At 40.2% G+C, this 117,542-nt stretch overlaps 5 protein-coding genes across 5 annotated transcripts; 3 read left to right on the forward strand and 2 right to left on the reverse strand.

Annotated features, from left to right (window-relative positions):
- Positions 1-2,555: 2,555 nt before the first annotated feature.
- Positions 2,556-17,932, forward strand: CCT2 (chaperonin containing TCP1 subunit 2). The gene is made up of 16 exons (XM_060777472.2): positions 2,556-2,662; positions 6,760-6,834; positions 6,964-7,029; positions 7,116-7,227; positions 7,707-7,783; positions 8,693-8,805; positions 9,939-10,141; positions 10,631-10,731; positions 10,826-10,953; positions 11,739-11,842; positions 12,864-12,983; positions 14,333-14,461; positions 14,542-14,645; positions 15,687-15,786; positions 17,303-17,444; positions 17,674-17,932. The coding sequence occupies exons 1-16, from the start codon at positions 2,660-2,662 to the stop codon at positions 17,702-17,704; spliced, it is 1,608 nt and encodes a 535-aa protein (XP_060633455.1). The 5' UTR covers positions 2,556-2,659; the 3' UTR covers positions 17,705-17,932.
- Positions 17,933-21,456: 3,524 nt separating this feature from the next.
- LRRC10 (leucine rich repeat containing 10) lies at positions 21,457-22,290 on the reverse strand. Its single transcript, XM_060777473.2, has one exon. It carries the CDS (start codon positions 22,288-22,290, stop codon positions 21,457-21,459), a length of 834 nt encoding a protein of 277 aa, XP_060633456.1.
- Positions 22,291-25,167: 2,877 nt separating this feature from the next.
- LOC132775381 (cathepsin E-like) lies at positions 25,168-38,401 on the forward strand. The gene is made up of 9 exons (XM_060776133.2): positions 25,168-25,246; positions 27,809-27,986; positions 30,217-30,334; positions 31,361-31,479; positions 32,411-32,610; positions 34,168-34,290; positions 35,560-35,704; positions 36,514-36,612; positions 36,743-38,401. The coding sequence occupies exons 1-9, from the start codon at positions 25,191-25,193 to the stop codon at positions 36,923-36,925; spliced, it is 1,221 nt and encodes a 406-aa protein (XP_060632116.2). The 5' UTR covers positions 25,168-25,190; the 3' UTR covers positions 36,926-38,401.
- Positions 38,402-39,667: 1,266 nt separating this feature from the next.
- BEST3 (bestrophin 3) lies at positions 39,668-71,056 on the reverse strand. The gene is made up of 10 exons (XM_060777471.2): positions 70,899-71,056; positions 68,194-68,360; positions 65,531-65,625; positions 57,195-57,428; positions 53,664-53,818; positions 51,615-51,692; positions 50,903-51,055; positions 43,629-43,709; positions 41,392-41,543; positions 39,668-40,756 (listed from the first exon to the last, which is right to left on the reverse strand). Exons 2-10 carry the CDS (start codon positions 68,343-68,345, stop codon positions 39,823-39,825), a joined length of 2,034 nt encoding a protein of 677 aa, XP_060633454.2. The 5' UTR covers positions 68,346-68,360; positions 70,899-71,056; the 3' UTR covers positions 39,668-39,822.
- Positions 71,057-76,092: 5,036 nt separating this feature from the next.
- On the forward strand, positions 76,093-114,321 carry RAB3IP (RAB3A interacting protein). The gene is made up of 11 exons (XM_060777470.2): positions 76,093-76,203; positions 94,363-94,638; positions 94,794-95,055; positions 102,545-102,640; positions 103,571-103,648; positions 105,553-105,756; positions 107,380-107,508; positions 109,336-109,448; positions 111,002-111,101; positions 111,207-111,276; positions 113,900-114,321. Exons 1-11 carry the CDS (start codon positions 76,124-76,126, stop codon positions 113,980-113,982), a joined length of 1,491 nt encoding a protein of 496 aa, XP_060633453.2. The 5' UTR covers positions 76,093-76,123; the 3' UTR covers positions 113,983-114,321.
- The last annotated feature ends 3,221 nt before the right edge of the window (positions 114,322-117,542 follow it).

Below are 117,542 nucleotides of genomic sequence, written 5' to 3' on the forward strand. Positions count from 1 at the left end.
TCTTGATTGAACAGATCTTTTTTTTTTTTTTTGGTGTCTTGGTTTTTTAGTTTCTAGGGTAATTTTGGGCTCTGATTTAGAATGTTGCATTGGATAGATCACATCAGCTCTAGTTTTGTTGATAAGCTATCCACTTATTTGACATCCATGGATTCAGTCCATTCACAGCTTGAAAATGTCCCCCTCCCAAATAAAATCCCAAAGGAAAGTTTTGATTGTGCCATTTTATATAAGAGATACAATTTTACTGCACCATTGAATATAATGGGACTTTAGTCTCCATTAATTATGGTATCGGGTCTTAAAACCATAATCCAGCAGATACCAAGGTCTCATTGTAGTTTAAGCTGAGGATATACAAAGACTGGGCTAGGATGGGAGTTAGCAACTGAAAGCCACTAGAAGTTTTTATTTGTTGGCTTACAATTTCTATGATCTCTAATCAACATAGCCCATGGGGGTGGATTATTGCCTACCAATCTTGAGTTAAAGTGTATGAGAGAGAAAAATGGTGCCTTAGCAATATAAGAGCATTGGACTTGCTGTTTGGCTTCCAACCTAATCTCCTTAACTATGCCTCTGGTCAATGGGTACATCTACACTTTAAACATGCTGTTGGAGACCACTTTGAACTGTCACAGCTCTGTGCTACGCAGTCGTGAAAGTTGTGGTGTTACAAGGTTTTGTGTCTCACCAAACTACAACTTCCATGATTTCATAGCATTGAGCCATCACAATGAAAGTGCTTTAAACCTAAGCGTTGATGCACCTTTAGTTCCTTATTTTAAAAGCACATTAATGTCTTATGCTATGGATCTCCTTCCATGGGTTCTGGTGCCATGTAGCTGTGATGTTAAAGTACAAGTCAACAAGTCAACACTTAAGATATGACAGTTTTTCTCCAACATATTAGGGAGCAGCAGTATATTTGTATGGTGCCCCCAGTGGCGCAGTGGGTTAAACCACTGAGCTGCTGAACTTGCTAACTGAAAGGTCGGTGGTTTGAATCCACAGGATGGGGTGAGCTCCCGTTAGCCCCAGCTTCTGCCAACCTAGTAGTTCAAAAACGTGCAAATGTGAGTACACCAATAGGTATTGCTTCAGCGCTCCATGCAGTCATGTTGGCCACATGACCTTGGAGGTGTTTATGGACAATGCCAGCTCTTCGGCTTAGGAATGGAGGTGAGCACCACCACCTAGAGTCGGACATGACTAGACTTAATATCGGGGAAAACCTTTACTTTTATTATATTTGTGCTCAATGTTTTCTTTTTCCCCTAGAAACACTCCAGGGACTGGCAGCAGATGGCTCAGCAACTGGCCCTTGTCCATGGACTGCCATTCTGCCTAGTGATGCAATAAGTGATGTGTATTTATTTAACATTTCTATGCTGCCCTCCTCACCCCAAAGGGGACTCAGAGCAGCTTACAAGATATATATACATACAATATATTATATTATTAGCATAGTACAATATCAGTACTAAATATTACTATATTGTACTATACCATTATATTGTAATATTATTAGTAATATTACATGTAATATAAATATATAATTATAACATTATTATTATTATTAGTATTATATTGCATTACATTATAATATAAATATTATATGTATATACAATATATTATTTTAGGTAAAGGTAAAGGTTGTTCCCTGACATTAAGTCCAGTCATGTGTGACTCTGGGGTGTGGTGCTCATCTCCATTTCTAAGCTGAAGAGCCGGTGTTGTCTGTAGACACCTCCAAGGTCATGTGGCCGGCATGACTGCATGGAGCGCCATTACCTTCCCGCCAGAGTGGTACCTATTGATCTACTCACATTTGCATGTTCTCGAACTGCTAGGTTGGCAGAAGCTAGGGCTGACAGCGGAAGCTCATGCCGCTTGCCGGAATTGAACCTGTGGCCTTTTGGTTAACAAGCTCAGCAGCTCAGTGCTTTAACCCACTACGCCACCGGGGCTCCCAATATTATATTATTGGGAGTTGATGTTGTCATTTGGGAGTTGTAGTTGCTGGGATTTATAGTTCACCTACAATCAAAGAGCATTTCGAACTACACCAACAGTGGAATTGAACTAATCTCGGCACACAGAACTCCCATGACCAACAGAAAATACTGGAAGGGTTTGGTAGGCATTGACTTTTGAGTTTTGGAGTTGTAGTTCACCTACATCCAGAGAGCACCGTGGACTCAAACAATGATGGATCTGGACTAAACTTGGCATGGATACTCAATATGCCGAAATGTGAACACTGGTGAAGTTTGGGGGAAAATAGATCTTGACATTTGGGCATTGAAGTTGCTGGGATTTATAGTTCACCTACAATCAAAGGGAATTCAGAACTCCACCAATGATAGAATTGGGCCAAACTTCCAATAGAGAACCCCATGACCAACAGAAAATACTGTGTTTTCTGATGATCTTTGGTGACCCATTTGACACCCCCCCCCCGTGTCCCGACCCCAAGGTTGAGAAACGCTGCCCTAGTTGATGGAAGAAGGGGACTACAACTCCCGGCATGCAACGCTCCTTCCTGCTTCCCTCCGCCGAGACGTCATTTCCGGCATCCGTTGTCTCCGCTCGTTGAGTGCGGGCACGCGGCCGCTCAGAACGTTGGAGTAACGGCCTTCCACGCTTCGCCGTCGCCATGGTGAGTCCCGGGCCTTCCTGCCTTCCTCGCTGCGTGGCGGCAGGGAGAGGGCGCGCCCGCTCGTCCCTTCGTTCTTTCCTTCGGAAGGGGCTCAGCAGGAAGGAGGCAGGGAGGGCCGAAGGTTCTAGAAGGGTCTAAAGGGAGGAGGAAGGAGCCAGGAGCCGGTCCCGCTCTACTCCTCGCGTGCCTCTCCAAAAATGAGGGGCTCTCGCGCGCTGGGAAACAAGGCAAGGCTCTCCTGTGGGCCTTGCCCTTCCTTTCTTCCAGTCCCTCCCTCGCTTCCCCCTTCCTCACCCGAGACAAAGGCAGGCGCCGCTCCTGTGGTTTGGCTTAGTAGCATATAGGCCCGAAGCCTGAGATGGTCTCCCTTTCATCTGTAATGACTGTGTGCCCAGCACACTCAAATCCTCACATTGTCCACGCCCGGTTCTTCCCGGATTAAGGCCTGTTACACCAGGCATGGGCGAACATGGGCCCTCCAGGTGTTTTGGACCAACGCCCACCATTCCTGACATTCTCAGGCCTTTTTATATATATATATATATATATATATATATATATATATATATATATTTACTGTATTTGTATTCCGCCTTTCTCAGCCTGTAGACGACTCAAGGCGGTCAACAGGGCAAAAATTCAATGCTTACATTGTTATAAATACAATTAAAAGCATATAATAAAAACTAAACAAATCAATACAATATACATTCATAGTGTCTCCTTGTTAAAAACGTTGTCCGGACTCATTGTCCAGTCGTTCCATTTTCCTATGTCAGTTACTCTGCATTTGCAAATGCTTGTTCAAAAAGCCACGTCTTGACTTTTTCCGGAAAGTTAAAAGGGAGGTGGCCGATCTAATATCTATAGGGAGGGTGTTCCACAGCTGAGGGGCCACCACCAAGAAGGCCCTGTCTCTCATCTCACTTAGTGGCTGAGGGGGAAAAGGAAATGACCTGAGGTGTTAGGAATGGTGGGAGCTGAAGTCCAAAAACTATAGCTAAATGTGCTACAGCAGTGGTTCTCAACCTGTGGGTCCCCAGATGTTTGGCCTTCAACTCCCAGAAAACTTCACAGCTGGTAAACTGGCTGGGATTTCTAGGAGTTGTAGGCCAAAACATCTGGGGATCCACAGGTTGAGAACAACTGTGCTACAGGATCTCCCACCAGAACAAAGTTTTTGCAGTTTAATCTATTTTTCCATGTTTTAATGTTAGACACCATAAGAAAACATAATAATAAGCTTTATTTATATCCCACCCGGAGCCCCTAGTGGCACAGTGGGTTAAACTATTGAGCTGCTAAACTTGCTGACCAAAAGGTTGGCGGTTCAAATCCTAGGAGTGGGATGAGCTCCTGCTGTTAGCCCCAGTTTCTGCCAACCTAGTAGTTCAAAAATATGCAGCTGTGAGTGGATCAACAGGTACCGCTTCTGCTAGAAGGTAACGGCACTCCATGCAGTTATGCTGGCCACATGACCTTGGAGGCATCTACGGACAATGTCGGCTCTTCATAGATTTAACGTCAAGGAGTAACCTTTACCTTTTATTTCCTACTCCCTCCCTGGAGGGACTTAAAGTGGTTTACAACAAAACAAACAAATACAATATATATTATAACACAACCAATATTCACATATCAGTTAATAAAACAGTATAAAACAATACTATAAACATAAATAAAAACAATTTAAAAGACTATGAGACCTTCTAAAACTAGTGTGTAAGGCCATTTAAAACCAGTCATTCCTATGATCTAAGTATCCGGGCTATAAATTATAGTTCTAATAACCATTAAAATCCTGTCCAATAGGGTGGTAGATACTTTTAGAAATGACATTTATAACCCAGGAACAAAAATAATGTAACATAATGTTTTTGTTGTTGTTAGGGTATATACACCCAGGTATGCATTTTCTTTATGGCTCTTTCTTTCTTTCCTTTCTTTCCTTCATACACTCTTCTCTCTTTTCTTCCAGTCTTTCATTTATCTCTTACTTTTCCTCATACACTTTTCTTCTTCCCTCCCTCTTCCATTCTTTCTTTCTCTGTCCCTCCCCTCTTACCTTTCCCCTATCCTTTCTCAACTTTCCTCAATCCTTTTCCTTTCCCCCCTTCATTTCCTTCTCCTTTCCCTTCCTTTTTCCGCCTTCGTTCTTTCGCCTCATACACATGCCACCTAGCAACAGCCAAGCTGTTGTGCTCCCTTTCTTTCCCAGTCACGTCATAGAGGGCCACTTCACCTAGCCACACCCAGTCAGCTCTGTTGCTTTTCTTTCCCGCAGACTTGGGCCTGAAAGGGGTGGCTTTGTTACTTCAGACCCCTCAATTATCTTAAGTTGGATCATGAAGTGTACATATGCCAAGTTTGGTCCAGATCCATCATGCCATGAGGAGCCTTTGGAGTACGAACAAAACAACAAACATACATACAGATACTGACTTATATGTGAGATAATACTATATTTATCTGTAGCTCTGTGATTTTTTATCGCTGTTATTTAGACACAAAGTGGCTCACAACAATGGGAAAGCAATACAATTTAATATCTCCAGCATGTAAATATTAAAATAGATTGAAACATACATCACTCATAACATTAAAAAAACAGTTAAATACTAAAAGTACTACACAGCACCTTCGTGGTTTATTCTTCGCAACTCTTCCTGTTTATATCAAATGCACACTCCATTCTGACTCCAGTTGAGGGTCTCTTAATGGGAAAGCCAAACTGCTCCAAAATTGTTTCCATAAGTGGTTGATATAGTGACATCTTTGCTTTCTGATGGTTCAGTGTACACAGAATCCATCTTGTGCACCACATTGGGCCCCATATCCAGAACTAATGACACAATCTCAATTTCCCAGGGCGAAATGCCATGGAATCTTGGGATGTGCAGTTTGGAGATGCACCAACACTCTTTGGAAGAGAAAGCCTTGAAAAAGTACAACTCCCAGAATTCAGTAATATTGAGCCAGGGCAGTTAAAGAGGTGAACTATATTAAGTGTAGATATACCCCAAGATATTGCATTATGTATCTGCAGATATTCCAAAATTCAAAACACTTCATATCCCAATCATTTTCAAGAAGGAAGACTCAACCCACAATACAGAAATGTATATCCTGCAGATTTCAATCTCCCTGTTTCCTGTTGCCACTTTATACTTTAAAAGTTTGGGAGCTATAGAAGGGCTATATCCAGGAGGCCTGTTCAGTCTGTTCTTTGTCTTCCTCTTTCTGTCTGAAGTAGCATTACTGGGAAACATAGGAAAAAAAGATTTTTTTATTTTATATTAGCTGAGGTAAAATTCCCAAGGTTGGAGAAGCAAGATCCATGTTATCTGCTAAATAGAGGCTTGTATTTAGACCCAATCTTGAGACCATGGATGCATCTGCACTGTGCAGTTAATGCAGTTTGATACCACTTTAGCTTCCATGGTTCAGTGCTATAGAATTAGTTTTACAAGGTCTCTAGCCTTCTCTATGAAAAGCTCCTGGTGCCTCACCAAACTGAAAAAGACTCCAGGATATTGAGCCATGGTGGTTGAAATGATGTCAAATTGCATTAATTCACAGTATATGTGAAGTCAGTCCTAATTCCATTTGTAATGCAACTTTCCTCTGCATAGTTCACTCTGAAAGACTCAGAATACCATATATAACTATGATAGCAAATAAGTGGCAAAATAGAATTATTTTATGTACGCAAAACTTAAAAATAGGTTGACATCCTATCCTTCAACCTAACAAGTTTAATTGAAATGTTAAATTGTAACTATGAGGTTAGATTCCACAAATATCATTTATCAAAAAATAATGTTGTAAAATGCAGTGTGTGGAATGACTGTAAGGGCAATTCTAAGATACTGGAGGTTCCCCTTCCGTATTTTAGAAAACTATTTTGGAAGGATAGGAAAAACTTCAGAGCAGATGCTTGGACAACACGGGGGAGCTCCAGAGAAAAGAGGAGGGGAAGAAGGTCCTGCAGTGTCAGCAGGTGTTTGTGAGTGTGGTTATGGATGGAGGCATAGATATTATTTGACAATATATCTCAAAAATAATTGCTTGCTATGTGTTGAATGTTGTAATTATAGGCATCCCTGTCGTTAGCTCCTGTGAACATATTCAAGGCTGGTGCTGATGAGGAGAGAGCAGAAACAGCCCGCTTGGTAAGTTTACCCTTACCTCTAAAATCTGGAACTATAGTTGGGCATTAATGTCTTTGATTAATTACAAATGAACAGTCTGAATCTCTTCTGATGGAGTAATGTATATACTTTTTCCTTACGCTATTTCAGTCCTCTTTCATTGGGGCCATTGCCATTGGAGACCTTGTCAAAAGCACTTTGGGGCCTAAAGGAATGGTAAGATATTACTGCATTTGGAAATATATAGCTTTTGTCAGTGTTACCATGTTAGGTGTTTAATATTGCTAAATGTCGATTTGTAGGACAAGATACTTCTGAGTACTGGAAGAGAAGGTACAGTGACGGTAACCAATGATGGAGCAACAATCTTGAAAGCTATTGGAGTTGACAATCCTGCAGCCAAGATTTTAGTTGGTATGTTTGATTGAACATATAGTTAGAATATGTTGTTACAGTGAGTGATGTAAAAAGGTTTAGCATACACATGTTCTCCTATTGCAGTGATTCTCAACCTGTGGGCCCCCAGATGTTTTGGCCTTCAACTCCTTGAAATCCTAACAGCTGATAAACTGCCTGAGATTTCTGGGAGTAGTAGGCCAAAACACCAGAGGACCTACAGATTGAGAACTAGTGTCCTAGCAACTCCTCAGTCTGATATTGCCAACTGTACTTTTAATCTGCAATAAATCAACCAAATTAATATTCTGAGAAAATCTGGATATGCAAGTCAATTTCTGTAGAATTCTACTTTTGCTTGTCATGCAGTGAAGTGTAAGTTATGTGTGAACTTCTGTTTTAGAAGAATTTAGTTTCTTATTTTTGCGTATGCAGCAAACCAGGAATGCTGTATAAAAATTCTGTAACAAAGTTGATATTATGGCATTTTTTTACAGATATGTCCAAAGTTCAGGATGATGAAGTTGGTGATGGAACAACCTCAGTAACGGTTTTAGCAGCTGAATTGCTAAGGGTAATAAAATACTTTAATATATTATGGCATATCTTTATATATTTATTTCATATTTCTTTATATGGCACTACTGTGTTGATATAGATCAAAATAATAACACAGCTTTTATAATTAATGTCCGGAATTCTGTATATCCTTGCTTTTCCAACATGCTTTACCAGGCAGCCAGATCAGACATAAGATGTTTGTTGAGCTGACAATACACTGTCTAAGGCATTATATGGCATTGTAGATGGAGTTAGTGGTTAGGGAACTGATTGTTCTCCTGTAACTTCAATACTGAATTCTTGCCAATCATTTCAAAAATTGGATGTTGAATTCTTGAACTATTATAATTTTAATTTTGAGAATAAATTCATTTAATTGAAAACAAATCCATTATTTTAGTTTGTGATTTGCCACTGCATAACATGAGGTGTGATGTTTCTGTAAAAGTAGTGGCACTGAATTTGAAAAGAGTTGCTTGCTGCACTGAGAACTGAATTCTTGCCAATCATTTCAAAAATTGGATGTTGAATTCTTGAACTATTATAATTTTAATTTTTAGAATAAATTCATTTAATTGAAAACAAATCCATTATTTTAGTTTGTGATTTGCCACTGCATAACATGAGGTGTGATGTTTCTGTAAAAGTAGTGGCACTGAATTTGAAAAGAGTTGCTTGCTGCACTGAGAAATGTAAATGAATACAAAGCATAGCCAATGTTAGTACCTTCCTGTTGATTAAAATAACACCATTGGCTTTTGTTAGTCAGTATTCCAGACAACATTGGAAGGCTAAGGAAGGAAGGATTCCTAAAGCATTGAAACAATGTGCTGTGACAAAACTGAACAATTAGAAGCATTTGCTTGTTGGCAATAGCATTTCATTCGTAATTTAGGCTAATGTAAACTGTTCTCATTTTTAGGAGGCAGAACTCTTGATTGCAAGAAAGATCCATCCTCAAACCATCATTGCAGGGTGGAGAGACGCCACAAAAGCAGCAAGAGATGCCTTGGTGAAATCTGCTGTGGATCACAGGTTAGTTTGTGAAGCAGGTTTGGAGAATTTATCATTCTCAAATACAGTAGAAGGGTGGATCTCTGCAGCGATAGGAGGGAAGAGCTGTTAGCATTTGTTAGCAGAATGCTAATTTTATTTGTGAAATAATGATTTTGTGTTGATCTGATGTTTTCATATTGTTCTGTTATTGCACAGCTGGAAAATTGGTGGCAAAATATTTCCAAATTATTATTATTATTATTATTGATGCCCTTTTTTTCTCTCTGAAGAAAGAGACTCAACGCGTCTCACAATAAAACCAATACAGTACAATTAAAACTTAAAATTATACAAACATTAAAATGGAATTAAACAGTATTAAAAATAAGCAGTTTAAACCAATTAACATTTGTTGTTGTTTTTGTTGTTGTTGTGTAACATATCCCTGTAGAGAGATAAAATATTTATTTTTGGTCCATCCAAGTCCTTCAAGGTAAATAATTACAAGGTTTTTTGAAATAAAAAAAAATGATGAAGGCAGTGGATGTATGATGGTGTAAAAAGTTATCTTCTGACTTGCTAGATGCCTAATTTGGGAATTCCTGATTTTTAAAGATTTTACATTGCTTATTTTCTTACATGAAATCTTCCTGTTCATAGTGTTCAGAATGTCTCCACCCTTTGATTCAATAGTATTCTAGACTATAAGTTTATTTGAATTCCCTCACTCTGCTAAATATCATGGAGGAAAAGGAAAGGTGCATCCAATTCCAGAAAAACAAATTCTGCTATAAGGCTAATTATTCATGAATTTGAAATAATGGAAGATTCAGCATTTCACAACAGTAATGCAACGTGTAATTTAATTGCTTCATCCTGGAAAGCTGGCATCAGACATCAGAATGATATATGAATCCCGGGGTCCAAAATGCATAAGTTATAGCATACCCAAAACATCGTCAAGCTTCCTGGGATTGTTTCTGATACAGGAAATGCTCAGGTTCTCTTGTGTCACATTAGCAGTTTGTGAGGTTTGCATAATTGACTGTGGTTGAAAAATGAAGAATCAGATGTCGTGCTCTTACATAGTGAGATTACTGTGTGATTTTTTGGATCCGTGTTTTATTGCACATCTCAGAACTTTCGTTGAGTTTGTCTTTTCTGCTTTTCAGTGAAAATGAAGAACAGTTTCATCAAGATTTGATGAATATTGCAGAGACGACCCTCTCTTCAAAGCTGCTTACTCATCACAAAGCTCACTTTGCAAAACTTGCAGTGGATGCTATCCTCAGGCTGAAGGGCTCTGGTAACCTGGAAGCTATTCATGTCATCAAGAAACTTGGAGGAAGTCTAATAGATTCTTATTTAGACGAAGGTACCTCTCTTTTTTATTTATTGACAATCATTTCAGTAGCCTGTGTGTCACAATAAGATGAATCTGCATGAACTGTGATGTAATTTAGATGAACAAAACTCCCACTGAAAAAAGTGTAAATCCATTGATTACTGAAAGGAAGCCTTAGCATTTCCATATTCACTTAGTCTTGATTAAATTGAAAAATACATTTTTTCTTAATGTTTTACTTTCAGAAAAAGGTGCCTGAAATACTCCCAATTTTAAAAAGTTTTTGTCATTTGTTGTGTATACCCATTCATATAAAAGAGAAGTGTGACCAGGTCTCTGTAATGGAGGAAAAGGTCCAGTCTTGGGGAGAGTTTCTTTTTTCCATTTCTGATGCGTTATATCTAAATAACAGCAAAAGTTTTGACGATGAGATAGTTTGTGACCTCATACATTGATATAGGTATCTTTTTGCCTTTCAGTGTCTTTATTGCTATAACAAGGTCTAATCTTTTTTTCCAGGTTTTCTCTTAGACAAAAAAATTGGAGTCAACCAGCCAAAAAGAATTGAAAATGCAAAAATACTTATTGCAAATACTGGCATGGATACAGATAAAATTAAGGTAAGTGGATCATCCTTATGGGCAGTATGTTTTTTCTAGTGTAGTCAAAGTTAACTTGTAAAATTAATATTGCCATTTTTCTAATTTGATTTAGATATTTGGCTCCCGTGTAAGAGTGGATTCCACAGCAAAGGTAGCAGAAATAGAACAAGCAGAGAAAGAGAAAATGAAGGAGAAGGTTGAGCGTATTCTCAAGCATGGAATAAATTGTTTTATCAACAGGTATGTCTTCTGCTGTAAAATGTTTAGAAATTATTGTTTACTCTTCAGAGCCTTTGCTGACAACTTTTCTGCTGCATAATATAATTATGTCTGTACATGTATTACCAGATAATGCCTTGTGGAGAGGGCTGTCTCTTTTGCCTGAGTAACATTTTTAGATGTCTTTCTAACATTTAAGAAACTTCTCTTTCTGCGTAATATGATACTTTATTGCTGTATCCTGCAGAAAGTTTCATATTTTTGTTTAATTTTATTTGATCAATATAGGCTGTGTTCTGCATGTTCTTACTTGTGTTGGAAATGTTCTCTCCTCAATCAAATATTGGAGGGTAATTGTATTGATCAGTATTGGTAGTGATGGCAATATGAAGCCACTAGCATTGTTATGTGTTTGAACATAATCTTCTGGTGCGTGGGATAGGGCTGTCAATCTTAGAGCCTTCTTAAGGAATTCCTCAAAGCATCCATCTGGCTACTGAGGAAACAGGTGATAAGAATAAACCATGGAAGCTAGGGATTGGCAACATGGAACTGTTTAAACCTTTTACCAAATCACTGATAGTTGAGGCTTAAGGGAGAGCCAACCTATAGAGGTTGCCTTTCCTCAACTAGATGGATCATTTGTCTAATCAGTTAGGGCTTTTAAAAATTATCCCCAGGCATTTCAAGGGGAGCCTTGATTTAAAATTTGGGAAACTTCCCAAATTTTTGAGGAACAGTCGTATTCTTTGTTTCCAGAGGTTCTGGTCTTCTGCCTCATTATTAAGAACACATTTTAATTACAGGCAACTTATTTACAACTACCCAGAACAGATGTTTGCCGCTGCCGGTGTTATGGCTATTGAACATGCAGATTTTGCTGGAGTTGAACGTCTGGCTCTCGTTACAGGTAGAAATGAAGAATAACGTACTATAGAATTGATGTTGAACCTTTGCCTTGCATTTGCAGTCATTTTTAATTTAGGTTGAACTAGTAGGGTGAAAGTGGAATTTATTATAAAGAAGGTAATACATGAATACATCATACATTTAAAAGTGTAATAAAAAACAGGCTCTCTAACCCGCTTATGTGGTATGGGATGAGCCTTTATTTGTGTGAAAGACACCAGCTTGGGGTTAGACAACTGTAGGTGGAATTCCTGAGCAATGGGCTTTCCTGTCTCTTCCTGTTGCACCCATGAGCATTCTTCTAGAAGCCTACTTTGAGGTTGGGGGACATTCCTGAATATGATTTTGTCACATAATGACTAAAAGGGAGATGTCTGAGGCAGGTGCTTGAAAAATAGTCTGAATTTTTCTAAGGAAGTCTCTCCATAATTCCTATAACTTTAAACACCAATCTAATCTAAAAAGCTTGAATTTGAGAAGACAAGCTGATTAGGAACCAAAAAGTTCATCTCTGGATGGTGACGAGTACTTTCTGCCCATCTCAGCCACTGGTTACCACTACTTGTGCTGACATAATTATGCTGGCCAGTAGGATTTTGATTTCAGAATGTCCACTCTTGTCTTTGTGTGTGCTGAAGTATCTTTCACTTACACAAAATGTTCTCTAGATGCGAGGTATCCATAAGCAGTACTGTCATAGTACAGAATATGCTATATGTTTTGGGGCTTGCAGGAAATTATTATGGGAGATGTTGTAAAGACTTGTGAATATCTGAGAACCCATGTTGAATCATCATCATAACCATTATCTAAACTAACTGAAAGGTAACATAGCTAGATTAAAGAAGTGTCTTAAAGCTGGCATAGGAAACTATAACAGCTAGAAGCCAAGCTATGCCAAATACATGTTTTATATCATTGCATAACAATATATGTTGTCATTTATATTTCTACTTAGAAATTAACCTGCCTCAAACTTTTTCACACTAATCAAAATGGTTTTCATTGACTTATATTCTCAGGCGGCGAAATTGCTTCAACTTTTGATCATCCAGAACTAGTAAAGCTAGGAAGCTGTAAGCTGATTGAAGAAGTAATGATTGGTGAAGATAAACTGATTCATTTCTCTGGAGTTGCTATGGGTAGGTTCTGCTACAAAGTGTTGTTCAGAGTGACCGTATACTCCAGGAAGAATGTGTCAAGGAGAAAATACAAAAACAATGTAAAAACAGTGCGCCTTGAAATTACTGTCAAAGCCGACCAGTCAGGAATTGACATCTCCAACCACACAAAGCAACCATCAGTGAACTTAAGATAATGGTGGTATTCCTCCCACCTAGTATATGTATACCCATTATACCTCATAATCTGTCCAGTCTATTAACTCTAGGCAGGAGTTTGCTTCCTTTTTTGTTTTTTGCACTTTAGTTTTAGAATACAACATTCAAAACAAAAGGAAACCCCAAAAGAACACAGCATTCATATGGTAGCTCTTTCAGCAAAAGTATGCCACACTCTTTGTGGCTTAAATTGGTTTTCAGCAGAATATGCTCTGATGTTTGAGGACATAGTTTGGAATGTCTTATACCATATATGTAAAGAGGCAGATTTTTCATGGACCAACCTGTCTTTTCAGATCTCTGCTTCCGCCTTTCCTATTACCTAACAGGCTTATGCTGCAAAGCAATGTCCTAGTGCACCTTGTTGTCCCCCTTTCCTCTTCCCCTCTTTGATCCTCTGACCCAACTGACTGCTTTGTGCACTCTGCAATAGCATCCATCATGCCTATCCAACCTATTTGGTCCAAGCCTGCAGTATGAGTAGAGAATTGAGTTGAGGTTGCACACCACAAACCAATTGTTCTGCTCACCCCGTTTCCTTGATAAAGCCTAGATGTTATAAGAGTGGGAAAAGGATCCCAGCCACTCTTTATTAATGAAGGAACAGTGGCAGCCTTTACACAGAAGTATTTGGGATGAAGGTGATTCGAAAAAGCAAAGAGGAGTGACAGTTGAAAGCACAGGGATTTTGTGCATTGGAAAGCAACTAAACAGCCATTGGGGTGACAAGTGTATTGTGCTTTCTTGTCCCAGCTCCATCTTAGAAGAATGCTTTCACCTATTAAGGGAACAGTCTGCCATGAAGTGGATAAGGATAGAAAAGCCTGCAGGAAACAGATTGGTTATCAGGTCCCCAGAAGAGTGGCCTGCAGGATCCTGACCACATATCACCTGAAACATTTGTAGCCTTCCTCCTGGTTGAAATAGTATGAGGTGTGGGAAGGATGTGCTGTTACATCTAGGCGGGTATTGTGTAGCTCAGGATTTCAGGCATTCTTGACATAGCATGAGACCTCGTTGCAAGATAAACATCATGCATGCAGCAGAAATTCATATGGATCTATTAATAGGAGACCTGGGATTTCTGCTGTGCAACTGTTGATTTAATTGGAAGTGTTTTCAAACTCCTTTTGCCATTTTTCACTTGTTAGGTGAAGCTTGCACCATTGTTCTGCGTGGTGCAACACAACAGATCCTTGATGAAGCAGAACGATCACTGCATGATGCGCTGTGTGTTCTTGCCCAGACTGTAAAAGATACCAGGACTGTTTATGGAGGAGGTGAGTATACAGTCTTCTTTATTTCTACTTCCTTTAACAATGCAGAGATTATCATTAACAATTCATGTTATAATTTTCAGGCTGTTCAGAGATGCTGATGGCTAATGCTGTGATGGAGCTTGCAAAAAGAACGCCGGGCAAAGAATCATTAGCAATGGAGTCATTTGCTAAGGCCCTGAGTACGGTAAGCAGAAGTCGTTTAGTATAATGAATTGAAGTAGTGCAAAAATTAAAAAGTAATAAGGAAGAGAAGAAACGGAGTGATCTTTGATATGCTTGTTTGTTTCCTCTGGCTATTGTTTGCAAAACTCTGAGGGACTTAAGTCTGCAGGACTGAGTCTAGTTTAACCGTTCATTACCTTTCTGAAGACCCTTCACGTGTTTACTTCAGTTTGACTGGTCCTTTACATTGCATTTTTAAAAACAATTCTGAAACACAGTCCAAAATACACAATTTGCAACATGTGTCTGACTTTCCCCCCTTCTTACTCTTAGCATTTGTCTCAAGCATTCAAGAAAAAAAATCTGTGGGTGTCAGCTAATCAGTTAATCCACCTTTTAACTCTTATTGGTTGATTTAACAGTTTGTGTATTACCTGAGCCACAGTGGCTACTAGAAAGTACCTGCTTAGTAAATATACATAAGACTTTAAAATAATTATGTTTAGTAAGTTGATATTCTGCATTCCTTGAGATTTGTGTCTGCTTTGTAAATGGTGTGTTTCCATCAGGACTGTATTTTGTATTGCTTTAAATGAATTATGAAATTGTTCATAGAAATGTTATAAATTTAATGACAATATATATGGTAATGAAAAGAATTGGGTTCCGTTCTAAGAATACATCTGCTGGGAGTATGTACACAGGTTCCAGGATTCATTGGTATTGCAAATATGTTATGAAGAATTTCAATGATTTGTGTGCACAACAGAAGAACTGGGGAATTGGTTTTCAGATTTCAAATCAGATAAATATTAATTTTATTAGATCAGATATATATAGATGCAACCACTTAGTAATCTTTTTTATCTTCATGTCTCCTATATCTTGAAGTTGTACATAAATACAAAGCCATGCCAGAGAAGCTGAGTTAATGTCTGTGATTCAAAATAATTGATAAAACTTAATACATATAGTTTTTCAATATATATGATTTTTTTTGTAATTGGCCAGCAGCACATTTTTCTTCTTTCAGCATATTCTAACGAACTATTTATTTTGTTAGCTTCCCACCATCATAGCTGATAATGCTGGCTATGACAGTGCGGATCTAGTTTCTCAACTTCGAGCTGCTCACATTGAAGGAAAAGCTACTTGTGGACTTGGTGAGTTTTCCATATTGTTTGCTTTGCTTTTTAAAAGGCTGTATTGCTATGACTTGGTGCAGGAGTGATAGATCAAAATTTGGGTATAGCGTTTTAGGTGACTTGGAATACATGGGCTATTTCTGGTGTTAAAATTAGGCTGTTGAGAGGCAAATTGCTGCTGATGTGGTGAAAGTATTTATTTATTTATTTACAACATTTATATGCCTCCCTTCTCACCCTGAAGGGGACTCAGAGCAGCTTACAAGTCATATGTAAAAGTAGGCATTGCGATTTGTCTGAAAGGACTGTTAGCCATGTTTTAATGTTGTAAGATACAGGGTGAGGCAGCATAACTTCCTTTTTTCAAATTTTAATAAAACCCATTGTATGAATCATAATTTTTTATTTTATAATGTAGGCGCATACCTAAAGTTTTGTTTTACGTAGTTTTGAAGATCAAATTAGATAGGTGATGTCCCCATTCTCCATACACTGAGTAAACCGATTTCTGGCATTTGTCATGACTCTTGCCAGCATAGCAGGCATTATGTTGGCAATTTCTTCTTGGATGTTGGTCTTCAAATCTTGTAGGGTCCTTGGACAGTTCACATAAATATGGGATTTCAAAAAAACCCATAGAAAAAAAATCACAAGGGGCCAAATCTGGAGAGCGAGCCAGCCACTCCAAATCTGCTCGAAAAGTAGGCCTCAACGGCAAAAGCACGCTCCTCACTGATCCAACGCATGATGGCGACTGAACTGTGTCAAGACAAAACTTGATACTCCCGCCTCTCGAACGAGACCACTAGCGCTCTGCTACGTCTTCAACCAACTGAATGGCGTGCATTTAAAAAAAGGAAGTTATGCTGCCTCACCCTGTACTTTGATTTTGAATGTATGTTTCACAAATCTGAGTTCGATGATTCCTCTTCGAATAGACTTTAGCCCCATTGGGTTGCTGTGAGTTTTCCAGGCTGCATGGTCATGTTCCAAAAGCATTATTTCCTGATGTTTCACCTGCATTTATGGCAGGCATCCTCAGAAGTTGTGAGATCTCATAACCTCTGAGGATGCCTGCCATAGATGCAGGCGAAACATCAGGAAATAATGCTTCTGGAACATGGCCATTGGGTCTGGAAAATTCACAGTGATTCTGCCACAAAAGCCTTTGACAACACATTAGCTCCATTAACGTCTGCTTGTGTTGCTTGTTATGCTGATCATCATCAGCATTGAAATTAAAACAGTAGAATTAAAGCTAAACCAGAATTCAGAAATTTGCCACTATGTTTGGAATTTTACTAACTACAAAAGTCAGGAGGATAATTATTATAAAGACCAAGAAATAAGGAAAAACAGTTCTAAGACTCTTGGACTATTTGTACCAAAGTTACTTGCACAATATGTGGAGTTTTATTGATAATAACCTCACTTAATACACAGTTAGAAAACACAAAATAACAAATAAGATTTGTACCAATACATTTTAATGTCATTAAATTTTCCTTTATTTCTTTTATTTAATCTTCTTGAGACATGAGAGAGGGTGCCATTGCCGACATGGCCATTCTGGGAGTTGTTGAAAGCTTTCAAGTGAAACGTCAGGTTTTGCTTAGTGCTGCTGAAGCTGCAGAAGTTATTCTCCGTGTTGACGACATTATTAAAGCAGCTCCAAGGTAAAACAGTCTTTTCCTACTTCTTAGAAGAGTTTGTTCAAACATAAAATACTCTGCCAGATTTGATTTGTGTTCTTAAAATATATGCTGATTATCGTTTAAAGGTGCATGAAATTTACCTTTTGATCTTTACTAACTAATTATAAACAAACAGTTGTAGATTAATTCTAAAAGTGTAACCTATACCCTTGAGTTCACATTGTTGTCTTATTAAATTCTGTTTTTTCAGGAAACGAGTCCCAGATCGTTACCCATGTTGAGTAATCTGTCGCCAACGTGAACACATGGACCAGCAGTTTGCAAGACGTTACTTTGCTTGTAACAGATTACAGAGTAAAGGGCTGTCATATCTAGCACTGACATGCAATTAGTCTTTTAGTTTAACTTATATTGTTTTTCAAGACCAATTTGTTCTCAATTGTATAACGTCAGTATTTCCCCACCGTCTTCTTTGCGTAGTACTCTGTAATAAAAGGTTCATACATATATATGCTACTGTGGAAGTAGTGCTTTTCCTTCCAATGTATCAAAATATGATTAACTGTGAAATGTTAGGAAAAGAATATGAACAATTGGCATCACATGAACAGAGTTTAATGCTGGCATTTAAGAATTGGATCCTTTAACATTGTATGAAGATAATACAAACCACTAATGTTTCCACTATTTTGGCTCTTGTACTGGATCACAGCAAAGACAAACTAGTCTGAGACCTAGTTGATTCAAGAGGGAAGAAATCTGGTAATTGTCTTCAGAATTTTGAAAATAGCAGATGGTATATGCATTACAGAACATGATTATTTTGTGACAGTTTGAACATTAAGGTATTTTATCACAGGATTTTGAGACTCTTGTCAGCTTTTTTAGATTTGTGAAGTAAGTTGGGCCAGCTAGTGGAAAAATAGCTCACAGAGACATTAAAAGAAAACGATATAAAAATACTTGGTGAAATTGGAATTAAGACTGCCCTTATGTTTCCTCTTTGTACATATTTCAACTCTGTCTACTTGGGCAAAACTCCTAAAGGAAAAAGCAGCATTAGCTACTCTTCTTGTTTGCCATCACATACAGAGTGTTCCTCCCCGTTTACATTAAGAAGAGCAGTCTTTTTAAGACAGTGGTTCTCAACCTGGGGTCCACAGATGTTTTTGGCCTTCAACTCCCAGAAATTCTAATAGCTTGTAAACTGGCTGGGATTTCTGGGAGTTGTAAGCCATAAACATCTGGGGACCCCAGGTTGAGAACCATTGTTTTAAGAGAATAAAACACAAATCAGACAAGAGAAATTGTAGCATTCAGTCCATCAGCATACTTCAGTTTTCAAAAGAATATTAGCTTTCCGAACCTGTATTTGTAAGCAAAAATTAGAAATAAATAAAAAGTAGAAATAGCTGGAGTAACATAATACTTAGTAACAGGTATCCCTGTGAAGTTCAATAGGAGTTACATATTTGCTACATTATTATACTGCTTTTTCAAGTGCACAATAATAACAGTGGTTCACAATCAAAAAATAATAACACCATCAAAATAATGCATGCACAATATCAAATTAGCTACAATGTGTTTGGTAACGCAGTAATAGCTTTGAAATGCCTCTGAAAAGACCCCAGGTTCAGGCTGTGGCTAGGAATCTTTTTGGTTAAAAACGTTCAGAGCTCCTCTCCATTAACTGGATGGCCATCTATCAGGAATGCTTTGAATGCAATTTTCCTCCTTAGCAGGGGGTTGGACTGGATGGCCCACGAGGCCTCTTCCAACTCTATGATTCTATAGCTTACTGAACTAAATGTAGAAATGCTCTTGGTATAGATTGGCTTTCTATGTTCATGGGTAGTTTTGCAAGAATAAAATCCCAGGAAGCTATTATTGAAAATGTGTAGGTAATGGTTGCTACCCTAACATATATGTGGAATTGCCAACAGTGTCTGTCTGGTAAATCTCAACTTATGGTTTGACACGAAAGTGTGAAGAGGATGAGGAGTCCTCAAACTAGGAAGCATATCAGACTGCAAAACTTAATTTTGGACTTAGCAGATAGATAACCAAATTCAGCTGCAAAACTAGTGTCTTCTATTAGCTGCAAAGCGTGCAGCAGCAGTCTGACTAGATGAAGCTTACACATAGAGATGATTGCAAATACATGATTTAAATGTCTTCCAGTAAGCTTTGTTGTGATTACAACCAACAGCTTTTAATTCCTTTATATCTCTTCCATTAACAACAGAAAAAGACCTTTGGTTAATATATAATATATATATGAGGAGCTATGGAGTTATATGGTAAGAAGTCTAAGATTGTGTCTGTACTGGGGTTTTTTTTTTTACCAGTTTATCTCCCCAAAGACTTATTTGAACTATAGCTTCATGGGAGAAGCAACAATTCTGTCAAGAAACCTCCACCAAAACTTAGTTACCTAAAGGAAAAGGATGATAGTTTTGCTATATTTTTGTCTCCCTCCTTTTGCCCAAGTTGGGACCCAAAATGGCTTAAAACAATTAAAAAATGTTTAAAATCCTCAACATAATATCAAACAAGAAAAAAATTAAAACCAGATTGAAACGTACATCATTAAACACACATTCACCAGCACAATGATTAGCAATATCCAGCTCATTGTGTAATACAGGGCTTACATTGCCACTCATCAAATGTTTGTTTGAATAGAGACCTTTTTGCTTGCCTAAAAAAGAAAGAAGGGAGAGTGCCAGCCTAACTTCAGAAAGAAACTCCAGAGCCAGGGGGCAGCCATTGGGAAGACCCTCTCCTGTTTCCCCACCAGATGTAACTGAAGGTGGTGGGACAGAGAAACCCCCCTCTGCAAATATCAATGAATATTCTGGATTGTGAGAGATGAGTATGGCCCTTCAAGCAACCTGGACTTGAGCCAAGTAAGGTTTTAAATATCATAATCAGCACTTTTGAGTTGGGCCTGGAGCCAGTGGAGTTGTTGCAACAAGGGAGTCGTGTGATCCCAGTTGTCAGCCCTTTAGTCATTTGGCTGTGGCTCTTTGGACCAATTGAAATTTACAAACGTTACAGGCAGCCCCACATAGAGTACATTACAATAGGTGTAACTAAGGCATGTGAAATGATGGCTTGATATGACCTCTCAAGGAACAGGCTCAGCTGGCACACAAGCTTTAACTGCAAGTGCACTCCTAGCTGTTGCTAAAATCTGGTCTTCCAGGCTCAGAGAGATCCATATGAAAACCTGACAATGTGAATCTGCATTGTTAGGGAGAGTGTTTTATTCAGCCTAGACCAAATCTCTATTCCCTGATCTGTCACCTGATCAGGGTCACCTTTCTTTTTTTGTCTGGATTACAATTTAGTTTGATGCTTCAGCATGTGGATGTTTTCCTTATAGGCTTTGATACCTTTTGTGAGTAATAGTACCTGAGCCCAAAGCCTCCCCAATCCAAAAATCGTGTTTAAATTTAAAAGTGTGTGACCAAACAAGTGTTCTCTACTTAAAGGCACAGAATAGTTCCAGAATAAACTGTTTAAACCACTGCAAGACAGTTTTCGATTCTTCGTCTCCCAATGCCCTAGTCTAACATTCAAACCACGACACCACACTGGCTTTCTTTTCAAATTTTACTGCTTTAGATTCCATTTGATCTAGCAAGGCAGTGGAGCTTCAAGATCTCTGTATATTATGGATTTCTCCCTACTGACTCATGTTAACACGATTTTGCTTCTGTATTTGGATTTTTAGAGAAATGGGAGATGCCTAAATAAGTTACCCCTGCTGGCTGATCGTTGTGTGCTTTTAAGTTTGTCTTGTCACTGAGACAGTTGCTCCAATTATTACCAAAACAATATGTAAACATATTGGTGAAGTCATGCATGCGCGATTGTGCAAGATTTTTGTCTGTAAAAGCAGAACCCACTCTCCTACTTTAAACACATAGTCTTTGACTGGTGCTCTACAGACTGGTTGAGGGAAACTCAATGACACACCACCAGTTCTGTGACCTTTGGTACCTGAGGTAGCTTCTGTTGCTCCTTACTTGGACCGTCTGAGAGATTGAGGAGGAGGAGGGAGAAGGGAATCAATATCCTCAGAACCTCTGTCCCTTTCCAGACCAGATCGCTTCCTTGGCTCAGGACTTTCCTCGGACCACCTCCCGACCCGATTAACCCCCTTTGCCACTTTGGGGGCATTTCTACAGGGGTTGTGGTCATAGATCACCAGTTTCAAGCTGCTGAGGTGTGTGAGGTTAGGGAAATCTTGGATGCCATTGCAATCCACATCAATCACTTCCAGAAAGGGCATGTGGAGGAGCACAGGGGGGAAACTGGCCAGTTGGTTGCCTGAAAGCCAAATGGTGCGCAGCTCCTTCAGGTACCGAAGCTGCCCAGGCAGGGAACGCAGAGCGTTGGATCCAACATGCAGGGTCTTGAGGTACCTCAACTCACAAACCACGCTGGGGAAATGGTACAGGCGATTAGATTCAATCCATAGGGTCTTGAGGTTTTTCAGCTGGCACAGCTCTGCCGGTAAATCTCCCAATTTGTTGTTGCCCAGATAAAGGATATTTAGTTCTTTCAAGGTGCAGACCACTGAAGGCAGCGTATGAAAATTGTTGAAATCCAGTGCCAGGATCTGGAGTTTCTGTAGCTGTTCCAGCTCAGGAGGTAGATGGCTCAGTTTGTTGTCGCTCAGGTACAGCTTGACCAGCTCTCGGAAAGAACAAACACACAAAGGAAACCGTCTCACTTGCCTGCTGCTCAGATCCACCATTTTATCAATTGGCATCTCTTCAAGGTCCCCTAAGATGAATTTCTGGCAGCTCTCAGAAGGGAAAAAGGAAATGATGGCAGTGAGCATATTTCCCATGCTAAAAACTTTGCAAAGTCGCAATGGATGTTGCTACCGGATTAATCAACCTGGCGGGTTGAGGAATCCGCCTGTCCTTTATCCTATGTGCTGTTCTGCTGGCATTTCCTCCTTTGCATTAAAATAGATACTTGGTTTACATAGCAACTATCATGACTCCCAAGAGCCCTGAAATGTTTCTGATAAGTGAATGAGTGTCTGCTGATGATAAATACAGGCAGTGCTTTAGAATAGCTTTCACGTATTCCAAGGACAGAAAACAATTGCACCAAAGTTGTTAAACAGTCTGCTGCTTAATCAGGAATATTTTCTAAAGGTTTCCTCCTATGTCCCCTGTTTAGGCACAGTGATTCATGTTACAGTTACATTCTGGTAATTTTAAAAGGTAATTTACCAGGTGGCCTTGAATATGTTGCCATCTACTTTCTGTATTTACATGGCTTCAAGTCACAGTGAATCCATAAGATTTGCAAGGCTTTCTTAGACAAATTGTATTATAAAATTCAGTTCCAGTGCCATGTAGCCAATGTACAGCAGGTATCTGTGCCTTTTCGCATTCTGTTTTCCAAATACCTATTTATTTATTTATTTATTTATTTATTTGCAATATTTCTAACTTGCCTTTCTCAAGCCCGAAGGCGACTCAAGACGGCTTACAACTTGGCAGCAATTCGTTGCCATTAAAATCCACAATATACAATTAAAATATTTAAAACAGCATTATAAAACCAATACAATACAAAATCCATTAAAAACATATAATAACCAATGTCTTCCTGTTAATCTCACTTTCCAGTAGCATCGTCTAAGCCATTGCATGTTTCAAACTTACATAGATGAGATTTTATGGACCACATTTTTTGGACTGATTTGGAGGACGTTTTAAACCTGGCAAACTGTTTTAAATATATATTTATTATCATTTTATGTAATTGTGTATTTATTGGTGGTTTTGTATTGTTGGAAGCTGCCCTGAGTCCCTCTTCGGAGGTCGAGAATAGGACGGGATACAAATGTTCCAAATAAATAAATAATAAATAAATAAATAAATACCTCTCTGCGTTCTCACAACACATCATGTCTACCATTAAACCATTTACAAAACTCAAACTATGCTTCCCCTTCCCAAAAAATTCTGATTCAGAAAAGGTACGATAACATTGCCATCTGCTTTTGGAAGGGAGGTGAACCAAGGTAAACAAAAGCAGAGGACAGCTTTTAAAATGTGATGTCTAATATGATTATGTGGTGAAATATACATGTAATGCAACCAGAATTGAACCTTGTCATTTGTTTTGAGAATGTAGGATGCCAGTATCTTTCTTCAAACATACTCCCTGTTAAAATAAAATTAAAAATAAGAACACCCTTAAATATATTTTTGCATGCAAAACTGGCTCAGAGTTTAGCCATTAACCAAGATTATCAATGTAGATCACTTTGACCTGAAATTGCTGCTTGTTGTGCTCCTGTTGGCAAGCCAAAGGCCAGACTCGGGCCCCTTCCACACAGCTGTATAAAATCCTGAACTGCTGAAGTGGGTTATATTGACTCAGATATTCCAGTTCAAAGCTGATATTGTGGATCATCTGCCTTGATATTGTGGGTTATATTGCTGTGTGGAAGGGTCCTAAGACTTACCAAGGGGTTTGGTGCAAGTGTAAATCTTAGGGGTGTTTTAAAAGGAGGTATCAGTATTCCTTTCCACAATGCTTTTATCTTGAGTTGCCCAACGACAGATGGATAACATCTGAATGCAGCTCCGCTCTGTCCATCCATTCACTGGTTGACTGAAGATGTGCACCAAAAATATTCCTTTGCATGACTGCACAATCGTGCATACCTACCCCATGAGTTTGTAGGTCCATTAGGATACGTTAAGGTTAGGTCAAAACCAAGTAGGAGCTCAGGTAAGTCTCCATGTAATGAGTTCAATGATGACAAGACATTGAGAAGTTATTCTAGAATATATGCTTTAGGGAACATTATAGAGCTGACTCAAGATTTTTATTTCCTGCCTGTCACAAAAATTCAAATGGCACAGCCCTTCCCTTACAGAAATCAGAGTGAAAGTAAAATCAACTCTGAAAACAATGTTTGTTGCTGCACACCAGGCTAGTAGGGTAGTTTAGGAGATGTAGAGCAGATTTCACAGCATCTATAGTTATGTCCTCCAGCATCTTATTGCTGTCTTCCCAGTATGTGAGCCTGGAGTTCCTTCTACACAACTGGATAGAATCCAGATTATCTGCTTTGAACTGGATTATTTGGCAGTGTAGACTCAGATAATCCAGTTCAAAACAGATAATATGGATCATCTGCTTTGATATTCTGGATTATATGGCAATGTAGAAGGGCCCAGAGATAATTACCCCACTTTGCTTCAGTGATGGGAGCTGAAGTCCCAAACACCTGGACAGCCACAATTTTGACATGGATTAATCAGATACAAATTTACATGTAAGATGCTATGGTCAGGAGTGGAAACAATGTGGTCCTCTCGAAGTCATTGGATTCCAGTACCCAGTATTTTCTATGCTGGCAAGGTCACCCCAACCCTGCTGTAGGTCAAGGCTGTGAAAACCTTGATTTAGGGATATGGTGTGGTTGTCACCATTTTTGGAACTTTTTGAATCAAGAAGCCTTGTTAATTTGTTCCAAAACATCCAATAATCTCACATTAGATCCCAATCTCCCTCCTGCCCATCTTTGTTCTAGTAGATCACAGTATTTACCCAAATGGTTGCTTCTGCAGCGCATTACAAATGTCCTGCCAAGTTGCTGACCTCCAGGCACTGATTGACCTCATGAGCAGCTGTATAGATGGGGCCAGGGAAGTATATAAAAAGGTGAGATTATGAAAGACGATTCCTCATTTTCAGTCCCAGTCACCCAAAGCCATGAAGGTTCTTTTAGCTGTTTTGATTTATATGCCATTAGCCACAGCTCTGATAAGGTAAGAAGAATTTCAAATATTTTTGCTGTGTTCTGAGCAATGGGAACCACTTTTCTGTATGAAGGAGTCTTGCCTATCATTCCAGAAATGTATTGACAAAAGTTTTTGAGATTGTGGTTGCCTATTTGCTGCGGAGCGATATGCTACTACACTTAGAGATGAGGAAAACCAATCAGGAAGATTTCCTACATAAATCAGATTGCAATGAATGGGATTTATAAAACCATGATCACAAGTCCCATGGTTCATTCTCTAATGAACTAGCTTAAGGGCATTATCTAATGCTAGCTAAGATGAGCTTTTTGGGATTTACATGTAGAGGTATTACCCACCTGACTATCTAACTCCGGTATGGGTAAACCCAGGCCCGGGTGCCGGATGCAATCACTTGGGTTCTTTTCTCAGGCTCTCCTCTCTCTCACAATCCTATTCTTTCCTTCTCTCTTCCCTCCCTCCCGTTCTTACCTCCCTCTTTCTCCCTCCCTCCTTCCTTCTCTTCTACCCTTTAGTCCTTCCTTCCCTATTTCCTCCCTCCTTCCCGCTCTCTGTTTCCCCTTCCTTCCTTCCTTCCTTCCTTCCTTCCTTCCTTCCTTCCTTCCGTTTTGTGTTTCCTTCCTTCCCTCTTTCCTCCCTTCTTCCCTCTTTCTCCTTCTCCTTCCTTCCTTCCCTTTTGTCTTTTTGTCTAAGTAGTTAAATTGGTTAAAGTGCTTTACATGTGTGTTTTAATTGTAATCTTGGGTGTGTCCCAAGATTAGGCCGCCCCTAGAGGAGATGGTTGGCGGGGTATAAAAATAAAGTTATTATTATATTACTATTTTCTTCCTTCTCTCTTTCCTCCCTCCCTCTCCTCCATTCCTTTCCACCCTTCTCTCCCTCCTTTATTCATTTCCTTCTTCCTTTCCTCCTGAGGATGCTTAGCTGGGAGGAGAGAGGGTAGAGAGGGAACACGAGAACCATGTTTCAAGATTGAAAAGGGTGTCCCATTGGGGAGGAGGGAGGGGGAAAACTGACTTTTTGCTGCTCTAGAGACCAGGGCACAAGGGAGCGATGGGTTCTAATGGCAGGGAAAAGGATTCAACTGAAAAGATTAGGAAGAACTTCCTGAGAGTGAGAGCTGTTGGAGAGTGGTCTAGGCTGCCTTCGAGTGTGATAGAGGCTTTTCAGCAGAGAATGTATTAGGAGTTCTTTGATTGTGCCTTCTTGCATGGCAGGGGGGCTCAACTGGAGGGCCCTTGGGGGTTTCTTCCAGCTCTAGAATTCTAGGATTATACATCAGGAGTAAGCAATATGGGGTCTCATGGATACACTTTTTCTCTCCTGTCCATCATCTCATCCTGATCAAGGCTAACCCTTTTGGGATCCAAACCTTTCCCCATCCTCACTTCCTGCCTCCAAAAGAGAAAGGAAGGGGAAGAAAGGGCAGGGAAGGGACCTGGCCCACCCACCCTGCTCCGGCCCACTATGTGACCCCCAAGTTTCTAAAGTTTGCCTGTGTCTGGCGATGGGGGGGGGGGGGGATGTATTTCAGTCCTTTAAAGGTAAAGGATTTCCCTGACATTAAATCTAGTTGGGTCCAACTTGGGAGGGGGGGGGGTTGCTCATCTTAATTTTTAAGCCAAAGAGCCAGCATTGTCTATAGACACCTCCAAGGTCATGTGGCCAGCATGACTACATGGAGTGCCATTACCTTCCCACCAGGGCAGTAGTTATTGATCTACTCAATCAGAATAATTTATTGTGCAAGCCCAAAGCCATGACAAAAAGCATCACATACGCACAGCCACCTCAGAGCAACAGGCACCAAAAATGCTAAAGAGAAAACATAATCATGTTCCCACAAAGAGCAAAAACAATGCGAGTTAACAATAATAAAAGTACATTTTGGGGGAGGATCCAGTTAACCTTTAAAGTCTCCTCGGCAGTTGATAGTAATTTTATCTAACTCTGTCTTTCCCGCTCCCTGGATTCGAACCACCAACTTTCCAATCAGGAAGTTCAGCAGCTCAGCGGTTTAACCCGCTGCGCCACCAGGGGCTCCTTTTGTTGTTAATTCGTTCAGTCATCTCCGACTTTTCGTGACCTCATGGACCAGCCCACGCCAGAGCTCCCTGTCGGCCATCACCACCCCCAGCTCCTTCAAGGTCAGTCCAGTCACTTCAAGGATGCCATCCATCCACCTTGCCCTTGGTCGGCCCCTCTTCCTTTTGCCTTCTACTTTCCCCAGCATAATTGTCTTCTCTAGGCTTTGCTGTCTCCTCATGATGTGGCCAAAGTACTTCAACTTTGTCTCTAGTATCCTTCCCTCCAATGAGCAGTCGGGCTTTATTTCCTGGAGGATGGACTGGTTGGATCTTCTCGCAGTCCAAGGCACTCTCAGAACTTTCCTCCAACACCACAGTTCAAAAGCATCTATCTTTAGTAATCAATATATTCAGAGCACTCACTTTATTAGTCTGTATCATATGATTCTTGAATATACAAAACAGGAAAAACAGGACAAATCCTGGGAGCTGGTATCCCACTGTGCAACACACAAAATGTGTATTGATATTGTTCATCTAGGATCCCTCTAGTTCGGTTTAAATCTATCAGAGGAACACTTCGGCAAAAGGGAGAATTGGATCAGTTCTGGAGAGATCATCTGCCGGATGGTTTTGCTCAGAAGTACCTGCATTGCTTCCCTTCAGATACTGTTTTGTCTGCAGGACCTGCAAGAGTAAGGCTCTGCGATTACATGAATGTGAGTATTTACTTGTATTACAGAACTGGGAGGAGGAATAAAACAAGAATACAGATTAACACACTCCTCAAACGTTTTTGTTTCAAATATAATGGAGCTGGATTGCGACCTATACACCCAAAGTTTATAAAGCTGTCAATAATCCTGATCTTACCAAAAGCATTTTGCCATATCAGAAAATAAATCAATTTTGTGCTGGAAACATTTTATTATTCTGTCATTACCTGTATGAAGTGTGATTTAAAATATCTTTTGTCAGTGACACCTAGCCCCCCCCCCCCCCCCCCCATAATTATTCTAATGAAAATATAGTCAGGGCTTCATGCAAACTCATCCCCCTGAGGCCCCTTTTACACTGCCATATGCATTCCAGATTATTTGCTTTGAACTGGATTATATGGCAGCGTAGACTCATATAATCCAGTTCAAAGAAGATAATCTGACAAATATCAATTGCACATGAGCAGTTAAACAAACAAACAAATGGTTCATGTTCTTGACGCCTCAGCTCATGTCACAATCTGAAGAGGATGCCAGAAATGTTTTTCTTCTTCTTCTTCTAAATATAGGATGTGAGACTCTGCTATTCCACTTCATACAGGCTGATATGGAAGTGGTAGACTGATAAGCTTTGGAAGTCAGACCTGGCATACCACTTCTCTCATGGCACCTTCTGGATTTAAGATATTTCAAAATAATAATACAGTTCATACCCATTTTGGGAGGCTGTGTGTTTTCCAGGCTATATGGCCATGTTCCAGAAGCATTCTCTCCTGACGTTTCACCCACATCTATGGCAGGTATCTTCAGACCTCACAACATCTGAAGATGCCTGCCATAGATGTAGATAAGATCAGGAGAGAATGTTTCTGGAACATGGCCATACAGCTTGGAAAACTCACAGCAACCCAGTGATTCCAGCCATGAAAGGCTTTGACAATACATTCATGCCCATTTTGTTCAGCTGTAGTTTTATGTCACAACTTACTAGAACATATTTGCATATGAAACATATATGGATCTCAGATATGGTTGCCAGACCAAACTTATCCCTAGCTCTGAGATTTCCAGGCAAAACATGAGACCTGGGGACAGCCTCCAATGATATTATGGGGCTTGGATTTGCTTTGTATAGCTTTTGTCATTAAGCAGTATATGCATTCAGCCCTCCACATTCACAGGTTTCACAGACATGGTTTTAATTATTCCTGGGCTTGTACTGCTGGTCCTGCCTCCCTAAGTTGGGGCTGCCATGCAAACATTCAGGAGGTGGGGATAGGAGAGGGATCACCACTCGTGCTGTGCCAGTGCCCAAAGATGGATCTTCCGTGTGAACGTTCACATGACAGTGCTGCCTGCTAGAGCTGAATGTTCAGGAGGAGGCTGTGATGACTATGAGTCCTCCCTCTACCCGTCTCTTGAAGATGGAGCTGTCTTATGAATGTTCACAGGACAGTCCTATCTCCAGGAGATGTCTGTATTGGGGGGGGGGGGGAGGGAGAGGCATCATTCCTTGCACTGCACTCACCTTCCAAGGATGGTGCTGTGTGTGAACATTCACATGGCAGTCCCTTCCTCGGAGGTGAGCAGGGGTTCCTGTTTGGGAGCTGGCTGTGCTGCATTTTTCTGTGTTACTTCTCTTCCTTTCCTTCGGCAAAACAGACACTTGTATCACACGGGAGGAAGAGGCCGAGGAGGAGGCCCTGTGTGCCATGCCACTTACCTTGCAGATCCGATTCCTTTTCCTCTTTATGTGTGCCATTATTTATTTACGTCGTTTATCCTGCGGCGGCATACAGACTGGCAACAATTAGATGCCATATATAAATACATACATATGGGTCAAAAGTGATTAAATCACATCATAAATACATTTTTTTTGTCATGTCAGGAGCAACCGCTCCTGTTGTGAGAGAATTGGCTGTCTGCAAGGATGTTGCCCAGGGGACGCCTGGATGGTTTTTGATGTTTTATCATCCTTGTGGGAGGCTTCTCTCATGTCCCCGCATGAGGAGCTAGAGCTAATAGAGGGAGCTCATCCGCTTCTCCCTGGATTTGAACCTGCGACCTGTCGGTCTTCAGTCCTGCCGGCACAGTGCTTTAACCCACTGCGCCACCGGGGGATCCATAAATACATTAAAAAAATAAATACATATAAAAACCATAGAAGCAATAAAAACAATAAAAACAATAATTACTTCTCTCCCCTTCCCTCTCCCCTATCCCACAGACCGAATATTACGGAGAGGTGAGCATTGGCACTCCAGCTCAGAAATTCACAGTGATCTTTGATACTGGCTCTGCTGATTTTTGGGTCCCTTCAGCTTATTGCATCAGTGATGCTTGTGGTAAGGAGTGTTATGCTGTTTCAGTACTGGGTTGCTGTATGGCTGTAGGGGCAATGACTCACCAGTACTCCAGGCAAGCTCTCACCAAGTTTAGGAGTCCCCTAAGGCCTGAGCAGCGGTTCAAAGAAGAGGCCATAAGTTTAATTCTTACTACAAAGGCTTTTATTGTGGGCCAAAGTAATAATGGGACAGTAGTGCCCATTGCACAAAAATTCTGTCGCAACCTGAAATGGGGTTGCAAGGCTTTTTATCATATAATTAATAATTTCATCAGTCCAACTCTAGTGAATTCATCCTTGGTAGCTCTTTCTCTATTCGTCAAGTGTTGCTAAAGAGTCTGTTTCCATTTGGAGTGACTGCAGTCCTTTTATCATATAGTTTGTAAATTCCTCTAGTTGTGCTGAAATGCGCCAGATTTGTCTGACATTTAAAGCTACTCCAACCCGTGGAAACAAGATTGCATGAAATCTTTGTGATTCAGTCAAGTATATGTTGTCAGGGTCATATTGATATGTGTCACTGTAAGCTCTCTTGACTCTGTTTGTCAAGAGAGCGTACAAATTGTTTGTCCCATACCCCAGGTGGCTGTTGTTTGTCAAATAATTTCAGTACCGCAGAAATTAAAGTTCCAATTGTACATGTGGCTTGCATAAGAAATTTCTGGACTCACCATAAATCAAAAGGCAGCTAGAAGGCACATGCACAGATCCATAGCCAGCCAGGCATTGCACCACCAGAAGTGTAAACCAAAATGGCACCCTTCTTTGCTTACATAATCTGAGCAAACTGGCATTTTGGGTTTGGAGATGATAGAGTAGCCTTCAATTCATTTCAGGGGAGCAATAAAGCCCATATGGCACCAGAAACTCTGCCCCAAAAATGTGTTCGTTCTCTTTATCATTTCCCAGTTTCCCAGTTAGCAGTGGCATGGGCTATGCCTTAGCTAATTTATTTTTGTGATGAAAATTTTGAAAGTTAATCCTACCTTGTGGACATCAGTCATAAAAATGGGCTTTGCTTTTACAGAGTTGCATCAAAAATTCATGCCGTTTTCATCAGACTCTTATGCACATGGAGGGCAGAAATTTACATTGCAGTACGGCACAGGGAGGCTCATGGGTATTGTTGCCAAAGACAAGGTACAGGTAAGAAATCATGGAGGCTCAAATGTGTTGATCGAATCACCGTGTTTGGTTTATTTAATGCTGTTATTCTTTATGCAGAGGTGCTCCTCAAGTGTTGAGCAGTATTTCTGCAGTAGAGATGTTTGGTTTTCCTCATCTTTTTCCAGTGTAATAACAGTTGATTCGTGGGTGCAATGTGTGCTCTGGCTGTCCATTATTTGGGCATTCTTTGCATAGAATGCAGGAGTTTTGCACAAAAGCACAATTTTCATGCAAAAAACTAAAATTCCTCATGTATTTTTACACAGAATAATTTCCACAAACATTTTAGGATCTGCCAGGAGTGCTTTGATGGTGTGTTTCTGCATAGTAGAGAATTCAATTGGATAGTCCTTGTGTTCTTTTCCACCTCTATAATTTTATAATTTTAATCCCAGTCCAAAATTGTGTAAAATTATCTCTATTGTATTCACTTTTTTGAGTTTCCTAAGTACCAAGAAACCATATTTTCCAACCAGGAAACAAATAATGGCAAATGGATCAATAAGGACCTCATCAGATGGCTTCAGGGCTCTGTTTCTATGCACTGGGGAAATGGGTTCTCATGGAGACCATCATATGACGTAAGGGCACTTCTGGTGGGATTCCATTTCTGAAGCACATAGAAATAGAGCTCTAAAGCCACCTTCAACCATATCTGACTCCAAATGTCTTAAAACATGTAAGACTGGCAGAAGACAGGAAAAGGACATGCGATGGCTGGCCATCCCAGAAGATGGGGAAAGACGGTTGGGAACAAAGAAGGACGGTTCCCTCACCTTTCCCTCCATCTGTCCAATGAGGTCCTAAAATATGTGCTATAGACTATATATCAGAAATTAATAAATTGTTGAGCAACTAGAATGCAAACACATTTCATATATTATATTTCTTTATACAAATTGATGAACAGATTGGCAACATTACCATTGAAGACCAAGCCTTCGGAGAGTCAGTTTTTGAACCTGGCATGACTTTTGCCTTTGCACACTTCGATGGAGTGCTGGGCTTGGGATATCCAACCTTATCAGTAACCAACTCATTGCCTGTATTTGACAATATAATAAAGCAAAATTTGGTAGAGGAACCTCTATTTTCCTTCAGCTTGTACAGGTTAGTATTTTAAAATATAAATATGGGATATGACAGCATAGGTGATTTCTGGGGAAATAGTAACATGAAAACTGGCATGGGCATGAGTGTGTATCTGTTTATAGACTGAGTTTCTCTCCCTACATACTTCTTTCTCTATCAGTTTAGAAGAGGATCCACTCAAATAAAAAACGAACATGTAAGAAGCTGCCTAACATTGAGTCAGACTATTGGTTCATGTAGCTCAGAATGGTCTATACCAGTGGTTCCCTCCCTCCAGTCCCAGATGTTGTTGAACTACAACTCTTCCATTCTCCGGCCAGCAAGATCCTGTGATCAGTGATGATGGGAACTGTGGGCCAACAACATCCAGAGACGTGAGTTTGGGAGCCACTGATCTGTACTGCCTGGCAGTAGATCTCCAAAGTTTTGGAGAGAAGTCATTCTCAGCTCCAATAGAAAATACAAGGGATTAGATCTCAATTTTTAAAAGGGATTTGAAATCTGATTGTTTCTATGCTTGAGTACTGGTCTCTCATCTACATGCCATCCCTTCTATGAGGAACATAAAGGAACAAGGTATTTTCAACATTTTGTGACACTTTGTGACACATGATTGGTTTTCAGTTTTGGCTTCTACTGTGATTGGGATTACGGTGTCTTACATTGCACAGAATCCTTCTACTCTCTCTCTGCAGACTTTCAATCTCACACGCTATCTTTCTTCTGGACTATTGGAACGTTATGACAATGTAGGTGTTGTACATCTAACAACACCATGCCAAGACCAAACATCTACATGAATCAAAATGGCAAGGTTCTTAGCAAAGTCACTGTGTCTCTCTGTTGCTTTTGCAGTGAAGCCATTCTGCCTACTGTCTACCATCAGATCATTTGATGGGATGAGAAAGGTGTCTAGTTTCAAATAGTATACAGTAAGACGTCCAAATCTATGGGAATATAGTCCTGATTGGAATGTGGATATTTGAAACCATGGATACAATCAAACTCCATTTAATTAGCTTTCTCCTGGTCATAGCATACCACTGAACTGCATAGGAGGACCTAGAAAGGTATCCTAGAAAATAAAGGCATGGGTTCCAATGTTATGAAATCTTGCTGTCAGCAAATATCTCTGGCTGAGAAAAATAGTCCCCTTCTACGCTGCCATATAAAATCCAGATTGTCTGCTTTGAACTGGATTATATGGCAGTGTAGAAGGGGCCATATTCTCTTAAATTGGAATAGCAGTGTGTGACTCTGCAGATGTTTGGGATTTCAACTTCCAGAAGTTCCAATCGCCATTTTTTTTGCTAATTGTTCAAAACGTTATGGTGTATGAAGACTAGTTTTCAGGCGAGTTGATTTTAGATGACTCTGGTATTTAACTTTGTAGACGTCAAACTTTGTAGTCCTCATCAATATTTTCTTGGAGACAATTTCTCTCTTTTCATGACCAGACAAGCACTAATAGGTGACCTGACAGAATTGAAACTTATTAATTTTCCTGTTGCAGGAAAACTTGTTTACCGAATCAATTTGCTTGTTTACCAAATCAATGGATTTCATCTTTTATAGAGAACACGACGGTGAGAATGGCGGTGTATTGACTCTCGGGGGCATAGACCATTCCCTCTTCACAGGCCCCATTCAATGGTTTCCTGTCACGAAGAAGGGTTACTGGCAAATTCATATGAACAGGTAAATTAATTTAAGCTGACACTTTGAGGAGGTAAGGCAGAAGATCTTCTAATCTCCAAACATATCAGCCCTGATTGATGTATAAAGAAAGTGTGCCAATCTAGAACTTATACTCATCAGTGCTGTGGCTAATGTAACTTTCCAATTTAAGCCTTTTAATGAAATGTTTATATTTATATTGGATGCTTTTTTAAAAAACCCACTTTCCACGTATTACTTTCTTTAATTTCCAACCAGTATATCCCCATGTTTGTATTTGTTTCAAGTGTATTAATCTTAACATCTGTGCTTTTGGGTTGCTGTGAGAATGACATTGTTAGATAATGCTAAACTGCAAACTATATTGCCCTATGTGTTGTTGAAGGCTTTTATGGCTGGAATCACTGGGTTGCTGTGAGTTTTCCGGGCTGTATGGCCATGTTCCAGAAGCATTCTCTCATGATGTTTCACCCACATCTATGGCAGGCATCCTCAGAGGTTGTGAGGTCTATTGAAAACTAGGCAAGAGAGGTTTATATATCTGTGGAATGTCCAGGATATTCTTACTTGCCTAGTTTCCAATAGACCTCACAACCTCTGAGGATGTCTGACACAGATGTGGGCGAAACATCAGGAGAGAATGCCTCTGGAACATGGCATCCAAGAACAGGCTGTGGTGCAGCTCATTAGTAGTCAGCTGCATTAAATCACTACTGAACAAGAGGTCATGAGTTCAAAGCCAGCCTGGGTTGGTGTAAGCTCCCAACCATTAATAGTCTAGCTTGCTGTCGACCTATGCAGCCCAAAAGACAGTTGCAGCTGCCAAGTAGCAAATTTAGGTACCATTTTATGCAGGGAGGCTAATTTAACTAATTTACGACGCCATAAAACCTTCCAGCAGTGTGCAGAAGAATGAGGAAGTACTCCATCAAAGGACTCAGTGTCATAAGTGGACGGTGAAGTGGCAGCTCCCCCTGTGGCTGGAATTGAGCCTCATGAAACCAGAAAAGCTGGAATGTTAAATGCCTCTGTGTCTGTCTATATATGTTCTATGTCAAAATGGCATTGAATGTTTGCCATGTATATGTGCATAGTAATCTGCCCTGAGTCCCCTGTGGGGTGAGAAGGGTGGAATATAAATACTATAAATAAATAAATAAATAAATAAATACATACATACATACTGCCTGGAAAACTCACAGCAACCTAGTGATTCCAGTCATGAAAGCCTTTGATGACACATCTGTGCTTGTGTTTCTCTCTCTTTCTTCTGCCATCTTCATCATATAGTGTGAAAATCCAAGGACAGATCATATCATGTAACTCTGGCTGTGAAGCCATTGTTGATTCGGGTACTTCGCTCATTACTGGCCCACTTTCGCAAATAGTAAGACTGCAACAAAGTATTGGAGCTTTCCCAACTGCAACTGGAGAGGTAAATGTGTTTAAGGGGCAACTCAAGACAAAACAAGACCTGTTGATGTTAGGATATTGCCATCATTTACCTCTTTTTGAATTCATATGGTTTTGATCTGGGTGTGACTGCCCCCTTGTGACGTATCTTAGTGCCATAACTCTGCCTACATTGCCTGGGATAATAAGAGTTGAGGTTCAATATAACTGAAAGGCACCAAGGGCCCATTCACAATTTAACATTTTAGCATTATTCTATATAAGTGCCCTGGTTACATCCTATGGAAGCCTGAGGCTGGTGATTGATAGGCAGCAAAATGCTCTGGTCAAGAATTCAAAATGCCTCTCCCTAAACTGCAAGCTCTATTAGGTGAAAAGGAATAATAGCACTATAATTATGTCATGTGAATGGATCCCAAGTTGCTGGAAGTCTTCTACAAGCCATGGTATCTGTTCTGTGAATACTCAATACTATGAAAACTTGGGGTTTGTCATTTGGTGAATCACCAGGACTCTTTGGCACAGAAGGCTTAAGACTTCAAAATTTACAAACCATAGATTCCATAAAGTTGGGCCATGCCAATTAAAATTGTGTCAGACTGCATTGATTCCACAGTTGAGATGCACCTCTAGTCAAAATTGGGCCAGTACAATTCAGAAGTAATATGCCTCTGGTTACTAGATGATAAAAAGCAAATAGAATTTCCATCACCATGATGCTCTGTTTGTAAAGTTTCCAGATATAAAAGGCTAAAAAAAAGATATACATGAATTGGGGGGGGGGGGGGGGACACAAACAAAGAAGGCTGAATAAATCATTTTCTATCACAGTTCCTTGTAGACTGCAGAAGAGTATCCAGTCTGCCCCCGATAACCTTCTCCATTGGGGAGAGAGAATTTACACTACCTGCAGAGAAATACATAATCAAGGTATGTATCTAAGCTCTCATGGGTTTCATTGGCTGAATCGTACAAAATTGCTCATGAAACCCATCTTTGTTACACCTAGCATTCATGGAAACACATTACTCAAAAAGAAGTGTATGTTTTTCTTTCACAGGAGTTTAATGGAAAAGAAAATGTGTGTCTCAGTGGTTTTCAGGCTGAGGACATCAGCGGCCACAACATGCCTCTGTGGATTCTGGGAGATGTATTTATGTCTGCTTTTTATTGTATCTTTGATCGTGGGAATGACAGAGTTGGGTTTGCAAAGCCTGCTGCTCATACAACAAAGCATTATTAGAAGGTGTAGTAGACACTCATCAATGGAAACTTGCATAATACTAATGACCCTTCCCTACATAACAGTAAGTCTAGATGGATTGGCAGGAAATCATAGAATCATAGTGTGGAAGAGACCACACAGACCATCCAGTCCAACCCCCTGCCATGCAGGAAAGGCACAATCAAAGCACCCTCAACAGATGGCCACCCGGCTTCTGATGAAAAGCTCCGAAGTAGGAGCCTCCACTACACCCTGAAGCAGACTTCCACTGTTGAACAGCTCTCACGGTCAGGAAATTCTTCCTAATGTTCAAGTAGAATCTCCTTTCCTGTCATTGAACCCATTGTTCCAAGTCATAGGGCCCTATCCCAGAATCTGATCCCAGGTTTTCTGCTTTAAACTGGATTGTATGAGTCCACACTGCCAGATAATCTGGGATAAACAGAAAACCTGGGATCAAATCCTGTGATATAGAGCATGTCTGGAAGGGCCCCTAGTCTCCAAAGCAGCAGAAAACAAGCCTGCTTCTTCCTCCTTATGACATCCCTTCAAATATTTAAACATTGTTATAATTTCTCCTCTCACCCTTCTTTTCTGCAGGCTAACCATCCTCAGGTCTTTAAGCTGCTCCTCATAGAACATGGTCTCCAGACCTTTGATCATTATTTGCATTATTTTTTGCCACATGGTCGAGGATGCTCCTCTATCCACCCTCATGACATGCACACTAATGTATTTTCTTTTAAGCAGAGGTGCACTAGTACTAATATATTGATATGCAAGCATCTACACACAAACCAACTTTGGAAGAAGCCACTTTCTGGTGGAATTGCTTACCTCTCAGCAACCAGTTCTGCCCACCACTAACTTCTCACCATAATTACATACTGAAGTGATGCTCTGATCACATGCCTAAAATCTGGATTTTCTATAAGACTTTGGGGTAAAAGGCAAGTTTAAAAAATGAATTGAAGCACAAAAAAATACTACAAACAAATAATCATGGAGGTTATGTATCAGAGTGCCTGTAAGATGGGTATGTTTTTTTTTTGGGTGTGTGTAGACAAGTTGACATGTTAATCTCTTTATGAGATTTTTCTCTATTAAATGAAGGTCTGGTGTAACTAATGGAAGTGGAACCCTAATTGGTTGGTTTACCTCTTCTCCGTCTTGCCCGCATTCTGGCAGGGATGACATTGCACATTGTCAGACACATATTAGAAGTAGGATAACGTTTGGGGAAACCAATGATCTGTACCGATATTTTCTGTCAACATGTAAAGAGGGTTTTCATACATTTAGCAGTGGACCAAACTTGGTTGTAGAAATAGAAGGGCAAGGCGCCCAGTGATTTTCTACAGCCGTTGTATGCTCAGAGCTATCGTGACCTCAGGGGATACTTTTAAAAGCTGAATTTCTCATTTGTGCCCAGCTTATGTTTTCAGATCAGTTCTAGATGCAAATGTGCAAGTCAATTAAAATTGGTCAAGAAAATGATCTTTTGAAGTGTCCTTTTTTCCACTTTTATTTGCAAGTTTTCCCGTGTTGCTTGCCAACTAATGTGACATTTATTTAAATCTTAGAAGAGAGGATTTTTGAGGGAGGTGTGGATTCATGGGATGGGTTCTTTCCGCAGTTATAACCTACTTGTAAATTACCCCCTATGTTACAATTAGGCTTGTAAAATACCTTCCATTGGCACTGATGGATTTGTAAATTAAGGCTGATTGATTTGTGTGTCAGGAGCAACTTGAGAAACTGCTTCTAGAATCATAGAATCATAGAGTTGGAAGAGACCTCGTGGGCCATCCAGTCCAACCCCCTGCCAAGAAGCAGGTCAGTCGCGTTCAAAGCACCCCCAACAGATAGCCATCCAGCCTCTGTTTAAAAGTCTCTATAGAAGAAGCCTCCACCACACTCCGGGGCAGAGAGTTCCACTGCTGAGCAGCTCTCACAGTCAGGAAGTTCTTCCTCATGTTCAGATGGAATCTCCTCTCTTGTAGTTTGAAGCCATTGCTCCGCGTCCTAGTCTCCAGGGCAGCAGAAAACAAGCCTGCTCCCTCCTCCCTATGACTTCCCCTCACATATTTATACATGGCTATGATGTCTCCTCTCAGTCTTCTCTTCTGCAGGCTAAACATGCCCAGCTCTTTAAGCTGCTCCTCATAGGGCTTGTGTGAAAGAATTGGCCACCTGCAAGGACGTTGTCCAGGGGATGCCCAGATGGTTTTTTTTAAAAATGTTTTACCACCCTTGTGGGAGGCTTCTCTCGTGTCTCCGCAGACAGAGGGAGCTCATCTGCACTCTCCCCACATTCGAACCTGTGACCTGTCGGTCTTCAGTCCTGCCGGCACAAGGGTTTAACCCATCGCACCACTGGGGGCTCCAGGCTGATTGATGTATTACAGGTATTGTGGTGGAAAAGAAGACCATGGACCAGATGGAGAACCTATAGAAAGAAGTTTCACAAGTGAGAATTTTCCAGTGACAAGGATAAAAGTTTCTGCTAGTGGACTGTCAGAGCCTAAATCCTGCTGTCAGTGATGGCTAGAGTAGACTTACTGAATTAGTGGGATTTACCTATGTGTCAGCAATTGATTGCATAGATCAATTCTACTGCGGACAATCCAATGTAATGTCAACCTCAGCTTCTTGAACATAGTCAGTCTAATACACATTCTCCTCCCTATACCTCACATATTTACTGGTTCAACTTGGACTGACACTTACTCAGAAAAACATAATCAAAGTAGGTTTAAATATTTTTGAACTGTTTTATGAAAATAAAGGCATCCAGAGCATTTGTTGGGCAATGTCCTAGGGTAGCTTGCAAACCTTTGTTCTGAGTCAAAACTCAATAAATTTCTGTGAGTTGTAGGAGTCAGGAGCAAAGCACAACGATGCTCTTTCATGTCTCAGAGGTGTCCTTTACTTTTCCCATTGCGACTCTCAACTATATGAAGGATATCTGTTTCTTTAGCATCAGCCTGTCCTAGAAAGTAGTTTATGTCAAATGTATTTAGAGAAGGAGAAACAGGAGTACTTGGAGTGCTCAGGTTGCTTTTTCCAGAAGACGTCTTAGGAGATTCTGGTAGGAGAGGAGCCATTTCTGTGGTGGGCACCATAGGTTGAGTGACAGCATCTGGGAATCTCCATAATGGACTATCAGATATATTTTGAGATGAACAAGGTTGCTTTCCCCCTTGGTTCCTCATGGATGAATCCTGCAGCCTGGATTCCATGTGAAGTGGTTCTGTTTTTGAAGGCAATATTGGTGGATGTGTCGGACTGTTTTGTGATGCATTGGGAGCCAGCCCAAGTCCCTCAGAGTCAGTCTGTGATCCACTTTGACTCCTAGAATCGTCCTCTGTCAGGATGTGAGTTGCTGTGCTGTTTGCTTCTTCATCCGTTCTGGCTTCTCTGCCCTCAGATTCAGTAACGTTTTTTTCAGAAACAATGGGATCCATTTTGATTATGTTCTCCTCCCCAGTGGACTGGCAACCTGTCTCTAGAGCATCATTCTTGCTGGTTTCTCTTATAATCCCAAGATCCATACTCCCGTGTCCCTTCATACTCTTCTCGGGACCTTCATAGCTTTTCCTTTCATTGGAGGCAAAATGTCTGCCCCTGGAATGGATTTCTAATAAATTGCCGATGTGGTGCATTTCGTGGGATGGGAAAAAAACAGAGTTTTCACTGGATTGTCTTTGGTAGTTCCTAGTCGGCACAGAGGACTCTTCACGGACACTTAGAAATCGCTTCATTCTTCTCAGCACCGAATGCTGCCTTCTGGGTTTATCATAATCCCGGTGCCAGTTTTCTCCATGCAGGAATTGGCTGTCTGCGAGACTGCAAGAGAAAACATGAAAGTGCTTATATATAGCATATAGCAATACTAAAGTGGTGTGAGCTGTTGTCACAAAAAAATATCAGTCATGGTCATGAGAATGGTTCGCAACAACAGCAGCTGTAACAACAAAAACAACAGCCCAAAACAACTTTGGAGAGGAAAAGGACCTATGTTTCTAGAGTGCTTGTAACTCCTTTTGGAAATGCAATAGACATGAGAAGCAGGGGCATAATGGAATATCCTAGAAAAAGAGTATATCTGGTCAGCTGGAGCAATGAATCAGAGCCTCTACACTGGAATATATTATTTATAGGTTCCACTTTTTAATGTGTGGGTAAATTGCACCCCCATGAGGCTATTTTGCTTTGCTTGTAGTTTTGTATATCTGCTTCTTACCCATAGTGTCCATTTAACTGGACACTATGGGAGAGAGTTTGCTAGAAGGTATTGACCTCGGGTTTGATCAAGCCAAGTTCTTGTTTTGTTCTGCACTGTCTGTCATTTGCTATATTCTTTCCATAATCAGTGACCTAAACTTTAATCCTGGTTTAAGTGTGGGCTGTTCATGGGGAATCATAAGGAGCTGTTTTGACCATGCAAAACCATCATACAAAGTTGTAGAGTTACAACATACCCCATTTCAATTGTTGATCCAAGGAAGGATGGGATGCAGGAATCTGCTGCTGCTAATGTATATGGTGGGCGAGCTGATAAATCATCCCAGTAAATATCCTTTTTCATTCGTGGTAAATTCATGTGCATTTCATCAACTGCCAGAAGTGACACCTAGGATGATGACTGGGAATTACAATACTTACAGTGCTATCAGAAGCCTAAAAACCTTAGCCACAGGACAAAGAAATACATAATTAAGTTGGCACATTTTATGGTTAGATAATAATGATAATAATAATAATAATAATAATAATAATAATAATTTAAAGATGAAATTGCAAAGCCTCTGGCACAAGCCAGTCAAGGTGGTCCCAGTGATCAGGTACGGTGCCTAAAAACCTTGGCCTGCACTTAAACACAATCAGTGCTGACAAAATTACTATCTGTCAGCTGCAAAAGGCCACCCTACTGAAATCTGCATGCATTATTCGCCGGTACATCACATAGTTCTAGACACTTGGGAAGTGTCTGATGTGTGATCCAATTCAACAACCAGCATAGTGATCTTGTTTGCTGTGTACTAATCTTGTTGTATTTCAAATAACAACAACAACAACTTAATTTTTGTATCTCGCTTCCATCTCCCTGAAGGGACTCAGGGCGGCTTACATATGGCACACCATGCCAAATACACATAAAAACAAACACACAATACAATACAAAATAAAACCAAAGACAAATACAACAAAGTTTAAGCTCAAAACAGTGCCCCATAACCTATGATGAGAACTGTCATAACACATAGCCAACTGTAAACAGGAGCAAGGAGTAGGATAGTGCAAATTTTAGCAAATGAACTAGGGCGTGGGATGAAAGTGCAGTGCTGTGGCATTAAATTGTAGACCATTGGGACTAGACATTCTCAAAGGCTTGTCCAAACGTCCAAGTCTTCGATTTCTTCCTGAAGGAGGACAGTGTGGGGCCTGCCTAATCTCTATAGGGAGGGCATTCCAAATTATTCCAAATAATTTGCTGCACTTCATTTTAAACTTCTTTTGAATTGTGTGGCTATTTCAGAAGTAATTTGCAAAAGTGCCTGATGTTCAAGGGGAAAAACAAGTTCCTACTGGATGTATTCAAGCTTTGTATTTGGGAGCTGTAGACAACAGTCTACGAGGGCTGGTCTGGTAGACTGTTTTGAGTGAAGCACCTACTGCCCTCAACACTGTATGATAGGATGAAAGGGAAGCAAATCACTGGATACTTCTACTCTAGAAAATGTCACAAACAAGAGGTCTGGTGATGTGATCTAACTGAATACGTTAATGGGTGATGGAAGTTACTTTTTTGGACTGGCCATGCACACTGAGAGTGGTCAAAAAGTAACTTTCCCAGATATTTTGCTTACACACTCACAATTGCAGACCCATCAAATAAACTAGAATCCCCAAGAACAGAGATGGTTATGAGGTGGAGCTGAACCTAAAGACATGTTTGGAAGCAGGAGAAGTATCTCAAGGTGGGAGTGGTACTTTGAAAAGGAAGGTAATTTGAAAAGATAGTGCATTGTTGTCTGTTTCTGCTGCCCATTTCTTTGGAATGGCTGTAGTGGATTCTCCAGGGATCTGCCTGATCACTTCCTTCTCCTCTCCAGGTTTCTCAAGCCACAGTTGGCACCAACGCTCAATGGCAGGGAGGGGGAAGCATAAAGAAATATCATCTTGATTCAGGAGTTGTTGAATGGGGTTTGCAGGATTGCTGCTTTGTGGGTTTTCTCGTCTTATTGCCGACTTTTCTTAACCCACCTCCAGTGTTTTGGACCCCCAAAGCAATTTCCTTTCTTGATCTGAGGCATATATGGCAGAAAGTATAGTTGATTATTTTGCCATTCAAAGCAGAGCTTGGATGACTTAATGTCCAGTGAGAGAAATATTTTCTCATTGGTTTGATGCACGGTTTTTTTTTTTTATTTGAATGGTGTGATCTGGCTGTTTCTTATGATCCGAAATTTAGACTATTCCTGGTTTTTGCTGGCAAAGGGAGATAAATTGCTTTGAGAGGCCAAAAAGAAAAAAAGGGAGGTTGGTGAGATGGTGAACTCTGATCACATCAGATGGATTTCAGCAGGGTGTTGGATGTTTCAATGATGATATTGTTCTGTTAATCTTTGAGATGTCAGAGCATGGGATGCCCCGGGTTGCACAACAGCATGATCAAAGAAAGTAATAATAGTTTGAAGCTTATTACGAAGCTTACCTGCAGATTCCTATCAATGCACCAGTTTGTTTCAAAATCATCATCATCTTCCCCAAATGGGTTGATAAGCTGCTCAGCAACCTGCAGACAGAATTGTGCATCATACTGTAAATACATATAATTGCTTTCCAACAGAGAGATATGGAGAGCTTAATACTGCCTAATGAGATAATACAAAGAGCTTGATACTGCCTAATGAAGAGATAAAGAAAAATCTTTATACTGCAGGTTTGTAGTAATGATAATGGTGTTTGAAAAGGATAAGGCATCTGCTGCATAATGATGAGTAGTTTTCATATTTCCCCATTTGCATTAGGACCATAGCATACTAGAAGGCCTGCTTTTCCTTTTCCAACCGAGGTCTTTTTGCTTTTCCAACATAGGTCCTGAGAACACACACACACCCCTACATTGCAATAGTGGGGAAAGTTCCAGTTGGTTAACAATGTGATTTAAGGATAGAGCTTGGAAAGATAATTTTAAAAAGAAATGAATAATGTATTCAATAAAAATACACTAACTTTGAATATTGACACTATTTTTGCAGCATATTTTTTGTTTGGCAACTTTTTGCATCATATATATATATATATATATATATATATATATATATATAAACCATTGCAATGCAAAGATACAGAATGGGGGACGATGTCTGGCTCGACAGTAGTACGTCTGAAAAACATCTTGGAGTTAAACATGAGCTAACAATATCATGCACCAGCTAAAAAAGCCAATGGGATTTTGGCCTGAATAAATAGGGGTCTAGTGTCTTGATCCGGGGAAATCATACTACCCCTCTGTTCTCCTTGGTAAGACCACACCTGGAATATATGTGTCCAGTTATGGGCACTGCAATTGAAGGGAGATGTTGAGAAGCTGGAATGTGCCCAGAGAAGGGTGACTAAAATGATGAAGGGTCTGGAGAACAACTATGAGGAGCAGCTCAAAGAGCTAGATATGTTTAGCCTGAAGAAGATAAGGCTGAGAGGAGATGTGATGAGAGCCATGTATAAATATGTGAGGGAAAGTCATAGGGAGGAGGAAGCGAGCTTGTTTTCTGCTACCTTGGAGACTAGGACATGTCTCTGTAGTTTGAACAATGGCTTCAAACAACAGAAAAGGAGATTCCACCTGAACATTAGGAAGAACTTCCTAACTTTGAGAGCTGTTCAGCAGTGGAACTCTCTGCCCCGGAGTGTGGTAGAGACTCCTTCCTTGGAGGGTTTTAAACAGAAGCTGGATGGCCATCTGTTGGGGGTGCTTTGAATGCAATTTTCCAGCTTCTTGGCAGTGGGTTGGACTAGATGGCCCACCAGATCTCTTCCAACTATATGATTCTATGATATAATGATATAAATATATAGTATAAAACATGTGGAGAAATCCATGAAAAACGACGTAAGAATGCTTATGGAAAAAAGTTTAAAGAATAACCAGAAAATACTACTTGTTACCCTAAATATTAAGTATAGATTGCCCTTGTTGTATTACTTTTGAGATGCACCTTTGTTACGTTACTTTTAAGTTATTACTTCCAAAATTGGTGCGGTTTTCAGAACCACTGCCTCATGCACATAAACATTCTGTGTATGGAATTTAAAAAATGAGAAATGTCTTCTACATCTGTATCTCCATTGCACAATTGCTCCTCATGCAAATGAACATTCTGTGTATGGAATTCAAAAATGAGAAATGTGTTCATATGCACAATTGCCCTGCCTCAATCATTGTTTTTACAGGAAGCTCAGACGCTGTCAACTTCATCTTGTAATGTTCTGTTTTTCTCACTGCTTCTTCCATCTTCTTTCTTACCAGAAAAAAAATCCATTCAAGAAACAAATGGGGAAGAGCCTCTGATTAGAAGCATTGGTAGACTTATCTATCATATAATCCAGTTCAAAGCCGATAATTTGGATTCAGAAACTTGATTATTTGGCAGTGTAGATGAGTCATAGAAGTCCCTAAAGTAGTGGTACCCAACCTTTTTTTGACCAGGGACAACTCTCCAACATTAGTACCAAAAAGTTTACAAATCAGTTTTTGGTCATCTTTAGATTTGGTTTGGTTATTTAGGGTGCTGATTCAGAAAATTCCATTGGATAGACCAAATCAGGTCTAGTTTCTGATACAAAACATATGCCATCCAGTAATCGCCATCTTCCCACCCACAGAAAAGCGTATTTAATAAGCCTCGTCACTATAAGAGATTTTCATGAGAACAGTTGCTTTCATTGCAATAGTGTAGTAACAGTGGGGCCACTGACAATATTTTAGTTCTTGTGGACCACTGGTGGTCCACGGACCAGAGGCTGGGAAATACAGAGATAAAGCTACACAGTGATAATTAGTCTTAGAGTCAAACTAGATGTTATGTTTGTTGTGATTGTTTTAATCCCAGTTATGTTCCTCTGAAGCCTATTATGAGTTTTCTTACCTATGTATTTTGTGTTTGGTGTGCTTTGTTTTATGAATGACCATTAGAAGGTAAATATGCATTTACAAGTCTAATGGCTGAAGAATATAGCCTAGAGGAAATTCAACTGTGGGAAGAAAACACATCAAATATATAGAATACATATTTCCAAAAACATCTAGTATGAACTCACGAAGCAATCATTCCTCAAGGCCACATTGAGTAGCAGAATGTGGACTAGTCAAACACAGCACCCAGCTGGTTTCAAGTTGAATTTGTGACTCATGTACTATTGTGTTTGCTTCAACACCACAGAAATATGACAACAAGATTTGTTGTACTAGAGACTAGGTATATAGTCCTGAGCAACAAGCATAGAGCAGGGAACAGGCCTATAAAAGAAGTATACAAGAGTGACTACAAAGGAAACATTGTGCTGGCAGGGTGAAAGACTGATCCTGCCATGAGCGCGTGGCATGTGATCTCATGTGATTTGGAGGAGAAAGCAACAATTAAATGCTATTTTGGGTATCCCTGGATGTGACATCTAAATGGATTATAAACTAATCCAGGACAACACAGAGGATTAAAGGGTCACAAGTGAGGCCACTATTGTCCCACATATAATTCATATCACTGGCAGCGAGGCAACAATCGGGAAGAACATCTTTCCACAACCACTTCACTTACTAAGAAAAAGATGCACTTTAATAATTTAAGTTCCTCTGTGCAGCACGAGAAATAAACTTTAGCTCTTCTTCATGCACTTGTAGCAGGCTGACAGTTCTACAATAATATTTAAACTGCATAAAAAGATATATAGGAATCCAGTGGCATGTTTGAGATTAATGGGCAAGAAGGCATTTTTAGCAACAGTGTTTGTGGACAAGTTACTTCATCTGATCCATGGAGTGAATCCAGTCAGTATCAAAGATTCTGCACACAATTTAACTTATTTTAAGAAGCAGGAGGATTGATTTCAGACTAGAAACAGCATTGGGGAGGGGGGGCGCGGGGGGAAATTCCCCTGTGTGATAAGGTAAGTACATATGGATCCATGTATGTATTCCTGCATATCAGGGGATTGGACTGGGTTGCTTTTCCAGCTCAGTGTTTCTATATATCAGTGGTTCCCAACTAGTGGTCGTGGAACACCAGTGATCCGCAAGAACTAAAATATGGTCCATGTCCTCACCGTTACTACACCATTGCAATGTCCTACGGCCCACGCCCCCTTCCTCATGGCCATGAGCCCATGGTGAGGTGGTGAGAGAAAGATGTTAGGGACAGTTTCTTGGGTCTCTCACTCTGCTATTTGTATTTTTATCAACCTTAGTCCCCCTCCTAGTCTTTTTTTTTTTAACATGGGTGTTAACAAAACCCATGGATAATAACACAGCCCAACCAAAGATGCAGGTAAAACATCAGGAGAGAATGCTTCTAGAACATGACCATGCAGCCCAAAAAACCTACAACAACCCAAATTTCTTTTTCTTGGTGTCTTCATTTTTAGGCCTGTTCCTGGGTTATTTGGGGTTGTTGTAACCAAACTGAATCTAGAGTTGACCAAAAACTGATTCGTAACCCTTTTGGTACTAATGTTGGAGAGTCGTCCCTGGTCAAGTGGTCCCTGGTCAAAAAAAGGTTAGGAACCACTGCTATATATCTATAAATTCAAGTTTCTGTGACCTGCCTTGAAGAATGTTTGAATGCTTCCGGTAATGCATTATGGAGAAACTTGTTTTCCCATATACATGGAAAGGTGCAATTGTTAGTACCTTATTTTTTTTCACCACTGGCAACCTCTACAGTACAAAGAGAAAGTCCTGATTGCTCCCATATGTCAGTGCTCTGGATTTATGTCAATTCTTTGGATGATTGCCTTGAGTTACATGGGCCCTTGAGACAGATTCACACAACCATGCCCTCATTTTCTCCCTGCATCAGTCACCCATGTTACTTGTGAGTCATTCAGTGTAAATCAGTTCAGTCGACACCTGATTCACATCCTTATAACTTTGTGCCATCTTCTGACAATTGATATGAATGTATATTGGAATTGACAGCAATAGGCTTTCCCTTTTATGTTTAGAGCACCTCTGAACATCATGGAGGATTTTGGAGTGGGAGGGTTACTCCTTCCTTTGTCAGATGGGATGCAGTTTTGGGGCTACATCTCTGGAGTCTTAAACTATTTCCCCTTTTAATTAACCAATGCAAAGGCACTAGGGAGCAAAGAATCAATATGACACTTGTGTGGCAGTATCAATATGGTATTTATAGTGAGGTGCAGATTCATCAGCTGAAAATCAATATTCATTAGAAGCCATTTAATAGGCAGTATAACTTTTATTTGTAATTAGGTGCTTTGTGGGATAGCAGAGAGGAAGTCACAATGAGCTTGTGGCATTAAGTAATTTCTTTTCATATTTGCTTGGTGTCAGATGGATTTGTCTGGCCATGAGTGTGAACAAGAGTAAACAAGTATGGCTATGGGTTGCTGTGAGTTTTCCAGGCTGTATGGCCATGCTCCAGAAGCATTCTCTCCTGACGTTTCACTCACATCCATGGCAGGCATCCTCAGAGGTTGAGGGGTCTGTTGGAAACTAGGCAAGTGAGGTGTATATATCTGTGGAATGTCCAGAGAGGGAGAAAGAACTCTTGTCTATTTGAGGCAAATGTGAATGTTGCAACTGGCCACCTTGATTAGCATTTAATGGCCTTGCAGCTTCAAAGCCTGGCTGCTTCTTGTCTTGGGGAATCCTTTGTTAGGAGGTGTGCGTTAGCCATAATTGTTTCCTGTCTGGAATTCCTGTTTTCTGAGTGTTGTTCTTTATTTACTGCCCTGATTTTAGAGGCAATAGCACAAAATTCCTTCACCCTCTGGACTGTGGCCCTTTTCTTAAGAGATCTAAACAGAATTAAATCCTCATCAATGCCACACATTTCTGGTGGCCTCTAGTAGCATAATATCTTTACACAGCTTTTCTGGCATCAAGTTTCGGCATACATTGTGTATTTGGGAGTTATGCTGTCATGTGTACTTTTTCAGACCTTGAGAAAGAAGGTATCGAAGTACTTCCATTCACAAGGCTCCCAACCCTGCAAGCTCCATTTTCTTGGCTATCAGATGGCAGTGATACACTCAAACCTGTTTTAGCTGAAAGAGAAAGAAGTTCTCTTATGCTGGGGGTGAGGTCTGCCCCTTCTTCCCTCTTTGCAGAAAAGCAGGTGGGACAAGTCCAGGGACACCAAACACAGGCAATTAATGGATGGCAATACAGAGCTTGACCACTTCCCCAACCATTGCTGTGCACTGAGTGAAGCAGTCAGCCAGAAAGAACAGCTTGTTCCACCGATTCCCACATTATACAGAATTAACAGCCGCCCCAGGCATCAGATTTTACTTGCCATTAAAAGGGTAGAACACTGTTAATAATTTCTCTTTTTATCTCTATGTTATTAATACCCGGGAGGTGGAGAGGTGTTTGTTGTGTGTCAAAATATCTTAGCTGGCTCAGGACATTACACATTATGCCATAAGTGAGAGTAAATTGTCTTGGTACTTCCTTGGACCAGTGTTAGGTGAGTAATGTTTAATTCAAAGCACAATTAAACAAATTATTTGTACTTCCACAAGCTGTTCCTTGACTCTATTGCTCTTTCACCGTGTTTTGTATTTGTTGTAGGAATTGGTAGTTTTGGTGATGACTTTTAAACTTCCACATGTCTATGACTTTAGAAATAGGAGGTAGAAATATTTTAAATAAAATACATGCTAATTTTAGAAATGTTATCACCTTTGTTACTATTTTTAGTGAAATGGTTGAAGTGTAGGCAGGAACGGCATATAATATAATATACATTCTCGTTTCAGTCTTCCTGATGGAGTGTTATGTGATGTTCAAAGTGTATGGGTTCCTTTATAAGCACATACATGCACACAGTTGGAGTATGAGAAGCAAAGTAATATTTGAAGTAATGTTAACAAGCTATATATAGTAAAGGTAAAGGTTTCCCCTGATACTAAGTCTAGTCGTGTCCAACTCTGGAGGGTGGTGCTCATCTCCATTTCTAAGCCGAAGAGCTGGCATTGTCCATAAACACCTCCAAGGCCATGTGGCCAGCATGACTGCATGGAGCACTGTTACCTTCTTGCAGAAGTGGTACCTATTGATTTACTCACATTTGCATGTTTTCAAACTGCTAGATTGGCAGAAGCTGGGCCTAACAGCAGGAGCTGACCCGCTTCCCAGATTTGGTCTATAAGTTCAGCAGCTCAGTGGATTAACCCACTGCGCCATCAAAGGGCCCTATAAGCTATATATAGAACTGGGAAAAAACTGCTTTCTTGATTTTTAGCTGCTTGCAAAGTTAGATTCCAATTGGTTGAATACCCATACTTTTTCTGGTAACAGAAAGGACATCGTACAGAGACCTTGGAATCTGTAAGCAGAGCATGATCCAGAAATAGTGCTAACACTGTAATTGCGAAAGCCAAATCTTTTAGTATGAACAATTTCATCAGTGTGAAGGTGCAAGAAACATGTTCACTGCAGAATTACCACCATGCTCCCTTGCACAGAAACGATTGATAACAAGGTGTTTGGGATATCTCCTAAAACAAGTTGTACATTTGGTACACAAGTGCTACTAAATAACTGCCAACTCTTCCTTCAAATGTGCATAGTGATATGTTTGGGGTAAACTAATGGTTTGTGCAACATCATAACAAATGCTGCACAGCTTTGACTAAAAGATCCCTTTACTTTCATTGATTTAGAAGAATCTCAGTCACCAAGTTTGGATAAAATTTCAAGGAAATTCAGAACTCATTTAAAATTGCCAGGCAGTTTACCTTAAGCCATCCCGCATAGAAGAAAAACTGTAGCAATGTGAAGATAGGAACGTAAAGATCCAAATCATGACCTTGATAGTTTTGGTCAGGGTCCAAAAACTGACGTCCTATCAGGCATGTGAAGAAGAAAGTATAGACAGCAAGAGTGACAACCTAAAATGAGTTAAAATGGCATTAAGAGTAACAGTATTGATCCTGTTATTTTATTTTATAATCTTAAGAATACTATAATGTCAGTACCATTAATACTATAGGATTACCTTTGGAATATTTTGCTTCAGTGAATCTCTACTTTTGGCCTTCCAGATATTTGGGATCTGAGTCCCAGAGACTTGGGTTAGCATACCCAGGGATTTTGGGAGATGAGGTCCAAAATATCTGGAGGGCCAAATGTTGCGAACTACTGCTCTTAATTAGTATATTAATGCTATACTGTTAACAAGGAAAATGTAATTAATGTTGTTGTGAATCAGTCTTTGCCAGCCTACTGAGTCTCAGATGAGCTAGGCTACATTTCCTATAGTCCTAGCAACATGGACATTTTGCCTGTATATGATGATGAGCTACATTCTGGAAGGAATCACTGGAGAATTCACATATGGAAAATTTATGAAACTATAATGGAAGGAAATACAAACCTATCAATGACTGATCATGCATTGAAGTTTAAAGTCCTCCATCCCCAAATGCATGTCATATGTGATAAACGTACCTGTGTGTATACTAGTGGAATTCCAACCCAGTCATAACCAAAGAGCAAGCTGCACCATGATCGATACCGATTCATCTCCTAAACAGGAAGCACAAAACAAAGAAAATATGTCATGTAAAACAACAGCAACATTTTGCAGCTATTGGCACAGTGAGACTTTGCCTGTAGAGATATGATAGATTTTCTGACTGTTGATTGTTTAATTTATACACTGCCTTTCTCCATAGGTATGAAAGGCAGCTTATAAATCAATGGCTGCATTAGCTGATCAGCAACTTCAAAATTCGGACTAAGCTATTGACTGACTGTTTATGCAATTGACTGTTTATGTGTGCACTAGATTTTGCAGACCTTTGGAGTTGGTGCCTCTAAGACTTGCATCTTCTCTGTTCAAAAAACTTTAAAATATGTCTGCCATATACTCATGGAAGACATTGTATAATTTCCTGTCACCAATTTAGAGGGCATACAGACAGGCCCATAGCAAAAAATATATAATATAATATAATAAAATAAAATATAGGGGTGGGGGTGGGTGGGGGGGGGGAAAGGACGGTTGAAACAATGTTTATTCTGTTAATGAATCCTAAAAAGTAGGTCCATAAGACAAAATAATGTAAATTTTATGACTTATTCTATATTTTCTACATAAGGTAAAGGTTTCCCCTTGACATTAAGTCTAGTTGTGTCCAACGCTTGGGGGTGGTGCTCATCTCCATTTCTGAGCCAAAGAGCTGGAGTTGTCTGTAGACGCCTCCAAGGTCATGTGGCCAGCATGACTGCATGGAGCGGAGTCACCTTCCCGCCAAAGCGATACCTATTGATCTGCTCACATTTGCTTGTTTTCAAAGTGCTAGGTTGGCAGAAGCTAATAGCGGGTGCTCATTCCACTTCCCGGATTTGAACCACCGACCTTTTGGTCAGTAAGTTCAGCAGCTCAGCGGTTTAACCCGCTGTGCCACCAAGGGTTATATATTTTCTATATTGACTTAATTAAATCAAATTTCTACTTTACCTTCAAAGTTTCAAGTCTAGGCAGTGAGAAGCTAGGCTTCCCGTATCAGTCATTCCAACTCCAGACCACAAGTAGCAAACATGGACTGGTTGAGGTGGAGTGTAGGAGATCCTTGAAATGAGATGAAGCAGGCATGGGCAAACTTCAGCCCTGCAGGTGTTTTGGACTTCAACTGCCACAATTTCTAACAGCCAGCTGAAGTTCTAACAGCCGAAGTTTGCCCATGCCTGGGAGAGAGGCATCTTCCATGAGGAAACATGTACTGAAGTTCTGCTCTGTGCCATCTCTATTTGTTGTGATTTTTAGAATCGATTTTTAGGAAATAATATATGATTCTCAGCTTAGTCTTATAGCACCAAAGATATTATAAAATTTAATTTTAACCTTGTTCTACTTTTTTGCCTATTTAAACAATGTACTCACTAAAGCAGCATGTTGGGTGGTGCACATGTTGCCTTGTGTCCCTGCAAACTATATGCACAAGGTACATGTAATGAAAAAAATATATCTGTAGGCACTCACATCTTCTAGGTATTTAATTAAGCATGTTATGCGATCTAGAACCTTATCCCATGGGGGAAGGAGGGCATGGGGAAAAGTTGAGCAAACAGTCTTCTTTAATTCCCTAATGTCGAGGTTCAGTGCCTTTTGTATTCAGGGATGGCAGCCATCCCACATCCTTTGCCCAGTTTCTCTCCATCTTCTGCATCTTTTGGTGTTGGGAGTCAGGTAGCACCCAACTCCAGAACACACAGTCTTCACTCCGTTGCCACAACGGTGTCTTACGGGCAACCAACGGAAGTGGCTTTACACCATGTGATGGCTTCCATAGGACTCCGTTTCAGCAGCGTAGAGAAATGAAGTGAGGACTGCGTGGGATGAAGTCCCTAGTGACAAGCCTTGGAAGTTACAAGAATACTGAAGCACAGCACAAAATTCAGGGAAGATGTAAGAAGCTGGAAGGGATATGGTCTATATTGAACACACACATTTAAGAAGCACATCTTAATTTTCTGCTGTGCTTGTTTACTTACATTCATCAGTGTCTGTAAGTCTACGCTGTCTCTAATCCTCCCATCTTGTCGTGCTTTTGCTGCCAAATTTCCAAACCAGACAAAGGGGATCCAGTATTTCAGGTGAGGAGACTTAAGTTCATCAAATACTCTCCTTTCCTCTTGTGTCATAAAACCTGTTTATAAAGAAACACAGCAGGCTTTGGATGTCCGATTTCTTCAGAGAAAACATGATCTAAAGCAGGATCTCACTAAGCTTCATTCAAGAACATGAATGGAACCGATCATTTTTCTATTTTGTGTCTACAAAAGCCTGGAAATAACCAAACTACAAGCAAAGTAGTTATATGCAATTAGTTACTTTTGTAATGAATGTGAATAGCAGTTCCTCTTTTAAGAGAGACTATCTAATTTTTCTAATTACTTTTAAAAGCATTTTGATAGGATTTGATAAAAGTTTCATGCCATTCTCTTGTTGTTTCTAGTTTTTTTTACAGTAATGAAAAGCCAAGAGCAACACAATTAATAATGCAATATGCAATGTGCAAACATTGAAATAAGTCATAATAAAACATAGTTTTTTCTGGGCTGTATGTCCATGTTCCAGAAGCATTCTCTCCTGACGTTTTGCCTGCCATAGTTGTAGGTGAAACAACAAGAGCTAATGCTTTTGGAACATAGCCATATAGCCCAGAAAACACACAACAACCCAATGATTCTGGCCATGAAAGCCTTTAACAACACATAGTTTTTTCTAATGAAAATAAGTTGTTTTCCTGGTAGTGTTTAAAGCTACAGTTTAATGTGCTCTGGTGCACATAAGGTAAAGGTAAAGGTAAAGTTTTTCTCCTGACATGAAGTCCAAATGTGTCCGATTCTGGGGTGTGGTGCTCATCTCCATTTCTAAACTGAAGAGCCAGCATTGTCCGTAGATACCTCCAAGGTCATGTGGCTGGCATAACTGCATGGAGCACCGTTACCTTCCTGCCGGAGCAGTACCTATTGATCTACTCACATTTGCATGTTTTTGAACTGCTAGGTTGGCAGTAGCTGGGGCTAACAGCAGAAGCTCATGCCGCTCCCTGGATTTGAACCTGCAACCTTTCGGTCAACAAGCTCAGCAGCTCAGCACTTTAACCCGCTGCACCACCGAGGCAGCAGGTTAAATAAATTTGCACTGTACACCCATCCAGATAGCTAGACATACAAAAACATAAGTGTGAATCTAAGCTGGTTCCAGTTCTTGTAGCTGTTTTATCTGTTCCCCTCCCCAGTCACCCTTCCAGACTTTGGTACCATACTGAAAAATGAATGCATTATAAATAAAAAGTGACCACTCATCAATGAATCTGTAAGCATTTCTTTTTAAGCACTGACACACACATGGGGAGCTATTGCTTCTTTTCCTTATCAGTCTTATCATACAATATATATTACCTATATGTCTTTCTTAAAAGCATTTCCTCAAGATTATTTTTGGCTAGAGTTTCTTACTGCTGCAGCCAACACAGACTTTTGAATCTTCTATTTTGGGAAAAGCTGCTTACTGCATTGCATCATAGCAACATAGAATAATAAAGAGTTGAAAGAGACCACATGGGTCATCTAGTCCAACCCCCTGCCATGCAGGAAAACCACAAAGTATCCCTGACAGATGGCCATCTAGCCTCTGTTTAAAGGTTTCCCATGAAGAACTTCCACCACACTCCGAGGCAGAGAGTTCCACTGTTGAACAGCTTGTACGGTCAATAAGTTCTTCCTCGTGTTCAGGTGGAATCTCTTTTCTTGAAGTCCTAATTTCAAGAACAGCAGAAAACAAGCTGGCTCCGTACTCCTTATGACACCCTTTCACATATTTATACATGGCTATCCTGTCTCCTTCTCAACCTTCTCTTCTGCAGGCTAAACACACTCAGCTCTTTAAGCCGCACCTCATAGGACATGGTCTCAAGACCTTTGATCATTTTAGTCGCCCTCTTCTGGACACCTTTGAGCTTGTCTCTATCCCTTTTGAATTGTGGAGCCCAGAAATTGACACAGTATTCCAGGTGTGGTCTGCCCAAAGCAGACTAGAGAGGTACCATGACTTCCCTCGATCTAGACACTATACGCCATTGGTTTCTTCAGCTGCTGCATCACACAGTTGGCTCATGTTCAACTTGTTGTCCATGAAGACTCCAAAATCTTTCTCACATGGACTGCTGTCAAGTCAGGCATCACATATGCTATATCTTTGAATTTCATTTTTTTCTGCCTAAGTGTAGTATCTTACATTTGTCCTTGTTGAAATTTATTTGGTTAGTTTTGGCCCAGCTCTCTAATCTGTTACAGTCATTTTGAATTCCAATGCTATCGTTTCGACTATCAGCTATCCCTCCTAATTTGGTGTCATCTGCAAACTTGATAAGTATGCCCTCTAAACCTTCATCCAAGTCATTAATAAAGATGTTGAACAGTACAGGGCCCAGGACTGAATCCTGGAGCACTCCACTAGTCACTTCTTTCCAGGATGAAAAGGAACCATTGGTGAGCAGCACCCTTTGGGTTTGGTCGCTTAACCAATTACACATTCACCTAAGAGTAGTATTGCCTAGCCCACATTTGACTAGTTTGCTTTGTATTCATGTCATAGCAATTCACATGGAACACATGCCATTTAGAATCAATGACTTCATAGCAGTAAGTCACTGATACTTTTTAATAGAATCATAGAATCATAGAGTTGGAAGAGACCTCATGGGCCATCCAGTCCAACTCCCTGCCAAGAAGCAGGGAAATTGCATTCAAAGCACCCCTGACAGATGGCCATCCAGCCTCTGCTTAAAAGCCTCCAAAGAAGGAGCCTCCACCACACTCCGGGGCAGAGAGTTCCACTGCTGAACAGCTCTCACAGTTAGGAAGTTCTTCCTAATGTTCAGGTGGAATCTCCTTTCTTATAGTTTGAAGCCATTGTTCCACATCCTAGTCTCCAGGGCAGCAGTAAACAAGCTTGCTCCCTCCTCCCAATGACTCCCTCTCATGTACTTATGCATGGCTATCATATCTCCTCTCAGTCAACCTTTTATTAAAGTTTTGCTGGGCAGACATGAAAGAATCAAATTGTTCCAACCCTCAAAAAGCATATTTAACATATTTAATAACCTTGATCCGGAAGAAGTCAGTAGCACTTATTTTCACAATCATATATAAACTTACCTGGGAGGAACTCCCATTGAACATAATGGGACTTACATATGCATAGACACGCTAGTCTCACTGAAAGCTACTAACAAGTTAGCCCCAACTAAGGACCAAACACTGTGGGATAAAAGAAACAGTCTTCCAATTTTTAAAAATATCTAAATGTTGTGAAATTGTGAATTCAATTCAAGCAGCAGCAGGGAAAGATACATAACCCTTTTATCAAAAGTCATTTCCCCAATCAAAATTTACTCCAATGCCAGCTGCTTTCCTACTTATTTCATTTGGGATGACAGTTTTCCTAGTTTCTGGATACCCTTTTCCACTAAGGAGTTTGGGGCAGAGATGGAGAAGAATAGAAACAGACAATACCTCCTTCTACCACATGATCCATGGTTGGAAACCTTTTATAGACGGCTGTGCTCACCGAACGAAAGATGAGGACGGATGTTAAATTCACATAGCGCATTAGTGTTCTCCTCAGCAAGCGACCATATTCATCTCTTCCCTGGACAGTACTGGAGATCAAGAACATAATTCTATCTGGCCATGGAAGGTTGACAAATTGGTTCCACCAACGGTTCACCACCAAAGTAACGTAGAACCCTGCAGATTTAGAAAAAGATTGATTCATATTTTGCTTAATGTACGACAGACATTTTGATCTTCAGCTAATCTGCCTAATAATTTTTAAATTTACAATACAGTTAATGTGTCTGCATTGCTTGTAGCTCTGTTATGAAGCCAAATGTCCTGAATTGGATTTTTCAAAGGAGAAACATGAAAATATGGACATATTAATGTTAACACTTTAACTGTCTTCATCCTACTACTATGAATGCATCATCACCATCATCATCATCATCATCACCATTACCAATATCCCAGCTTTTCTCCAAAAATAACATCTAACCACAATAAAACAGTGGATGTGGCTCTTAATGAGACATGCTGCATTATCACAGGATGTCTATGCCCAATACCACTGGAGAAATTATACTGTTTAGGTGGTATTGGACCACTTGACATCCATCGGGAAGTAGCGGCCAGCAATGAAAAGACAAAGGCAGTGACATCCCCGGCCCATCTTCTGTTCAGATATCAGCCAGCGAGACAATGCCTTAAATCAAGAAATAGCTTTCTAAGGTCTACAGAGATACTCACAGGAACACCTCAGCAAGCGAGAACCCCAAAGTGGCAGACTAAAACCTGGAATCTCAATCAATGGCAGATACCAGATGAGAGACTCCCCTTGGGCTCACAGAAGACTGGGCGACTTGGAAGGCACTGAACAGGCTGCTCTCTGGCACCATGAGATGCAGAGCTAACCTTAAGAAATGGGGCTCCACTACATGTGAGTGAGTCCACTACATGCGAGTGCGGAAAAGAGCAAACCACAGACCACTTACTACAATGTCACCTGAGCCCTACCATGTGCACAATGGAGTACCTTCTCACTGCGACACCAGAGGCACTACAAGTGGTCAGATTCTGGTCAAAAGACATTTAGTATAAAGCCACGTTTTTAACTTTGTTTGTGTTTTCAAACACATTATAACTGTATCCTCAATTCGCTTCTGACACAATAAATAAATAAACCCAAAATTAACTAATTTTAAAAGTACATAATACAGCAGATACATACAAAAGGTCAACATAAAAATAGAGTTAAACTATAAAAAAAGGTTTCAAAAACTTGTTGGAATAAAAACACACCTTTCCTTGCTAATGGAAGCAGAGAAAGGAGTTTCAGAACTTGGAGCTGCCTCTGAGAAGGCTCTGTTTCATGTTCCCAGTAGATGTGACCTGAAGAAGGGCATTTCTTGAGGATCTAGGGGCCTGGATAATCTCATATGGGGAGTTACAATGTGGTGCATAGGCTGAACCTAAGCCATTTGGATTGGTAGCTGATGGACCTGTTGTAGCAAGGACTTGTATGCTCTCTGTAATCAGCCCAGTGAACAATCTGGCTGCAGCTCTTTAGATCAATTGACATTTCCAAACACTCTTCAAATGCAGTTCAATGTAGCATATGATGCATTCATCCAAACAGAATATAAGCAAGGTATGCATCACCATGGCTAGACCAGACATCTAGGAGCTTATCACATAAGGTTATACCATAATGGCACTAGGGCATTGTGGTATAGACATCACTTGCCTAGTTTCCAACAGATCTCACAACCTCTTAGGATGCCTGCCATAGATGTGGATGAAACGTCAGGAGAGAATGCTTCTGGGACATGGCCATACAGCCCGGAAAACTCACAGCAACCCAGTGATTGCAGTCATAAAAGCCTTCAACAACACATAGGGCAATATAGTTTACAGTTTAGCATTATCTCACAATGTCATTCTTTTCCCACTGTTCTCCTAACAGAAGCCTGCTGCAAAGGCACTTTTTTCTCCTTCCTAAAATAATCTAATAATGATCTCATCACCATCTGATGTTTTGCTAGTGTTTCTGGTCCAAAAGTCTCATTTCAAATCATGGCACCTTTGGGTGATCAGGTGGCGGTTTGTAGGTATGATTTTTCACTTCAAAAATATGAAAGGTACTATTGTCCTGCTGTTTTCCTAGGACCTCATCACATGAAAGTGGGGAAAGCAAAGAAAAGCGGGGAAAAGCAGAGCTTCTTTCATTCGCTACCAACAAGGTCCCATGCCTTTCCATCTTTAGGAAAGCCATCCCACGTCCTTTCCCTGCCTTTCTCCACTTCTATCCAGATTCTCTCCATCTGTCGTTAGAAGTCAGGTGGCATCCAGCTCCTGAAAATACAGTCTCCCCTCCAATTCTCTGCACTACCGCAATAGAGTCCCATGAGTAACCAACAGAAGTAGCCTTTCATCATGTGATAGCCTCCATTGGACTCTTGTTTCAGCAGCTCAGAGAAACAGAGAGAAGACTGAATGTGATGAGGTTCCTAGTAGGAAAAAAGCACTCTTCTAGTGGGAGAATGGACTGGAGAGATTAGCTCCCTGGTGTGGAGTGCAAATCCAGATGCACTTTTGATACATGATCACAAACAAATATAACTGGAAATGTGCCCAAATCTAATCTAAGGAATTGTTTGTTGTTTTATCGTAACCAGTTCTTGCTCTGGGGAAAAGGTAAGGTTTAGCCATGTCAGTAATTTCTTATGGTTCTCTATGACTGGGGATTATAGCAAAATATAAGTAGTAAGAAGAACACTAGAACAGCCTTTTTGGAAGGGCTATCTAGTTTACTATTCTGATTCCCATGGCCCAATTAGATACCTATGACAAACCTACAAGTAGAATGGGAGTACAACTACACTCTCCCCATTGTATTCCACAACAAATGACATATTGCCTCTGATGCTGAAAGTAATATATAACTATCACAATGAGTAGTCATGGAAGGCTTTATCCCTCGTGACTTTGTCAAATCCTCCTTCAAAGCCATCCAAGTTGGCAATCATCACAGTCTGCACAGTCCGTCTGCATATCGGGGAAAGTGTCTTGTGTTCCAAGTTGTGCACTACAATGCCAAGCTGACAATATGGAAAATATCTGTGTTCTTATTTTTTATGGCTCCATCCAGGAATGCTGAACTTCTTTCCTTTACAGTTACAGCATCTGTGTCAGAATGATTGGCTCATGGCATTTCCATCCCATTCAGAGTGAAGTATAACATTATCAGAGATATATTTTTTTAAAGTGTCCCAGCATCCAAGTACTGTATGTCATCACAGCATAGCTGCAACCTCAGAATAGGTGTGCCCCTGTTTTGGGGAAGGTGCAGCCATGCAAACCTTCATATTGACTGTTGGGCGGTGAAAGAGGACCCTAAAATGGGTCCTTTTCACTGCAAAATAGTTACCATCCCATAATAATTTCAGCCCCTTTCCGAAATGGGGATGTGACTATTATGCAATGAAATACAGTATTGTAAAACACCCAGAAGTAGTGAATTTGAAACAAAACCCAGGATCCTGCATGGGAGATGTAGCTTCAATCCGTACCCCAATCTGACACTCCAAAACTCACCTTAAAAGCCACACAGCTACATGAAGGAGGCTGGATCTACACTACCAAACAATCCAGACTATCAAAGCAGATAATTCAGATTATCTGTTTGAACTGAATTATATGAGTTTACAATTCAGTTTGAAGCAAATAATCTGGATTTTATATAGCAGTATGGATGGGTCTGGAATTCTGTCCCATTGGCAAGTGTGGTGCTGACGTCTCTTCCTGACAGTATATGGCAATAGGACCCACACAATTATTTTGGTTGATGCAGCTTCATGGTTTTTAAGATAGTTTTAAGGATACATTTGTGATTATTATAGTACAAAGGTAAACCATCATTTGTGTGGTTGTAAATCTAGCTTGGTTTTGAAAGGGTACATCAGGCCCATTTATAAAAGTTTTGTTTTTGTTGGATATGAAAGTTGTTGCAAACTAATAGTTTAGCATGGACTGAAATAGCACATGGGATTCTCCTGCTCTCCTGTCTCAAGACACACAATCACTTCAGTGTTACCCAACCACTGGATGTAATAGAAGCAAGGACAAATGGTATGTGTGCCCAGGGCAAGTGGACTTAACATTTTGCCTGCCTTATCTATTTTCTGTCCAAAAATCCCTTTCCCAGTTTTTCCATCCAGCCTGGGCCTGAGATAGGGCAGCACATGGAAAATGATCTCAGCAAGGCATATTTACTGAAGAATTGGCAGATGTGAAAAGGGATACACTAAGCAATGTGATACTGTCCTACAAATGCCCCAGCAGCCATGAATTTATGATACCTTGGCATATGAGTTTTTGGAACATATGTTTGCTACATCATTCTGCCTCGCACCTGGTCCAAAAAACAGGGGATTTTTAAGCTTGTGGGATATTCTTTCCTTCCAAGCCTATAGTTTGCTATCTGCAAGAAAATAATTTCTTCAGATACTGGAGAGAAGTGAGTGAATGCATATACAAAATTAAAGACTGGCTTGATGTGAGTTTTCCAGGCTCTATGGCCATGTTCCAGCAGCATTTTCTCTCCTGACATTTCACATGCATCTCTGACATTTCACCAGGTGCTCCGGTGGCACTTATGGGTTAAATCCTTGTGCCGGTAGGACTGCTGACCAAAAGGTTGGGGGTTTGAATCCAGGGAGCAGGGTGAGCTCCCATTTGTCAGCTCTAGCTTCTCATGCAGGGACATGAGAGAAGCCTCCCGCAGGATGGTAAAACATCCAGGAATCCCCTGGGCAACATCCTTGCAGATTGCCAATTCTCTCATACCAGAAGCAGCTTGCAGTTTCTCAAGTCGCTCCTGACATGGAAAAAAAATTCTGCATCTGTGACTGGCATATTCAGATGTTCTGATGGCAGTGAAGCAAGTTGAGTGTATATATATCTCTGGAATGTACAGGATGGGAGAAGAATCCTCATCTGTTTAAAGCAAATGTGAATGTTGTAACCAGCAAGCTTGAATAGCATTGAGTCAATCAGTGAGGGTATCTGCAAAGAGGTAGCCTGACCTCATAGAATCATAGAATCAAAGAGTTGGAAGAGACCTCATGGGCCATCCAGTCCAACCCCCTGCCAAGAAGCAGGAATATTGCATTCAAATCACCCCTGACAGATGGCCATCCAGCCTCTGTTTAAAAGCTTCCAAAGAAGGAGCCTCCACCACACTCCGGGGCAGAGAGTTCCACTGCTGAACGGCTCTCACAGTCAGGAAGTTCTTCCTAATGTTCAGATGGAATCTCCTTTCTTGTAGTTTGAAGCCATTGTTCCGTGTCCTAGTCTCCAAGGAAGCAGAAAACAAGCTAGCTCCCTCCTCCCTGTGGCTTCCTCTCACATATTTATACATGGCTATCATATCTCCTCTCAGCCTTCTCTTCTTCAGGCTAAACATGCCCAGTTCCCTAAGCCGCTCCTCATAGGGCTTGTTCTCCAGACCCTTGATCATTTTAGTCGCCCTCCTCTGGACACTTTCCAGCTTGTCAATATCTCTCTTGAATTGTGGTGCCCAGAATTGGACACAATATTCCAGATGTGGTCTAACCAAAGCAGAATAGAGGGGTAGCATTACTTCCTTAGATCTAGACACTATGCTCCTATTGATGCAGGCCAAAATCCCATTGGCTTTTTTTGCCGCCACATCACATTGTTGGCTCATGTTTAACTTGTTGTCCACGAGGACTCCAAGATCTTTTTCACACGTACTGCTCCCGAGCCAGGCGTCCCCCATTCTGTATCTTTGCATCTCATTTTTTCTGCCAAAGTGGAGTATCTTGCATTTGTCACTGTTGAACTTCATTTTGTTAGTTTTGGCCCATCTCTCTAATCTGTCAAGATCGTTTTGAATTCTGCTCCTGTCCTCTGGACTATTGGCTATCCCTCCCAATTTGGTGTCGTCTGCAAACTTGATGATCATGCCTTCTAGCCCTTCATCTAAGTCATTAATAAAGATGTTGAACAGGACCGGGCCCAGGACGGAACCCTGCGGCACTCCGCTCGTCACTTCTTTCCAAGATGAAGAGGAAGCATTAGTGAGCACTCTCTGTGTTCGTCCACTTAACCAATTACAGATCCACCTCACCGTAGTTTTGCCTAGCCCACATTGGACTAGTTTCCTTGCCAGAAGGTCATGGGGGACCTTGTCGAAGGCCTTACTGAAATCCAGGTACGCTACATCCACGGCATTCCCCGCATCTACCCAGCTTGTAGCTCTATCGAAGAAAGAGATCAGATTAGTCTGGCATGACTTGTTTTTGATAAATCCATGTTGACTATTAGCGATGACTGCATTTGTTTCTAAGTGTTTGCAGACCACTTCCTTAACAATCTTTTCCAGAATCTTGCCCGGTATCGACGTGAGGCTGACCGGACGGTAGTTGTTTGGGTCGTCCTTTTTTCCCTTCTTGAAGATTGGGACCACATTGGCCCTCCTCCAATCTGCTGGAACTTCTCCCGTTCTCCAAGAACTCTCAAAGATGATTGCCAATGGTTCCGAAATGACTTCCGCTAGTTCCTTCAATACTCTTGGGTGTAGTTGATCTGGTCCTGGGGACTTGAACTCATTAAGAGCGGCCAGGTATTCCTGGACGACTTCTTTCCCAATTTGGGGTTGGATGTCCTCCAATCCCTCATCCACTCCATCTTGCTGAGGTTGAAGACTCTCTTTTTGTGAGAAGACCGAGGCAAAGAAGGCATTAAGTAGTTCTGCCTTTTCCCTATCCCCTGTCAGCATTGCCCCATCTTCTCCTCGAAGAGGTCCTATCGCCTCCTTGTTTTTCCTTTTTCTACTGACATAAGAATAGAAGCCCTTTTTATTGTTTTTAATGTCCCTGGCAAGTCTGAGCTCGTTTTTTGCTTTAGCTTTGCGGACCTTTTCCCTACAGGTGTTGGCCATTTGTTTGAATTCTTCTTTGGTGATTTCTCCCTTTTTCCACTTCTTGTGCATGTCTCTTTTGTGTCTTAGCACAGTTAGAAGTTCTTTGGACATCCATTCTGGCTTCTTTGCACTTGTCCTATTTTTTCTCTTTGTTGGCACGGTTTGCAATTGCGCCTTGAGTATTTCACTCTTGAGAAGTTCCCATCCATCCGTAGCTCCCTTGTCTTTTAGTATCTGTGTCCACGGAATGCTGCTCAGCGTTTCCTTCATTTTTTGGAAATCAGCTCTCCTAAAGTCCAAAATGCGGGTTTGACTTGTCTTAGTTTCGGCCTTCCTTTGTACCTCAAATTGCAGGAGCACATGGTCACTTGCCCCTAAGGATCCTACCACTTCGACCGCATCGATCAGGTCCTCCGCATTTGTTAGGATGAGATCAAGAGTAGCCAATCCCCTTGTTGCCTCTTCTACCTTCTGGACCATGAAATTGTCTGCAAGGCAAGCGAGGAATTTGTTGGACCTTGTACTCTTGGCCGAGTTTGTTTTCCAGCAAATATCTGTTGCCTTGAAGTATCCTGTTTGAGAAGTGTTAACTGGCCCTTGATTGTTTGCTGTCTGGAGTTCTCCTGTTTCTGAGTGGAAAACTTACATCAATCCAGTGATTCCGGTCATGAAAGCCTTTGACAACACAAAATTAAAGGCTGTTCTTCAGTATGAGATCTGAGCTCAGAGCCCATACACAAAAATCTACTCCAAGGTTTCTCCAAGCTTTTTGCATTTGACAGTTTAATATGTTAGTGTTGGAGTAAGTATCTCTCTGTTGATACTATTATGACAGAATTTAGGAAACGTAAACATATGCAATCTATAGAATCATACCAACAACAGAACTAGAGGATGTTTTTTGAAGTACAACTCCTCAAATCTCCAAGCCATTATGGTTATTTTCCAACCTTTGACCAAGACTGGAAAAATGTTGTGGAATCATGGAAACTAGTTTTAAAAGGCCTTTAGTCTTCTCTTTCAAAGAGTGTTGGTACCTTTCCAGTCTACAACTCCCATGATTCCATAGCATTAAGCTATTGCAGCTAAAGTGGTGTCAAACTGCATTAATTCTACAACATAGATGCAATGTAAATGCTGAACTCTGTCCTTAAGATGCTCCTTTAAAGTTCAGACTAAAACAGGAATAAATTCACTGCCCCACTGAACTATCTACTTTCCTTGTTTTCAACAAGAACGGACACTAAACTCATATTTCTGAGTGTTCTTTCTATTTCCATGATGCTGCGAGATCCTAAAAGGGAGGGCATATGACATATCCAACCATCATGTACTATATGCTTACCCAGCACAAATGTCACTGGGATCTGCTCCGCATATTTGTCACAGTAAATTGACAGTTTTTCAAAGTAACGTTTTTGGCTTCCTGTAAGGAAAAATCTGCAAGAAAGAAAAGGAAGTATTATTAAGACTAACTTTTCATAACGATAACGAGCGTTAAAGACACAATTTGATTAAGCAGAAATATTCAACATGTTAGAACATGAGGAACCACATAAGATCGTTTTGCAAATGTGGCAAAAGCTACCAATAACTTGCATTAGCAGCATGCATTAGAAAGGCAGTACTTAATACTTTAAATTATGTAATGTAGCCACAAGTCTCATACCAACAACAACAACAACAACAACTATTTGTATTCCACCCTATCTCCCCAAGGGGACTCAGGGCAGATTCCAGCATATACAGAGACACAAGGCAAACATTCAATGCCTTGAAACAATGAAACACAGACACACAGATAAAGGTAAAGGCTTCCCTTTTCATCTCCGGCTCTGTGAGGTGGTACCATCTCCATTTCTAAGCTGAAGAGCCTGCATTGTTCATAGACACCTCTCGGTCAAATGGCCAGCATGACTGCATGGAACGCCGTTTACCTTTCCACAGAGGCAGTACCTACTGATCTACTCACATTTGCATGTTTTCAAATTGCTAGGTTGGCAGGAGCTGGGGCTAACAGTGAGAGCTCACCTGCTTACTGGATTCAAACCGCCAACCTTCCGGTCAGCAAGTTCAGCAGCTCAACAGTTTAACCCGTTGTGCCTCCTCGGCCACATTAGATGAGTGTACTGGAATTTTTATTAGCAGGGACACTTGTACAATTCATTGACCATCTCAGACACCTCTGGCCTAAATTTCAATGATAGCAGATCTGCTGCATCAATGAACGCCATAGCTTTTGATCTAGAAATAGCTGCCTGTATTTTTGGGACTCCCTTTGGATACCATGTAGCACATATACACTACAACTATATAGTACAGCCACCTCTATCTGCAGGGGATATGCTCCTGGACTTGCATGGATATGTGATACTGTGGATAATAGCACATCTATTGAAATGAAGGACCTCACCAGTGGGAAGTGAATTTCATGTACAATTTGAAGCTAAGTAGAACTGTCATAACTTCCCATCTCTGGAACTACAGAATGTACAATTAAAGCTTGATAACATCAAAAAGGCAATGGGAAAAGCTGCTGATATAACCACTAGCATAATTCACACTTGCCATTTTTTTCCCGCAGGAAAATATGGTGCTCTTTTTTGTTGGTCTCTAGTATTATGTTTTAATTAAGTAGTTATTACATAATAACACAGCAGCTTAACCCTGGTGGCACAGTGGGTTGGACTTGTTGACTGAAATGAAACAAAATGCGAAGGACTAACAATGATGCATAGCTCCCATTAACATGTTTGAAGTTTGAAGGCGACCTTTTTTGTGAAGAAGTAAGGAGAGACATGACAGAGGTGTCTGAAATTCTGCATGATATGAAGAAATAGGATTAACTTTCCTCTTCTTTTATGAGAATAGGATCTGAAATCATCTATTGAAGCTGAATGGGAAAGAAATTCAAGACAGTGCTTCTTCAAATAGTGTATAACCTGTGGAATTCGCTGTCACGTATTGCACTGATGCCTCCCAATATGGATAGCTTCAAACAGGGAATTGGATAAATACAGAGATTAGGACCATCACTAATTGTGGTAGGCTCTTGGAATCCACCATAGTTTGGTCCCAGGACCCCCCTGTGGATATCAAACTTCTTGGATGCCCAAGTCCTCTTACACAATGCCACAATAAAATATTGACCCTTACATAAAATAGCAAAATCAGTGTTTGCATTTGGGAATATTATTGTTGTTCATTCGTTCAGTCGTCTCCGACTCTTCGTGACCTCATGGACCAGCCCACGCCAGAGCTCCCTGTCGGCCGTTACCACCCCCAGCTCCCTCAAGGTCAGTCCAGTCACTTCAAGGATGCCATCCATCCATCTTGCCCTTGGTCGGCCCCTCTTCCTTTTGCCTTGGAAATATTATATATACATATAACTGCAAGCTGTGCATGACTGAATCTGTCAATACAGATTCCATGGATGAAGATGTCTAATTATACTTCTCAGACCAAAATGGTCTCAATGGCTACTATTTGTCTTCTTCAGAATCAAAAGTATAGAAGCTCTATATCGGTTTATGGGGAGCATAAGATGGAGATGCATTTCCTGGCGGGCTTCTTATAAGAAACTGGTTAGCTACTGGAGGTGGTGGAGTTTTGGTTTGACCCAGCATGGCTAGTCCTATGTCCTCATATTGTGTCCTATCTAAACATGTAAATTATCTGAGTATAAAGCCTTACGTAGACGAAACAGAACATTGACACAGAAGTGGGAGGTATAAACTGCCTTGGAGAAACGCGATTTTTTCAAAACTACAGCAAATTGTTAGGAAAACAATTCTTCCCCAGTGTTTGAACTTGCTCAACAGTCTTAGAAACATGTGTTTGTTTGAAGGAAACATAAACAAAGTTGGAGTGGAAGAAAGAACTCCGTGGAGTCCCCAGACTAGTTAGCATCCTAGCTATTTTGTAGCAGCTCCCAAAGAATTATGCAAGGAAAGACTACAGTGAACACTATACAGATTGTTTATCCAAAAGTGAAAAATATGTGTGTACCTGTACAACACACTGATTGCAGTGTAAAGGCTAGCAAAGAGAAGAAATTCTCTGTAAAGCAGTTTGTAGATGCTTCCTTTCCATTTGAGAAGCAGTCTGTGGAACCCAAAGAAAGTGGCATTTGCAACTCTGCTGGAGTATGTAACTGTCATCTCTGCTGCTTGTTTCTGTAAAAGTGGAAATGCCCAAACAAAACAAAAATCAACAATATCTTATGTAGAATAATGGCTTAAGCATAAACAATTATAATTTCCATTAGGAACAGTCTTATCAAAGCCATTACAGCATTTACAACCTCAGCAGCTGCTATAATTTCAGAGAGCATAACTGACATTTTCCCAAGATGCTAGCCAGAGCTGGAGGGGATAGAAATGTGAAGTTGATGATGAATTTTGCAACAGATAGCAGATTCAACACTTGTGTAGCATTCCTGCTGATAGACAGAACACTTATTGCCTTACTCAATTGCCAGTAAAGGCAATCTAACAAGCTATTAGCAGTGCAGCTTCAATGCACTCAGAAAAAAGTTAAATCCTTCACCTCTGAACTCATGTTGTATTTTACAGTGTTCAGAAAGTGACTTTCCATCACTGGCTGGGAAGAATACTCAGGGGGAAAGTCAAGCATTTCCAAACTAAGGTAAAAGTTCTATTAATGAATCCCTTGACTACAAGATTTTCAGAGCATTCATTAAGTTATTTGAGATCCAGTGTTAGAAAAATCATTAGCTTTATTTTGAAAGGCAATTCTCACTGACTGGTGGAAGGAAGCCACCAAATAACTATGAATTTCACCATTGCTTCTTTAATCTTGCTTTGTTATTGATACATATGTCCCACTGAAGTTTGTTGCATCTCTAGCCACATAGAAGGAGTAGCAAAATCGTATTTTGGGCTCCAAAAACTTTAGAACTGGACTGCTTATTTATTCTGTTTCTGATTCAAAGCTACAACGGGTTTTGAACTACATTATAAAGTTAAATTTGTATAAAGAACCTCCCATTCATTTCCTGGGGCCACACAAAAATAAACATTCAGGTCAGATGAAATGGCCATACAATATTTCTGAAAGTTGGTTGCAAATAATTGGTGATGATCATTGGTATTTTTTTTATTAAAAAAAACTCTGTCTGTATTATGCCCATTCCTTATATGCAAGTACAAAATTCAAAATCCTCCAAATTCACAAATGATCCACATGGGTGGCTGAAATAGTTCTGATTATTCAAATTACATAAATTTTGCTTCATGCACAAAAATATTTAAAATGTTGCATAAAATCACCTTCAGGCCACGTGTTTAAGGTGTATATGAAGCATAAATTAATTTTGGGTTTAGACCTGGGCCCCATCTCCAACATATTTTATTGTTACATATTTGCAACTATAGATATAGTAGAGTCTTGCTTAGCCAACCTTCGCTTATCCGACATTCCGTCTTATCCGACACTCTTATTCAACTACCCCCTTTTCTCCAGCATTTCCCCTTCACTTAAAGGAGCGCTTCCCAATTCTCTCTCCATTCCCAATAAGTGAGAAAGGCAAGACAAGGAGGAAGAGGAGGGAGGAAAGGGGGATGAGGCAGGACCGGAAGAAGAAGCGTCCTCCTTCCTTCACTTTATGATTTCATGCTTCTCTTCCACAACCAGGCACTACCTGCTGGGCCACTCTAGTTCCGAGGCATTGCCTTTCCTTAACCCTTTGAGACCCTGTTGTTAGTATTTTAGGTGTCTAGCACCGCGTCAGAAGGGTAACAGTAGCAGACTCCGTATTATCCAACATTTTCGTTAATCCAACATTCTGCTGGCCACTTATGTCAATAAGCGAGACTTAACTGTATTCAAAAATCATACAGAAAACTCAAATCTAGAACACATCTGTTCTCAAGCATTTCATATGGGATATTCAACCCATAGTTCACTCCACAATAATCCAGTCCTGTTACACTGCAGGACCCTCTTGCTCTGGAATAGGGATTTTGCTGATAGGGCTGAGAGATTGCGACTTGCTCAAGATCACATAGTGGGATTCCAGGAGTGAGCAGAAATTTTAATCCTGGTCTTCCAGAGTCCTAAACTAACATTGAAACCAACATGTCACAATCGCTCTACTCTGATGGTGCCATTGAGATTTGTGAGTAGAAGAGAACTTCCATACCTAGTCATGATTGATATTGGCTTTATGCATTTACAACCAATCTTTCAAGGCAAAAAAGTCCAGTTAGTCCAATACAGTATTATTCGTATCCATGGGAGATACATTCACAGACTTTGCATGGATACATTGATATGTTGATAATAATGAACCCAATCAAAATGAAGGACTTCTAGCTCAAGAATACCATCAAGTTGCGCTGGAAAACCTTGAATACATTTGGAGAGGACATATTTTGCCAAAAGTGGATAAATGAAACCAAAGATATCAGTCCCACAAATATGGGGGTTATGTGATGTGGGTACTAATCATATTGCTGAGTGCCTTAATAATGCAAGGAATTGAAAGGCTGTGATACCTAAGCACAGATAAATCCAAACAGAATAGATATCCATCAATACAACTTTGTGGTCAAACACTGATAATTTTAACAGCATTTTATAATTCATTGAAACAAAGTGTACACATTATAAACTTTGATCCAATGTCCTCAATTACAGGGAGATACAGTACAAAGACAGCAAGATCCTGTAATCTTTGCAGAGCCACTCACCTGCAATTGTGCTGCATAGGCCACCTATAGCACAGGAATGATGGCTTGGGCCCTTTCTTCTGTGTTCCCTGAGTGAGAGCACACTCAGGTCACTTTGTTTGCTTCTTCCCTTTCAGCACCTGGCAGACTGTAGCTTTCATTGCTCGCTGGAGCCCTCATCGGACTGGACTGACAAGCACAGGGGCTAACGTGTCTTTCCACTTCTGGAAGCCTGTTTTTGCCAAGTTCTCCAGTGCTGTCAGTTGCAACAGGGAACAAACGCAAGCAGCAGCTGCTGACCAGGCTCTTTTCTCAGCTATAATTATCACTCCACTTTTTATCCAAAGCAGGGGACCCCCTTTGGTTTGAATCTTTGGAATAATTTGCATTGGCAATTTCCATATTGGATTCTTCCATTCACATTGTTTTTGTTGTTTTTTTGCAAAGTGGAGTCTGGTTTTGCAAATGCCAGAGGGAGAAATGGCAAACTTTGACTGGACTGTGACCTTTTGTGAACTTAAAAAGCACGTGCAATTTGGCCAAGGGAAATTGGACCAATAAAAAGGTACTGCCTAGCCTGCTTTCTCTTGGCAGTAGATAATTATTATCTTTCCCTACTAATCTGGCACCATCAAGACAGATTGGATTCGAATTCCCATAATCCCCTGACAATATGTTTCATGCTGGCTGGAGATAATTGGAGTTGCTGACATAGTTGGAGGGTATCCAGTCAGGGAAGGGCGATTTTTGACTCCTGAAATCAGGTGACTTGTCACAAGGGATAATATGACTGAGATCAGGTTTGTGTGTGGAAGGAGATAAAACCAATAGGGAACTCTATGCTGTGAAAATGTCCATATTTTATATGCAGAAAATTTAAACTTGGAAATTAAAATAAATTATGGTGCATGCTAAACAATTTATGTTGTTCGGTACATTTTACAATATTTAGTAATTCATGAATAATGCCCAATTGCTGTAGTAGGACTTACAAGATAAATGTGCATAGGATTTCTCTGTGTTTTACTCATATGATGTAGCTATTGGCGGTTCTACAGAGACACTATAATCCAGTTTGGAAGTGGATTTAATCAAGTCTCGACTACCAGATAACCTCTGGAAAATGTAGGGTTTTTTTCTTAACCAGTCCACTGAGATACGCATATTCATCTCCATTTGGGATCGCCTCAGATTTGATTTCTTCATGGGATATACCCTAATCATCTGCAGTGAATTATCTGGATTGTTCTGAACTTTCTGGTGAGATTTTTTAATGTGCTGTTTCTGGCTTAATGCATGCTGCAGCATGCATTGGGGCTATACATTTTGTGGACACCATACCCTTGAGCGGGCTTTGAACTCCATTATTGGCTATGCTCCAGTGATGCCTGAAATTTGTCTGAAGAATTAGGCATGGTGCTATTTGTTTTTCCACAGACTAGAGGATGCAAATATTTGGAGCTCTGAATTGCATTACAAAAGACAGGAGATGTTTAGTAGTGGTGACTGGTGAGAGATGTCAAGTGATTTTTTTTTTATACAATCCCAAACGATCGCTGTCTAGAATACAGAATACAGGTAAATAACCTAAGTGATTGGTGTGCTTCAGACAAATTAAATAGAACTTAGACTGACAAACCATGAATGAGTATGTATTGTTGAAGGCTTTCATGGCCAGAATCACTGGAGTGTTGAGTGGTTTCCTGGTTGTGTGGCTATGTTCTAGCAGCATTTTCTCCTGACATTTCACCTGCATCTGTGACTGGCATATTTAGAGGCTCTCATAGTGGTAAAGCAAGTTGAGTATATATACCCATGGAGTGTCCAGGGTGGGGGAAAGAACCAATGTCTATTAACCAAGTGTGAAGGCTGCAATTTGCAAGCCATGAATGAGTATTTGGCCTTGTTATATTGGCTAGACTCCTTTTCTAGGTCAGGGGTCCTCAAACTTTTTAAACAGAGGGCCAGGTCACAGTCCCTCAAACTGTTGGAGGGCTAGATTATAATATGAAAGAAAAAAACATGAATAAATTCCTATACACACTGCACATATCTTATTTGTAGTGCAAAAAAACACTTAAAAACAATACAATAATTAAAATGAAGAACAATTTTAACAAATATAAACTTATTAGTATTTCAATGGGAAGTGTGGGCCTGCTTTTGGCTGATGAGATGGGATTCTTGTTGTTTTCATTGTTGTTGTGTGTTTTTAGACATTTCAGACTTAGGTTGACCATGAGTGAGGGCCAGGTAAATGACCTTGGAGGGCCGTATTCGGCCCCTGGGCCATAGTTTGAGGGCCCCTGGTCTAGGTGAATGGGTGAAGGATATCTGTCCCAAGAATGGAGACATGTGCTGCATTTCTAATATTAGTATGAAGTTAATTTAGGTTCCTCTGCTCATTTGAGTAATTCATTCAGATTTAGTGCATCAGAAAAACACAGAGCTTAGAAACATACACAGTCTCTTTTGGAACGATGCCCTGAATTCCTAGTCAGATGACCAAAACATGGAGATTTTGGTAGTCAAAGTGCAAAACATTTCCAAACTCAGCAAATATGTACATTGCAATCCATCCAGGTTCAAACTATGTGTCCAATCAAACATGTGCTTTTCTAATACAGTATTCACCACTAAAAAGGTCTGAACTTGGACAGCTCTGCTCAAAGTAGTGTCTATGATTTATACATAGATTTACTGGAATGCAAGTCTGTGTATCTGGGAAGTAATCCAAGCTGCCTCTAGGTTTTAGCACGTTGCTGCAGAATTCTGCTTTCAATTAATAAACCCCCTTTTGAAAAATTGGTACTGATGGTACGAATCACCAGTTAGGTGGAGAGAGTTCGGAGGCAAATTCCAGGCTCCCTTTCAATAAACTACATGGCCAAGAAATAACACTACAAAAATAGTGAACATGAATAATTTAGTTTTAGACAAGTATGAGGTATCTGTGAGTGTACTGGTATGTATCTCCATGACTTTAATTGGAACAGTGAACAGGACCATTATGACCACCTCGCAGGCTCTAGAAACAATTGCTCTCTAAACAATTGCTGCAAGTTCCTCAACAGTCAAACACAAAGTCCTGGAAAATAATAAACATTGGTAAATAATGTGCCGATCTGAGGATTTGCTATCTATACACTTTACAATAGGGGTTGAGAATGTTTGTTATTCCAGATATGGTTGGACCGCTATGCCATCTGGAACCTCATCTGCTCTTAGAAGCTGGGCAGGAACAGTGTAGTAACGGTGAGGCTGCAACCCATATTTTAATTCTTCTGGACCACTGGTGGTGCATGGACCACAGGCTGGGAAGCACCGACCTAGACCCATTTCAATCTGGTTTCAGGCCTGACTATGGAACAGAGACAGCTCTGATCACCTTGGTGGATGACCTATGCAGAGGCTAGACAGGGGAACTGTTGGTTCTCCTGGACGTTTCTGTGGCTTTCAATACCATTGACCATAATATCTTTCTGAGTCATCTCACTGGGATGGGAATGGGAAGCTCTGTCTTACAGTGGCTCTAGTCCTTCCTGGAGGGCCGTACTCAGAAGATAGTGCTGGGGTACTCTACTATTCCTTTCCATTTATAGCCAAAGAAGCTGTCCTGACCCTAAACCACTGTCAGTAATGGACTGGTTGAGGACAAACACATTTAAACTTAATCCAGACAAGACAGGGGTATTCAGTAGGTGTCAATCGCAAAGGACTTCTGATAGATCAGGCATGGGCAAACTTCCGCCCTCCCTCCAGGTGTTTTGGACTTCAACTCTGAAGACACAGGTTTTGAACAGTGGTGTTGGAGGAAAGTTCTGAGAGTGCCTTGGAGCACAAGAAGATCCAACCAGTCCATACTTCAGGAAATAAAGCCCGCCTTCTCACTGGAAAGAATATTAGAGGCAAAGATGAAGTACTTTGGCCACAAAGGAAAGCCAAAGTAAAAGACAGGAAAGCTTGGAGAAGTCAATGATGCTGGGAAAAAAGGAAGAAAAAAGGAAGAAGGGCCGACCAAGGACAAGATGGATGGATGGTATCCTTGAAGTGACTGGCTTGACCTTGAAAGAGCTGGGGGTGGTGACGGTAGACAGAGAGCTCTGGCGCGGGCTGGTCTGGAAGTGACTGAATGAATGAACAACCAAAGAGAAGACAGGAAAGCTTAGAGAAGACAATGATGCTGGGGAAAACGGAAGGAAAAAGTAAGAGGGGCTGACCAAGGGCAAGATGGATGGATGGTATCCTTGAAGTGACTGGCTTGACCTTGAAGAGCTGGACCATAAGGAAGGCTAAGCAAAGGAAGAGAGATGCTTTTGAACTGTGGTATTGGAGGAAAATTCTGAGAGTGCCTTGGACCGCGAGAAGATCCAACCAGTCGATACTTCAGGAAAAGGACTTCATCTTTGCCTCTAATATCCTTCTCTCATTGAAGGGAAGGATATTAGAGGCAAAGATGAAGTCCTTTAGCTATATAATGAGAAGACAGGAAAGCTTAGAGAAGACAATGATGCTGGAGAAAACAGAAGGAAAAAGTAAGAGGGGCCGACCAAGGGCAAGATGGATGAATGGTATCCTTGAAGTGACTGGCTTGACCTTGAAGGAGCTGGGGGTGGTGACGGCTGACAGGGAGCTCTGGCGCGGGCTGGTCTGGAAGTGACTGAATGAACAACCAAAGAGAAGACAGGAAAGTTTAGAGAAGACAATTACGCTGGGGGAGATGGAAGGAAAAAGGAAGAGGGGCCGAGCAAGGGCAAGATGGATGGATGGTATCCTTGAAGTGACTGGCTTGACCTTGAAGGAGCTGGGGGTGGTGACGGCCGACAGGGAGCTCTGGCGTGGGCTGGTCCATGAGGTCACGAAGAGTTGGAAGCGACAGAATGAATAAACAACAACAACATGTTGTAAACAGCCTTGAGTCCCCCAGGGGTGAGAAAGGTGGTATATAAACAAATAAATAACTCCCACCATTCCTAACAGCCTCAAGCCCTTTCTTTTCCTTTCCCCCCTCAGCCGCTTAAGCGGCTGAAGGGGGAAAGGAAGGGGCCTGAGGCTGTTAGGAATGGTGGGAGTTGAAGTCCAAAACGCCTGGAGGGAGGGCCCAAGTTGGACCATGCCAGAGCTAAACAGAACTCCTTCCTCTCTCTCTCTCTCTCTCCTCCTTAAACTCCAAACGGCTCCTCCCTGTGGCTGGGGCCTGAGTGCGCATGCGTAGCCGCGCCCGCCGCTGAGCCTCAGTCTCGGGAATGAGCCTCCGGAGAAGAGAGGCAGCCTCTTCCTCCCTCTCTCCCTCCTCTTGCCCACCCATAGGGAACCACCTCCGCAGGTAGGTCACGCCTGTGTCCCCCCCCCCCCCCCCCACTGTCCAGCCTTGGGGACTCCTTCCTTCCTTCCCTATGTGCAACCTGTTCCCCAAAGGTATGTTTGGGGAGAACCAGCCCTCAATCCATGGACTTACCTATTCCTTACCCGGGTCACCTTTCTTTCTCCCTGTCTTCCCATTTAGATCTCTCTCTCTCCCTTTCTAATCTCCCTGCCCTTTCCTTCCCCAGCAATATCTAATCCGGATCCAGGTGATGCCACTTTCTCCCTCCACACCTGAGTCACCTTGGCCACCTTCCCTCCCCTCCCTACTCAGTCTGGCTGCTCTCCATCCTTGTCTTGTTTATCAGATGGAGAGAATGATGCAATGGTGGAGGAGATATGCATAGGGGAGCAGCTACACTGTACATTTAATTCGGTTTGATACCACTTTAATCCTAGGGGTGTGTAGTTTGGCAAGGCACCAGACCTCTTGGGGAGAGAAAGGCCTTTGGAAAACTACAACTCCCAGGATTCTAGAGCATCCAGCCATGGCAGTCAAAGAGGTGTCCTTGAAGGAGCTGGGGGTGGTGACGGCCGACAGGGAGCTCTGGTCTATGAGGTTACGAGTCGGGAACGAATGAACAACACACTAATTTTATAATGTAGGTGCACCCTTCGTAGCATCAGTCGTAAATTTGGCCCTTCCAGACAGGCCCTCTTTCTCAATACCAGATCCCCGGTTTTCTGCTTGAAACAGGATTATATGAGTCCACACTGCCAAATAATCTGGGATAAACGAAACCTGGGATCAGATCTTGGGATATAGGGCTTGTCTGGAAGGGCCCCAGGATTTGTTTATGTTTCTTTCTTTCTACCTTGTATTCCACAGGCTGTCAGTAGAGGTTGAGTATCTCTTATTCAAAATGTTTGGGATTAGAAGTGTTTTGGCATTTTAAAAAAATATTTCCATTTTTATATGAGATGTTTTGGAGATGGGACCTAAATCTAAATACAAAATTCATTTTATATTTCATATATTTTATATTTCATTTTATATTTATATTTCATATTCAGTTTATATTTCATATATGTATCGTCTAAAGGTCATTTTGTACACAATGTATTTTAAAATTATTTTGTACCTAAAGCTTAGTTTGTGTTCATTGACCTGCCCGAAAGTTTGTATTTTGTATTTTTATTTTAATATTTTTATTTTATATATTTGTATGTATTTTTATGACTATTTTTATGTTTCTCTAAATATAAATGATTATATTTATATAATTATTTTATGTTTCTATAAACAATTATTTTATATTTCTATAAATATAATTCTTTTATATTTTTATAAATGTAATTATTTTATATTTATTTAAATATAATTGGATTACTGTGGGTTTTCCGGGCTGTCTGGCCATGTTCCAAAAGCATTCTCTCCTGATGTTTCACCTACATCTATGGCAGGCATCCTCAGAGGTTGTGAGGTCTGTTGGAAACTAGCAAGAAACTTTATTTACTAAAAATAAAGAAATAAAGCAGCAAATAAAGAGCAGCACTAAAAAAAACAGGGGAATTCCAGACAAGAATCAATCAGGACCAGCTAATACCTCCCAACAAAGATCCCCCAGACAGCAGTCAGCCAGGCTTTGAAGATGCAAGTCCATTGAATACTAATCAAGCTGGCCAATTGCAACATTCACACTTGCCTCAGACAAGAGTTCTTTCTCCCACTTTGGACATTCCACAGATACATAAACCTAACTTGCTTAGTTTCTAACAGTCGTCACGACTTCTGAGGATGCCTGCCATAGATGTGAGCGAAATGTCAGGAGAGAATGCTTCTGGAACATGGCCATACAGCCTGGAAAACGCACAGCAACCCAGTAATTGTAGCCATGAAAGCCTTCGACAACACATAAATATAATTGTTTTATATTTATATAAATGTAATTGTTTTATATTTATATAAAAATAATTGTTTTATATTTATATAAAAATTAAATACATACAAAATTAAAAACTATGTAACCTTATACCAGCCACCCATTTGGGCAGTTTTCTGTTTTGGAGGATTTCAGAATAAGGGATATTCAACCTGTCCTGTTAGAAAAGAGGAGGATGGCCACCTAGCATCTATTGTTCTTCCTTATTTTTAAAAAAGCTTTGTCACATAATAAGCTGCTTTGCTTTTATAACAGCTGCTGAAATCTAGCAGATTTTCGAAGATATTAATTCATATACAGTCATCATGTGCTCTATGAAATGACCTGTAGTCTATGGGCGTTTGCACTTCAATAATATCATTAGTCTTTAACGTGCCATATGGGACAGTTTGGTTTTTTCCTAGCACAGACTGCCTGTGGAAACCTTTGTTTTGTTTACTAGGAAGCCACTGTCCACATAGTGTGACACATGAAGCCTGTAAATACGCATACAAATCCTTGTGCCTGTGGCCACCTTAATAATTTCCGGCCTCCCAAGGTCTACTCTATTCTCCAAAATTGGCAGCTTTGCATTCCTTGCATTCCTTGCTTGGCAAGTGAGGAATGCCAGTTTCCTTGTGCTATCAGCTGAAAGCAAAAATATCTACATACTGTATTTCTTCCGTTCCAAGATGCACTTTCCTCCATATAAACATCTCTAAAAACAGGATGGTGTGTGTGAGAGAGAGATAGAATCTTTTTTTGTTGGTACTGAAATTAGTGTGCATCTTACAATTGATGGTGTCTTAGGGCCATTCCACACAGCCATGTAACCCAGAATTAGGCAGAAAATCCCACAGTATCTGTTTTGAAGTGGATTATCTGAGTCCACACTGCTATATATTCCAGTTCAAAGCAAAAAGTGTGGGATTTTATTCAGTTGTGTGGAAAGGGCCTTAGAATCGAAGAAATACTGTAGTCGTAAACTAAACCAATTTACTTAGTATACACACAGGTGTTTTGAGTTTAGATTCTTAACTGAGACGTATGATTTTGGAGATCAATACAGACAGATATGCGTAAGGAAACAGCAATTAAATTATCTGAAAGTTTATAAGGGAAATTTAATAGGTGAGATAAACAGCAGTGGTTGCTAACTGTAAATACGGAGTTCAGAGTAGTAAATGTGGAGCTTAGGTAAAATGAGAGAGCTTTGTGCCGAAATGTAAACAAACATTGCAATTCAAACACTGGCTGTTTGAAAGTTGAGTGTCCCAAATTATTTCCAACTTAATAGAGATCCTAAAACAAATCATAAAGTTTTCTTAGCAAGATTTGTTCAGAAGAGTTTCTATCTTTGCCTTCCTCTTAGGCCGAGAGAGTGTGACTTGCTCAAGGTCATCCAGTGGGTTTCCAAGGCTGAGTAGTGGGAATTTGAACATCAGAGTGCATCTACATTATACAATGAATGCAGCTGGACACCAGTTTAACTGCCATGGCTCAATACTATGAAATTGTGAGAGTTGAAGTTTTACAACGGTGGTTCTCAACCTGTGGGTCTCCAGGTGTTTTGGCCTACAACTCCCAGAAATCCCAGCCAGTTTACCAGCTGTTAGGATTTCTGGGAGTTGAAGGTCAAAACATCTGGGGACCCACAGGTTGAGAATCACTGTTTTACAAGATCTTTAGACTTGTAAAGACTGCTGGAGCCTCACCAAACTGCAACTCCCAGGACCCCATAGCATTGAACCATAGCAGTTAAAGTGGTGTCAAACTGCATTATTTCCACTATGTAGTCTCCAGAGTCACGGTCCAATGCTCAAACCACTATACCCTGCTGACTCTGTATTTGAAAGTATTTATATAAGTATGACAGTTTTACATTAAATGTAAAGTACATTATATTGTCAAACTTGTGTGCCAGCTGCGCCCATACCTTGGGAAGTCTGACTTGGCCACGGTAGTCCACGCTCTGGTTACATCCCGCATAGATTATTGCAACGTGCTCTACGTGGGGTTGCCTTTGAAGACGGCTCGGAAGCTTCAAATGGTCCAGCGTGCAGCAGCCAGGTTGCTAACAGGAGCGGCGCTTAGGGAGCACACAACTCCTCTGCTGCGCCAGCTCCACTGGCTGCCAGTTTGCTACCGGGCCCAATTCAAAGTTCTGGCTTTAGCCTATAAAGCCCTAAACGGTTCTGGCCCAGCCTACCTATCTGAACACATCTCTTCCTACGAACCCTCCAGGAAGTTAAGATCATCTGAGGAGGCCCTGCTCTCAATCCCGTCTGCTTTGCAAGCACGCTTGGCGGGGACGAGAGACAGGGCCTTCTCTGTGGTGGCCCCTCGGCTGTGGAACTCCCTGCCTAGGGACATTAGATCAGCCCCCTCCCTCCTGACCTTTCATAAGAGAGTGAAAACCTGGCTCTTCGAGCAGGCATTCGGAACCCCGGAATAGATAGTCAAGCTTGAGATGGAGAATGACCTAGGAATGGCCAAGATGATGAAATGGACGAGGATTGGAATGAGAGGATATAGCTCTTTTTAAATTGTTATTGCACTGTCTTTTTTGTCTAAATGCACTTAATTGTTTTTGCTTTTGTATTGTATTGATGGCATCGAATTGTGCCGATATGTAGACCACCCTGAGTCGCCTGCGGGCTGATATGGGCGGGATATAAGTGATGTAAATAAATGTAAATAAATAAATAAATTTCCGATTAATTTCCTTCATCTTCCCACCACCAAATATTTTTAAAACTGACATATTTGCTATAATGTCCACCTACAATAAAGGTTCTTCTGGTACTGGGTTGATAATATCTAAAATATCAATAGTGCAAGTACTATCGATTTAAATTAATAGAGTTTGAGTCTGAAATTATGTTAGATGAAGGAAAAAAAGGGCACATGATTCCTAAAAATCCTGAATAGATGGTTAGGCAGAACAAATGGTAAATTCTTAACTTTTTGTGCCATCTTTTCCTTGCTGGCAATATTAATATATTAATTAAAAAACTACCCGGGAGAGGAAGAATTTTTATATAGTCCTTGAAAATTACCTTTAACTTAGAAGGAAGATGGCTAATGCATGCATTTACCTCACAAGTTTAATCTATTATACATGAAGCAGGGAGACTGGGTATCTAAAAGACGAAGCAAAATTATGCCTCTTCCTTTTTTAAAGTTTTGACACTTCATCTATGTTTTATGTATTCTCTGTGTGACCACATCAAACCTTTTTGTGTGTGAGTGTCCTTATTTTCCTGTTACTAGTGGTAGATTTCTGTTATGTTAGGTTAACATTACCTTGAGAATAATGGGGGTAAATAATTTATACTCTGCATTATGCTTTTAATAAATAACTAATGTGTGTCTGACTTGCAGCTGATACTTAATCTTGTCTAAAGGGGCAGCATTTGGTGGAGGTGCGTCCTTTTCGCTAAAGAGAAACTGTAATGTCTGTTTGCACAAGAAACTTCTTTGGGATCCCACCAATAGATCATTGCAAAGTACTGTATATTATACTTTATTAACATGAATACATAACATAGTTCCAATAAATGTTAATTATATTTGCATATATCTCATGGATAGGAAATGTGTTATTCCAGGGAGCTGTAACTTAACTTGTTGTTGTTTGTCTTCAAGTTATTTCAAATGTATGGCGACTCTAAAATGATTTGTTGCAAAGAGTTAGCCATTGCCTTCTTCTGAATTTGAGAAAGTATTATTTGGCCAAGACTATTCACTGGGTTAAACAGGGATTTCAATCCCAATTCTCCTTCATCCTAGTTCAGTGGTTTTCAACCTTCCTAATGCTGTGACCCCTTAACACAGTTCCTTCTGTTGTGGTGACTCCCAACTATAAAATTATTTTTATTGCTACTTCATAATTATTTTGCTACTGTTATGAATCGTAATGTAAATATCTGATATAAAGGATGTATAGTACTTTCATTTACTGGACCAAATTTGGCACAAATACCCAATACTCCCAAATTTGAATACTGGTGGGGTTGGGGGATTGATTTTGTCATTTGGGAGTTGTGGTTGCTGGGATTTACAGTTAACCTACAATCAAAGAGCATTCTGAACTTGACCAATGATGGAATTGAACCAAACTTGGCATACAGAACTCCCATGACCAACAGAAAATACTGGAAGGGTTTGGCGAGTATTGACCTCGAGTTTTGGAATTGTAGTTCACCTATATCCACAGAGCACCGTGGACTCAAACTATGATGGATCTGAACCAAACTTGGCACTAATACTCAATATGCCCAAATGTGAAAAGTGGTGGAGTTTGGGGAAAATAGACCTTGATATTTGGGAGTTGTAGTTGCTGGGATTTATACTTTACCTACAATCAAAGAGCATTCTGAACCTTACCAACGATAGAATTGGGCCAAGCTTCCCACACAGAACCCCCATGACCAACAGATGGTCTTTTTTGATGGCGACCCCTCTGATGGTCTTTGGCAACCCCTCTGTTTTCTGATGGTCTTTAGCGACTCCTCTGACACCCCCTGGCAACCCCCCAGGGGTCCTGACTCCCAGGTTGAGAAATGCTGTCCTAGTCCATCACGCAAACTACGATGCCACGCTAGCTCTCTCAGTTTAGTTATATTAAAATTTCCAAAGTGAATTAACATTACAAAAAATCACAATGAATATTGTTAGAACAGTTATCCATATTTAGGAATGAGTGGTTTGGAATGGATTGCTTATTTTATTTTCTTGCCGTGGTTGCCTAAAATTGAACCTGGTGTAAACCGATACAATAGTATGCTGTGTTTTCAGGATCTTTCCCGTGACACAGCTGCTGGTAGATTGCCCTCCAAGGAAAGAGGACACTCCCTCTGAAACAGGAAAGGTGTCTGGTGTTATTCTCTCTCACTTACTTTCCCTCTTGAATCCTTTCTATAGGACATTTGACACTCAGACGGTGGCAGGGCAGAGGGAGGAAGAGATTCTCACTGGAGGAGGTCTGCTGTTGTCTTTCCTTGCCTCTCCACCTGATTGCTTCCCTTTCAGCAGTTGTGCTATACTCTGTGTAGATAGGTATAGGAGCACATGTGGAATTTTGTTTTGCCTCGTGGAAAAATTAGCAATAAACTAAAAGTCCTTTATCTGCTGGAAATACATCTCTTGACTTCCAGTGGAAACAGGAAAACATGTGTAATAGTGAACTCCATTGAAATTAATAACTTCTGCTGGATGTTACCATAGAATTGCCCTGGGGGACTTTACAAATTCCTTGCAATGTGCTTGTGCTGTCGCACGCTGGGCCTGTGCATAAAACTGTAGACAGGACATAAATTCTGTGTGCCCAACGGGACGCCGGGGCTGCCTCAGATTAAAGGCTTTTGGATTTCCTTAAAACACAGTCTCTAGAATACTTAAAGGTTCAACAAAGTTCTTTATTAAGGAAAACAAACAGGTACTTTCAAGCTTTCTTAACAGTCTATTTGCTCTTGCAATCTTGTTCACTGGGAACAGGCACTATCTTCTTAACTGTAATTAACTAATGGGGAAATCCTTAACTTCTAATCTGGACAGTCTGTACTTGCCTCTGTTGGCGTGGAGCCCCTGCACCCGATACCAACTGCGTCTGGCTTCCGCGAGTGACCCTTACCAAGCAGAGCTTTGTAGACTTCCAAGGGAAAAGGAGTTCAGGTTTCGGTGATGGCTGGCTGAAGTCCCTCCGCAAAGGAGCTGTAAGGCTGTATGATCCTCGGCCAAGCTGTGGAACTGTATAACCCCGGCCAAGCTGTAGACTGTATATCTCCCCGGCCAAGCCGTAGAAGACGAAGCTTTCTACAGGAGCTCTTGGTTTCATGTCCTGTATGGAAAGCTGCTCTGTGTGGACTGAACCAAAAAGGCTCCTATTCGCTCCAAAAACTCAAAGGGGGCGGGACCAGGGAACCTAACTATAATTGACAGATGGCTTGCTCTATGATTGCAGCCAAAAGAAGCCACCTATCTGCAGAGTCCCTGAAACTTGGGACTATAACAAACATTAAATGCAAAGCAAACAAAATTGGAGCTCCTGGTGCAGTTGTACCTGCACAGTGCTAGAATAGATCCTCCAGCTTTATAATTAATTACCGCTGTTGAAAGCATGCCATAGAATTGCCTGGAGGACCTAGAACATTCCTAGACATTTCTAGGACATTTTGTTGGATGTGGGTAGGTGAAGTCTTAGCTACTAGTCTTGCATCTAAAGAGGTTGTACTGTGTTGCTGTTAAGTGAGGAAGCTAATGTCATGTGTATTCTGTTTAAATCACTGCCGCCTTTCCATTTTTTGTTGCTGTGCTATTTGAAAAATTCACGCCAATTATGTTTATTTTCCAGCTGTAGTTATTCTTAACACTATATTCTAAATGGACTAAGTAAGATTAACTCTGTAACTTGGTTGAGGAACTAATTTGTAGAATGGAAAAGTTTAGAGTCAGTAATAATAGTTAGGAGCTGTCATGGCTGATGTTTACAGTTGAGTTCAGGTTTTCGTCCTAAAACAGTGATTCTCAACCTGTGGGTCCCCAGGTGTTTTGGCCTACCATTCCCAGAAACCCCAGCCAGTTTACCAGCAGTTAGGATTTCTGGTAGTTGAAGGCCAAAACATCTGGAGACCCACAGGTTGAGAACCTCTGGCCTAAAATAATAGATCCAGCGATCCCTCTAGTGTAGTGGTTCTCAACCTGTGGGTCCCAAGATGTTTTGGCCTTCAACTTCCAGAAATCCTAACATCTGGTAAAATGACTGGGATTTCTGGGAGCTGTAGGCCAAAACACCTGGGGACCCACAGGTTGAGAACCACTGCTCTAGTGGAAGGATTCCATCCAGTAGGAGACATGTGATCATGAAGCTGTATTTTGGTTGCCTAATATACACTGTCATTAGCCCTTGCTGTGTTTCCTTGCTAAATTCATAGCATTGCCTGTATTGAGGAATTTCTCTTAGTTATATTTGGTCCTCACAATCAGCCATTAGTTAGGTGGAGTAGGTGCATAGTAGATTGGTAGATCTTCAGGACAGTTTGACATCAGACATATATTTAGTGCATGGAACTATGGAGTAAGTAAGGAAGCAAGGATCCTATGGGCTATATATATAACTGTGGTTTCCAACCTTTGGGCTTCCAGGTGTTTTGGACTTCAACTCCAGAAATCCCAGCCATCTTACCAACTGTTAGGAGCTGTGGGAGCTGAAGTCCAAAAACACTTGGAAGCCCAAAGGTTGGGAACCACTGATATGTAAGAACCTTCCATTGATCAGTGTAGCTGAGTGGCGTCAGTCAGGCTTCATTGCCAATACTGGATATGTTATATACCACATGGAGCTGCTAAGGACTGAGGCTGGATCTACACTGCCATATAATCCAGTTCAAAGCAGATCATCTGGATTCAGAAACTGGATTATATGGCAGTGTAGATGGGGCCTGAGCATGGTTTGTTGAGTGCGCATGCCTTCTCCTGTGAACCATGGTACTTCCATAAAGGACATAATCCTTTTTCATATTTTAGCTATACTTTATATACAAATGTAGGCTTTTTATTGGTTTATGAAATAAAATAAAGGTTACCTGGGAGAAACTGAACATTCTTGGCAATTCATATCATGTTTGCTCAAAATAGTACTAATAAAAGAACTATAGCTTTGTTTTGGGGAAAAATAATGTCTGTGTTCTGCTAGAGGGCAATAAATACTGATGATGTATTGCAGATAAAATTATATTTGAAAAGTTAAAGGATTTTTTTATGTGTGTATGTGCTTTCAAGTTGCCTGTCGACTTATAGTAACCTCATTAATTTCATAGGGTACATTCTTTGAATTTCAAAGGAGATACAGCTCTTTCCAGGTGACTTTTTTGGCAGCAGTGTGGGTTTAAAACAACAACTCCATAGAAAATTAACGGTTAAAACTGGCTTTTCGCAGAAATAGTCCAACTTTTGCCCCTTAAGCTTTTCCTTAATCTTCTTTTGCATAAATTACACAAAAATGCTTCAGCTTGCACTGCTGTTCCTTCATGAAAAGATATGTGGAATCATTGCCTCTTTCTGTTATATAGTAATTTGTAAGTTGGTAATAATTCAATGAATATGTTGTCGAAGGCTTTCATGGCTGGAATCACTGAGTTGCTGTGAATTTTCCGGGCTGTATGGCCATGTTCTAGAAGCATTCTCTCCAGAGACGTGAATGGTTGCTGTTGCTGAACTTAGTATTTGAAAGTAGGTTATCATTTTTTTTTTTTAAAAAATGAATGATTACAAAAAGGGAGAGAGTTTTTGAAGCAGCTTTTCACGACAGCTGGTACTATTAATGTTGTGGATCTGGGCTGCAAAGATAAAAGGGCTGCGATGATGAAAATCAGAGGAATCTGGCAAGCTTCCAGGAATCATCACTTGAGTTCAATACAAATCAATCAAAGGTGCTTTCCAAATAAAATGTAACTATTTTTGCCAACAGCATTAAAAATACATCTGATGTCTTATTTTACCCTTTTAGAATACATGAAAAATTCCTGTATTCATGAAGGTTGTTGTGCTCAAGATTGTATGTATGGAAATGCTTTGAATGTAAGCTGCTTTGAGTAACCAGGTAGAGAGACAAAGCTGGGAAAAAATACAACAACAACAACAACAATAATTGTTGTATGTGTTACGTTCTCACACTGCATCTGTTATATTATTGGCATATGGTTTCCAGACATCTGTGAATCCTAGAATAACAAAGTAACCCTATATCAGGAAGGTCTACTGGGAGAGTCACTTAGGGCTTTTTTGTCTGTAGGTATTGTGAGCTTGCAGTCCATTCACCAGGGAATCAATCCCTCCAGTAAACAAGCCCTGTCAGAGTTAACTTTTAAGTGAGCATTGCTACTAAAATAAGTTGGGGATTTTGGAATATTATAATGTGTGTGTTGTGAATCTGTTGATGACCATCTTTGCATAAGGCATGGGAACCAAAATATCAAAATCTGAACTTATACTCCAGAATAATACTATAGTAGAAGCTTATTGGGCAGCCAGAATGAAAACCTGTACATTTCTGGGTTAGTTCTCCAGATTTTCTTCTTTTACATGAGGACTTGGTGCTGGTGGCAAACCTGGGGCAGAAGCACCACCAACTTAGAAAGACTGGGGTCTCTTCCACACAGCTGACAAAATCCCACATTAGCTGCTTTGAACTGGAATATATGGCAGTGTAGATGATCCAGTTCAAAGCAGATTTCTACCTTGATATTCTTGGTTATATTTTTGCATTTGAAATGGAAGAATCAGTACATTTTATTATAGTTTCCTCATTTTTTATAATAGATCATAAGAGTCGTGTGGCTATGAAAGAGTTGGTAGCACTTGATAATATATTGTACAGAAAAGGGAAATGGGGTCATAGTTGCCTACAAGATTTTAAATTTAAATTTTGAAAGTGTTTGTGCTTGTGTGTGCACCTTCTAGTTACCTGTCAACCTATAGTGACCACATGGATTTCATAGGGTTTTCTTGGACAAGGAGTACTCATTAGTGGTTTTGCAGTTGTTTTCCCTGAAACATATCCTAGAGCACCACATGTCTTTCTAAATAATATTAATTTAGCATATAGATGGGGAAATGTATATTGGAACGAGCTTTGATAAGTATTCAGTTCTAGTTTTTGGATATGATAGTTTTGGATATGATGCATTCTCTATCCATCTATCTATCTATCTATCTTATCTATCTATCTATCTATCTATCCATCTATCTATGTGCATTCCCACTCCATTGCATTCTGAGGTGTTTTTAAACAACTGTATCATAGATGTGTTCTGAAAATGTAGGCTGTCTCACTTCTTGCATACTGGATTGTCCCCCTTAGGTCCTTATTTTCCTGAACTCCAGTCTGTACCAAGTTAAAATCCATAATGCCATTTAATAATCACGTGTCTAATGCACGGATGAGTCTTAAACACATTGAATTCATGATTTTTTTCTTTTTTCTTTAACTTTTGGCATTTTTGCAACTTAAATTGTGTTTCAAAGCACTCTTGTGGGGAAAACTCGGTCATTTTAATGCACATATAAATAATGAATTTCCTTGTAGGTTCTCTTTACACATGAGGCATACACTGGCTTTTCACTGAGACTTATACATACTAGATTTTCATATTGTAGTAAAACTATAATGACTCTTGTATACATCTGGTTTCTCTTTCGGGTTTTGTCACATTTTAACAGCACTGACACACAAGACAATTATTTTGGAAGTGACTCAGATCCTTTTAGAAGATGCACTTTCCAAAGTGGGATTGTAGCAACACATTGCTGTGTGTGTGTGTTTTTAAAGCACAAAATTGGTTCTTGTATTAATTTAAGACTATATTCCTTCATCTCTTGGCAGATTTCAATGCAAGAATGAGGGAAGAGTTGGCATAAGTATAAAAAGAAATATTGGATGAACGATCTAATTGGGCAACCTCTCCTAAACAACTGGATAAGAATCATGCTCAATAAACATGGAATAGAAGATTTGGGTAGTACTGGGAAGGGAAAATGGAGCATCTTTGGGAAAGGGTGTTTTGGGAACTTGTATAATGTCCCCCTCTTGCCAGTTATTTCCCCTTCTTGTAATGGCAAAGAAAGGACATTTGAAGAGAAAGAGTGAAAATTGAAGAAAAATTATTTATGTATTTATTTTTATCTCTTCATAGGGATTTAAGGTGGCTAACAGTGGCACTACACAACACAATAGAATTTAAAAACAATGCAAATACATATACATTTGAACACAAACAAATTAAAAAATTAAATATTTGTTTCAGGGATACAAAAGTTAAAATAAAATAAAAATACAATTAAAATTCAATTGTAAAGCTAAACATCCCCCCAAAATCCCAACCACACAAATGAAAGAAATAATGTGCTATTTCTAGCACATTAATGCTACAGTTACACTACATACTAGAGTCAACAATGGGTCAGGTGTAGTTTCAGTATAGCAGCACTTGTGAATGGGAAGTTGGAAATGTGTCTTTTCATTGTCAGCTGGACTCAGTTCAGTGTTGCATATGACATCTAAACTCGTGGGAATTGTGGTCTTCTAGATGTTGGGGAACCTTTTCTCCTCACATTCCTCATCCTTGGCCTAGGTATGATGGGTAGTTGCAGTCCAATCACATGCATAGCTGCCATTCCTGCTTTGAGCACTTTTGGTTTGATGAAACAGGTCAGCTCCATAGCCTATGATTTGAGGTCCAGGTTTTTGTTTTAGTATTGAACAAAATGATAATTATATGACTACAATTTGTCAGATCTGGATAAGGCTGCAGCTCTTGAGCTCCTTGCAGTCACAGAGGAGCAGGGAAGCATGAACTGAGACTTGCAAACACTTTGTGTCATCACGATATATCTTCCTTTACTATGACATCTGAACCAATTCAGTAGCAGTATGTAGCATTCTTGGAGACAAAGTGAACATGACTGTTTCTGGATTGGAATGATTTCTGCCGTGCTTGGATCACCCTGTTTTAACAAAGTTTAGAATCAGGTCTTCCTTTCTGCTGCTCTCTGTCTTTTGCTGGCAGCTGACATCTAAGATAACACAGAACTATAAAATATGGATACCTTTTATCTACAGTGCTGCCTTTAAAAACATTGAATCATTACTGCAAATTGTTTGTACCTTCTTCAGTGTTAGGTATGTGTATGCCAGACTCTTCGAGTAAAAGCCTTGGTTTCTGAAAATGTCTGAATATGACACTTCCATATCCCTTGTCACCACTTCATATAGATTTGTCATGACATGCAGTGAGCCTTGATTTGTGTTTTCAGTTATGCTGATAATTCTTATGGGAAAAACAACTGGCATACTTGACACTGTCTTCTGTTGGGATTTTCATATAAAATACTCAGAAAATCCTAAATTTCAGACATGGATTTGTCAAGTAGTGCATTAAAATGTTAGAATTAGCTTTTAAATTTCCATAATACATAGGCACTGAGTGAAATGGGGAGCCCTGTGTCTTCAAGCTTTTGAAATACAGTTTGTGATTACTGTGCTGCAGAGAAAAAACAAAAATATTGATGCAGTCTCACCCTGAGGCCATATACATTATTTTGATAGCTCTTTTACTCCATTTTTAGCATAAGGATAGGTCTTACATCAGGGCCTCCCGTGGCGCAGTGGGTTAAACCGCTAAGCTGCTAAACTTGCTGACCAAAAAGTTGCAGGTTCGAATCTGGGGAGCGGCATGAGCTCCTGCTGTTAGCCCCAGCTTCTGCCAACCTAGCAGTTCGAAAATACGTAAATGTGAGTAGATCAATAGGTACCGTTCCAGTGAGAAGGTAACGGCGCTCCATGCAGTCATGCCGGTCACATGACCCTGGAGGTGTCTGCGGACAACGCCGGCTCTTCAGCTTAGAAATGGAGATGAGCACCAACCCCTAGAGTCAGACACAACTTGACTTAATGTCAGGGAAAACCTTTACCTTTACTAGGTCCTACGTCACAAAAAAGAACAGCAGTTCAACATTTTTCAGCAAACATTTTCTTCAAAATTAACCATACGGCCATGAAAAACAAAACAAATAATTCTGGTAAACCTTGTATAAGTAAACAGAAACATTTTCAGTCTTCTAGTAATGACTTGAAAGCTTCTCCCAAAATGTATTTGAGGATGATTTTTTTTTCTTTCTCCAGTTTCCACTTACGATTTCTGTTTTGTAAGTTTCATGCTTTATCAACATTTCAGGTAGTTGGTGATCTTCTTTCTTCTTTTCTGTATTTTATGCTCTTCACACATGCTTCATATGTGATTTTGGAGTTAGCAATGTATCTTCTGTGTTGTCCATAAATATTCACAGTTATAGTAGGATTACCAACAGTAAGACCCCATTCTTTTCCAGGTCAAGTTTTCTTACATTGTTTACTACGGACATGCCACTCCAACCCAATATTCAATATCAGTCTTTCTCCAGACTTCCTTTACCATCTTTCCCCAAAAACAAAAATAACAATAAAACACACACAGAGAAAAACACCAGGTATTCAAATGACAAGAAGAGTTGGGTCAGAGCTAGGGTCTCGTACAAAGATTTTGTAAAAATTATCTTCTTTGTCAGAGACTTTGTAAACTGAGGCATGTCTATAGTATAGTTTAAAAATTCAATTTGTGCAGTTAAGTACAACTGGACAAGTACGACCTTAAAACGACTTGTATATGTTTCTGTAAACCATAGGTTAGTGTTCCTTACAAAGTAAACATTGAATCGAGGTTGCTGTACTTTACAAAAGTGGTAGATGTGTATATGTATGTTACTTGTAAAAGATAAGTAGGGATACTAGGAGGTTCTTTTTTTTCTGTACACTTATATTTGTGTCTTGATGCACTGTAGTATTCTTGTCAAAGCATCTGGAAGCCATCTGATGTAGCAATCTACAGAAAATTGCTCTGCTTGTGTGCATTTGTGTTTTGAAGCTTATGCCCTTTGACAGGCAAAGCTTTGAACACAGTTGCTACAATAGTAATTTACCCTGAACAACATTCAGTGCGTAATATGAATGGGGATAACAGTTGGGATAAATAAGCCATAATATATTATGTTGAAAAAAATATTAAGTAACTCAAATTTATTTTTCTCTTAGTGGGTGAAATCAGAGTGGGAATGAGGCAGCCTACCAGATAATGTGGACCTTCATGACCGATCAGTTCTGTCTGGCATTACGTTTTCTAGAAGAGTAGCAGTATTAATCTGTTGCATCGGATGGTGAAGATATACAGAAAACCTTGTGGCACCTAAGTGGCACTCTACATTGCCAGAGAAAATATTCCTTTCACCATTTTTCTCTATTTTGCACTTCTTCTCTTCCCACAGTGCTGCTGAGAAATAGACTAATGAAATAAAAACAAATAATATATACACATAATCTATACACATAATAAAACTGAAAATATGTATGTGTGTATTTGTCTGGGGTGCCCACTTACACAGACAAATTCCCTCCTCCACAAACAGCTATAACTTCCACCTCTCAGGAGACAGCAATGACATTGCAGGTTATAGTGAGCGCCATAACCATGTCCAAGAACCCCGCCGCTGTCCTTCACAAACACCATACTGCCCACCACCCAAGTGAAGGCTTTAATACGGGGATAATTTCATCCTAGATTTTATGTTTTTCCTCCACCACAGACATCCCAATGTTTCTGACTCTCTCCATTGGTGTGGAATTTGCATGACCCTGCCCACTGCCTCTCCTTTAATCCTTTCCCATTCTTTTCTATGGCACACAGCAAACAGGCATTGATCAGCAACACAACATACTAGAGAGGTTTGGGGAAAATTCACCCATGATTTATAGAAGTTGTAGGTACTGGGATGTATAGCTCACCTGCAATCTAAGAGTACTCTGAATTCCACCAACGATGGACCTGGAACTAACTTGGCACAGAGAACCTCCATGACCAACAAAACATACTGGAGGTCTTTGGAGGGATTTATAGGAGTTGTAGTTCACCTACATCCAGAGTGTACTATGAATCCAAACAGTGATGTGTCTGGACCAAAATTGGCATTCATACCCGATATGTCCAAATTTGAATACTGGTGGGTTTTGAGGGGAATTGACCTGAACATTTTGAAGTTGTAGGTACTGAGATTTATAGTTCACCTGCAATCAGTGAGCACTCTGAACTTCATTAAAGATTGAATTGGACCAAACTTGACACACAGAGCCCCCATGACCCTCTGTATGTCCTGGTTCAGTTTGGGGAGGATGGACCACGGATGCATTACAAATTACCAAACTGATATTACCTAACATCAAAAAACAAACAATGCCCTTTTCAAATAACCTGGGCATAGCTGGGTCCCCAAGATAGTATTTTAATATAATTCCATCTGCCTGTTAGTGCTTTTTCAGTTTTCCTTGTACTCAAGGAAGATACTTGTATGAAACAGGACAGTGATAATACCTCCTTCATGACTAGAAAATTATGCATCAATTTAGGGCAGTCCTGCACAATCTCCACATGTTTGGGCCTCCAACTCCCAGAAGCCCTAGCTAGCTTGTCCAATGGCCTGGAATTTTGGGAGCTGAAATCCAAAACATCTGGAAAGCCTCAGGTTGAGCAGGTCTGATTTAGGGTGAACTTATTTACCCCACAATCCGTCCATGTCTGTTCTCTGTATGGCTTGTAGAAGTCCAACGTGTCTATCTTACTTTCTTCCACTCATCAGTAATGGGGGAGATAGTTATTTCATGGGAACAATGAATGGGGGTAAGTAAAAGACTGTCCCACAAATCCCAGTGTTTCCCTACTGATGTTCGATGTTATAGCCTAAAACAGGGGTCCTCAAACTAAGGCCTGGGGGCCGGATACGGCCCTCCAAGGTCATTCACCCAGCCCTCACTCAGGGTCAACCTAACTCTGAAACGACTTGAAAGCACACAACAACAACAATCCTATCTCATCAGCCAAAAGCAGGCCCACACTTCCCATTGAAATACTAATAAGTTTATATTTGTTAAAATTGTTCTATATTGTTTTTAAGTGTTTTTTGCACTACAAATAAGATATGTGCAGTGTGCATAGGAATTCATTCATGCTTTTTTTCAAATTATAATCTGTCCCTCCAAGAATTTGAGGGACTGTGACCTAGCCCTCTGTTTAAAAAGTTTGAGGACTCCTGGTCTCAAACATCTGGAAGGCACCAGGTTGGGAAAGACATGGGGAGTAATGAGGGTCTGGATTGTAAAATGTGAATATTTGGGCAGCAATTATTGAGCACTCATATTCTGTATACTACTAGAAGAGAACCTTGAACTAAAGTGGTGTAGGCCTGTGAAGGGATTGTGTTGTGTCCTGTGCTTATTTGATGTTTGATGTATTTTGAAAAATAGTGCAGTGCAGTAATTTTACTGTGGAAAATGTGCAATTTGACTATTTGACTCTGGATGGCATGATTACACTGAAATGTATTTTAATCATGTTTATTATGCATGTATTTTAATTCAAGTTATTTTAAGTTACTATTGTATGTTTTTAAGACACTATGGAGGTGCCATATGTAAGCTGCCTTGAGTCCTCCTTGGGTTAGAGAAAGGTGGGACATAAATAAGGTAAATAAATAAATAAATAAATAAATATTATTTTTCCATAAATATAATGTTAATGAATCTTGAAGGCAATGTGTGATCTTATTATCCTAATATAAGTCAGTCCCATTGAGTATGTTCACCTATGTTATCTGCATTTCTTCTTTTCTTATATTAGGGCTTCATATGATGAATCTTCTATTATGGCCAATGACACTCTAGAAGGTTTTCATGAAGTGAATCTAGCATCACCGACTACTCCAGATCGCCTAGGAGTGTATGAATCTAACGCTTCTGAACAAACTACCTCACCGACTGTCATCTATCGCCCTCACCCCCCAGCTGTGTGCTCCACACCAGTTCAGCCAACTGCTCTGGATGTTGCTAACCTTCCTACACAACCAGTGTATTCATCTCCTAGGCATTTCAATTGTGCAGAAACATCAGGTATCAGGTTGGTTGTAAGGATATTTTACCTATTGTTTTAATAAAACCTTGACATGATATGTTTGTGCACCATGGTCTTCTAAAACTCTGTTTATTATTGGCTATGACTTTTAGAGGTTTTTTTTTTTTGCTCATTATATATTGTGTGTTCTTCTCTTTCAGCATCAATGTTACAGAAACTGTACCTTGTTCTACCTCAGGACCCCAGGGTGGTCCACTCAAACATGACAATTTCAGAAGGGAAAGCAGTAGTGCGGAAAGAGAATTTTTACAAGGCGCAACAATAAAAGACCCTTCTGAAGGAGGTGACGATGTTTTGGGGCTGAGCACAGATAGTCTCTCTCGCTTGCGAAGCCCATCAGTATTGGAAGTGAGAGAAAAAGGCTATGAGAGATTGAAGGAAGAGCTTGCTAAAGCGCAGAGGGTAAGCTCAATAAATATTGCATATCTTATCAATCTGTGCAAGTGCAGATTTGGCACTGTGGAAGGAATTCAGTTATCTTGAGGATCCTGGCTTTCATTTGTTTTCTCGCCTCTCCCCAAACACCTTTTCTTTAAAAAGCAACATTATGGTTTCTCATCACAGCAAACATCTGGACTTCTTTTTTTAATGCTTAACAGAGTTGATATTGCACTTACTACACAGTCCATATGTTTATTATTTATTTATTTATTTACTTCATTTGCATACCATTTTTTTTCACCCCAGGAGGGACCCAGCAAGTAGGCCTTTGCCTGTTACAGACCAATAAAAGCACCACAAAAATAAATGAAATAAGCAAAACTCGACTTTCCGTTCAGTAGGAAAGATTAAAAGTAGAAAAAATAGATCTTCACAATTCAGCCTTGGAAAATCCCGTTCTTTAAAGGTGTTGCATGAGAATGTTCTTGCCTGCCTTCAAAAGGAAGAAAGGAAAATTTATTACATTGGGGCAACTACTAAAAAGGTTTGGCTCCAAGCATAATCTAATCTTTCATTTTGGTATGGATTCATCACAATCCTAAAGTAAGACTTCATATGGAAAATAGCCCTAGAATATTTATTTTGCTCAAATCACTTGTATTCTTGATTTCAGTAAACTTAGAAGCAGACATTTGAACTAACTGGTGTTACTGAATAAGCTTCTAAGGCATTGGTTCTCAACTTGAGGGTCCCAGATGTTTTGGCCTTCAACTCCCAGAAATCCTAACAGCTGGTAAACTGGCTGGGATTTCTGGGAGTTGTAGGCTAAAACACCTGGGGACCCACAAGTTAAGAACCACTGTATCTAAGGTAACTCTGATGGCCTAAAAACTGTTGGTCTAATTAGTCTAATCTAGACAAATACTTGAATCTAGAAATCACTAATAAGAAGTCACTAATAAGTGAAAATGACCAGCTTTTTGTGACTATGAAAGTCAGCTTGAAATTTAGATGGAAAAATAAATTGATGAACTCTTCATTCAGGAAGGGGTACTGACAGGGCTGTAGCCAGAAAAAAATGCAGGGGGGGGGGGGGGTTGAAACTTTTTTAAACAAATCATGAAGAGTAGTTCGATAACACAACAACAACATTTTTAATACAATCCAAAGACCCTTTATTGCTCCGTAAAAGGTATAAGATACAAGGTATGAAAGGTTAGTAAGGCCAAAAATAGCAAAAAAATAGGTGTTTTTAAACCTGAAAAATTTCGGGGGGGGGGATGAACCCCTACCCCCCCTCCCAGCTACAGGCCTGGGTACTGAATGTAGTGTGACTGGTGGGGACAAGAGACAGAGCCTTCTCAGCAGTGGCTCCTCAGTGAAATTAGATCAGCGCCCTCTCTCCTGGTCTTCAGGGGAAAAAAAAGCAAAAACCTGGCTATGGGACCAAGCCTTTGGACAGTAAGCAATACCGTGCAATAGATAATTGATATTTGGAATGGCCCTGGACTAGGATTGTTGGATTGTGTTATTTTAACGTTTATATTAATATGTTGTTAACATATTAATATGTTGACTTGTGCGCCAACTGCGACCATACCTCGTGAAGGCTGATCTGGCTGGGGTGGTCCATGCCTTGGTCACCTCTAGAATGGATTACTGCAATGCGCTCTACGTGGGGCTGCCCTTGAAGACGGCTCGGAAACTTCAATTGGTCCAGCGGGCAGCAGCCAGGATGCTAACCGGGGCTCATTATCAAGAGAGGTCTACCCCTCTGTTTAAGGAGCTCCATTGGCTGCCATTTATTTTCCGAGCCCAATTCAAGGTGCAGGTGCTTACCTACAAAGCCCTAAACGGTTTGGGACCACCCTACCTGCGTGACCGCATCAACATCTACGAACCCACACGCTCGTTACGGTCATCTGGAGAGGCCCTGCTCGTGATCCCACCCACGTCGCAAGCGCGCTTGGTGGGGACACGGGACAGGGCCTTTTCTGTGGCGGCCCCCCGACTTTGGAACGCCCTCCCAAAAGATCTCAGACAGGCCCCCACTCTAGCCGTTTTCAGAAGGAATTTAAAAACTTGGCTGTTCCGTTGTGCCTTCCCAGACTAGGAATCCCCACCCCAAGTCCTAGTAGCACCTTAGCATAACTAATTGTCGCTGCACACCGCACTTTTAACCCTACGTGCCTCCTGCTATTTCAGCACTTTTAACCCTTGTACCCCAGTGCGCCGGCCGAACCAGCTTTTAATAAAGTCTTGATGTACTGCCATTGTCGTTATTTTGCTTATTGTTTGATTTGCTTAGCTATTGTGGTGTTATGTTATTTTGTTTATTGTTTGATTTGCTTTGTTATTGTGATGTTACGCTCTCTATTGTATTGTGTTTTGAGGCTTCGGCCTGTGTAAGCCGCATCGAGTCCTCCGGGAGATGCTAGCGGGGTACAAATAAAGTTAATAAATAAATAAATAAATAAATAAATAATGTTTTTAACTGTATGTTTTAATGTTTAAATGTTGTTGTGTTTTTATGATTTAATTGATAGCTGTATGTTATTGTTTTATGTTAGGTTTTTATGTATGTGAGGCACTGAATTTTGCTCTCAATATGTTGGAAACCACTTTGAGTCCCTACCCCCCCCCCCCCCCCGGGTGAGAAACTAATATTGTGTCGTGCTAATAATATAATATTGTATACACATATAATATTGATAATATTATAATGTAATACAATACAATACTAATAATAATACAGTATAACAATTTTATATTTCATATTACTTGTAATATTGTACTATAGTGGTATAGTAAAATATAGTAATAGACAATACTAATATTGTGCTATGCTAATAATATAATATATTGTATGTACATATAACTTGTAAGCTGCTCTGAGTCCCCTTTGGGGTGAGAAGGGTGGCATATAAATGTCGTAAATAAATAAATAAATAACATACACTGAATATTTGACAGTTTACCTAATTTACAAAAGCTTGAATTTTTTTCTTGTGTTACTTTGTGAAGTATAACTTTAAGGTAGAATATCCACATCACTGTAATCATTTTTCTTTAGCTGTCACTTTGCACACAAACCCTTTGAAAAGTTGTCATTATGTCTTTTTGTAACAGCTTTGTAAGAAATTGCTTTTAGTCCCCTATACTTCTTGATGGTGGAATACAAATGCCTATATAAATACCTGTATAAGACTATGTGTTTCTTTTTAGAAGTAGAAAATATTATTTTATATTTTGACATGGGGTTTCATCTGTGTGCTATTCTTGTGTCTATAGCATGTAATTAACTTAAGTGATATATTGTTTAGAAAAGCACCTAGATATTAGTGTGAGTCTTGAATAGCATCGCTTGTTTTTTTTTTCTCTGCCTGTTGAATCACATGTAATCAATCTATAGAAATATTGCACAGCTTGCAGACATTGGGGTCTTGGAGACATACACAAAAACAAGAAACAGACTTCCTTTTTGCCAGGGCAGTGTTGCTGTTAAGTCAAGATTATTTTTATGAGTAGCTTGAAGCTGCTTAGCCCAGCTTCACCCTGTTCCTGTAAATGAGGCTATTCAGACGAAGTGGTCTTGGCACTGGTTTCTCAGTTTTGCTTGCTTTAGAAAATTAAATCTTTGCTACATTATAGTTTTGCTGAGCTGCAGAATTTGTAGAGAGCTCTGTAATCCTTTGGAAATGGCATAGAAATGCTGAGCAGTGCTCCTTGTTGTGTTATTACTTTCGTGGCTCTGGGTGTATCATTTTCACCTTGTAGAAATGTCACCTCTCTGTTCCTAGAGTTTGAAGGCCTTGTTTTACATTTCTTTTACGTTTCGGCTGCCCTCTAGTGCTGTGTATCTGTCATGCCTGTGTTGGCACAGATTTTTAGCACTGGTTAATGCAGTAATTCTCAACCTTCATAATGTCGCGGCCCCTTAATACAGTTCCTCCTGTTGTGGTGACCCTCAACCATAAAATTATTTTCATTGCTACTTCATAACTGATTTTGTTACTGTTATGAATTGTAATGTAAATATCTGATATGCAGGATGTATTTTCATTCACTGGACCAAATTTGGCACAAATACCCAATACGCCCAAATTTGAATATGGGTGGTTTTGGGGGCAGGGGCTCATTTTGTCATTTGGGAGTTGTAGTTGCTGGGATTTATAGTTCACCTACAATCAAAGAGTATTCTGAACTCCACCAACAATGGAATTGAACCAAACTTGGTACACAGAATTCCCATGACCATCAGAAAACACTGGAAAGGTTTGGTAGGCATTGACCTTGAATTTCGGGGTTGTAGTTCACCTACATCCAGAGAGCACTGTGGACTCAAACAATGATGGATCTGGACCAAACTTGACATGAATACTCAATATGCCCAAATGTGAACACTGGTGGAGTTTTTGGAAAATAGACTTGACATTTGGGAGTTGTAGTTGCTGGAATTTATTGTTCACCTACAATCAAAGAGCAATCCAAACTCTACCAAGAATAGAATTAGGCTAAACTTCCCACACAGAACCCCCATAACCATATACTGTGTTTGCTAGTGGTCTTTGTTGACCCCTCTGATATCCCCTCTCGACCTCCCCAGGGGTCCACCCCTCCCCCCAGGTTGACAAACACTGGGTTAATGCAACTTTGTGCATGTGTAGACCGCCCCTGGCGGTCCATTCTTGTATCCATCTAGGAGAAAAAGCTTGGATATAAAAAACTTGTCCAACAGTCAGGAATTCTGGGAGTTCAAGGCCAAAAACAGCTGGAGGGCTGCAGGTTGTGCAGATCAGAACTAAGCTTTATTGTTAGTGAATGCATGCAGCAGGTTGTTTACAGCAGAGAAAAGCATAATAGGTCTTTAACAATGGATTCCAGCATCTTCTCCCCATATCTGGTAGAATCAGGCTTGTAAGCAATAATTTTACCATCCCAGGGTTAACTTTACAGATCTCTCCTCTGGCTGAGGCAAACTTGAAGCTGGATTTCAGGGTAATAGAGGGCAAAGCCAAACAAAGGAAACCGAACTATGCAGGTGTGATTAGTCTCCCATCCTAATAGACTGCATAAGCAAGTTGTTTGCTCTTGTGGTTGTTTGCAGCCACCTCTGAACTCCTAGACTAAAGCGTAAACCATTCCTAAGTGTCTACAAACCGTAACCTTTCTTGCTCTGCTAGATTTCTGTTGATGTTTATTCATGATGCTAATGCGAACCTACCGACCTGCTGACAGGGATCACATCTCCTACACTTGTATTTAAATAATTGCAGCCAGCTCAATGACAGTGGATGGAACGATATTCACAACTACACATACATTGTTGAGTTCTGCAAAAGCTGCCATAGATTTAGTGATATTGTTGAAGGAAGCAGAACCCTATGTGATACAGCCAATGTCTTGCCTTTCTTTATAATTTTCTCATTCCACATATTTTAGCCCTAACTAAATCTTTCCTTATCCTCCTACACTTAACAAACATTGTGGGCAAGGGAAAGGACTGTAACTCCTGAAGAGCCACTTCCCATCAGCGTAGATGTTATTCATTAAATAAGTCACCTGACTTGCTCAGCTTCCTAAGTTCTTGTTTGCCAGTATGCCTAAGATTTTCTTTGTTATCAGTGCTCTTATTCTAGTTCAAGGTATCATAGACATCACATGCATCATGTCAGTAGCATAAATAGGTTTCGGTGTGGCATCTGATCTGTGTTGTAGATACTCCTCTAAATGTTGGACTTGTGCATTGAGGCACTCAGTGCTAGTCAATGCTTCCCATCTGGATTGTATCCACCAGGGACAGTCAATGGTCAGAATTGTATTTGGCCATTTTGGAACTAATGACTAGTACGCACCAGTAGAATTTGAAGTCTGTTGTAGTCAGTATTTATTATACTAAATGTAACTGTGTGGGGCAGTCATATGCATGTATTATCCATGTCTCTGCACCATTTACATAAAGAAGGTATGAGGAGCATGTGGCCCTCCAGATGGTTGACGGTATCTCCCATGAGCCATCAATATGCTTTCTATTGGCTTGCTGATAGGAGTAACTATTCTACAACATCTGGAGGGCCCCATGGTCTACAGCTGTGAAAAAATTGGTGAGTAGGATAACTAAAATAAATAAAGTTTATTTATACCCCACCACCATCTCCCACGCAAAGATTACTGCAGATGCAGACTGTGGCCAGGAAATCAGAAGACGTTTACTTCTTGGGAGGAGAGCAATGTCCAGTCTCGATAAAATTGTAAAGAGTAGAGACATCAGACTGGCAACAAAGATCCGCCTAGTCAAAGCCATCATATTCCCTGTAGTAACCTACAGATGTGAGAGCTGGACCTTAGGGAAGGCTGAGCGAAGGAAGATCGATGCTTTTGAGCTGTGGTGTTGGAGGAAAGTTCTGAGAGTGCCTTGGACTGCAAGAAGATCCAACCAGTCCATCCTCCAGGAAATAAAGCCCGACTGCTCATTGGAGGGAAGGATACTAGAGACAAAGTTGAAGTACTTTGGCCACATCATGAGGAGACAGGAAAGCCTAGAGAAGACAATTATGCTGGGGAAAGTGGAAGGCAAAAGGAAGAGGGGCCGACCAAGGGCAAGATGGATGGATGGCATCCTTGAAGTGACTGGACTGACCTTGAAGGAGCTGGGGGTGGTGACGGCCGACAGGGAACTCTGGCGTGGGCTGGTCCATGAGGTCACAAAAAGTCGGAGACGACTGAACGAATGAACACACCATCTCCCCGAAGGGACTTGGGGTGGCTCACAAAACCACTCCCCAGTGCCGCATCTAAAATAAACAATAAACATAAGCATAAAAACAATAACAACATAAAATTACAACTGCAGACACACTGAACATACATAACATCACATCACATGCAACCATTGCAGACTACTCAAGGTCAAAGGCCCATTTAAAAGGCTATGTTTTTAGGCTACATCGGAAGGTTTGTAGAGTGGGGGCTAATCTAATCTCTCTCAAGGAAGGGCATTCCAGAGCTGGGGAGCCACCACCAAGAAAGCCCTTTCTCTTTTCCCCACCAACCATACTTGGGACAGTGGTGGGACCAAGAGGAGGGCCTCCCCGGAAGATCTCAGAGGCCGCTTTGATTCATAGAAGGAGATAAGGTTTCAAAGATAGGTTTAACCCGAACCTTATAGGGCTTTATAGAATCTTCTTTCTCCCCCACTTTCTGTGAAATGGATACCATGATGGATGGAGAGCTGCAAGTTTCTGCTTAGCCGTGTCCCATTGATTGTGGAAATTTCCCCACTAACAGTTGTTAGAGCTAGGTGGGGAGGAAATTGGCTTCAGAAAATGAAGTGCAATGAAGGTTTGCCTTTCTTGTGTATTTGCTCAGGTTCATCTAAAAGAGAAATGATCTTATCTCTCTTGTCCATTGTTAGTACTTGACTAGATAGGCACATAAATACAAAGCACATCGGTTCTCCATTTTGTCTAGCTTCCTGCTGTGCTGGATTTAAATTCTGAATTTTCCACAGGAGCTGAAACTCAAAGATGAAGAATGTGAGAGGCTTTCAAAAGTGCGCGACCAACTGGGGCAGGAACTGGAAGAACTTACTGCTAGTTTGTTTGAGGTTGGTTTCAAAGCTTCCTTGTAATATAGTTCTGGGATGGCTGTTGCATGAAGTGGTCAGGTCTTCAAAGTGGGAAAGCTTGGGAAACAATGTATGATTGATAAATCTTGATATTAAAATAGAATTAATTCCTATGTAACTTGGGGTGATTCACCTACATGAAAGTGTGCACATGAATGTACAGGCTGCAGAAATGTCTGAATATATGTGTGAAATTACCCAAGCCATTTAAACAGACTGCCTTTTTGGGATGGTGCCTTCATTGTTACCTTTTCATATAGCAACCACACCATAATGTGACTGCCTGAATTGTACTTCAGAAACATATTTTACCATTCCAGTGCTGTGCTTTGTTTATCTTAGAGGTGTGGACAGCTCTGCTGGCAGGGGATTAAAGGTAAAGGTAAAAGATTTCCCCTGACATTAAGTCTAGTCATGCCGACTCTGGGGATTGGTGCTCATCTCCATTTCTAAGCTGGAGAGCCGGCGTTGTCCGTAGACACCTCCAATGTCATGTGGCATGGAGTGACTGCATGGAGCGCCGTCATGTGGCAGGGGATTACAGACTTTGAAAAGCAGTGTAAAAAGTAATTTGGAGGTTTGATTAGAGGTGCCTTCCATGTCAGTTGAATGGTAAATTGGCTCTGCAGACATTCAAGGAACTGATCACAGTGCTGAACTACAACACCCAAAAAGGATCAGTACCTTGAATAGCTTCTATAAATACAAGACTAAAACTCAAAGTGGATTCAAAACCCCACTGATACGAGAACCACCAAATATATTGAGTTTTGACTAAACAGCTGCAAAATTTTGTTCTTGTCTTACGCTGTTGGTAAAAGTGAGGAAAATATTTTCCTTGTTATTGTCTTTAATCGGAAGATCAACCTGTGTGAAGCATTTATACCAGGCAAACCTTTGTTCTTACAGGAAGCACATAAAATGGTTAGAGAAGCTAACATAAAGCAGGCCGCAGCAGAAAAACAGCTGAAAGAAGCACAAGGAAAAGTGAGTTCTCACTGACTGTTAATCTTATGGCTGTGACTGAAAGGATTTCATGTATGTTTTGGGTTCATGCATCACCCTCTCTGATGTTCTCTTCCTTTTCCTCTCTTTGTGTGTCTTTGGAGATTTTGAAAAGTAGTTACAAAAACATTCTGAAGGGAAACAGTTATTTGTCAAAACACATTTCATCATTTCCTCAATCTTCACTTTCAGAAACAAAGCTCCTTTGAATGCTACTGTATTTGGCCCTTAAGAATTTGTTGTGAATTGAAGCTTTTCATCTCTATAGCATATGTACATATGTTTAATATAATGATATAGATAAGATTCTTAGTGATGCGATTTTGACATAGGCTCACTTCACGCTATCCACTTATTTGGAGCTATGTTGTTCCCTTCCTTATTGTGTTTTGCATTAGACTGTCAGTGAAATGCTTCTTGTCTCCTAACACTAGAATTCTACTTTCAGCTTTAATGAGGAGCTCAGGCAACACACCATACCTATAGTCCATGTAGACTCAAGAATACTTGAAAGCAGATTTTCTTGAGATAAATTAATGAGGAAAGTTGTTGAGCTGGAAGGTATAATGCTGTTTTCCTTGAGTGTTTGGAAGTGGAATACGGTGTGTTAGTGGACTTTGATGTAATATTAAGCTCTCTTGAATTCTCTGTTCAGAAAATAGGGTAGTTTGGATAACTGTAGGTGATAACTGGGGGGCTCCTAAAGAATCAGGGTTGTTATATAGCACAGATCATTTTTAATCTCCTGGTTATTAACTTTCTAGAGTTCCACATATTAGAGCTGGCATGGGAAAGCTTCAGCCATCCAGGTGTTTTGGACTCCTAACTCCAAAGCAGTTGAAGTCCAAAACACCTGGAGGGCCGAAGTTTTCTCATGACTGTGTTAGAGAGTATTAAAGGTGTTATGGAAGTCTGTTTATACCTGGGAAACATTAAGGGGAAGAACTGATGATGTTGTCCTCAGAGCTGTCCTCAGATATATTATGCTGTTGGGTGTTAATGTTGGCTCTGATCGGTGATCTCAGCTTATGTTGCATCACAATTCTGACAGTTTTATGATTGACTCGGTCTCATAAAAGCCCTGATTCTGTGGCTTGGAATCTCTGCAGTGACAGTGAATCAGTTACCCTGGTGTGACCTCAGAAAATTGTAGACAATTTGAGACTTTACTGTACAATTCCAAAAGAAGAGTTTTTGCAACCACACTGTTGAGGACAAAGTTTATTAGCACTCTCTTCTTATGTTACAAGTTTTTGGTGGCGGTAACAGGAAATGTTTTGAGAGTGCAGATTATGGGTTTTGCACCAACTCTTGTTGTGCAAAGACTTGTTTGAAGGGGTCTTTTGACTGGGTAGGCAACAAAAGCCATTGGCATGGCTATATAATACCATACATCATACTTGGAACTGTGTAGTTGTTCTCAGTCCTTGGAGTAACTTCACTGTTTGTTGAAATTTCATGTAAGAAACTCATACTTAGAAATGCACCACATTTTTCTTGTTTGGTTATATGTGGCCACAATCAAAAGATAACAAGATTGTTAATGAAGATTTGATGATCTGAATCAGTCACCTTGCCTCTCACCAGTGCAGTGAAATCATGGATCTTTTGAGCTTCAATGCATCTATGATGTGCCTAAAAGTGTCACATCAGAGTCTTGTCTCTATCCATTCCAGTGTTTTTACACTTTTATTTCTTTCATCCAGTTGAATTCTGAAATGTATCCATCTATCTATTCATCTCTCCATCCATTGTGTTTCTGTCACAATGTATTATGAAATGTCCTTCATAAAAAAAGCCAAATATAGTAAAAATGTCTACATCCTTCCTTATAAATTCTTTGCAGGTTGCAAATTCAATCTGTCTTTTTGAATATGTTTATTTAGATTGATGTTCTTCAAGCTGAAGTAGCAGCTCTGAAAACATTGGTACTTTCCACTTCACCAACCTCGCCAACAAAGGAGCTCCAGCCTGGTGGGAAAACGCCCTTCAAAAAAGGTCACACGCGGAACAAGAGTACAAGTAGCGCCATGGGGGTCAACAGCCAGGACCTTGCTGTGATGCAACCAATTGTGAAAGACTGCAAAGAGGTATTTAAAGGGATGAAAAAAACTTTAGGCATTTTAGGTGTGCATTAACATTGTAGCAAACTTATGAAAACTTCCTTCTTGAGAAGCATTTATAAGACAGTAACATGAAGTTTGTGAGGTTGTGTTTCTCCTCCAAACAATTATTCCTTTAGGGGAAAGAAGTGGCCCAATAAGCCTGTATTTCAAATATATGCAAACCACAGATTTGACTGCGGTTTTTACAATTTTGACTGCTTTATTCCATTGAGGTCACATTTTAAGTAGGGGTGGCAATATACAGGCTAGGAAATGGGCCAGTTAAACCCTTGTGCTGGCAGGACTGAAGAATCTGGGGAGAGCACAGATGAGCACCCTCTGTCAGCTCCAGCTCCCCATGCGGGACATGAGAGAAGCCTCCCCCAAGGATGGTAAAACATAAAAAACAAACAAACACCTGGGCGTTCCCTGAGCAATGATCCTTGCAGACGGCCAATTCTCTCACACCAGAAGCAACTTGCAGTTTCTCACGATGCACCTGACATGAAAATAAAAAAAAAGACATGATTTGGAAATCATTTTCTTTTCACTTCCTAAGTTTTGTTTTATTTTTTAGAATGACCTCTTCTGGGTCTGAAATGCTCTGTATACCCCAAAACATGGTTGAAATACCTACATCCCATCCTAGAACATTTTATAGCATTTGTTTTACTTCATATATGCCATAGAAACAGTTTTGAGAGCTACATGGAAAATGTAGTTTCCCCAGGAATATTTTATTTAATTTATTTTGTATCAAAAACATTGCATAAATTAATATAAAACTGATAAAAATACAAAGATCACAAGTGGCGAAATATCTTTTGACCAAAAACGGGCAACAGCAATTACATTGTCTGCAACTTCAAACAATTATTTCTCTGTACATGAGACAGGACATTGTAGACAAGCATACAGATGCAGAGTTGTTTGTTCTGCTCCATAGTCACAGAAAGTGGAGGATTATTTTAGGTAGTTCCCAGGAGTATGTTTTTGTGTTTTTGCAGTGTATATGTATGATTGATTTAACTATGTAAGCATTGGAAGTAGAGAGATTTATGATGTTTAAGAAAAATTTGGGTTAAGGTTGTAAGATTTGTTTTGTTTGGAGCTGAAACTGTTTTTGCTACTCTTCTCCTACTTGGCATTAAATGTGTGAGCAAAAATGTTTCCTGACAGGAATTTTAAGAAATTAAATCTCGCCATGGGTTCACAATTGTTTCTCTCCAAAGACACAAAGAAAATAATTAAAGTTTTTAATACCTCCAGTTTATTTTTGGAAATTAGTCCCACATGACATGTTGTAATACGAAGACAAAAGGGTGGAAGTTGGCAAACAATGCCTACGCCTGGGATTGTGCGGCAGAACAATGTCAACTGTGCAGCATGGTACCTTGAAGCTAAAGCACAATGTAGCAGAATTAAATAACTCTGGGAAGGAATTGTTAAGTATATGTAAATTAGCAAGGCATGAAGCACTTGTGAACCCTAGCTATATTGTCAATTACAAATTATGGAAATAGAAATATGCCTTCCAAGATACCATAAGTATTGGCTATAGTATGTTCAACTTTTGGACATTTCTCTGTTCTTTTTTTTAACTGTTAGGCTGACTTAGCCCTATATAATGAATTCAGATCCTGGAAGGATGAGCCTACAATGGACCGGAAATGCCCTTTCTTAGATAAAATCTATCAGGAAGATATCTTTCCATGTTTAACCTTCTCCAAAAGTGAGGTAACGTTTTGAAATTGCATATTGTTATTTATATTATTATCACTGCATGACGGAGGGCTTCTTTACCTTGGCCACCTCATGTTTTGATAACATGAGCAGTTAAGTAAACATGTTAGAAACCAAGACTATTAATGTTAGGATGAAATGTACAGGAGATAAGGAGAGATTATGGTTCGTATCCAGGCTCCGAAAGCGAGGAGGAGCTGAGGAGCCTTCTCATCAAGGTGAAAGAAGAAAGCGCAAAAGCCGGGTTGCAGCTAAACGTCAAAAAAACCAAGATTATGGCAACAAGAATGATTGACAACTGGAAAATAGAGGGAGAAACCGTGGAGGCCGTGACAGACTTTGTATTTCTAGGTGCAAAGATTACTGCAGATGCAGACTGCGGCCAGGAAATCAGAAGACGCTTACTTCTTGGGAGGAGAGCAATGTCCAGTCTCGATAAAATAGTGAAGAGTAGAGACATCAGACTGGCAACAAAGATCCGCCTAGTCAAAGCCATGGTATTCCCTGTAGTCACCTACGGATGTGAGAGCTGGACCTTAGGGAAGGCTGAGCGAAGGAAGATCGATGCTTTTGAGCTGTGGTGTTGGAGGAAAGTGCTGAGAGTGCCTTGGACCGCGAGAAGATCCAACCAGTCCATCCTCCAGGAAATAAAGCCCGGCTGCTCACTGGAGGGAAAGATACTAGAGACAAAGTTGAAGTACTTTGGCCACATCATGAGGAGACGGGAGGGCCTAGAGAAGACAATTATGCTGGGGAAAGTGGAAGGCAAAAGGAAGAGGGGCCGACCAAGGGCAAGATGGATGGATGGCATCCTTGAAGTGACTGGACTGACCTTGAGGGAGCTGGGGGTGGTGGCGGCCAACAGGGAGCTCTGGCGTAGGCTGGTCCATGAGGTCACGAAGAGTCGGAGACGACTGAACGAATGAACAACAACAACAACAACATCCAGGCTATTTGTGAATGAATTTATCCAAAGCATTGACTTGCATTGCGGTCTACAGAGAAGGCCTCCTTTCAGTTCCACCCCCATCAGAAGCTCAATTGGTGGGAACGAGAGAGGGCGCCTTCTCAATGATCCCTCCCCATCTCTGGAACTCCCTCCCTAAAGAAATAGAAATGGCTCCACTCTCCTCTCCTTCTAAAAATGCGCCTATGCACTTCAACATATGGAGAGAAGGAAGACTAGGACACTTTAAATGTTGGCTAACCCACTTGTATTTTATGGCTGTTATGATACATCTTAAAGGAAGCACTCCTGTCAACCATTTTTAATATAACGTGTCTTAAGTTGCTTTTAGGGTGTACGGAATGTTTACTTACGTTTTAGTTTTTATGTCTTAGTGGACTGTCCCTGTTTTTATTTTATTTTGATGTTTTTTTATGTTGATGCTTAATTCCTTCGTTTTAAGTTTACTAACCATTATCCTGTATTATTTTGATGTGTCTGTATCCATTTTGAGGCATTGAATGTTGGCATTTTTATATGTAAACCGTTCTGAGTCCCTCCGGGGAGAGAGGGCGGTCTAGAAATAAACTTTATTATAAGGTAAGGTTGAGTGTAATGACTGAATTTGTCCAAAGCATTGACTTCATGGATGAATTTGAATCTTGCCAGCATATATTCCTGTATTCCTGAGTACTGCCTGACACGACTTGTCTTTTCTCAAATCCTGTGTGGTACATTTATTTTTAATAAACACACGTTTTTTGTGAGTGTGTTTGCATGCACTTCTAGGTATAGTTAGTAGCATATTCTCCTTATACTTATGAGAAACCCTAAGTGTTGAAAAAATTAAAGCAACTTCTTGTGATTTTTTTTAGTTGGCATCTGCTGTCCTGGAAGCTGTGGAGAACAACACATTAAGCATTGAACCTGTTGGCCTACAACCTGTTCGATTTGTGAAAGCTTCTGCAGTTGAATGTGGAGGACCAAAGTATGTTTACCGTGGAAGTTTCCTGTCTTTCAGCAGATGTAGGACTATATTTCAAAACAGCTGGCTCATTCCTAGCTCTTTCTGTCAAGAAGTGGTTGACAAAGGTTTGGTCCAAGCTGGAAACCCTATAGGTGCTGTAGAAGACGATGGAAAGTTTGTTTTGTAGCATAGGCAAAGGGGCAATTTCTTAATAGAAGCTGCTGTGACAACAGTGGGAATGGCATAGAAGATGTTTGGCCTGGATGGCCTTTGTGGTCTCTTCCAATCTTGTGTCTATTATTTGAATGTTGAATAGTGTTCATTTGTTGTAAAGGTGGAGAAAGCTTGTAAAGCATGCAAAGTATAGTATATGTAAAAATATTAGGTATTTAAAATTTGAAAGGCAAAAAATATGTCTGCCTAAGCACTTTCAACTGAAAGCATTACTAGGTATGTGTTGTCAAAGGCTTTCATGGCTGGAATCACTGGGTTGCTGTGAGTTTTCCCATTAAGACCCACTAAGAAAATCCAACAAATGCTACATTCAGCAAAGGACAAGAGGGATCCTCTCACCTCTGCAGGAGTCTACCGTATACCTTGCAGCTATAGACAAGTCTACATAGGGACCACCAAAAACAGCATCGCCCAAACACGAACCAAGGAATGTGAATGGCACTGCAGACTGATTCAACCAGAGAAGTCAGCCATAGTAGAGCACTTGATGAACCAACCTGGACATAACACATTATTTGAGAACACAGAAATGCTGGACGACTCTAACAACTACAATATCAGACTACACAGAGAAGCTATTGAAATCTACAACCATGTGGACAATTTCAACAGAAAGGAGGAAGCCATAAAAATGAACAAAATTTGGCTACCAGTATTTTTAAAAAACCTCTAAAATCAGAACAGTAAATAAAGAACAACACTAAAAAAGGGAATTCCAGACAATCAGGACCAGCTAACACCCCCCAACAAAGGATTTCCCCAGGCAGAAAGTAGCTAAGCTTTGAAGCTGTAAGGCCATTCAGTGCTAATCAAGGTGATCAGTTGCAACATTCACACTAGCCTCAAACAGACAAGAGTTATTTTTCCCACCCTGGACATTCCACAGATGCTTAAACCCCTAGTCTCCAACAAACCTCACATCCTCTGAGGATGCCTGAAATAGATGTGGGTGAAACGTCAGGAGAGAATGCTTCTGGAATATGGCTATACAGCCTGGAAAACTTACAGCACCTATTACTGGGTATTCTTCTCCGTATATAAATACTCACTCCATCTAAGACGTGTGAAATATGGAAGAAATAGGATGAGATGGGATCAATATCTAGTTATCATGTCCTTTAGTAACTGTTGGCATCTTTAATCTCGTCCATGAATTTATTTTTTAATGCTTTTAATGCTGTCCATTGACTTGGCGATCCCCCCCTTTTTCCTTTACTTAGAATGGTGCCTGTAAATCATTGTATACAATGTCTAGCTGTAAACACCTCTACCAGACTTCAGTTTTCCTGTATATTAATTTCTGAAATACTTTCTAAACCTGTTTCACTTTGTTCTGTTAGGAAATGTGCTCTCAGCGGACAAAGTAAAACATGCAAGCACAGAATCAAGTTGGGAGACTCAAGCAACTACTATTACATTTCTCCCTTCTGTAGATACAGGGTAAGTATTGCAATTCCTTGTGTTTTCACTCAGCTTGTGTTTCATGGAAATAAGTAATATAATATGTTACGTTATAATTACTATGCTTCTTTTTTTTTTGTACAGATCACATCTGTATGTAACTTTTTCACATACATTCGGTATATTCAGCAGGGGCTTGTAAAGCAGCAAGATGGTAAGTGAAGACTTGTGTCCAGTACAAACAATTATTGAATGTGTTGGCAGGTTTGTATTAACATAGGCCAGGAAGAAAGGCCTGAAGGTGTTGATAGATTAGTCCAGTGGTATAGCTGATTTAGTTTGAATCAGTATGCAAAGTTATTGTCGCACAGGCATGGGCAAACTTCAGCCCTCCAGGTGTTTTGGACTTCAGCCTGTCAGGAATTGTGGGAATTGAAGTCCCAACACCTGGAGGGCCAAAGTTTGCCCATGTCTGTAATGCAGCATTTATGAAGTAACTGGGAAAAAGAAGTTCATAGCTTTAACATCCATAGACTTATACCTACTTCATCATATTATGATAGATGAGACAGAACTGATTCATCATTTATATAAGCTACGCATTTGCAGTTGCTTTTTCCAGAGAGCAAGAGAACTCATGCCTCTCCAGAGGAAGAGATGCAACACTTATTTCTAATCACTCTGCCATAACAGTGGTGACTGACAGGAGTTAGAGTATATCAACAATTGGAAGAGTTGGAGTTATATCTTGAATCAGCAGTCAACTTTCATGTAAAACATACACTATTGGCTGACATTTAAAAAAATATTTTATAGACTTCAGTGGGCAACATCTTTCACTTCAATTTTAAAACATAAGAAGATTAATCAATGTCGTGTTAATGTATTTCCTTTCTTTTCCTGCCATTCTGTGTCTGATTGAGCTTATCTTTGTGGTTCTCAGTGGTTAGGCTTCATGGCCTCCAAAGTTTTTTCATTGCTACAGTTGTACTCCACAAACTGTTCTAATCTTTTTCCAGTGCAAAAATACTTCTTATGAAAAGATTCTAAAACTAAAAGATGAAGTAAAAATTTGACTTTTCAACATTCTAGCACAAAAAATTAATGGTGTAAAGGGCAGACTTGGGTTTTTTTTGTATTATTAACTTTTAAGTCACCAAAAATAAGTACATTTTAAGGCAATAAATCTTTCAGATGTGCATGCATAGTTATTCAATTTTGCTAGTTGCTTTTTTGAAGTTGAATGAAAAATGCATTAAACTACTTCACAGTCCTGTTGTGAAATTGGGAGTGGGAGAGATCTCTTTTAAACAGTAGTTCCCAACCTTTTTTGACCAGGGACCTCTTAACCAGGGACCACTTTGACCAGGGATCATTCCGCAACAAGGTTTACGAATCAGTTTTTTGTCAACTTTAGATTCGGTTTAATTATTTGGGGTGCTGATTCAGAAAATTGCATTGGATAAACCACATCAGCTCTTGTTTCTGCTACAGAATATATGTCAACCAGTAGTCGCCATCTGCTCGCCCACAGAAAACCATATTTAATTAGTCTCGGTGCTATAAGAGGGTTTTGCAAGACCAGTTGCTCTCACTGCAACTGTGTAGTAACTGTGAGACCATGGACCATATTTTAGTTAATGCAGACCACTGGTGGTCCATGGATCACAGGTTGGGAACCACTGCTTTCAAAGGACAGTAAGATATAAAGGTAATCATTATTACTCTAAATAGGATGAGGAAATAGTGCTCCCTCCCAAATTGGGAGGGAGCAAGTTTGTTTTCTGCTCCCCTGGAAACTAGGATGCGGGACAATGTTCAAGTGAAATCAAGGAGATTTCACTTGAACATTAAGAACTGTGAAAGCTGTTCAGCAGTGGAACTCTCTGCCCTGGAGTGTGGTGGAGGGTTCTTCTTTGGAGGTTTTTAAACAGAGGCTGGATGGCCATCTGTTGAGGTGCTTTGAATTAGATTTTCCTTCTTCTTGGCAGGAGGTTGGACTGGATGGTCCACGAGGTCTCATCCAACTCTATGATTCTATGATAATCTGCCTTTATCTCTTTTGTGTTTCTCCTGGCCCTTGTTGAGCTCCTCACAGTTTTTCCACTTGTGAAAGGACAAAAGTCAAACTGCCTCCAAAGAAAGGAGACTTACTGTGAATCCTTCCCAGTCCTCCCCTCCCAAAGTCCCAATATTGGTTCAACAAACCAGAAGAAAGTCACAATCAGAATGAACGTACAGTTGCAATTTCCAGTTAGTTTGTAGCTGAAAATTGGGTGGTGCTCTGCACTGTGGACAGTGATAGATTTCTGACCTCATTGCAGTTGATTCTTCTTTTGTGTTAAGTGATCAGTTAGATTCCATCTCTCTTGCTCCAAGCAATAAATTAGTCACAAAAATGAGTTTTAGAATGCAATGCTATGCTGGCCAAAACAACTCCTACCATCAGCCAAAAAAGCACACTGGCACTCAAAGGAAGTGGAAGAGGCTAGCACTTAATGTTTTCCTGATGCAAATTGCATTAGTCATTTGCATTTCAGGAAAATTACCTTCGAATGCTGCCAATAGGTGCATTATTTTTCAAACGTGGCATTAGTAATATATGGCATTTGTAATTCTGGATATGCAATATATATTATTTGATATGTTTCCATAATAGACAGCTGACAGTGTTTTCTCAGTGTCTGGTTGGTATCACTTCTATATGTGCGTTTGAGAATGAGCCATTTTTGTACCTTGCGTGAATGGAAAGGAGATACTTTTTAATATGTATATATGACTCACATATACATATTTGTATATATGTTTTGATGATGTCTGTTTTTCTTTTATTGCAGTGGATCAAATGTTTTGGGAGGTAATGCAACTGAGGAAGGAGATGTCAATGGCAAAACTTGGGTATTACAAGGAGGAGCTGTAACTACTCAACTTCTGGTGCTTGCATGAACTTCCATAAATTTACATATCTTTTGATTGAGTCTAAATCCTAGTCATTTGATATTTATTTTGAAAGAAAAAAATGGGTCCAAGGCTTCTACTTTTGTGCAAATTGCACTCCATATTCTTGTAATTCAACAAATTGTATAGATGAAAGCTATATTGTTCATTCGAAGTGAAGGCAAGAAGATTTTCAGATGTACTTGCAATTGTAACTTCTGATTGAGAAATGCCAGTTAAATGCTTTTTGGGATTTGTGTTTGTTTTTGTGTTCTGGAAAATTTTTAATGTAGAATTTCAGCTTAATAAAAGTTAAATTAGAGCCTTGTGATGTCTGAAATATTTTTAAAGTTTTGTGCGCATTCTGAAAACTGGATGCATGTTTCTTTATGTATGCTAGTATTCTTAAAGATAGCTCAGGACACTTCCACACAGCCCTATATCCCAGAATACCAAGGGAGAAAATCACACATTATCTGCTTTGAACTGGAATATATGGCAGTGTGGACTTAGATAACCCAGTTCAAACCAGATACTGTGGGATTTTTTTTCCTTGATATTCTGGGATATAGGGCTGTGTGGAAGGGCCCTGTGTTAGTATAGTCTGACAAATCCAGTAAGCTCTTGGTATTTGCTGAGGTTTGGTTCCAGGACTCTTTGTGGATACTAAAATCCATAGATCCTTGAGTCCCATTAACTATAATGACATAATAAAATTGTACTCCTTACCTTACATAAAATGGCAGAATCAATGTTTTGTGGGGGAATATTTTCAAGCCATGGATGATTGGATCTTTCGATATGGAGGATCAGTTGTGCACACAGCAATACAAAACAAGAACTAGTATTTACTATTATCTACTATCATGGTTCCAGTAGGAGATATTAATTTTAATGATCTTGACAGAATGGTCTTAGCTATTCTTTAAATAAACAGACTCTGATCAGTAAAGGGACAAATGCTGGTGAGAGCAGAAATAATTCTTCAGATTTTTCTCAGAGTATATATTCTAGGCTTATTTCACACATTTTTGCACACCTTGCACTATTTCCTGCAGTATTTTATTTCAGATGAGCTGTCAAGGAGCAGTGATCTCCACACAAGTTAAGCCTTTTCCATAAATAAAATGCTTGGGCATTTAAATGTCAGATATCCACAGATAGTTACATTTGATTTCTATCAGCCTAGCCTTTCACTTACCTTGCGTGTCATCTTTTCAAGCTGTTCTCTTTTAAACATATGGTTGCTCTCATTATGCCCAGTAAGCACATTTCAATGAAACCAGGTCACATTGAGACCCAGATAATGTCCAGGTGCTGTTTTTCATCCAGTTTGGGTACAGTTTGCAGCCTACTTTTGCACACCTACACAATCCGTTTCAGGGTGGTGGGGTTTGTTGAACTAGAACTTCCAGCTACCCTATCCAGTAGTGAGAGATTTTGGGAATTGGGGTCCAACAACATATAGAGACTCCCATATTACTCATCCTTGATTTGTACTGAGGTGTCTTGTCTCCTTGTTTATATTCATGATGGGACCATCAGACATCTCACTCATGACATCTTCACGCAGTGGGCTGCAAAGCTATAGTAGTTCATGTCAGAAAGTCAGTGAACATTTCAAAATCTCACCTAAATTGTAAACTTTGAGCAACATCTTTCCCTACAAGTGATCGGAGTCTTTGTATTATCATGCTCAATATACCTGAATAACAAAACTTTTTAAACTGGAGACTTTGAACCAATGGGAGCTGACTTGGTAAATTAGGTTGATACGGAGTAACAGTGGTTTATTCCTCCTGAGCTCTTACAGCGTGTATCTCCAAGATGGCATCTTTAAAACAGGTGGGTAAAGTCTGGCACTTCAGACTGCAGTTCCAGTATCTTTCATAATTGTATATGATGGGAGAAACCCACAAAGGTTTCTGTGACAATCAGTGGGTTTGGATGGGAATGAGCTGTTCATGCCCAGTTCTGTGTTGGAACATCTCCCGGATTGTTGCTTAGCAGACTTAAATGGTTAATTACAGAGCTTTAGGATATGACATTTCTTTTGATACCTCATGTGCTCTATTTAATGGCATTTTTCCACCTTCTTCTGACTTACTCGTATTTTCTGTGAAACCCTTTTCAGAAGTATAATTATGAAGTAGAGTAGAGAATTCAATTTAAACTTTTGGCTGCATCTTTATTTAGGGAAAGGATGGAGATTTTGAGGTCCTTCAGATGATGCTGGATTGCATCTCCTGAAAGACCCAGCCAGCAAATTCAGTAGTGATGAATGTTGGCAATTGCAGTTTAACATCTGGAAAGGTGCACAATTCCTGCTCCTGAATCAAGATATTTTTTGGCTAAGATCCTGCATCAGCTGATGTATTGGAAAATTTCATCCAAGCAGCACAATGAGATGTCTTACCTCCCACAGGATTTACCCTCCATGTCCAATTAGTAGGCGATGGACCAAAAAAGTGCAGTGACCAAAATTTCAATCTGGTTCCCAGAATGTCAGTAAAAGAAGATAGTCTGCAATAGTCTCTGCAGGCTTACCATCTTAAAGACACTGCACAAACATAAAAGAGAAAGGGAAGGGATTTTTTTAGTCATATAGTCTTTTAGCAAGGAGTAGTGCAATGACTGCTTCTTAACTGTTAAAATCTAGCTATCGGAATTGAAACTGAGGGAAGAGCCTTTAGGATGTATGTCTATTGGAATAGCCCTGCATCCCATCTTGGTTCACTCTACTTTCGTTACTGTGTTCATCGGGGTGAAGGCAATGGTTCTCAACCATAGGTCCTTGTATTTTGCTCCTGGAAAAAATAATAAATAATAATAAACTTTATTTATATCCCGCCACCATCTTACCAAAGGAAACTCGGGGCGGCTAACATGAGGCCAAGCCCAGAATTACAGTATAACAAAATAAAATAAAATACAAACAGCAAATAATAAAATAAAAATAAAATACATAGAATAACAGAAAATGAAATAAACAGATGCAAAATAACGCGATGAAGAAATAAAATGGAAATCACACCCAGCATGGACAGTGAAGAAGGATTCGGGTGTTGAAGTCCAAAATCTGCAGGCAAAAGGTTGATAATGATCGAGTGAAGAAACACTAACTGTGATCTGTTAAGGACCTTGAAGTATACCAGTTCTGTGCTTTTCTATCTTACCTTCTCAACCCTTCTGTCACATTATTCTCAGATAATAAGGTACAGAATTAATATCCCTGAGTCATCCCACTGGAAAGCCAGTGTGATATAGTGGTTTGAGTGTTGTACCAGGACTCTTGGAGACCAGGGTTCAAATCTGCTAGTAATACATTCTCAGCTTCAGAGGAAAAATGGCAAACACCCTTGGAACAAATCTATGTTAAGTAAAGTCAATTAATGGTTGCGTAAATCAGAATTCCTTAAAAAGTCAGTTACTTTTACATGGGAATGTACAGAATTATATTCAAATAGTTTAAATACACTTTGTGGAAAAGCTGGCATCTTACCTTCTTTGAGAAGAAGCATTTCCTGTGTTTTGAAGCTGTGT

Source organism: Anolis sagrei, chromosome 5 (assembly GCF_037176765.1).
Source record: "Anolis sagrei isolate rAnoSag1 chromosome 5, rAnoSag1.mat, whole genome shotgun sequence".
NCBI classification, from domain to species: domain Eukaryota; kingdom Metazoa; phylum Chordata; class Lepidosauria; order Squamata; family Dactyloidae; genus Anolis; species Anolis sagrei.

Bases quoted from the DNA above. Each gene is read 5' to 3' on its own strand.
- CCT2 (XM_060777472.2), top strand. The intron at 10,142-10,630 runs GTACCTCTCTTT...CTTTTTTTCCAG, and splicing joins AGATTCTTATTTAGACGAAG to GTTTTCTCTTAGACAAAAAA. The intron at 11,843-12,863 runs GTAGAAATGAAG...TTATATTCTCAG, and splicing joins ACGTCTGGCTCTCGTTACAG to GCGGCGAAATTGCTTCAACT.
- LRRC10 (XM_060777473.2), bottom strand. From the start codon at position 22,290: ATGGGAAATATGCTCACTGCCATCATTTCCTTTTTCCCTTCTGAGAGC.
- LOC132775381 (XM_060776133.2), top strand. From the start codon at position 25,191: ATGAAGGTTCTTTTAGCTGTTTTGATTTATATGCCATTAGCCACAGCT. The intron at 30,335-31,360 runs GTAAGGAGTGTT...TTGCTTTTACAG, and splicing joins TTGCATCAGTGATGCTTGTG to AGTTGCATCAAAAATTCATG. The intron at 34,291-35,559 runs GTAAATTAATTT...TTCATCATATAG, and splicing joins TGGCAAATTCATATGAACAG to TGTGAAAATCCAAGGACAGA.
- BEST3 (XM_060777471.2), bottom strand. From the start codon at position 68,345: ATGACAGTTACATACTCCAGCAGAGTTGCAAATGCCACTTTCTTTGGG. The intron at 53,819-57,194 runs GTATTGTCTGTT...CTTTATAAACAG, and splicing joins GGATCATGTGGTAGAAGGAG to GTTTTATGACACAAGAGGAA. The intron at 51,693-53,663 runs GTAAGTAAACAA...CTTCCTGTTTAG, and splicing joins ACTTACAGACACTGATGAAT to GAGATGAATCGGTATCGATC.
- RAB3IP (XM_060777470.2), top strand. From the start codon at position 76,124: ATGAGCCTCCGGAGAAGAGAGGCAGCCTCTTCCTCCCTCTCTCCCTCC. The intron at 76,204-94,362 runs GTAGGTCACGCC...TTCTTATATTAG, and splicing joins ATAGGGAACCACCTCCGCAG to GGCTTCATATGATGAATCTT. The intron at 105,757-107,379 runs GTATTTAAAGGG...TTTAACTGTTAG, and splicing joins TTGTGAAAGACTGCAAAGAG to GCTGACTTAGCCCTATATAA.